This window comes from Bos grunniens, chromosome 7, assembly GCF_055505025.1.
Source record: "Bos grunniens cultivar Pamir isolate PY7600 chromosome 7, Bosgru_T2T1.0, whole genome shotgun sequence".
Classification (NCBI taxonomy): Eukaryota; Metazoa; Chordata; class Mammalia; order Artiodactyla; family Bovidae; genus Bos; species Bos grunniens.
Window position 1 is genome coordinate 62,176,954 of NC_141171.1, and position 123,132 is coordinate 62,300,085.

Here is a 123,132-nt window from a genome sequence, read left to right on the forward strand (position 1 = left end):
TGGTGGAAGGATCAAACAGGAAGTCTATAAGGTAGGAACCATGCAACTGTTCAAACCTACATAAGGCCCAAAGCTGTCACTATACGAAACACTCTCCTCACCAAATTTCTCTATATTCTCAATATGATCCTTAGTCGTTCTCATGTCTCCATAAGAGCAGTTAGGACATGTTTCAAGAGGAAGTTTCAGAGTAGCTCAATCTTAGACCTTCTATCTAAGATACGAATGGTCAGTTATATCCGATGTCAGTGCTCTCAACTCAGTGCTCATAATGAGATCAGAAATTTGCCCACACAGGCTCCCACATCCCTCTCTGTCAGGCATGCCTTCTCCCCCTGCAGAAATTCTCATCCAGTTTTATAACAGACAATTCACACCATGCAGGAAACAGATAAGGTGGGCATGAAATGTGAAGAAATCAAGTGGAAACTGACGGACAAAAGATAAAAAGAACTAATGTTAACTGAAAATGTGCTCTACACTGTACTTCTATTTACCAGTAAGAAAAAATATTCAGATAGGTAAAGCAGGCTTGCCTGAAGTCATACAATCTTTTGAGTAGTTGAGCCAGGATTAAAACCCAGACAATGTGGTTCAGTACCAAAGTCTTTCCATGATACCAAATTTTCAGTAAGGAAAAATAAATGTTTCAAGAGGACTAGGAGACATGGTCAAGAAGCATCAGTTTCAAAAGGATTCTTCCAAAGATACAGATCAACTTATATGCTTGAAATGGGAAAATGTGCAACTATCATCTTTGCTGGATCTGATCAACCTATCCTTCCATCTTCGTATAAGAATTTTACATGTATCTTTAGGGGGTCATCCTAAGCCCCTCACCCCACTTTTTTTTGGTCTCACTGTGCAACTTGATCTTAGTTCCCTGACCAGGAACTGAACCTGGGCCACAGCAGTGAAATTGTTGAGTCCTATTATTAGGGAACTCCCAAGCCTTTCCTTGTTAATGCAGTTTCTTGGAAATGATTTTTTTTAATCAAGCTTTCTTCATGTCCTTTATAGGGAATTAATGTATATGACCAAAATGATGCCAAGTTAATATTAGCAATTTCACAATGTTTATTGTTATGGGGCATAATAAGGAATATATACTTTGCCAACATTCTATATACATAATTTGTTCTACTAAACATTCAATTCATAACTTTAAAAGCTCTACATGCTATGGTGAAATGGCCTTAATTTATGTAATAATTTTCCATCATGTCTGCTGAGTTAGGTATCACCAGATTACAGATATGAATTCTCTTGTAAAATTTTCTCTATAAAGACGCTGTCAAGAAATTTATCAAATTCATCAAGTTCCTGTTATATATTAAGCCTTGAGCTAATACTGAAGGCTTGTCTGTGTTTTTAGTTCACTATGATTTTTACCACTGCTATGAATTCTCTGATGTACAGTGAGTTGTGATTTCTGGATGAAAGCTTTCCCACATACAGCACACCGATAGGGTCTTTCCCCAGTGTGAATTCTCCGATGTAAAACAAGATCTGACTTCTGAGAAAACGCCTTTCCACATTCAGAACATACATATGGTTTCTCTCCTGTATGAATCCTCTGATGACCTGGGAGGTGAGACTTTTGAGAGAAGGCTTTCCCACATTCAGTACAAACAAAAGGTTTTTCTCCTGTGTGTATCCTCTGATGTCCAATGAGATGTGATTTCTGACAGAAGGCTTTTCCACATTCATTGCATTTATAGGGTTTCTCTCCAGTATGCGTTCTCTGATGTATAATGAGCTGTGACTTTCGGGAGAAGGTCTTCCCACAAGCAGTACATTCATAAGGTTTCTCCCCAGTATGAATTAACTGGTGTGTAATGAGTTCTGTCTTTCTGCTGAAGGCTTCCTCACACTGAGCACATTTGTAGGGTTTCTCCCCAGTGTGAATTCTTTTATGTATAATGAGGTGGGACTTCTCACAGAAGGCTTTCCCACATTCAGTACACTCATAGGGCTTCTCTCCAGTATGAGCTCTATGATGTATAATCAGTTGTGACTTCTGGGAGAAGGCCTTACCACACTCTCTACATTCATAAGGTTTCTCTCCAGTGTGAATTCTCTGATGTATAATGAGGGGTGATTTCTGGGAGAAGGCTTTTCCACATTCACTACATTCGTATGGTTTTTCTCCAGTATGAACTCTCTGATGTATAATAAGGGATGATTTTTGAGAGAAGGCTTTTCCACATTCAGAACATTCATAAGGTTTCTCCCCAGTATGAGTTCTCTGATGTACAATGAGGTGAAACTTCTCACTGAAGGCTTTCCCACATGCACCACAATCATATGGTTTTTTCCCAGTATGAATTCGTTGATGTACAATGAGCTGTGACTTCTTAGCAAAGGCTTTTCCACATGTAATACACACACAGGTTTTCTCCTTGGTGTCAACATTCTGATAATGAATAATGGATTGTTTCTTGCTGAAAATATTTCCATGCTCATTATCATTATAGGGAATTACTCCATTGTGAAGCTTCTCAAGGTTAGAATTGGCCACATTGTGGATGAATGATTTTCCACATTCAAAACTTTCATCAAGGTTTGTTCTTGAATTGTTCTTGTTACAACTAGGTAGGTCAATATTAGATTTCGAGTTCTTTTTAAAGGAATCATAGTTATAGGGTCTGTTTCTTGAAGCATCTGACTCTATGCACTCTTTAAATATTTTCCTCAGTGCATCATATCTGTAGTCTGACTCTACAGTCATTGTTTTGTTGTTGATGACTGTTACTTGTCTGGAAAGTCTGTTTTTCTGACATCTCTGTAACTGGCCATCACTTTGACAGACTTTTAAAATGGAGTATAATGAACCATCCTTTATGACTCCTTTCAATATCTTATTATGGAAGGAAACAGACCCCAAAATACATGATTGGGGGTTGTCAAGGTTACTCTTCCTGTCTAAAAAAAAAGGAAAATTAAAAAGTCATAAAGAATAATTAACAGAACACAGAGGAGTATAAAAAATGATTGATCTAATAAAGGTGATGAACCCAAACAGGGACGAGATGCCATTTCAGAAGACAGTAAAACATACACTATGATCAGGGTAATAAATAGACAAAGATGTTAAAGAGAAATATTTATGAAAAAACTAGACCTGAAGGAGACAGAAAACTATCTGAGTTATTATCACTCTAATCTTGGATTACTCTTTTAGAATCTTTTCATTTCTCCTGCTTTCAGAATGTAAATGCTTTTCACCATTCAAATTCATTTATTTTATAAACCATCTGTTATATACTTGGCTAGTATTATCCTGCCACCTCTAGCTGAAGAAACAAGGTCTCTTCTGTACTCAAAATATTTAATCTCCTCTTATTCTACTTTCCTAATTAACAACTAATATAAACAAGAGAAAAACCCAAGATCATGCTGTGGATTCAGTACCAGAGTCACGCCAAGAATCCAAGCTTGAATTCCACTGTTCCTTCTATATATTATCAAATAAAACTAGCAAAGTTCTCCCAGAAAAGCCGTATTTCCCTATCTTCTAGGTTTTGTTCATATATTCTTCTTGCCCACCTTCACCAACAGTTTGCCTTCACCTCCCTTTCTCATCATCATCAATACTCAATTTATCTTTCAAAGCAGCTACAGCTGCATGCTCTGAAAAATGCCTTTTCAAATTCTGTTGTATTTCTTTAGACTCTAATTTTCTCTGAACTTTTAAAAACAGTAGCAGTATTTGACATTTAATTTTGTAATGCAACCTGTGTTTTTAGAAGAAATTTGCCTTCTATTGCCTATTAAGCCTTTTCATAAAATGCATTAAATATATAAAACAATATACATTTAATACAAAAGATAGAATATATAGAATAGAATCAATAAGAATAGAATATAGAATCAATAAGAAATAGCTATCCCCTATAAAGGTTCACAATTATTTAATTGATTAATTATTTGTTGAGTGCCAACTAAATTTTCAGTACAGGAGCAAAGAGTAAGAGAATTCACTAAGGAGAGAAACATAAGCCTCAGGCATCAATCAACCAAAATAAAAACAAAACAAGCAAACTAATATTTCACTTACCTAGTCGCCCATCTGCCTGACCTGATTCATATGGACAGATCCAATTTGGTATGTCTCTTTTAATGATCCATGGATCTTCTCCTTGCTCCAACTTGGAAATGACATCTGGTTTGGAAACTGGATGCCCTATTAAATAGAAATCAGAGGAATTGGGATAGACTGCACAGAAGGCAAAAGAGAAGATGCAGTTTAAGGAGGTCTACAATGAAGTAGTTCATTTAACCTTCAGAAAGTAATGACCTCCATTGGGGAAGGTATTAAGATCATCAAAGTCATTATATACACATCAGGAACCACCTAACTATAGTGACTGGTAAGGAAAGGTACTTGACTGGTCAAGTCTGAGTTATATAGGGAAGTCACTCTTACCCATTGAGACTAGGTGGCTATAGTTCTCCAGCATCACATCCCTGTATAGGGTCTTCTGAGCAGAGTCTAGTTGCTGCCACTCCTCCTGGGTGAAATCCACAGCCACATCCTTGAAAGATACTAATCCCTGTAACAGTAATATTCCTGTTCAATCTAAAGTCATCATTCTTATCATTTCTACTATAGCATGCAAAATTATACCTACACTTAGTTTTGTATCAGAGTATTTGGGAGACTCAATGTCAAATCCTGCCTTTAACAAGAGCCAGACAGGACAGGAAAACAAAAGAGGTAAATCATAAAATGCCTACCTAATACAAATGGTAATTTAGTAAGTGATAAAGCAGCATTAAAATAGCTGAAAGAAAGATGTATTAGCCAATGAATAGTACCAAAACAACTAGAAAGTTAACAGGAAAAGAATAATGTTGAATTCGTATCCTAGAAACTGAATTCATATCCTAGAAACTGAGCTGTATACCCTAGAAATTCATAAGGTGAAGTTCCAACCCCTAGAACATCAGAATGTGACCTTATTTGGAAACAGGGCCTTTGCAAATATAATTAGTTATATGAAGTCATTAGGGTGGACCCTAACCCAATATAACTGGTATCCATATAAAAAGGAGACGTTTGAACAGAGTCACACACACATAGAATGAAGACACCAGAGGAAAAGATAAGTTATCTATAAGCCAAACAGAGAGACTTAGAACAGATCCTTCCCTCGAGCCCTCAGAAGGAACCAACCCTGCTGATAAGCTGAATTTGACTTACAGCCTCCAGAACTGTGAGACAAAAAAATTTCTGTCATTTAATCCATGCAGTTTGTGGTACTCGGCAATGCCAGTTCTAGCTGTCATAACGAAGTATATCAATTATAATACAATGATATCTTATGTCTTAGAAAAAAGAAAAATATATATATTCTGAATGAGGAAAAATTTTAATTTTAAAAATACCCAAAACTATAAAATAATAACAAAACCTGACTGGGAGGATTTTTATTAATAATTATAGAGAAGGATTTTTAAAGTACAACACATAAAAATTTTTTGAGAAGAGCCACATTTAGAGAGTCAGAGAATGTCAGAGTTCTTGAAGACTCTAATCCAATCCCCTCATTTCAGAGGAAAGAAATCTTAGCTTCTTCTAAATCTAACAATTCTCCTACATATATGGAATAGCTAGGAATATAATGAAATACATCAATTATAATAGCAATATTGAAAAAGAATACACTTAAGAAATAAGCAGGAAACATTCATGAAAAAGCCAAAACAAATTATTGACATGACACTGAAATAAAGGACTTGGGTAACTGTAGAGCTATGGACATTTCTGGAGGGTAAACTAATGGTTTTAATCATGTCACCATTATGTATGTTCACAATAGTTGTCACCTAATAGTGGAATCTAAATGATTTGTATTATTTAAAACTATTTTTAAGGGTTTTCCCCTAATTATTCTATTATCAAATGCTTCTTTCAGAATGAAAAAAATTAAATATCAACATTCCCTTGCTTAAAAGATTCCTTTGGTTCCATCTATCTATCTATGTATTTATTCTCATCTCAATCATCTCAATCTTAAGGTTTCTCTCATCCCACACCATCAACCTACCACACATTTAGTTTGTTCCCATAACAATCCCTTTAGTTTTCCCACTTTACATATGAGGTAACTCTCATGAGAGATAACTCCCATAATACAGTGGTTAAGTCACTTTGTGCCAAAGGTTACACTAAATATATATGACTGGTCAACTGTCAGATTTAAAAGCAGGTATCCTGACTCAATACCTTGGTTTTTTGACCACTGTACTCCACAATGCCTTCCTTGATACTGTAATTAAGACTTTTTTTATTTTATTACATTAATATCACCTTTAGACAAACTTTCCACAAAACACCTCCACTTTATTATTTTTTTTTTCCACTTTAGTTTTCCTCAAATTCTCAGCCTTTTCTACTTTTGCAAATGCTGTTACCCATCCTCATCCTACTTCCTTCATGATCCAAAGTTCAATCATTTTTTAAGCCTCTCATTCTTGCTTTCTCTATAAAGCTGGCTGCTCTTCCTTCACCACTATAAAATTTCCTTGCTCTCATGTCTATTATAGAGCTTTTATGTATTTTTGTTAGTTTCCACATCTATTTGCCCCATTTTTCTCTGTATTCTTCCCAAGAAAGAACCATGCCTAAATTTTGAGTTATTTCACAGCTAGCCAGCACCTGTGACATATACTGAATATTCAAGACATGTCTGCTAAAAAGGAAAGAATGAAAATTATAGAGAATAAAGCTCATATTTAATTAAAAATGGTTTTGCACACTTTGAATAATATTCCTGTGATCTAAAGGACAGCAACATGAGAAAGATAATAAATGTAGAAAATAGAGGAAATCCATTCTGATAAGAAAATTCATAAATGTAATGCTGACATTCTAATTTTGCTTTATCAATAACACTAGAATGCTTTAATATACTATATATGTATAAGCTTTGTTAATTTTGAATAAAATACAGCACATTATCAGTGGAAAATTATATTTTTTGTATCAGTTACAAGGAATATTTACAGCTTGAGTGACTGAGAGAATGGAAAAGATGGAGGAGAAGGAAGGGGAATAGGTGTTAGAGGGAGAAAAGATACATGTGTGTGAAAATGATGACTTCTACTTCAGGACTGTATGGAAAAAATACAAATCTTTAATCCTAAAGGAATAAGCAAGTTAATTAGCCATGGTAGTTGAATCTATTGGGCCAATAAAAAATCCATACTTATCTTCAGAACATCAGGAACCCCTGCTTTCCAAAGCTTTGCAAGACAATTATATATTTTTTAAAATTATTTATTAATAGTAATTTTTTAGATTCCATCTATTCATATAAGAAGGTAACCTTCATGTAAGGTTATGATTATCTTTTTTATTGGAGTATAATTGCTTCACAATGTTGTGTCATTTTCTGCTGTACAATGAAGTAAATCAACTATATGTACACATATATTCCCTCCCTCATGAACCTCTTTCCCACTTTCCCCCAATCTGACTGCTCTAGGTCATCACAGAGCACGGAGCTAAGCTCTCTGTGCTATACAGCAACTTCCCACTAGCTGTCTATTTTACACAGTTGTGTATACGTCAATCCTACTCTACCAATTTGTTTCACCCTCCCCTTCCCACCCCATGTCCATTTTCTACATCTGCATCTTATTCCTGTCCTGCAAACAGGCTCATCTGTACCATCTTTCTATTAACAGATTTCATAAAGATGCATTAATATATGATATTCGTTTTTCTCTTTCTGACTTAGTCCTTCCTATGACGGACTCTAGGTCCATCCACATCACTACAAATGACTCAGCTGTGGATCTTAGTTCCTCAACTAGGGATTGAATCTGTGCCCTGTTCAGTGGAAGCTCAGAGCTCTAATCACTGCAAGGGAATTCCTGACAATTATATTTTAAGGACTACTTTTTGAAAGAAATAAATATTTTGGAAGACCATTCAAAACATATCTATTCTGTATTATCTAGACTTTGTTGATAGATAAAACTGGACAATAGGAAGCCTCTATACTCTGTCTAGTCCTTTAAAACAGAGGTCAACAAATTTTTTCAGCAAAGTAGATATTTTCAGCATTTCAGGCCATATGGTGCTTGTCCAACTCTACCACTGTAGTACAAAAAAAGCCATAGACAATATGTAAACAAATGCCTGGCTTTACATGGCTGTGCTGCCAGTAAAACTTTATTTACAAAAACAGAAAACTGAATTTGCCCCACAGGCAATAGTCTGATGACTCCAGCTCTAAAGGATAAAGTTACAGAGTCAGGCTATGATGCTATGATAACTTGCTTCTAAAAGAAATCACTCTATGATACAGTTACAAATTTATTATTGCATTTACCACAGGAGTGTTGGTGAGAACACTGTATATCCCATTACTGAAAGGAAGATCCAAAACTAAAAGTTGTTTCAGTTTTATACGGCAAGAAATAATTTCTTCCTATGGGAAATGTATCTTCTTTCTGTTTAGAGGACTGCAAATCATGTTAACTGATGATGTCAGCAAAAAGATAAGAAAAACTGTACACCAACTTTTTAAAGTGGTTTCAAGCCAAATTATCTGCATAATTACCTAGCAATTTTTCTAGGTCTGGATCTTTATTTTGGCTATCTTTCCCTGATCTAAATTTTAGCTATCTTCACTTTTCCATTTGATTGTATTTAGAACCAAAAAAGGAAATTAAAAAAATTAAAAATTAAAGCAACTCACCTGGGACTTCATCTTTTTCTGCTCTCCTCTAAAATGGCAGATGCCTAAAAAGGCAAAATTGGTGATTAGAAGGGTATTTTCACAGATCGGATGCAAAATGCAGCTTCTATATTCACCAGTCTAGAAACAACGACCACAGAAGTTAGGGAGACGATAAGCAAACCTGTGAGAGAAGATAGTTTGGTCTTCATGGAAAAATTAGCAAGTATAATGTGAAGTAAGCTCTCTTGTAACTACATACTTTGATCATACAGAACTTGGACAAGGTTTTTTAATTGTATGGATGTGAAGATATGTTTCTTTTTGATTTATTAACAACTTATTTCCCCCCTGCCATTAACCAGCAATTCCATTCGCAGGAGTTCATAAGGCAACACACACACACACACACACACACACACACACACACATATATACACACACACAAACATACCAAGATAAGTTCCCCAACAGCTAATGAGCAAATCAAAAACTGAGAAATGTATTCCCTTATTCCCTAGAAAGGAATAAGCAGATAAAATCTAATCTCCCAAGAGCTCTTATATTTTCTTTGCAACTCAGCAGACACTTCTGCCAATCAATATGTTTAAACTTTTCTTGTTGATTCCAACAGTATGGATGTCTGCATATAAAAATATTAGTAAGCTGGGACCATTGATACAAGGGAATATACCCTAATACAGGAAGGTACATACCTGGTAAATCCTTCTCAGTCCCACAAGGAGTCAGATAGACAAGATTTAACTGGTTCAGAGGAACTGAGTACTCCAGCCACAGGGATACTGTTTTATATGGGGTATTCTAAGCTTTGTCAAAATAGATCTGTAAGGAAACAATTGGGAGAAATAGTCATACTTACCTCCAGGCACCCAGCAGTTGTTTAATAAATGTTTCTTGAATAAAATACAAAATGATTTCAATAAATTTTGACAGAGGTAGGACAAAAATCATAATTTTCATAATAATCCTATCCTTTCTGATTTGTTTGTTACTGTTTCAAAATGATCATTTTTGTTAGGGGTACCAGGTTAAGGGCATAGTGATGGGTTGAGAAGGGATGTGACCTGAAAGGTTGCCTATGACCTGTGGAAATTTTAATTTATGTAAACGAAAACTAGGCTATCATCCAGGACACCCTGGTCATTATTTCTTCTTCCAAATCTCTGAATCCTGGGGCCTAGCAATCACATACTCCACAGAACTCCCCCATGCCCACCACATCACTGACTGCCACATGGACGCCCTCATCATTTAGTCCACAGCCTCCTTCATCAATCACTGATTCTTCAGAGTCCCCTAGATTCCTGACCCAGTCAACACCAGTCAGTCCCCCTATACACCATTTCTGATCCCACAGGTAATCCCATCACTGACACACCGTTATCCAATTACTAATCTTATAGCTAACCCCATCCCTGATTCCCAAATAAACCCAACGCTAATCCTACATACCTTCCCTACCAGTGACTTCATCAGTCTCCAATCACTGACACTCACGGACCCCTCTTATCCCATTACCAATTCAAAAGACACTCATCACCACACATGTCCGCCTTCCGACCTGCAGTTCCAGAAACGCCCATCACGGCTTAACCCAAGACGGCTGAGTTCTCCCGCTTCCTGTCTGGGTGAGCAAAGCGCGGGGCTCCCCGGCGTGCGCTGTTCCGTACAGTGGAGTTTTGCCCACTCTGCACCCTGGGCGGCTTTGTTCAGGAGGCAATATGGCCACTCCCGTGCTATATGTCTCAATGGGAGCCGCCATCTTGCGAGACTGGTCAGTTCCGTACAAGCAGAGGAATCCAGTTTACTCAGCGCCTGTGTCTGGGCTGTACCACAGAGGCAGAAAGGGGAGGGGGGAAAGATAACATAAAAGCGGATTATACAAACCTGTAACGTAGAAAATTTTGCAGAGAGATTTTACAGGATTGGGTAAGAAGTCTGAGTGATAATGTCCCCCATTAGAAGGCTGCGTTTGGTAAAAGACAAATAATTTGCAATAGTAAAATATTCTCACTGGCGACTTTACTTAAAAGTGTTTGTAACTGGCGCAACCCTATACCAGGAGATTCTACTTGCTGAGAGGGGTGAAAATGTGGAATGGAAATTCCACTGTGGGGGAAATCCGCCAAAGTGGTGGAAGAGTTCACTGAGGAGCAAAGGAAATAGGATATACATTAATAATGAAATTTACGTTAAGAACGATTATAAGGAGTTCTCTAGGGTACACTATTACTGCAGTAACTGCAAAGGCCGACTGAAGAAAATAAAAGTGAGAGAAGTTGAAGGGAGAGGAGGCCTCTGTCATAATGAAAAAATAAAAAAGCCATCAGATCAGATCAGATCAGTCACTCAGTCGTGTCCAACTCTTTGCGATCCCATGAATCGCAGCACGCCAGGCCTCCCTGTCCATCACCAACTCCCGGAGTTCACTCAGACTCACGACCATCAAGTCAGTGATGCCATCCAGCCATCTCATCCTCTGTCGTCCCCTTCTCCTCCTGCCCCCAATCCCTCCCAGCATCAGACTCTTTTCCAATGAGTCAACTCTTCGCAAGAGGTGGCCAAAGTACTGGAGTTTCAGCTTTAGCATCATTCACCCAAAGAAATCCCAGGGCTGATCTCCTTCAGAATGGACTGGTTGGATCTCCTTGCAGTCCAAGGGACTCTCAAGAGTCTTCTCCAACACCACAGTTCAAAAGCATCAATTCTTCGGCGCTCAGCCTTCTTCACAGTCCAACTCTCACATCCATACATGACCACAGGAAAAACCATAGCCTTGCCTAGCCGGACCTTTGTTGGCAAAGTAATGTCTCTGCTTTTCAATATACTATCTAGGTTGGTCATAACTTTCCTTCCAAGGAGTAAGCGTCTTTTAATTTCATGGCTGCAGTCACCATCTGTAGTGATTTTGGAGCCCAGAAAAATAAAGTCTGACACTGTTTCCACTGTTTCCCCATCTATTTCCCATGAAGTGGTGGGACCGGATGCCATGATCTTCGTTTTCTGAATGTTGAGCTTTAAGCCAACTTTTTCACTCTCTACTTTCACTTTCATCAAGAGGCTTTTTAGTTCCTCTTCACTTTCTGCCATAAGGGTGGTGTCATCTGCATATCTGAGGTTATTGATATTTCTCCCGGCAATCTTGATTCCAGCTTGTGTTTCTTCCAGTCCAGCGTTTCTCATGATGTACTCTGCATATAAGTTAAATAAACAGGGTGACAATATACAGCCTTGACGAACTCCTTTTCCTATTTGGAACCAGTCTGTTGTTCTATGTCCATAGCGAGATATTATTTCTCTTCTATTACCTTGTTTTTTAAAAACAGTATTTTAAGTTTGGAAATACAGAGTGTTAGTAACAATGCCATGGGAACTTGGAATTCTCATATATTACTAATGGGACAGAAAAATGACATAGCCCTATATAGAGCTGGGCTTCCCTTGCGGCTCAGCTGGTAAAGAATCTGCTCGCAATGCGGGAGACCTAGGTTAGGAGGATCCCCTGGAGAAGGACAAGGCTAACCACTCCAGTCGGAGAAGGCAATGGCACCCCACTCCAGTACTCTTGCCTGGAAAATCCCATGGATGGAGGAGCCTAGTGGGCTACAGTTCATGGGGTCGCTAAGAGTCGGACACGACTGAGCGACTTCACTTTCATGCATTGGAGAAGGAAATGGCAACCCACTCCAGTACTCTTGCCTGGCGAATCCCAGGGACAGGGGAGCCTGGTGGGCTGCCGTCTATGGGGTCGCACAGAGTCGGACACAACTGAAGCGACTTAGCAGCAGCAACCACTCCAGTATTCTGGTCTGGAAAATTCCATGGTCTGTATATTCTATGGGGTCACAAAGAGTCGGACACAACTGAGGAGTTTCACTTTCACTATATAGAAGACTTGGCAATAGGGTAGCAGCAGTGGTAAAGAATCTGCCTGACAATGCAGGAGACCCCAGAGATGCAGGTTTGATTCCTAGGTCAGGAAGATTCCCTGGAGTAGTAAATGGCAACCCAGTCCAGTATTCTTGCCTGGAAAATTCCATAGACAGAGGAGCCTGGCGGGCTACAGTCCATGAGGTCGCAAAGAGTCAGACTGGACTCAACTCATAACTATATGTATTTGTTACCTATTGCTGTGTAACAAGTTACTAGAAAGTAGCAGTTTGAAACTATAAGTGTAGTTAACTGTTTCATTGCTTCTGTGAGTTGAGAATGTAGGAACAGCTGACGTGGGTGGTTCAGATCTAGTCTGTCGAGAGGTTGCTGCACTCAAGCTGTCATCAGCCAGGGCTGTAGTTATTTCAAGGCTAAATAACTGTAGATGTTTAAACTAAATTTCAAGGTTATGCTTCTAAACTCAATGAAGAAGCTGGTGATAAGCCTCAGAATTTCCATTTCCAGGCTCAATTGCCCATCATAAGGGCATTTCCCTCAGCTACTCAATTATCCTCATGACATGGTGGGTCTTCCCTCTCTCAAGCCTGCCTCATAGTATATAAGCTGGCTTCTATGCAGACCAAATGAGTCAAGGGAAAGACAGTGAGAGAGCACACACAAGATAGATGCCATAGTCTTCTTATAACCTATATTAGAAATGACATCTCATTACTTCTGTATCCTATGTGCTGAAAGTGAATCATTAAGGGTGCCCACAAACAAAAGAATGGGAATTAAGCTCTACCTCTTAAAAGGAGGAGTAACAAAGTCTAAAACCACAACACTACATGTAAGTTTTTGCTTCTGAACTCAGAAACTCCATTCCAGGAATATATCCCAAATATACATTGCCCTCCCCCCCAAAATAGGTTACTCATTGAAGTACTATTTTTTTTTAATGGTGCAGTACTATTTTTAATACCAAATACAACAATCAACCCAAACATTTGCCAACAGGTCCAGCTATATAAATTATAGTATACATATAAAACGTTAGTATTCAGCTGTAAGAGAGAGACAGAAATATCTGTATGTATTGCTATGGAGGTAAAGAGGATATAATGTTCTATGAGGAGAAAAGGTAGAAAAAATGAGAATAGTTTGTTATTATCATTTAGTTTCTAAAATGTGAATATGTATATAGTTAATTCTTCTTATTCATGGTAGCTATGTTCAATTAAGTTGCTACAAACACAGAACTAGTGAATACTGAACCATACCTCCAAAGGGAAATAAATCAATATAAAACAGATTTCAATCTTAAATTACAACTTTGTATAATTAAGATTATAACCTTAAAAAACAACTCATGTTGGTGGATTCTATTGTCTTTATTTTACCAGAAAAAGCAAAGTTCAAAAGAGTTAAGTGATTTGCCTGAGGTCCAATAACAAAGGCCAGAATTATATTCAAACCCTGTCTGGCTGGCCCCAGAGCTGGAGTTTCTTGCACCACATTGCATTGCCCCTACTATCTTCATCATCTGTTCACCTCTGTGTAAGAGCTGGAACAAGAATGCAGAGCATTCCCTTGTTTAAACTCAGCTGGGAATGTGTGCATGGGGCAACTCAAATTTTTGGTACTCTGGGCATGTCTGCCTATGACTGAAAAAACACTGAATTTGATTTTTGAGGTTACAAATACATTTTAGCAAGTAGGTGAATTTGTAGATACAGAATCTGCGAATAATAAAGATCAACTGTATATGTGTTTACCTTAAAAAGCAAATGATGGAAAAATAAATCACCAAATAAAATATAATCTACAAAAGGTATTATTAGTTATCTTTTGAAATGAGCAACTTACCCCAAAACTTAATGGTTTTAAACAACACACATCTATTGTTTCAAAGCTTCTGTGGGTCAGGAATCTGGACATGGATTATCTGAATCGTCTGCTTTGAGGTCTTCTACAAATCTATAATCAAGGTATTGATCCAGGCTGGGGTCTCTCATCTGAAGACTCAAATGACTCATTTCCAAGCTCAATTACATGATTGTTGGTAGAATTTAACGCCTCAAAGATTGCTGGACTAAGGGCATTCACGTCCTTGCTGATTGTTGTGAGGAAGCCACCCTCAGTATCTTGCCATACAGGACTCTCCAACTTGCAACTTGCTTATCTAGGGAGTCAAGAGAGGAGTCTGTAAGCAAGATGGAAGTCACAATCTTTTATAACCTTATTATATATGTGACATCCCCTCAATGTTGCCATATGCCGTTGGTTAGAAGCTGCTTACTTATGCGGAGTATTTTATCAGGAGGTGGGACTCATTGGTGGCTATCTTAGATACTTCCTACCACGAGAGGAAGGAAATAAGATAGAAGGGACACAGATTGGATCTTATATTCTTTGAATATACCATAGTTCTGTTGATTTGACTATGTAACCATAAAAAAATTTACATATTTATAAAACAAAATTAAATTTGATAAACCAATTCCAAATTCCTGCTTCTGACCAAAGTGAAGTAATATGGAATGGGTGGGAACATCCACCTGAACCAATGGAAAAACCAGACAAATGCATGAAATAATGATTTTAAAGGTATTAGACATCAGGCTGCGAAGGACAGTGATCCTCGAGAGATGGGAAACAAATTGAGGTGACCCTTCTGATTGCCCAGTTTACTGCCTTGAGAACATTTCCAGGTATGACATGAAAAGTGAGTCCAGGCAGGGGCCAATAGACTTCCAGAGTGGTAGAGAAAGAACTAACAGTACAGAGAGACCAAGGCAGCTATAGTCACAGAGCAGAGATCAAAGAGGAGAAAGCTGCACATAATGAGAGCTCCAGAGATTTGCAGAGGGTCCACTTCAAGTATTCAGGAGAGTACTGGTCAGTGCATGTATATAAGGAAAATTAGTGTCTGGGAAAAGAGACACTGGAGAGGAAGGAGGAAACAGTAACTGGAGTTCAAGATTAAGCCAAGATTAATGCCTGTTCCCATCAGCCAGACTGGAAAATTTCACAATTCACTGGGAAGAACACATAGAAAGGTCTTGCCTCAATAGTGGGAAATCATTAGTTCAACCTTTAAATCTTACTCTGATGCCAGTTAACAACTGTTTCCAAGTAACTTAGCTGAAATACAGAAAAAAGCATCAAAATAGGCACTGGAACACTAAAGTATCTATCATCCAACATGATAAAATTTACACTGTCTGCCACCAAATCAAAAATCATCAGGTATGTATAGAAACTGTAAAATGATACTCATAATGAAGAGAAAAATAAACCAAAGGAAAAAAATACAGTTCAGAATTAAAAAGATGTTGGAAATTGTAGAACTAGATATTAAGTTACTATAGATCTTGCACTCATTGAAACAATAATGTGAGAATATTATGAACTTCAGCCTCATAAATTTGGCAAGGTAGAAGAAGTGGATCATTTCTTCAAACACCAAAACTCAACTAAGATTAAAGAGATCATTTGCATGGCTCCATAACTAGAATTCTACAAAAATCTCAGTATTCCAAACCATTTTATCAGGAAATTGTTACCAAAACCATACCAAGGCAGTACAAAAAAAAAAAAAAAACAACTACAGACCAATGTCTCCCATGAACTTAAAACATAAAAATACTCAATAAAATATTAGCAAACCAAATATAGTAATATAGCAAAAGAATTATACACTATAACCAAGTATAATGTATTTCAAGTATTCAAAGCTAGCTAAAAATTGAAAATTAACCAACAAGATACAAAGAAAAAGTAAATGGTTATGTCAGTTGACAGAGAACTGGCATTTGCTAAAAATCTAGTACACATGCATGATTAAAAACACAAAACAAAAAACCTCTCAGCAAAATAGTAACAGACAAGAATTTTCATAACTTAATAAAGAGCATCTACCAAAAAAAACCCCACAGAAAATATAATACTTAATGATGAAAGACTGAATGATTCCGCTCTTAGACCAGGAACAAGAGAATGATGTTTGCTATCACCATTTTACTTCAACATAGTAGTGGAAATTCTACCCACTGAAATAACAAAAGAAAGCAAAATTAGAAGTGTACAGATCAGAAAGTAAAGAAATTAAACTGTCCCTACATAGAGATGACATAAATGATTGTTTATGTAGGCAATCCAGAGGAATTTACCAGTGTTATGCCTAAAACTAGTAAGTGAGTTCAGCAAAGGAACAGGATACAAGATACAAAAGTCAATCACATTTCTATATACTAATAATAAAAACATTAAAACAGAATAAAAACATTAATATCATTTTTAATCACTCCAAAGAAATAGAAACACTTAGACTTATACTTATCAAAACATGTAGAATCTTTGGGAATAAAATCACAAAATGTCATTAAAAGAAATAAAATAAATAGACATACCATGGTCACTGATTTGAAGACTATAGATAGTAAAGATATTAATTATCCCCAAATTGATCTACAGATTTAAAGCAATTTGTCTTAAAAATTACAGCAAATTATTTTTTGTAGACTTAGACAAAACTATTTATATGGAATTCCTTAAAGAACTAAAAACAGAGTTACCACATGATCCAGCAATCCTACTCCTGGGCATATATCCAAAAAAGATGAAAACTCTAATTTGAAAAGATATATGGACCCTAATGCTCAGAGCAGCACTATTTGCAATAGCCAGTTCATGGAAGCAACCTAAATGTCTGTCAACAGATGAATGGATAAAGAATATATGGCGTGTGTGCATGTGTGTGTGTGTGTGTGTGTGTGTGTGTGTGTGTAATGAATTGGAATATTACTCATCCATTAAAAAGAATGAAATAATGCCACTTGTGGCAACAAGGATGGACCTGGAGATTATCAACTAAGTGAAGTAAGTCAGAGACAAATATCATAGGATATCACTTTTATGTGGAATCTACAAAAAGATACAAATAAACTTATTTATAGAACAGAAAAAGACTCACAGACATAGAAAACAAACTTAGAGTTACCAAAGGGAAAGAGAGGAAGGAATAAATTAAGAGTTTAGTATTAACAGATAGACACAACTATATATTAAACAGATAAATGAGGACCTAGTGGGAACTAGATTGTCACAGGGAACTAGATTCAATATCATGTCATAACCTATAATGGAAAAGAATCTGAAAAAGAATATATTTAAATATACACATATATAAAAATTAATCACTTTGCTATACAACTGAAACTAACACAACACACAACACTCAACTATACTTCAATAAAAAGTTGGTTTTTGGAAAAAAAAAACTTACATGGACAGGAACAGGCCCTATTATAGCTAAAATAATCTTGAATAAAGTGGAAGGAATTACTCCCACAACTTCTATTAAACATTGTGTTGGAGGGTCTAGTTAGCACAATAAGGCAAAAAATATATTAAAACTATTTGGTTTGGAAAGGAAAGAGTAAAGCCACATTCATTTGTAGATAACATGATCTTCCATGTGGAAAATCTAATGCACTCTACAAAGAAAATGTTACTAGAACTAATCAGTAAACTTAGAAAGGTTGAATATACTAGATCAATATGCAATAATTAATTGTACTCCCATATATAATCAATAAATAATCAGAAATTGTGGGGGGAGGAGAGGGTGAGATGATGGGGAGAGTAACATGGAAACTTACATTACCATACGTAAAATAGATAGCCAGTGGGAATCTGCTGTATGACTCAGGGAACTCAAACAGGGGCTCTGTATCAACCTAGAAGGGTGGAATGGGGAGGGAAATGGGAAGGAGGTTCAAGAGGAAGCGGACTCATATATACCTACAGCTGATTCATGTTGGTGTTTGACAGAAAACAACAAAATTCTGTAAAGCAATTATCCTTCAATTAAAAAATTAATAAATTTAAAAAAATCAGATAATAACATTTTAAACATCTATGGCAAATTTTTAAATATGAATGATTTGGGGGCATATTTGACAAGAGATGTGAAACACCAATATACCAAAAACTATAAAACAATACTAATAGAAATTAAAGAAGACTTAAAGGAGCTATATGACATTCATGTGTCAGAGCCCCGGTGTTATAATGTCAAACTCTGCAAATTGAGTTATAGCTTCAGTGCAATCTATTCAAAATGGCAGCAAGCTTTTGAGAAGAAACTGACAAGGAAAGAAATAAAACTGTCCCTATATAAAAAGGACAGTTTTATATTCATATAGAAAGGAAAAGAACCAAGAATTGCCAAAACAGCTTTGAGGAAAAAATTAAGTTTGCAGCTTAACACTACCTGATCTCAAGAGTTATCATACACATGCTACAATAATCAAGAAAGTGTGGTATTGGTGTAAAGATTAAAAAATGTATAAATGAAACAGAGGCTAAAGGATGAAAACAGGGTCTTAATCAGTGATAAGCAAAATTTCCAAACTAAATAAAAAGCAGCAAGTGATGTAATTACACATATTCGGAACCCAGTGGACCATAACTAAAAGTCACTGGAAACTGGGAAGAATCCTTGGAGACTATCATTTTTTAGATATCCTGCCATGTTCTTCAGATATGTAATCAGTAAGCCTTGTTGTTGTTGTTCAGTCACTAAGTCATGTTGGACGCTTTGGGACCCCATGGACTGAAGCACACCAGGCCTCCCTGTCCTTCACTATCTCCTGGAGCTTGCTCAAACTCATGTCCATTGAGTCAATGATGCCATCCAATCATTTTAACCTCTGTTGTCCCCTTCTTCTTCTGCCTTCAATCTTTCCCAGCATCAGTGTCTTTTCCAATAAGTAGGCTCTTCACATCAGATGTCCAAAGTATTGAAGTTTCAGCTTCAGCACCAGTCCTTCCAATGAGTATTTAGGGTTGATTTCCTTTAGGAGTGATTTGTTTGATCTCCTTACTGTCCAAGGGACTCTCAAGAGTCTTCTCCAGCACAATTCGAAAGCATCAATTCTTTAGCCCTGTGCTTTCTTTATGGTCCAACTCTCACATCTATACACGACTACTGGAAAAACCATACCTTTGACTACACAGACCTTTGTCGGCAAAGTGATGCCTCTGCTTTTTAAGAGGCTTTTCAACTCTTTCTAGGTTTGTCATAGTTTTTCTTCCAAGGAGCAAGTGCCTTTTAATTTCGTGGTTGCAGTCACCATCCACATTGATTTTGGAGCCCAAGAAAATGAAATCTGACATTATTTCCACTTTTCCCCCATCTATTTGCCATGAAGTGATGGGACCAGATGCCATGATCTTCGTTTTTTGAATGTTGAATTTTAAGTCAGCTTTTTCACTCTCCTCATTCACTTTCATTAAGAGGCTGTTTAATTCCTCTTAACTTTCTGCCATTAGGGTGGTGTCATCTGCATATATGAGGTTATCGATAGTTCTCCCAGAAATCTTGATTTCAGCTTGGGATTCATTCAGCCCAGCATTTTGTATGATGTACTATCAGATCAGTCGCTCAGTCGTGTCCGACACTTCGAGACCCCATGAATCGCAGCACGCCAGGCCTCCCTGTCCGTCACCAACTCCCGGAGTTCACTCAGACTCACGTCCATCGAGTCAGTGATACCATCCAGCCATCTCATCCTCTGTCATCCCCTTCTCCTCCTGCCCCCAATCCCTCCCAACATCAGACTCTTTTCCAATGAGTCAACTCTTCGCATGAGGTGGCCAAAGTACTGGAGTTTCAGCTTTAGCATCATTCCTTCCAAAGAAATCCCAGGGCTGATCTCCTTCAGAATGGACCCGTTGGATCGCCTTGCAGTCCAAGGGACTCTCAAGAGTCTTCTCCAACACCACAGTTCAAAAGCATCAATTCTTCGGCGCTCAGCCTTCTTCACAGTCCAACTCTCACATCCATACATGACCACAGGAAAAACAATAGCCTTGACTAGACAGACATTTGTTGGCAAAGTAATGTCTCTGCTTTTCAATATGCTATCTAGGTTGGTCATAACTTTCCTTCCAAGGAGTAAGCGTCTTTTAATTTCATGGCTGCAGTTACCATCTGCAGTGATTTTGGAGCCCAGAAAAATAAAGTCTGACACTGTTTCCACTGTTTCCCCATCTATTTCCCATGAAGTGATGGGACCGGATGCCATGATCTTCGTTTTCTGAATGTTGAGCTTTAAGCCAACTTTTTCACTCTCCACTTTCACTTTCATCAAGAGGCTTTTTAGTTCCTCTTCACTTTCTGCCATAAGGGTGGTGTCATCTGCATATCTGAGGTTATTGATATTTCTCCCGGCAATCTTGATTCCAGTTTATGTTTCTTCCAGTCCGGCATTTCTCATGACGTACTCTGCATAAAATTTAGATAATCAGGGTGACAATATATAGCATTTTCCAATTTTGAACCAGTCCATTGTTCTATGTCCAACTGCTGCTTCTTGTCCTGCCTACAGGACAAGATAATGTGGTCTGGTATTTCCATCTGTTTAAGAATATTTCATGGTTTGTTATGATCCACACAGCCAAAGGCTTTATCATAGTCAATGGAGCAGAAGTAGAGGTTTTTTGGAATTCCCTTGCTTTTTCTATGATCCAGCCTAAGCTGTCCATTTGATCTCTGGTTCTTCTGCCTTTTCTAAATCCAGCTTGTACATCTGAAAGTTCTTAGTTCACTTAATGCTGAAGCCTAGTCTGAAGGATTTTGAGCATAATCATGCTAGCCTGTGAAATGAGTGCAACTGTATGGTAATTTGAACATCCTTTGGCATTGCCTTTCTTTGGGATTGGAATGAAAACTGACCTTTTCCAGTCTGAGTTTACAAATTTGCTGGCATAATGAGTGCAGCACTTTAACAGCATCATCTTTTAGAAGGCATAGACTTAGATTACTGTGATGTTGAACAGTTTGCCTTGGAAATGAACTGAGATCATTCTGTCATTTTTGAGACTGCAACCAAGTACTGCATTTCAGACTCTTTTGTCGACTATAGGGTTACTCCATTCCTACTAAGGAATTCTTGCCCACAGAAGTAGATATACAAAATGCATAAGGTGGCCCAAGATATAAGACTGTAAGCAACACTGCTGTCCTCCCAGGTTGATAAGGCAAAGATTTTATGCCTTTCCTGGTCTTTACTATTGCTGTTTCTCCCCCTTGGCTGTTGATTTACAATTAACAAAAATGGCTTACCCATTGTTGCATCACTCTGGAGCAATATAATTTAAGTGTGCAACTTAAGCACACTGTAATCATAAGCTTTAATAATCAGTCTATGGCTTTGTCGGTGGATTAACTTGTGCTTTGTACTGATATAGTAGTAGTTTAATTTCAAACACTGAATATTATGACCATGTTTTCTAAGAGTTCAGATAATGAAAATTTATAACACCGATTTCAGCATGACCCAGACATCACTAAAAAAGACTTTTTATTGGGAGCATGGTTGCCTTATAATATTGTGTTAGTTTCTGCTGTACAGCAAAGTGAGTCAGTTATACTTACACATATTTTAGTTTTCCTTTCCGATTAGGTCACCACAGATCATTGAGTAGAGTTCCCCATGATATACACAGGTTTTCATTAGCTGTCTATTTTATACATAGTAGTGTACGTATGTCCATCCCAACCTCCCAGTTTGTCCCAACTACCCGCCCTCCCCCACCCCCCACCCCCACCCTTCTCCCCTTGGTAACTATAAGTTTGTTCTCTGTAGCTATGATTCAAAGACTCTTATTTTAATATTTCAATATATAAAAACATATTCACATCTGGATTAGGGAAGTAAATAACTAAAACAGTGCAAACTGCAAAACACGTAAAAAAGAGAATTTGGGGTTGGATATGGTGGAAGAGAATGAAAGCACATATGAAAAATTAAACTTAAAATTCAAGGATGAGACAGGGAAATACTTCTAAGTAAATAAAAGGATTTTTGTTTTTTGGGTTTTGTTTGTTTGTTTGTTCTGGTCTCCCAAAAAGACACCAATGCTGAGTTGAAAATAGTAGCTATTGAATTAGACAGATCACTCCTAAAAGTAACCTAGGTAGCAGTGAAGAAATCTGTCAATAGGCCCACAGTGCCCTCAACATTAGACACACCTCTCACCTGGTTGGGGTTGCCTACCAGGTGTTTAATAACCGAAATATAGAGGGTTAAAAGGCCCAGAGGCAAATCCACCTACTAGTTGTAAGGCAGAAAGTAGATGGGCCCCCTACCCACCAGGGTAAAGCGATTGGAGATTCATTCCCTATGGATGAAACTCCAAGAAGAGAATAGCAGGACAATCAAGGGAGAAGGCTTGGCCCTGCCCAGATCAATTACTTTCATTCTTGAAGTCAGGACATCTCCCTGACCACAAATGCACAGAAAGGCCCCTTGGGGGCCAAAGGGGAGTTATGTCAAGGGATGTTCTACCAGATGCCTTTCGGTAAAATCCATCTTGGTTAAAAGATGCATGCACACATGGGAGGATCCTGAGATATACCAAATATGGACTGTGAACCAGGCAAATCAAAATGATTGGTCAAAGGAGAACGAAAGAAATGCCCCATAAATATGATTCAAACTGTCACAAGGTCATGACTCAGCAACTCTCTCTCCCTGAGTCTGGCTTTGTGTCTGTCCACATGTACTGTACTCTTTCCTCTTAATAAATACTTCACTTGCTTTACTACTTTCCATCTTTGTAGGAATTCTTTTCTGCAAGGCTGAAGGCCAGGGCCCTTGTCACTGACCACTGATCTAGTGGTTAGGATCTGTTACTTTCACTGCTGCGACCCAGTTTCAATTTCCGGCTAGGAACCCAAGCCCCGCTCCAAGCCATTGCATGTCGAGGCCACCCGAGATCAGTTGTTGCCCTTCAGTGTTAACCAGATGGGAAGGGAATCTGGACTAAGTGCCCATGGAGATTCTCAACATGGTGAGTAGCCCCCTCCACCTCCATTAAGGGATAGCAAGTCAAGGAAACTAGTAGATCAGTGCCACATGTAAACAAGAAGGACACTGGAAAGGAAAATCCCCTCAGCACCCCCAAAGGGGGATAGAAATGGCAGATCCCAGCCACTACCCTCAAATGCAGGTGGTCCAAATATATGAAGAATGATGGGGCCAGGGGCTCCTAAGTCAGCACCCCAACTGACCCCTTAGAAGCTCCATCTGAGACTGGCCATAGAGGGAAAGTCTGTTGAATTCTTAGTCGATACTGGTGCCACCAGTGTTCTCATGTTTAAACACCAGATAAGGCAAACTCAGTTACAAGAGTTGTAAAATTATCAGAGTATCAGGGAAGGCCCAAGAACAGGCTCCCACAGAGTCATTAAAATGCAAACTGGACAAATACACTCTCACCCATTTCTTCCTATACATCCCCAAATGTCCTATATCCCTGATAGGAAGGGAGATTCACCTAATGGGAGACAAACTGGAGACTGGCATTCCCCTAGACAGTGGGCACAAGATGTAAATGTTAATGGCTGAGGACAAACTTCTCTGGACAGATCTAAACAATTAAATCAAACTGCTAAGGAATGGTCTCTTTGCCTATAGGCAGTAGCAGCTACTGGCTAAAGGAGGTTGAGAAGTTAAATGTTTTGACAGTCAATCATCATATGAAATCCACACTGGTTTCAAGCGTTAATAAGCCCCAAGGGAAAAGAATGGGCTTCCCAAATGGCTCAGTGGCAAAGAATCTACCTGCCAATGCAGGAGACACCCCTGGATCAGGAAGATCCCCTGGAGGAGGAAGTGGTAACCCACTCCAGTATTCATGCTGGTAAAATCCCATGCACAGAGAAGCCTGGTGGGCTATGGTCCATAGGGTTGCAAAAAGTTGAACATGACTGAAATTGTTATTACCCAGAAGGTCAATTCAAGTCCAGGCTACATTTTTGGACAACTCAGTGGTTACTATAAAAACTTGGGAATTCCTTGGCAATCCAGTGGTTACGACTCAGCACTTTCACTGAGGCATGGCGTGGCAGAAAGTAACAAAAATCTGTCAAACTTGCTGTACACTAAATCCTGTCATCTAACCACCTACAGAAATAGGGCCCTTGAACATGAGGCCCTTGAACAGTCTATCCCAATTGCCTTAACCTAGGAAGTGAGTCTCTCCTGAATGCTGAAGAGGATGGGTGTGGAGGGGAAAAGGCTAGTGGGATATGCGGTAACCTCCCAGACCCAAATCATAGAACCAAGAGACCTATGCCCAGGGACTTTGGCCCAAAAGGTGGAGCTGACAGCCCTTACCTAAAACTTAGAGATCAAGACAGAGAAGATCTTAAATATTTACACAGATTCCTGATATGCATATGCCATCCTACCCAGACATGGAGCTATTTGGAGGAGAAGAGTTACGCTTACTGCAGAGAATAAACAAGCAGTACATGTCTTAAGCATATTAAAGCAGTGAAAAGTGAAAGTGAAAGTATAGTCACTCAGTCGTGTCCGACTCTTTGTGACCCTATCAACTGTAGCCTACAAGGCTCCTCCATCCATGGGATTTTCCAGGTAAGAGTACTGGAGTGGGTTGCCATTTCCTTCTCCAGAGGATCTTCCTGACCCAGGGATCGAACCCAGGTCTCCCACATTGTAGGCAGACGCTTTACTGTCTAAGCCACCAGGGAAGTCCCTATTGAAGCAGTACAGTTCTTATAAGTACAACTCTCATAAGTAGTACAGCTTCCAAAAAAGGTAGCAATGATTCATTGTTGGAGTCACCAAAAGGAGGATGCAGAGGTAATAATGGTGTATATAACAACATGGTAGACATAACTGCCAAAGTGAAAGTCGCTCAGTTGTCTGACTCTTTGTGACCCCATGGACTATACAGTCCATGGAATTCTCCAGACCAGAATACTGGAGTGGGTAGCCTTTCCCTTTTCCAGAACTGCCAAAAAGGGTGGACCTAGAACCAGCAACTTGGCAACTAACCCACATACTTTGAAGGTCAGATCCATTCAATTATTCCCTAATCTACACAGAAAAGAATTACACAAAGCCCCAAAACGGGGCTTCAGTAGGGATTTGGAGAGCCATGGGTGGCTAGTTAATGCCCTAAACTGTAGCTCGCCAAGCCATCAGGGAGGACCATTAAGGATCTCACTATGGGAAGGAAGTCCTGCAGCTGCTGCTGCTAAGTCGCTTCAGTCGTGTCCGACTCTGTGCGACCCCATAGACAGCAGTCCACCAGGCTCCCCAATCCCTGGGATTCTCCAGGCAAGAACACTAGAGTGGGTTGCCATTTCCTTCAATGCATGAAAGTGAAAAGTGAAAGTGAACTCACTCAGTCGTGTCGGACTCAGCGACCCCATGGACTGCAGCCTACCAGGCTCCTCCGTCCATGGGATTCCCCAGGCAAGAGCACTGGAGTGGGGTCCCATCATCCTCTCCAGAAGGAAGTCCTATATATCAATTATTAGCTGGTTGACATCATGGAGACCCCAGCCATGAAAAACATAATCAGTTGGGTAGTTGACATTTGCCCCATTAGCACAATAAATAACTCCCACACCAGAGGCCCCAGAGGCCCCCAAAGAAGACCTGTTCAAACCAGAGGGACATACCCTAGAGAACACTGGCAGATTGATTTCATTGTCATGCTAAGAGTACCAGGCAATTTCAGATATAAGCATTCCCCTCTAGAACTGAAAGGAAAGCTGAAATGACTAAGGCATTACTAAAATAAAGAATCCCCAGGATTGGGCTCCTAGGAGCCCTACAAAATGATAATAATTCAGCATTTGTGTCTCAAGTGATGAAGGGGATAATGTGATAGTGGACCTTATACTCATCAGGGAAAGCAGAGAGATCCAATCAAACCTTGAAATGGTCCTTAGCAAGCAAACTATGCCAGCAAACTCAAGAAAACTGGATTAAGGCGCTTCTGATTGCTTTGCTCCACGTATGGTTAGTTCCAGGTAGGGATAAGTTAAACAAGTGCATTTGAACTCATGTATGATAGACCCATTCCCCAAGTCCAAGAAGGGACACCTAACCCCCTTGGAATGAAACAACTCAAGTTCTCCAGGTAGAAGAAACCATGAAAGGTCTCACAGAATATGGTAACCAGGAGGACCACACACACTGACCTGGCCCTATACCCCTTTGGGCCAGGAAACTGGGTGTACATGGAAAACCAGAAGCCCACAAGAACAGCTCACTCCTAAGTGGAAGGGACCCCAGAGTGATCCTAACCATCCATTCTTCCTTGAAGTTGTAGGGGAATAACTTTGTGGGTACATCACACTTGAATGAAGACGGATCTTGAGCCCCAGCCTCCAGAGAAATAACCCAAGACAACAGAACCAACTGCCCCCATTCCCTCACCCCCAAAAATGACCCTTGTGAACCTCTCTCCAACCTGAAACTCCTTTTCTGAAAAATGGCAAAAGATAAGTTAATCCTATATGCCAAGCAACAGGGATTTTAGGACAACTGGATTGCCCTTGATTATCATTTAGCTGACCAAAGAGTCTGTGAGAGGGTCAAAATGTCATGTTGCTTTTACATCAATATAAGTGGCCTAATCGAAGAAAGTGTAGACAGGCTACTAGAAAACCAACTTGGCTAACAAAAGCCATAGGCTTCCTTGATGGTAAAGAATATGCCTGCTGATGCAGGAGATGAGGGTTCAGTCCCTGGGTTAGGAAGACTTCCTGAAAAACAAAATGGCAATGCACTCCAGTATTCATATGCTGGAAAATTCCATGGACAGGGAAGCTGGGCAGGGAGGGCGGGGAACGGGTGCATGGAGGGAGCTACAGTCCATGGGGTGGCGAAAGAATCAGAGATAACTTAGTGACCAAACAACAGCAACAAAACAAGCCCTCACCTACATTTCCTGGGCCTCTTAATAAACTGTCCTCTTGCTGACATTTGGGCCATCTATTTTAAATTGTCTGCTGTCCTCGGTCTCTAAAAGATTAGAATCTATAAAACTTCAACTGGCGGTCGCTCAGGAATACGAACAGTCAGGGCTGAAGCTCGTTAACAATATGACATATCTCAAGGCAGCACAGATGCTCTGCTCTTCCACACGGAAGACAAAAGCCAAACTCAGCAACAGTTACAGAAATCAGACCATCCATCGCCCGTTAGCTCCCCTCAAGCATGAGGAGAAAGTAAAAAGACAGAGAAGGGATTTGCCACCAGTAAAGGCTGCTAGGGTCCCTGGGAAAAATAAAAGAGAATCTAAGCTGTAAGTTCTAACCTCTTCTTTTGTGCTTAATCTAGTTTCCCTTACCTGTATAGGACACTCTGCAGAGGCCTTGCACCGAACCCATCGCATTACAGCTCCTGGTGCGGAACCGCTATGCTGAACCCCAACTCCGCCTGTGGTGAGCAGAAGCCTGCACAGGCCCTGCAACTCAAGATGGCGGCAGCAGCATACAACAGGCCTGCACGTGTCCCCGGAGAACTGCTCCAGACTCGCGAGAACTCACCTAAGCTCCGAGAACACCGCTGGACTGCAGGCCGCCCCTCCCACCACTGACAAGAACCGCAGAAAGCAGCACCATTAATGGTCTTTCCTGGAGAACTGTGCTCCACGTGTGCCCTACAATACCAGGTTGAACCTCTCCATTCTTCCGTGAAAGAATGGAGCGGTGCAACCAGGTGCTTCCTTTACTTCTGAAGTGGACCTTCTTGCTGCTGTCTCCAAAGGACTGGTAACACATCTTGATTAATATTGAACTGCCCTGAAGAGGAAAACTTTCTCCAAGCATTCTCAAATTTTTCTCTTTAAATATTACTCAGGCGAGTTAGCGCTTGGTCATCATATTTGTGTAATCAATATAAATTTGTGTGTGTATGTTCTTAGCGATTATCCCACTCGCTCAGTACTAACTTCAACCATTGTTAGCTTCTATTTGCAGGCATTTTAAGGAAGCCTCTAAAATGTATCTCTCATTTTGTAACTTCATACTCACAGGCCCACAACGAAAGGCCTTGGACTCAAACTCAAATTCCAGAGTTAAGTCCTCAAATTTCTAGTGAAATGTGATCATTCCGGGAGAATTCTTAAAATAGAGTAAGTCCGCGAGGTTGCCAGGGCACTGCGCGTGTGTCTTGTTCCGGGGAGACTCAGGCGCGGAAGCAGGCTGAAAAGAGACAGAACTAGCCGGGACCACCCCTCAGGCGCCCCCTGGCCTCTCGTTGCGCATGTGCAGCACGGCAGCGCGGGCATTCTGGGAGATGTAGTTTGCAGTTGGAGGAAACTTGCTCTAGAGATCCCCGCGCGTGGCGGCTTCTTCTGTGCCTGTGTGCCCTCCAGGTCCTGATGATCGTGGCCCCCAGACAGGACTGAGTCAAGAGGGGTCAAGCTGCTCACTTAGCTGGCCTTCCTCGGGGCTGGAGGTTGAGCTGTGTGGAGAAAGATGGCATGGGTGTGAGGGAGCCGTGGTGAACAATGGGGCTCAGCCAGGCTTTGGGGTAGAGGCATGGACCTATTGCAGGAAGGGGGACCCCTTCCAGGACCCAAAACTGGGCTCTTGTCTAACACTCGGAAATGAATTGTTCAAAGAGACACATATGCTGACAAAGCAAGAGATTTTATTGAGAAAGGGCTCCCGGGTGGAGAGCAGTAGTTTAAGGGAACCCATGAGAACAGCTCTGCCATGTGACTCTGCAGTCTCGGGTTTTATGGTGATGGGATTAGTTTCCAGGTTGTCTTTAGCCAATCATTCTAACTCAGAGTCCTTCCTGGTGGTGCAAGCCTTGTTCAGCCAAGATGGGTGCCAGCAAGGATTCTGGGAGGTGGTCGGAACATACGTTGTCTCCTTTTGACCTTTCTTGAACTCTTCCGGTTGGTGGTGGCTTATTAGTTCAGTGTTCATTACCAGGACCTTTCCCAGCCCGAGTTCGTGAGTCCCAGGTGAGTGGGCTCCTGGGATTGGGAGATATGGGAGCTCTGCAGGTGTGGCACCCCAGAGAGCAACCTGTGGTAGCCAGGGCACACAAATGTTTGACTCCATGTTGAGAAGTGCACTCAGGGATGTGAAAAGAAAACCAAGCTTTACTGAATGTCTGAAATGTTGCTGGTGGAGTTGTTCAGTCAGTGAGTCCTACTGGCAAATTTGTCAGTAAGTTAAGACAAATTTGGCCTTGGAGTACAGAATGAAGCAGGGCAATGGCTAATAGAGTTTTGCCAAGAGAACACACTGGTCATAGCAAACACCCTCTTCCAACAACCCAAGAGAAGACTCTACACATGGACATCACCAGATGGTCAATATCAAAATCAGATTGATTATATTCTTTGCAGCCAAAGATGGAGAAGCTCTATACAGTTAGCAAAAATGAGACCGGGAGCTGACTGGGGCTCAGATCTTGAACTCCTTATTGCCAAATTCAGACTTAAATTGAAGAAAGTAGGGAAAACCACTAGACCATTCAGGTATGACCTAAATCAAATCCCTTATGATTATACAGTGGAAGTGACAAATAGATTCAAGGGCTTAGATCTGATAGTGCCTAATGAACTATGGACGGAGGTTCATGACATTGTACAGGAGACAGGGATCAAGACCATTCTCAAGAAAAAGAAATGCAAAAAAGCAAAATGGCTGTCTGAGGAGGCCTTCCAAATAGCTGTGAAAAGAAGTGAAGTGAAAAGCAAAGGAGAAAAGGAAAGATATACCCATTTGAATGCAGAGTTCCAAAGAATAGCAAGGAGAGATAAGAAAACCTCCCTCAGTGATCAGTGCAAAGAAATAGAGGAAAACAATAGAATGAGAAATGCTAGAGATCGCTTCAAGAAAATCAGAGATACCATGGGAACATTTCAGGCAAAGATGGGCTGAATAAAGGACAGAAATGGTATGGACCTAACAGAAGCAGAAGATATTAAGAAGAGATGGCAAAAATACACAGAAGAACTATACAAAAAAGATCTTCACAACCCAGATAATCACGATGGTATAATCACTCACCTAGAGCCAGACATCATGGAATGCAAAGTCACGTGGGCCTTAGGAAGCATCACTACGAACAAAGCTAAGGGAGGGGATGGAATTCCAGTGTGCTATTTCAAATCCTGAAATATGATGCTGTGAAAGTGCTGCACTCAATATGCCAGCAAATTTGGAAAACTCAGCAGTGGCCACAGGATGGAAAAGGTCAGTTTTCATTCCAATCCCAAAGAAAGGCAATACCAAAGAATGCTCAGACTACCACACAATTGCATTCATCTCACACCCTAGTAAAATAATGCTTAAAATTCTCCAAGCCAGGCTTCAGCAGTACCTGAACTGTGAACTTCCACATGTTCAAGCTAGTTTTAGAAAAGGCAGAGGAACCAGAGATCAAATTGCCAATATCCACTAGATCATCAAAAAAGCAAGAAAGTTCCAGAAAAACATCTATTTCTGCTTTACTGACTATGCCAAAGCCTTTGACTGTGTGGATCACCACAAACTGTGGAAGAGATGGGAATACCAGACCACCTGACCTGCCTCTTGAGAAATCTGTATGCAGGTTGGGAAGCAATAGTTAGAACTGGACATGGAACAATGGAACAACAGACTGTTTCCAAATAGGGAAAGGAGTACGTTAAGGCCGCATATTGTTACCTTGCTTATTTAACTTGTATGCAGAGTACATCAAGAGAAATGGTGGGCTGGATGAAGCACGAGCTGGAATCAAGATTGCTGGGAGAAATATCAATAACCTCAGATATGCAAATAATACCACCCTTATGGCAGAAAGCAAAAAACTAAAGAGCCTGTTGATGAAAGTGAAAGAGGAGAGTGAAAAAGTTGGCTTAAAGATCAACATTCAGAAAACTAAGACCACAACATCAGGTCCCATCACTTCATGGCAAATAGATGAGGAAACAATGGAAGCAGTGACAGACTTTATTTGGGGGGCGGCTCCAAAATCACTGCAGATGATGACTGCAACCATGAAATTAAAAGACGCTTACTGCTTGGAAGAAAAGCTATGACTGACCTAGACAGCATATTAAAAAGCAGAGACATTACTTTGCCAACAAAGGTTCATCTAGTCAAGGCTATGGTTTTTCCAGTAGTCATGTATGGATGTGAGAGTTGGACTATAAAGAAAGCTGAGCACCAAGAATTGATGCTTTTGAACTGTGATGTTGGAGAAGACTCTTGAGAGTCCCTTGGACTGCAAGGAGATCCAACCAGTCCATCCTAAAGGAAATCAGTCCTGAATATTCATTGGAAGGATGATGCTGAAGCTGAAACTCCAATGCTTTGGCCACCTGATGCAAAGAACTGACTCATTTGAAAAGATCCTGAATTTGGGAAAGATTGAAGGCAGGAGGAGAAGGGGACGATGGAGGATAAGATGGTTGGATGGCATCACCGACTCAGTGGACATGAGTTTAAGTAAACTCCAGGAGTTGGTGATGGACAAGGAGGCCTGGCGTGCTGCAGTCCATGGGTTTGCAAAGAGTCGGACACGACTGAGTAACTGAACTGAACTGAAGTCCTGTTGGATTCTTTGCGACCCCATGGATGCCAAGCTTCCCTGTCCTTCACTATCTTTCAGAGTTTACTCAAACTCTTGTCCACTGAGTCAGTGATGTCATCCAACCATCTCATCCTCTTGCCACCTTCTCCTCCTGCCCTCTATTTTCCCAGCATCAGAGTCTTTTCCAATGAGTCAGCCCTCCCCATCCAGTGGCCAAAGGATTGGAGCTTCAGCATCAGCCTTTCCAGTTAATATTCAGGATTGATTTCCTTTAGAATTGACTAGTTTGATCTCCTTGCTGTGGAAGGGACTCCCAAGAATCTTCTCCAGTACCACAATTCTATTCCATGCTCAGCCTTCTTTATGGTCCAACTTTCATCCATACATGACCACTGGAAAACCATAATTTTGACTAGAGGGACCTTTGTGGCAAAGTGATATCTCTGCTTTTTAATATGCTGTCTAGGCTTGTCATGGCTTTTCTTCCAAGGAGCAAGGGTATTTTAATTTTGTGGCTGCAGTCACAGTCTGCAGTGATTTTGGAGCCCAGGAAAATATTGTTTCCATTTTTTACCGCATCTATTTGCCATGAAGTGATGGGACCAGATACAAGTGGAGTGCTACCTGCCTTACCAATGCTGTCTAGCCTTAACTCCACAGCAACCCGTAAGTCAGTTTTTTAAACTATGGGTTGAAACCCAGTACAACAGTAAGAGGGATGAAATCTTTGTTAAGACTAATATTTTTTATTTGCCAGTTCTTTTTAAAAGTTGGGTTAAAATTTAAATGTAACTCACAGAGAATAAAACGTAAAATTTGTTGTATACCATGCCATCAAAATGCAAGACATTTTAATATCCCCAGAAAGTTCTGCCCCTTTCCAATCAATCCTTTCCCCCACATGCTGAGAAACAACCAATTTTCCAATTTGTATCTTTATAGGTTAATTTTGCCTTTCTGGAACATCGTATAAATGGAATCTTGTATGTGACCATTTTAAAAAATAAAATACTGTAAAGTATCACATATGTATCTCATGTGATAAGCATTGTTTTATGAAACATATTGTGTGTGTGAGGTCACTCAGTCGTGTCTGACTCTGCGACCCCGTGGACTGTAGACCACCAGGCTCCTCTGTCCATGGGAGTCTCCAGGCAAGAATACTGGAGTGGGTTGCCATTTTGTTCTCTAGGGGATCTTCCCGACCCAGGTCTCCCGCTTGGCAGGCAGACACTTTAACCTGTGAGCCACCAGAAGATTCATGAAACATATTACAGCTACATATATATTTTTTTCAAAGACTAACATCTATGAGCCAAACCCTCTTCCTGGTTCTGGGGATACAACATTAATCAGACAAAAACCCTTACCTTTATGAAATTTTACTTTTAGTAAGTAGTCAATAAACAGTAAGCACAATATGTCAGTAAGTTACATAGTATAGTAGAGGTGATGCATGGTACACAAAGAAAAAGTAGATGGGGTAAGGGAAGTGGGGAGAGGGTTAAGTTTAGATTAGGTAGGCAGGGAGGCCTCCTTGATCTTTGAGGAAAGTCTTAATGAAATAGTGGAAGTGTGCTGGGCAGAAGGAACAGTTAGCATGAATGTGTGCACCCACATACATTCCTACTTTAAATTAGGTTGTTTTGTAATGGCACCCCACTCCAGTACTCTTGCCTGGAAAATCCCATGGACGGAGGAGCCTGGTAGGCTGCAGTCCATGGGGTCGCTAGGAGTCAGACACGACTGAGCGACTTCACTTTCACTTTTCATGCATTGGAGAAGGAAATGGCAAGCCACTCCAGTGTTCTTGCCTGGAGAATCCCAGGGACGGGGGAGCCTGGTGGGCTGGCGTCTATGGGGTCACACAGAGTCGGACACGACTGAAGCGACTTAGCAGCAGTAGCAGCAGCATTTGTTACCTTAATTTTTTAAAAGGGGGAAGGGATAAAGTAACTAGTACAACACAGGTATTATTTCCAGTTTTACTGAGGCTCAGTAAGGTGAAGTGACTTGTCCAAGGTCAAATAGCCAGCAGGTAAATCGTAGCCCAGATATTTGTCTTCAACTCTCCTATTTCTTAAAACATCTCCCAATCTAAAACACAGCATTTGACTGAACTCTGCTCCTCCTCAGCTGAAACCACAGGGACCTGCACCTCAGTTTTCCTGGGGAACATTCCAGAGAGACTGCTGAATGAATCTCACCATGTGTATACCGTATTTCCAAGACTACTAATGTCCTTGCCAGTTCCTGGGTCCTGCTGAGAACCTGATACTGTGCATCCTACCTTCAAACTCTAGCCTGTCTCTGTTCCTATAGCCCTGGTTAGAGTCCACAGAAGGCATGACTAGAGGGTCAGAGAAGGTGTACTGATGTTGATGTATACTCAACCACCATTTACATTTTGATAAATATTTGGCAACATCATTTTTGATGATTACAAATTTATTTGGGGGTATATATCTATTTGTTTAATCAGTTCTTTAATTTGTTCCAACTTTCAGTTTGTTAAAAAGTGCTACAACAAATATTCTTGTAGCTAAATCTTAGTGCAAATCTATGGTTTTCTCTCAGTGAGGTCTGGAGGACCCAGGGGACATTCTCCCACAGTGGCTTCTTCAACCCTGTGTGTGGGTTGTCGTGGTCACCTGTGTCAGGGTTTATTTACTTATCTAGGACATGCTGCATGGCTTGCAGGATCTTAGTTCCCCAGCTAGAGACTGAACTCGGGCCAGAGCAGTGCAAGTGCCGAGTCCTGACCATTGGACTGCCAGGGAATTCCCTATTTTTTTTTTTCTTTCTTTTAATGAAGTATGAATTGTAATGAAACATAGGGCATCCTAAAGAACTCTAAAGTATAAAATAAACTTTTTTCCTGTTATTTTCTTTTGCAAACATAAAGGACTTCTGCTACTTTTTGATCAATGATAGAGTATGTAAATGTATTGTTATTTACATAAAGTATATAAATATGAGATAGATATCATGGGAGAGTGAGCAAAAGAAAACAGCCATGGCCTCTTATAACACTTATTATAATTTAAATAGTTGTTTTGGGGGGCTAAATTACCCACTCTTACAACTGTTAATTGTCCCCCCAAATCCATACGTTGAAGCCCTAACCCCACAGTGCCTCACAATGTGACTGCATATAAAGAACTCCCATTGAAAAGAAAAATAACTCAGTTTAAAAATAGACATAGGATCTGAAGAGACATTATTTCAAACAAAATATACAAATGACAAATAAGCACATGAAAAGATGCTGAACATTATTAGCCATCAGGGAAATACAAATCAAAACCCCAGTGAAATACCATCTCATACACACAAAGACAGCTGTAATTGGAAAGATGGACACAGTAACTGTTGGAAAGGATGTATAGACACTGGAAACACTCATACTCTACAATGCTGATAGAAATGCAAAATGGTGCAGCTGCTTTGGAAAACTTTGAAATGTACACTTTAAATAGGTGAATTATATGTATGTGAATTAAATCTCAATAAAGCTGTTATATAAAAACAAAGGCAAGATATGAGCACTGAGTATGCTTGCTGCTATTGGAGTGTCCGTTTGTGGCCCTCCCAGCTGAGAGAGCAAAGAAGCATATATGTTTATATTAACCCATGCATATAAGCATACCTATACATCTCTCCATATGCACTCATCTGAGTCTGCATTAAGCTAAACATCATTTCATACTGACATCTCCAGATCTAATCCAATATCATGTAGGTCATTCTAGCCGTCCCCACTAGCTTAACAGTAATTTCTCACTCCTGGCTTTCACCATCTGCCCTTCATTTATTTAATTATTCGGTTCCAAAATACATGTGTAGCAGCTTCAGGACGACTAACCTGAATGCCTGTGGAAAGCAAGTTCAGCAACCAGAGTACAGTGCTTGTATGTAGTTTACTTGACTCTAGTCTCACTTCACTCATTTCCCAAGATAACTGGGTCAATCCCTTTTCCTCTAACCTTGTATGGTGAGGTATTTTATCAAAGTTTAAATTCCATTATGAGATTCCCTCTACTGCATAAATTATTTCTTTAAATTGAACATAATGTTCAAGGTTTTTGCTGTAAAGTTTCTATGGGTTTTGACAATTTCATAGTGCCATGTATATCCATCATTATAGTATCATGATATTAATATTAAGTATGGTATTAATATAATACATGAATAATTAATAGCATGATACAAAATAGTTTAACACCCTAAAAAACCACTGTGCTTCACCTATTCGACTCTCTCCTCCTCTCTTAACATCCCTGAAAACCACTGATGTTTTTACTCTCTGTATAGTTTTTCCTTTTTCATAATGTCATACAAATGGAATCATGCAGCAGCAAGTTGCCTTTTCAGAATGACTTCTTTCATTTAATAATATGCATTTAAGAGTCATAAGCAATTATCCTTCAATTAAAAAACAAATTTTAAAAAGTCATAAGTTTTTGTGAAAACAAGCTCATTTCTTTTTGTCACTGGATAACACTCCATTGTATGGATGTGCCTGTCATTTTTAATAGACTTGATTCTTTAGAACAAATTCAGGTTCACAGCAAAACTGAAAAGAAAGTACAGAGTTTCCCTACATAGGCACAGCATCCAATAGTATTAACATCCGACCAGAGTGGTACATTTATTACAATTGATAAAGCTACATGAGCACATTATAATCACTCAAAAGTCCATAGTTTCTATAATGGTTGACTCTTGCTGCCGTATATTCTACAGGTTTCTACAAATGTATAATGACATGTATCTACCATTACGACATCATACAGAATATATTTACCCACCTATAAAATTGTTTATTCTCTGCCATTGCTTCTCTCCCTCCCTCTAACCCCCTTGCAACCACTGATCTTTATTACCGCTTCCATAGTTTCACCTTTTCCAGAATGTTATATAGTTGGAATCATACAGTATATGGGAGAAGGCAATGGCAACCCACTCCAGTGTTCTTGCCTGGAAAATCCCATGGACAGAGGAGCCTGGTGGGGTCGCAGAGTCGGACACAACTGAAGTGACTTAGCAGCATACAGTATATAGCCTTTTCAGATTGGCTTCTTTCACTAAGCAATATACACTGAAGTTCCTTCCATGTCTTTTCAAGACTTGACAGGTCGTTTCTTTTTAGAGCTGAATAATATCCCATCATCTGGATGTGCCATTTCTCTTCAGTTCTTAGTTTATTTATCATATATTGGTGTTGAATTTTGTTGAATACATTTTTTGCCTCATATCTTGATCTCATAGTTTTTCTGATTTAGTCTGTTAATAGGATGAATTACATTGATTCATGAATGTTGGACCACCCTTGCATTCTGGGAATGAGCTGTACAAGATTTCCCAGGCTTGCAGATATTATCTTGGTTTCTCAGTGTTTTGGACATAAGCAAAAGGCAGGAGGACACTGTGTCATAAACTCTGGAGAGTAGCCTAACTCTGCTGCTTGTACACGTCTGTGACTTAGAACTCTGAGATCACACTTCCTGTTTAATGGGGAATGAGGTTCTGTTTGCAATGAAGACACCAAGCACCTACACTTCAGCTTGCCTCGTATTTTCATGGCTCCCTAAATGGCTGTTCTCCTCCAAGTCACTGAATGTAACTGTCAGTTTTGACATTCACTTACCCTCTGGTACTATTAGAATCAGCTTTTATCATTCAAGTTTAAAAGTTTCTGTCTTTGGACAGCCGCGAAGGTAGTATGGCTCAACGGTTAAGAGCACAAGTTTGGTCCTTGCTTCAGATTTTTTCAGGTATATATGTAACAGTGGAATTGTTGGATCATGTGGTAATTCTGCGTTTCATTTTTTGAGGAACCACCATACCGTTTTCCACAGTAACTGATGACCTACAGTTTTAAGTTCATATTTTTCTAATATAGCAGAAGGAAAAAGAAGAGAACAACCAGAAGTAAAATTGACCTTCCCCCATGGAGCCAGATATATACACTTTGGTTGAAGACTAAAAGTAGTTTTGTCCCTTTCACTGATATAAGAGTATTACTTCTTATATCGTTTAAATTTTAAGTACTAACTAACAAAAAACTTAAAAAGTACAGTCTTCGTATGTTCTGGCTATCCATTAGGTGGTCCTTGGGTGCTGAATCATTGAAAATTCCTGGGTAAAATGCTGAACAAATGTGTATGCAACTTATTTGCAACCTCTTCCAGGAACCTTCCCTGCCCCTGAACCCCTGGGAGGCTCTTTCTGTCCCCGGAGCTCCAAAAGTGCTCCTGGTCTCCAACACTTACCACATCGGTCCCCTTTCACGCTCTGGTGCTCCCCAAGTCTAGACTAGAGCCTCAGAGGATACACTTACTCACCAGTCAGTGTCTCCAGCAAGGCCTGGATGGTTTTGGCATTTTGTCTTTGGCTGTATGTCTGGCTGGTGCTGGGAACAAAGGGTCAGTTTCAGGACTTCAGATCAGCCTGGCCAAGAACAGTGGATACACAGCCCCCATCGGCCCACTTCTGAGAGGCTCCCAGAACTCCAGCCTAAGATCCTTTATTCCCCTTGGATTTCCATTCCACCCTTTCCTGTCTGGGCTGTCTGCACGCAGCAGGCCCAGGGAGCACATATTGATCTGTTTTCATTTATCTTGGGATCCCCTTATCAATGGGATTCTCTGGTAGCTTAGCTGGTAAAGAGTCTGCCTGCAATGTGGGAGACTTAGTTTGATCCCTTGGTTGAGAAGATCCCCTGGAGAAGGGTTTGGCTACTCACTCCAGTATTCTGGCCAGGAGAATTCCATGGACTGTATAGTCCATGGGGTCGCAGGATTTGGACTTTCACTGCCTCTCAATGGGATTCACATACTTGGGGTTAACTCCAGGTGAACCCCAAGTGAAAAACAACTGAATTTCACTATCCAACATAAGCACTATTAACATTTAATGTATGTGTGTAGACACAAAATTGTACAATGTTTATATGTTAATAATTGGAGTTTTACTTGGAAGTGTCCCCTAGACATCTATTTCATTATATTCAAATGGCTAGATTATTTCCCTTTGTATGGTGTGCGTGCGTGCTAAGTTGCTTTAGTCGTGTCCAACTCTGTGCAGTCCTATGGACTGTAGCCTTCCAGGCTCCTCTGTCTATGGGATTCTCCAGGCAAGAATACTGGAGTGGGTTGCCATGTCCTTCTCCATGGGATCTTCCCAACCCAGGGGTCAAACTTGGGTCTCTTACATCTCCTGCATTGGGAGGTGGGTTCTTTACCACTAGGGCCACCTCCTATTGGAAGGCCTGGTTGGTTTTCAGGTTTTCAACGATATAAACATTGCTGAGATAAACTCTGGCTCCCAGATTCTTTACAGACTCACAGAATGCAATCTGAATTTTTTCCACAAGGGGGAGGCCAGCTACTCTGAGAAGGCAAACTAAGATTCAAAAAACAACTAGAAAGTTCTTACTATTTTGCTTTTGGGATGGATTGGGGGATCTGTGGTTATGTGGTACACAGAAGCTCACCCCAACCTTGTGAGGCTGGTAGTAGTATTTTCCTCATTTTATCCATAAGGAAACTGGGGGATGTGTATGGATTCTCACCAACCAGTGAGTGCCAAGGTAGAATCCAAAGCTGTCTTCTAATTCCATATAAGTGGCTCTCTTTCCTTCTCAGCACCTCCAAATGGAGAACAGTGTGTTATTCTCCTTACATTCAGTTCAGTTCTAGGCACTGTGCTGGGGACACTCTGAGGCATGCAGAAATAAATTAGAGGATCCCTGACCCTCAGGAGGTCATTATCAAGTGTGAAGACAGACTTAGAAATGGAATGGCTAAATGTCCACTCGAATAGGGAGAGCCCTGGAAGGTGGGAAAGTCCATTTGACGGTGAGACCAAGTACAGCTTTGTAAAAGAAGTGTGATGCCAGTAAGAGCTAAGGTTTATTTAGTATTTACTCGGTAGAACGCACTGTGCTTAGAGCTTCATATGTATCACCTAACTAAAAGTTCCCCACGGACCTGGACAGCATTAATGTTCTTTTTATAGGGAAGAAAATGGATGATTAGAGAGGTTAAGAAATTGGCTACTTGTGTCAGACCCCTGCAACCCAAATCCTTAATATTTATTTGGCAGGACCTAGAAGGATTGATAGACCCTTAATAGCCAGAGCTAGGAAAGAGACTTCTAGGAGAGGAAACAGAGAAACCAAGTCTTGGAGGCAAGAAATACGAGCACATTTGGGAATGCAAAAGGATCGGTGTGCCTAGAGTGTGAAAGAGGAGGGATCTGAAGAGATAAAAATTAGAGGGAGAAAACAGCCAGGCTGGAGAAGTCCATGAAGACTTCTTCAGTAGTCCAAGGAGATCCTACTGTGTTTTATACTGGGGGGAACTAACCAAAAGAGAATGACATCAACTGTGCTTTATTAAGATACATATGGTGTATTGCATAAGGGAACAAGGAGACTATTAGGGGATTTTTAAATAATCGTGGCCAAAGGTAACCAGAGGAGAAATGAGAACCAGAAGACATTACTGAGATTAACTCCACAAGATCTGACCTCTTATTAGACACTGGGGAGGAAAGAGAGAACCATGAACACAGTTTCCACCCTTGGACAACCGGGAGAACGTAGCATGTACACCAGCAGGGGCTGCTGTGGGGAGGGAAGGTCCCTTCCTGTATAGGTTTGAGGAACCTGAGGGACCTCTGGGTAGAGGGGAGTTAGGAGCAGGAAGCTGGTGATTTAAATGTGGTACCCGTGGACCAAAAGAAATGACTGGGAGTGGCCAGGGAAAATCCGTACTTAAGATTCAGCAGGGGATGTTCATACCCTGATAACCTGCATTTCTACTGTCAGATTTCTGCCATAGAGAAATAAAATCACATGTGCACAAGAAAGTGTATGAAGGATGTTCACAGCATCATTGCTTGTAGCAGTGAAATGTGGAATGAGGGGAGGAATGAGTAAATAAGCCATAAAACAGCCACATTGTACAGTGGTTAAAAATTAAGTAGATAAAAAATGCTAACAAGGACAGATCTCTAGAACATACAGTGGGTGAGAAAAGCAAGTTGTAGCACAACAATAATGTGCAATTCTACTTATGAAAAAAAGAAGAAAAGAAGCCAAACCAAAAAATGTTGCCACATATATTTTAAAAGGTGTGTGGGGGTGTGTGTGCACACAGAGAAAATTCTGGAAGGATAAACATACCATTAATTAAGCTGTAGGGGAAGAGTCATGATAAAAATGAAAAGCAAAAGGAGTGAAATGGGATTTTCAGCCTTAGTTGCCAAGTTTTAATTTTACAAGAATGCAGTTATAATGACATGAATAAAAATACCCAAACTAGGAAAACAAAATATATATAGATTCAATGGGAATAAGAGAGAATGGAAGAAACAGGGACATAGTCCAAGGCTCTGGATAAAGCAATATTATTGAAAACACCAGGAGAAGTTTCTGAAAGTGCAAAGTGGAGAGGGGATCACGATTCTCACTGACTCTGCAGAGGCAACCGGCAGGATGAGACCTGTGAGGTCAGAGAGTTTTCAACACCTCGCAATTATAACCACAAGTTGCTGTGTCCCTGAAAGGTCACCATGTCCCACCACTAGCCTTGGAATGAGATGGTGTTTGTTCTGTTCTTTCCGGAGTTGTAAATATCCTATGACTTTTCATCCAATTCTTGTGTTTGCACATGCCCTCCCTTTCCCAGAAATTCCAGCATTCTTGGTGTTGTCATTCCAGTCCTCCAAGCTGCCCGTAAAATCCACTTCCTCCCCTTCTGATCCTGGCCAATTCTTGCCTCATCTCTGGTCTCCCATTCAAAAATATTCCCACTCCTGGTTACTTATACGAACACTGTGGGAGGCCTTTTATGGAACTAAGAGTCACCTGGTGATAGATGAAGCTGAACATATAGAGGTGCTAAACTTAATTCCTCCAACAATCTAATAGGTATATATGATTACAACCCTAACTCCTTAGTGTGTGGTGGTAAGCATGTGGTGGGTGAGTGTTAAGACAAACTAGTTGAATGGGGGGCATAGAGTTTGGGGGGCTGGAGTGGAAGGGACTGGATGAGAGGATACCTTCTTAGGTGCTAGAGTGGGAGTTGGAGTTCAGTTGGAGGGAGTTCAATTTACCAAGTGTCTTTATAGCCATGATTTCATTTGGTGTCACCACAGTGATCTAATGATGGGGATCATTAGGGGAAATAATGAGTCAAGCTTTAATTCCCTCAAAGTGGCAATCATTGGGTTGAAGCCTTTGGGGGCTTATTAACCCATCATGCTGCCTTGAGTGAGTCTGCAAGGGGGTGGATGCAGACCGAATGGGGGTTCTCCGTGGCTTCTTTTGGTACAGCTCTTCACTGATCATCAGGTTTCTAGCAGCTGCTCCTCCTAGTCTGGAAACATTTGGCCAGGCATCCTCTGCTCTCCAAGCCCGCCCATCCCAGGAGATAAGGCTAAGTGGCAGAAGAGCCAGTTTCCTGGGGTTAATAAACAGGCTGTTTATATCTAGAGGCAGTCACGGGGCAGGCACAGACAGGCTGGAAGGTCATGCTCCGGGTCAACGTGGAGGATTCTGATAAACATTCTCCCAGTGAGCCTTCTGAGATGCAAGAACAGTTCTGGGCTCATTGCCCTTGTAGAGTACCAAGGTCCCCACACCTCACTCCCTCCTCCTTTATCCTCCTTCTCTTCCTCTTTCCTGTCTTCTGTAATAGAGAGAACACACCCCATAACTTGGGGCAGGTAATCCATCCCTCTGAGTCCCAATTTCCTCCCTTGTAATACGAGGGTAATGACAGGGCCTTCCATGTAAGAGGTACGGGAAGGTCCCCAGCCCTGTGTCTGGCACACACAGTGGGTATTTTTCCCCCTGCACCCCATCCTTTCCCCTAATCCTGGCCCCTGCCCTTTTCCCTTTCTAATATATTTTCCTGATTCGGTCCTGCCCTCACCTCCACCCCAGGCACTTCCACCCCCTCTGACTGTGCTTCTGGGTGGATGGGAGAGGCAGCCAAGCTTAGCCCTGAGGAGGGCTGACCACTGTGGGGCCAGTCTGGCCAGGCCAGCCTTGGCACTTTCCACAAGGCCACACCCTAGCTTCTCTACTTTTAGTAAATAGCCCACAGGATTCAGGGGTGGAAGGAGGATGTAGAAAAGGAGAGGCCAAGATATTTTCCTCTTTAGCTTATTATTTATTGCCCTTGGTAGACTCTTCCAGTGGCTTAATGGTCAGAGATCATTGAGTAAGCTGCTGTGTGACTTTGAAGTTCCCATTCACTCTCTGGAGTCAGTGCAGTGTTGGGATAAAAGAGGAGAGTATCAGGCCCTGAAGCCAGATTGTCTGAGCTGGACCCTCATCTCCATCACTTACTGGCTTGGGTTACTAACCTCTCTATCCCTCACTTTCCTCGATTTTAAAATGGAATTTATATTATATGTGTTGTATAGGGTTGTTATGAGGATTAAATAAGTTAGTCTGTTTAAAACACTTAGAACAGAGCCTAGCCCATAGAAGGCACTCAGTTAATCTTAGCTCAGCGATTCTGTGTAAATGGGGAAGTAAAACAGGGCTGTGTGCGCGTGGGAAGAGCAGGACACCCTCTCAGGGTATTCCAAAGTCCTGAAACCCCACAGTCCGCCTCTGTGTTGACCTCTGAATAAGAACATTTCAGGAGCTTGTACACAAAGTACTTAACTGTCCCAGAGAGACCCTAGGAAACTGGACAAAGAATTTCAAAGCCAGATGGAGCCCTTAGAGATCATGTGGTCCAGCTTCTAATGGTTCAGAACAGGTAGGGAGGACCAGGGAGACTACAGGGACTGGTCTGAGATCACAGAGCCGTGCTGAGTTGTAGAATTGTGGATGGTGATTTGAGGGGGCAATGGGGTGGTCGGATGCTGAGGGTCAGAACCCCAGCCTCCATGCCCTCAAGGATGCTTGGTTCAGGCATGCACTGCATGGCTGGGATACTTGGGGTCATCACTGGCATCTTTAATAATGATGATAACCATGGGAATGGATCCCACACCCTGCACCAAATGTTTTCTCATGTATTCTCTCATCCACATAAAATCTCCATTTTACAAATGAGGAAAGATGTCTTTCTCAAATAGCTAGAAAAGGGCAGATCTGGGGTTTGAATATGCATTTCTCTGATGCCCAAATCAGCAAGATTCTTCTATGCTTCCCAGTGCCTAATTGGGAGCTTGAACCCACAGCTCCCAAAGACAAGGATCTTTGATTTGTCTGACAGAGCTGGCCAAGCAAATAACAGAAGTGGATGAGCCTGAACTACCAGCCATCTTTTCAGCCCCTGATCCACAAGCCACAAGGGAGCCCAAACCCTGTGTGAGAGAGGTGGATCCTTTCTTTCAGGGGCCCTGCCTTGATGCTGTCTGTTCCCACTAATTTTTTTTTACAACTTTGAAAGGTTATAATATATTCTCTGGAAAACATTCAGCAGTACAAAAGCCCTCCCTAAGCCCTCCTACCCTGTCAGAGGTCCATCACTGGTTGAATGATTCAGAAATTCTAGACCTCTGGAAAGGTCCCTGGTTGGTCCTGAGGGAACACAGGTAGATAGAGGAAAACCCTGCTCAATTAAAGTTCCTGATACCTGGAGAATTTTGAGGGCAGATCACTTCAAACTCAACCACGAGTCTCCCACATTTCTTGGACATTTGGGGGAGAAAGAGCTCTTCTCCAGGAAGTTTCTGCTGCATGCCAGGCTTGACATCCTTGAACATGATGGGGAGAAGCAGTAGCTAGTTTTGGAAGAGGTGAGAAAATAGGGCTTAGAACGTGGAGTGAAGCATCAGGACCTGACTCGCCCAGGCTTCATCCAGGGCAGGATTACAAACAGATGGAAAGTGGGAGGAGAAGCAGGCAGTGGGTAGCCTGAAAAAGAACTTCTACCTCTCAAAAACATAAAGTCTATACAGTAGCTGACATGAATTTGTCAATTTAACATTAAGAAGCACAAGAGCAGGGTAGGTGGCAGGGGGAATGTCTGTTAGTAGAGTCTAAGGACCTAAGACACTTGGAGTCCAAGGAACTAGGTGATCCCCAAGGATCCTTCTGGGCTGATAGTCTCATGAGGTTGAGAGATCAAAGCCTGGGAAGTAGGACAAGACCTGATTCTGACCCAGATGCCCTAAAATCTTTTGGAGTTCAATGTGAAGGCCAGGTTATTTCCCATGGATCACAGAGCCTTAAAGAAAAGGAACTTGGTGTCCAGACCTCAGTTAGGCTTTCAGTTTCTGGGTCAACTCACCCTGATCCTTCTCCCTAGCCCTTTTCTCACGCTCACCTGCACTTCACTTCCTGAAAAGACAAAACTTGTTGAGCTGCACCTCTCTCCTGTGGAGGGTGGGGAGGGGAAGCTTTCCCCTAAATAAAGGCAAAGTACAAAGGACACTCCCAAATCTATGTCTCCCCTTTCCTTTTTCTCATTAGTTCATTCATTCACTCATTTGTTCATTCACTCTTAAACAATTATTAATTAAATACCCTCTGTGTGTGCCTGGTACTTTTCTAGGGCTGAAGTTATCGTAGAGAATAAGACATAGTCTCTGATATCATGCTGTTTACATGCTAGGTGGAAGAAGAATGGGATAGACCATAAGTAGGTAGACAAATAAACCAGTGAGAGCATTTAAAATTGTGAAAAGGAATAAAAGAATAGCAAAACATGATGCAGCAGGGAGCTTTCTTCTGTCTACTGTCCTCAAAATAAAGTCCAAGGCTGGAAAGCCCATCTCCATCTGCCCCTGTTTACCTCTCTAGCCTTTTACCTCTTGTCTGTTTTCATCTTGAGCTCTCTGTTTCAGCCGTGAAGAACCTGCATATCAAAGTTGGAAGGGGCAAAGTAGCCCCTTGATCTGGTAGTTCTTTTAGCTTCAAACACTGTCTCTTTTCACTGCCTCTCTCATGTCTCTCACCCAGCTAACTCCTGCTCCTTCTTGGCTTACGAGCTACTTCCAGCTGGAAGCTGGTCCTACTCCCACGAATTCAGGTGCAGTGCCTCTCTCTGTGCTGCATTCTCTCCTTCAAGAGCATCCATCGTCCTCTGCAGCCAGTTTGCTGCTTTCTCCACACCAGACTGTGAGCTCCTAGAGGGCAGGAATCATATTTTACTCTCCCTGAATCATAGAAGCCTCAACAGTTGGCACAGTGCACAGTACATAGCAGATGCTTAAGAAACACCTGTTGAATTAATTAACACTTCGTTTAGTACATTTTGTTATTGTTGTTTAGTTGCTAAGTCGTGTCTGACTCTTTTGCGACCCCATGGACTATAGCTAACAGGCTCCTCTGTCCATGGGATTTCCCAGGCAAGAATACTAGAGTGGATTGCCATTTCCTTTGCCAGGGGATCTTTCTGACCCAGAGATTGAACCCAGATCTTCTGTATTGGCAGCAGGATTCTTTACCGCTGAGCCACCAGGGAAACCCTTAGAATGTTTAAAAGCTCAGCAATATGATGAAAAGGCATCAATGAAGTGTGGCTTTGGAGACAAAGAATTAATTGGGGAAAAAATATAACAATTCCTCAGTCCTTTCTTGAGTTCATATTCCAGCCTCTTTCAGCTCAAATACTTTACTAGAGCCTCCTAAAAGGCTGACCAAGCAGGAGGACAGAAATTATTGACCCTACTTAACAGCCAGGGAAGGTCATGTCCAAGAAGGGTGAATGCACTTCCAGCCAGGTGGTGGTAGAGTATATCTGGATAAGGTCGGGGCCCCAGAGACATCATACCCGATCTCTGCATCATGGAGGGAATGTGGATGGAGGTGCTCATAGACAGACTCCGAACTAAGTATCCTGGCTCATCTAAAACTCAAAATAACTGCTTCAGGGTGGCAATGACGGTTGCCACAAGGAGGAGACAATGAGATTGACCCACAGTCTACCCTCATTCTGTAACTCAACTCCAACTAGGCAGGTTCTCCGGGCCACCATTCCATTTGTTCTTAGGGACTCCTCCCTGGGGTCAGTTCATGAGACACTGTACACTCATCGACTGACTAGGATGGAAATGCTAGTCAAAATTCTAACTTCCTCATTTCAGAGTTGGGAGAGTCAGGGTTCAGAGAGATGTGATTAGTCTCTGGCATGGATAAATGTAAGATCAGGAGTCCAGATTATTGGTCCAAAACTTTCTCAAGTATCCCCTTGACATGACCCTCTGTGTTGGGAAAGGGGTGATGGTGCTGTGGACCTGACCTAGCCATTTGTTAGCTGTGGTCACGGTGGGGAAAGAGAGGCAGGAGGGGTGATGGGCTACCCACCCCATCCAGTTGTCCCACTCTAGAGTTTATTCATTCCCCAGTAGTCCTCATTGGTTTTATGCGTTGTCAGTTAACCAGAGGAAGTAGAATATGGGTTGTCCACTGTTTAGTGACTGTTTATGAAGATCATTATTCCTCCAGGAAATAGTCTCCCAGACAAACAATAACAGAGAGGATGGAGGGCAGGAGGAATGAGGCCAGCAGATAGCATAGGTAGGGCTCCCTGCTACTAAGAATCAGGGAAAAGGCTATATGTATTAGGTTCCACCAACATATAAGAACTTCCCAGAGAAGGGAAACGACATTTTGAAAGTTTCAGACTGTATCCAGCCCAGGTGTGACTCTTTATTTACTATGGGATCCTGGACAAATCATTCGGCCTTTCAGAACCTCAGCCTCTCAAATGAGAGGGTTGAATGAGATGGTTTTTAGGGACTCTTTTCCATAACTCTCCCCACAAATGAAGTGAGTTTTAAAGGAAGTGAGAGTCAGTAACTCCATTTCAGATAAACTCAATAAACCTAGTATTTGTCAGGCCAGGTCCTGTTGAAGTTTAATTGGGAGATCTGAGGAATAGAGTTAACACAGCAGGCCTGAGACTGCTATCCTTAGAAAGATGTTTGCACAATTGGCCCTGGGTTGGCATTCCGGAACTTTGATGTCAAAGGATTTCCACAATTCCCAGAACTGATAACGGTGGCTCACTTAAGCCTAGACTATTTGGATAAACAATGTGGCTCCTGCTGAACACCTGTTTTCTTCTGGGAGTCTGGCATTTTGGTACACGCTAGGCGGAGGACGCCTACAAGGCCAGCCCCCAATAAAAACTGAGCCCTGGACTTCCCTGGTAGTCCAGTGGTTGGGTATCTGCCTGCTAATGCAGAGAACATGTGTTCAAGCCGTAGTCTAGGAGGACTGCCCACGATGAGGGGCAACTGAGCCCACACGCCCCAACTATTGAGCCAGCACTCTAGAGCCCACAAGCTGCAGCTATTGATGCTCAGCACCTAGAGCGCATGCTCTGCAACAAGAAAGCCACCACAGTGAGAAGCCCACGCACCGCAACTTGAGAGTAGCCCCTGCTCACCGCAACTAGAGAAAGCCTGTGCACAGCAACCAAGACCCAGCGCCACCAAAAATAAATAAAACCGATCACTGAGTCTAATGGGGTTCCTCAGAAGACGCTTTACAGGTATTGTCATAGTCTGCTGCTAGAGAATTAAGTGCATCCTGTGTGATTCAACTGGGAGAGGCCTCTCAGAAGTTTGTGCCTGGTTTCCCTCAGTCTTTTTCCCATGCACCTTTTCCTTTTGCTGATTTATTCTGTAACCTTTTGCTGTAATAAATCAGAGTGTGAGTATGATTATATGCTGAGTTCTGTGAGTCCTGATAGCAAATCATTGAACTGGTAGGTGGTCTTGGGAACCTCAGACAGGGGATAAGCCTAGATCTCACAGAAACAACCATAATCCTAGCAATCTTTTAGGAATATACAGCTTAAAACTAGCACTATCCAACAGAAATATAGTCTCAGTTGCATGTGTAATTCAAATTTTTCTATCAGTCACATTTTACAAAGTAAAAAGAAACAAGTGAAATTAATTTCAGTATAATTTCTTTAACCCAAATATAAAAATATTAAATGTTACCTTGTAATGATATAAAAATTTATTGAGAAATTGTAATTCTTTTTTTTTCTTATTAAGTCTTCAAAAACCAGTGTGTACTTTATACTCACAGCACATCTCCATTTGGACTAGCCACATTCCAAGTGCTCACTAGTCACACTCAGCTAATGGCTGACAAGTGGAAAAGCACAGAGTTAGAGATTAATGACAAGGACTCCAGAGATCAAGATCTTGTCAGAATCTTAGTTTTGCCACCTACCAACTGGATGGCCTTAAGCAAAGCCATTTAATTAATATATTAGTTTCTTCTTCTCTAAAATGGGGATAATGTTAGCTACCTCATGAAGTTATAGGAATTCCAAAAGTATGGGATCGCAAAGAGCTGGACATGACTGAGCGACTGAACTGAACTTAACTGAGTGCCTAGTATGTATAGGATGTTGGGTGAATGCTGACTGTTACTCTTATCATCCAAAAGGTTGGCCTTTGAGGTTAATTTGTTCAACTCCTCATTCCACAGATAAACTGAGGCCCAGAGTTTGGAAGGCACTGATTTCAAAAGCAGAGGCTCCAGCCACCTCTTTTCCTGTCCCCTGGCTAGCTCTAAAGATTGCATCTGCCAATATTTAGGAATCCAACAGCTTTGGGGCCCTACCTGGATTCTGCCATCCCTTCTTGATTATAAAAAAGGGCCACCATTGGAGTTGGCACAAAGTGGTGGGGCCTGGGCCTCCCTTCTGCTACCCGCCCCGATCTGGGTTGGGCTGGCTGACCTCATCACTGACTCCAGCTATTGCTCAGCACTGATAGGGTTGGCTTCCATTGTTTTCACTTTTCACTGCCCTTCTTGTTTATTAACTCATGTTCTATCTCCTTCTAAGACACAGAGCATCAGCACTTTTTAAAAACCTCTTTTTAATCATCTACAGTCCCTCTTCACCCACCAAGCAGGTCAGTAGTGAATGTGCCTAAAAAAGAGAAAGTGAAGAGGGACTTGGTGCTCACTTATCTGAGATGCAGTAGAGCAGCTCCTCAGGCTGGAAACAAAACTGGCTTATGATTCCTCTGCAACATCTGTCTCCACCCTTCCTTTCCTGAAACCCAAATGCAAATCATCTACTCTCCTCTGACAACTTCACTCAGCATAACTCACGTATCTCAAATCTTCCCAGCAGCTGGAATCAGACCAGTTTTGTGGGCTCAGAGCTAGACTAAAATTCTACTTATTCAATTTGCCAAATAGTGTTATTTGGCATTCATTTATTTAATGTTTACTGAGCATCTACTGTGTATTAAGCCCTCTGCAAAGTGGTGAGAATGAGACCTTCGTGGACCTTAAGATTTAGTGTGAAAAGGTGACAAATAAGAAATAATGGTAAAGTAAGTGGTAAACAAAAGGTTAATGTATAAAATGTCAAATGCTCTAGGAGTTATAATAAATCAAGGGGACCCGAACAAAACTCTTTCCTTAAGAAATGACATCTGCACTGAGACCTGAAAATGGTAGGAGAGAACCAGTGAAAGAGAACACAGAGAGTTCCAGGTAGAGGCAACAACATAGCTGAAGGTAAGAGAGAATGGCCTGTTGGAACAACTGGAGAACAGCCCAGTACAGCTGGGTAGTGAGAGCAAGAGGAGAGTGGCAGGGACAAGGAAGCAGCCAGATTTGGAGGATATTGTCCTAAGGGCTAAGGAATTTGGACTTTAACCTGAAGGCCAGGGGAAACAGCCTGGTGCAGAATAACATCTTTCAAAACAGAATTCCAGGGAACAAATCAACCAAATGTGCTAAAAAGGCTGATGGTGAAAAAGTTAGCAAGTATGATATTCATTCTTGTCTTCGAGGTCTTTGTACTGAGGCTCGAACTGTCTTTGAAAGTAGTACACAACAGGAAGGCCCAGTCCACTGGCAGGCTATGCTCCCTAACCTCCCACCCACTGTTCATGAGATCAGTACTTCTAAGTCTGGTTCAGCCCAGGTTTTCCTTAGACCCTTGGAGCTGCAGAGCCCACCATGGAGAGATTGTCAAGGACCCTTTTTTAACAGATGGGCCAGAGAAGGAAAGTCATTTGTCTATGGCCCTACTGCAAGCCTAAGGTTCTGACTCCTTGTTTGCCCCAAAGAAATTGAACATGAGGGCTAGGATTAGGGTAAGGCAATTCAGGCACTCTGGGTGCACCATATAAGCAGGCACTCACTCACGGGTGCCATCTCTGCACTCGCCTCACCCTAGTCCTGGCTCTGTTGGACTCACTTTGAAGGCAGGGATTGTAACTTCCAGAAAACTCTCTGGCATCTTTCATGGTTTTTGTTTGTTTAACATTTTTTGTTTTGATGTGGACCATTTTTAAAGACTTTATTGAACTTGTTACAGTACTGCTTCTGTTGTTTATCTTCTGGTTTGTGGCTGTGAGGCATGTGGGATCTTAGCTCCCTGACCAGGGATCGAACCCATGCCTTCTGCATTAGAAGGTGAAGTCTTAACCCCTGGACCACCAGGAAAGTCCCCTCTTTCATGGTGTTGACAAGGTGCTAGGCACATATTATGAGGAATTCTAGATACCTACTGATGCAAATGAATAATGGATTTCTGACAAACTATGTATACAGATGTTTGTATCTTTGGGTAAATATGACCTTCAAGATACAACAGAACGAAGTCCAGAGGGCCCAAGAATGTACTCTAGGCTTGGATTCTGGTCCCCTCTTCGCCACCAATTTGCTGTGGGTGAATTGTTCCCCATCTCTAGGCTTCAGCAAAATGAGACAATTGAATAAATAATATTTGTTGACTACATACTCTGTGTCAGACACTGTTCAAATGCTTTTGTGCTTTAACTCATTTAAAGTTAAAGGCCTTCAAGACTCCCTTCACTTCAATAGGCTGTGGTTTGAGGTAAGGAAGGCTTCACAGAGAATGCGGGATCAAGACAGCCCTTCCAAATTCCCACGGGGATCATACCATCTTAAATCATGATAAAGGCATAGTATCTCAAGGCACTTGTCCATCAGAAGACACAGAATCACCTGCTTCAGAGTCAGCTCTGGAACATGGCTGAAGGTGGAATCTCAGCCTTTGCCCCTAGAGATTGTAATGCAGTGATTCTGAAAGGGGACATAGGTATCTGTATGAAAAGCTTCTCAGATGACTTTTTTAGTCTGATTTGTGAAGCACTGACTCCGACACATATCGCTGTCTGTGGATAGAATCATGCATGGACCTTGAACTGCCTGACCTGGTCATTAGCATCTCAAAGCAGAGAAACAAATTCATTGATTTTTTTTTTCATGTGGGATCTTAGTTCCCTGACCAGGGATTGAACCTGCGCCCCCTGCACTGGACACACAGAGTTTAAACCACTGAAAAAGAAACTGTAGTCACTTACTCATGTCTGACTCTTTGCGACCCCATGCACTGTGGCCCACCAGGCTCCTCTGCCCATGGAATTTTCCAGGTCAGAATACTGGATTGTTGCCATTTCCTTCTCCAGGGGATCTTCCCAACCCAGGATCGAACCCGAGTCTCTCGAATTGCAGGCAGATTCTTTACCATCTGAGCCACCAGGGAAGCCTTAAACCACTGAACTATCAGGGAAACCCCCAAATCCGTTGACTAATGCCACAAATACTAAGCACCTGATGTGTCCTAGACCCTGTGCCAGCTGGTGATTATGGTCCCTACTCTCAAGGGACTCCTGGTCTAGGTCCATCACTTATTTTTAGCCTAAGAAGGGCCTTAGACAGCATCTAGCCTAAGAAGGGCCTTAGACAGCATCAACCAATCCCATCATGCCGTTCTGGGAAACTGAGACCCAGAGAGGGAAAGCAATTTGTTCAAGACTACAGAGGGAATAAATGTATTTTCTGCTCTCAAACCAGCTGAGGAATCCCAATGTTCTTCTAGGGAACGGGGCTGCATTCAAAAATTCTAGAGCAGTCAACTCGTTGCTTTTTAAGCACTAAGCCTACATAGAGTAAATATTCCTGGAGGTCTCACTCCAGATCTTGCTGACATTTTAAGTCCTTGATATCCCTTCTACCAGATTGGAGGCAGGAGGAAACAGGGAACACCAAGGGAAGTTCCATCAGTTCTTCGGTGCCTTTTAAAGTCCTTTCTCTAGCTGGGCTGAGGACACGGTGCTTGCCACTTCCAGCACTTTGGAGTCGAAAGAAGAGGGGGCTGCCTCACGTTCACAAGCACCTGGCTCCCGTCTCTCGGCCCAGACTTGCTTATGTCACTGTCGCCCAGCGGGGGAAGCGGAGGGGAAGTCATGCCCGCCCCTGAAATGCCAGGCGCCTTGCAATTGGCTACAAAGACTCAGGCCCGGCCGCGGATTGGTCATCGCTGAGGGCTTGAAAGGTAGATGAGAGCAGATGACACCTCAGACGGACCGTGGCCCGGGATCAGACAGCGTCTGCGGCGAGCCGAGACGCGCCCCCAGCCCATCATGGCCCGGCTCTTCCGGGCATCCTGCCTTCTCTCCCTGCTCCTGGCCGGCTTCATTCCCCCGAGCCAGGGACAGGAGAAGTCGAAGGTGAGTGAGCCTCGGGGGTGGGGGGCCAGGGGAAAGAACACAGCCCGCAGGTGTCACCATCTCTCAGTGAGGGCTTCCCTCTAGAAGGGTGATAACCTAGGTGCGAGAGACGCCCTTAACTCCCGTTGCCTCCGTCTTTGGCGCACTCAGACTGTCGTCAGACTCTTCGCAGTTTCATCTGCTGGAGACCTGGGTGCTCCTGGTGGGCGGAATGAATTAGGGACGAAGGTTTGTCTCTCCAGAGTTCACACTTTCTTCCCCCACGGCTACATCCGGGCCGCCTTGCTACATCCAAACCACCGTCTGTTTCTGAGACCCTTCCCTTCCAGTGGACCCTGAAGGGGGAGGGGGGCCCAGAAAATGGCGTGGAGACTCGGGGTCTGGGTGGCTGCAGAGTTCCCAGGGAGACTGGCAGGCAATGTGTGGTGCTCAAATGGCCCAAGCATAAATGCAGGCAGGATGCTGGGATACTGGTAAAAGGGGCTGACAGAACGAGCTCTGGGTTGGCAGCAAAGAACGCCCAGGACGCTGACTAGACCTCTCATCCTTTGCAGACCTCAATTTCTCCATCCACTGGAGGTAAGAGCACAGGGCACAAAGAGGCTGAAGACTTCAGAGGGGATGCTTGGAGAAGCTACAAAATCCACACACCATTCTCTGGAGGGTTTCCTGTTTGGGGCAGCCTCAGTACCCACCAGCCACAGCCCTTATTGGCCTGCCAGCTCCGTAGGAGAGGCAGAATTCTCTTGAGCCTTAGTCTACCCTCAGTAGAGCGTGTGGTCCTTAGTTAGAGTGGGGATGCTGAGGTCAGGAGCAGGGGTGACCTGACATGCTTAGACCTCTCCTCTTCCCCGGGGTGGGGAGTCAGGAGCCAGGCATAGACCCAAAGAGAGAGATTTTGTTTCCAGCCTCCCAATACATACACACAGCGACACACACACACTGGCACACACACTGGCACACACACCAGCACACACCCCTCACCTGTATAAAATCAAGAAGCTTTGTGCGTCTGTGTTTCTCAAATCTTCCATTCTAAGGTCTTATGACTCCACAATTCCATTTCCGTAATCATATCTATTGTTCAGGAAGCCCATTAAAAATGCAAGGTTACTTCTGCTTGTTTCTATCCCGTCCTGTCAGCCTAAATTCTAATCAGTCTGCCTCTCCTGGGAGTCAGCCTAGAGACTGGATGGTTATGGGGCCACTTCCTCCTAGCCTCTGGCTTTGTATCCAGTCTTGTTCATAACCTCCAATTCAGAAGGTATTTTCCAGGGCAGGGATGGGTCTGAGTTTTGATATTAGGGTGTGGAACTGAAGTGAGGGCAGGCCATGGGTAGGGCAGCATCATGGAGTCAGTCCTATAACCTCAGTTTGGGGAGAAGCAGAGACGGGAAGATGGGGCCCTGTTTCAAGAAGGTGGAGGTAAGAAAAATGGATCCCATGAATAGCTCATCATAGCCATGAGTTCTCTGTAGAACTCTGGGGAGGAATAGATGGATTCAGAGAAAACAGGATGGGTATGGTCTAGAAAAGCCTTAGAGTGGGGTGTGATCATATCAGATGCCACCCGCTAGGATCTGCTAGCCCATGACAGTCTGGTCCTGCCCCATCTTTCCTCCCAGGTCTTGAGAGGGTTGAAATGTCATAGCCTCCGTTTCTAGGACTCAATCACTGCTTATCTTACCCCCAGCTCCAGGGCCAAGGCAGGGGGCCAGGGGCAAGTAGAGGAAAGGATGTGACAGCCCCAGAGGGATATTTGCCTCCACTCAATTCAAAGGGAGGGGCTGGGGAACAAAGCCTTTTCTCGCTGTCACCTCTCCAGTCCATCTTAAGGCTGCCCAGGCTCCCTGTCCTTCCCCTACAAAAGGACTTCACAGAGGCTAGAAAGAATAACAGCTGCTGACGTGCATGGGCTCCTAGTAACCGCTGGTTTCTAGGTGACTAAATCAGGCAGATAGAATGAAGCACTGGCTGACAGTCAGAGCTGAAGAGCCCTCTAGACAGCCCTGAATCTGACCCCATCTCATAATCAAGGAGCCAGAGCCCCAGAGAAGAGACAGGAGTAGTCACATGTAGTTGCATGGGAGGCCTGGCCAGGCCTAGAACTCAGGTCTCCTGCCCCCAGTCCAGCTCTCCTCTCATACCTTCACACTGTTGGGAGTGGTAAGATGAGTGAGGAGAGAGACACAGGACCAGCAATGCAAGCCAGCCGGGGTCCTGGCAGGGTCTCCCCTCCCACTCTCAAGCCCTCTGAACTCTCCTGTCTTGTGCAATTGTGGGAGGATTGAGGTAACTTCCCCCCCCCCCGCCCCACCCCCATCTCCTCTGACCTCCTGGTTAAGGTGCAGGGGTCTGGGACTTCAGGGACCCACAAGAGGAGGGGCGGGGCCTATAAGGAGGTGGGGCGCATGCTTAGTATTGAGAGCCGGCTGTGGCTCTTTCCCCTACCATTGTCACTCTCTGACCCCTCTCCATCTGAACCCACAGCACCAGTGTTGCAGGCCCAGTAGAAAGCAGGAGGTTTTGTCACAGGTCCCTTTTCCTGCAAATACTCTGCCCAGTGCATCAGCTTCCTCATACCGACTGGGGAACATTCCAGTCTTCTTCACAGTAACACAGCAATGTCAGTGCCCTTTACCCTACCCCTTGATGAGGGGACAGGGGCTGGGTTTCTTTCCAAGGGGCTTTCAAGATGGTTTTAATCTACTAGCAAATTCCCACAGCCATTTTGGGAGACAGGTGGTTTTTCCTTCGCCCATCAACAGATGGAAACTCAGATTGAAAGTGACTTGCTCAGGGACACACAGCCAGCAAGACTCAAATCTAATGAGAGGAGATTCCCCTTGCCCCACCCCACCCTGAAAATGGGCTTAAAAGCTGATCCTCCTGCTGTTTTCAAGCTTCCCTTATTTAGACAACTTCTTGGCTTTTTTTTTTCCTCCCCATTTCACAGTTTGTTTTTCGGCCAGGGTGGAGTAGAGAGGCAGGCAGGAGGCCTGGCTAGGGTGTGTTTGTTGTGTCCTGGCTGTTTGCACTTGGAGCTGGAGCTGAGCTGGAGCTGAGACCCAGGGGCTGGAGGAATGTCAAGCTTAGGTCTCAGGCCTGTCTCTGGCACCCACCAGAAGTCACGGGGCACGGAATATTAGACTCACGTGAAGCAGGGAATTCGTACCAGAGCCAAGAACACTTGCAGCAGTCAGGGAATGACCATGTGGAAGGAGTCCAGCTCCCCCAGCTCACAGGCCTACGGAGTCTCCAAGACAGAGTAGCTTTCTTACACCCACCCAGGGCTACGCCCTGCCAGCCCAGACGGCTCTCTTCACTCGGCTGGGCCCAGGTGCACCTCACCTTAACAGCAAGTCTTCCAGGACTGGCCAGAACAGAGTGCGTGAATCTGCTTCTCTTAACTCCAACCACCTGCCTCTGGTCTATAATGCTAGCTTGCATTCAGTTTGTTTATTGTCTTCCTGCCTCTCCTCAGATGTCCAGGCCAGGACTGCCAGCCCACCTGCTAATTGTGGTAGTGATGCCATGATGCTCTCTCAAGACTAAACCCAGATTTTTGTAGTCTGCATCAAAAAATGGTAGAGATGAGATGAGGATAGAGTTGGGGGTGGGGTGGGTGTAAATTCCACATCCCACTTGCTGGCAGTAATCCATTCCCTCTTCTCCCACCGAAAGCAATGCTGTCAAGCCATCGTGGTTCAGAACAGCTGGTCCAGTTCAAGGTTCTCACTTTATAAATGAGGAAACTGAGGCCCAGAGAAGAGAAAGGACAAGTCCAAGACCACACAGGGAGTTAGAGGCAGAGCTGGTTCCCCAACTCACAGCCCATTGTTCACTGACTCTACTAGTCTGGAGGCGGACTGTGGAGCAACAGTTGGGCAAAGAGGAAGGCCTCAAGGTTGTTGTCACACTGCTCAATGCAGGGAACATCGGATCTATGCCAGGCACTGGGCTTTATCCTGACCATCCCATTTAATCCTCCCAGCAGGCCTGGCCCCATTTCTGGCCCCTATCCTACTTCCCTATTTTTGAACAACAGCCTCAGCTTTCCAGTTCTCCAGATTGGAAACGTCTGAATCACCATTTTCCACACTGTCGTTTCCTTGTTTCTGTTCAGCTCTTCCTTCACGACGGTCTACTTCTGGCTCTCATCACCACTTGCCTGCGTTATTCTAACAGCTTCCAGTCTCCACCATCCCATCCAGTAACACCGGCATGGCGGTAGTCTCCCTCACAGCCTGCCTGGTGGCTGTCTAAACTGACAAGTGATGCAGAAGTAATGACCATAGTTATTTCTCCAAGTTTCCATAGCACTCACCAGCTTGTTCAATGCTTTTAATATTATTATCTTGTGCAATGCATTAGGAGACTTCAGTTCTAGTCCAGTTTGAATTCTTGGGCAAGTCAAGACCACGTGGGCAAATGTGTTCCGCCACTCCCTGGTATCTTGAAAATGGTGGAGTCCAAGTTCCCTTCAGGCTCTAACCGCTCCCTGGTGCTGGTCTTTTCTTGCAGACGGACTGCCACGCTGGTGTGGGTGGCACCATCTATGAGTACGGGGCCCTCACCATCGATGGGGAGGAGTACATCCCCTTTAAGCAGTACGCTGGCAAATACATCCTCTTCGTCAACGTGGCCAGCTACTGAGGCCTGACGGGCCAGTACGTTGGTAAGAGCCACCTGCTCTTCCCCTGATGTGTTTGGGGATGTTTTTGCCAGTTGGGCACATTCCAATCACAGGAGCTTTTCTGGTGCAAGGAGAATGGGGGTGATGGTCATCATGAGATTTCAAACCCTGTACCTGAATCCTACTGTGTTCTGTGGTTCTGTGAAAATAATTATATAACCTGAGGTCTGATCCCCTATAAACACGTTCTAGAAGATTCTCAGTTGTCCTTCATCCCTGGGTATCTCAATTGCCCTAAAAGAAGAAGGATGGAGGAGACTGGGTTTGTGCCTGGAACTTCCTTTCATTGGAGTAAGAAACAGTAGCTTCCTCTTGCTGAGAAATTCTCCCCTGTCCTCAGCCCATCTGCCTCAGTGCTTCTCTTGGCCCCTGGCCTGAATCCCCAGAGTTTGTGTGTTAGTGACAGAACCAGGTTTCATGATCCCTGGTACCCCCTACTTCTTTCTCCTTAGCTGGGTCAGAGTCAAAAGCCAGGGCACAGGCAAGCCAAAGGCATCTGACAACACCCACCAGAAAATGCTTTGGGGGTGTGGGAGGGAGGCAAGGACAATCTAACTTAGAATGTTCTGCCTGAGAGTCATGGGCAGATTCCTGGAAGTGCAATGACAGTGAACTGGATGGCCCAGTGGGTAGTGAGTGCTCTGTCTAGAATGCTTCCATGTAGCCCTTGGAATAGAGCACAGTGCATTTGGGCAAGAGGTGGGCTGACCATGGATGCTGCACAAGAGACCAGGAGGCACCGAGAGGAGTGAGAGCTGGGCCAGGCTTTCCCCTGGGCCCCTGAATACCCAAAGTATAGGAGGGGTGTGAGGGCTCGATCCCACCCCAGGGAAGTCATCTGCCTTCTGCCCAGGGATGGATGGTTCTCACTCCAGGAAACTCAGTCCTGAGAGTCCTGAAGGAGCCCACAGCCTACAGGCCCAGGTGGTGGGTTTAGGCAGTGGGTGTCTGTTTACTAATTTGAGAAAGCACATTGCTCTCTTCTCCCCCAGACCTCCAACCCATCTAGGTTGGACTCCATAGGATGGGGCTTGAATGCCAGCAATGCCACACTCAATGAATTATCTTGGGCAAGTCCCTTCCCATCAGGCCTCAGTGATTTCAGCTATACAATGGGGTGGGGAGGTGGATGGTACACAGGAGGTGGGACTCCTCACCAGGGCTATCTCCATCTCTGCTCTCTCCCTGTTCCAGAACTGAATGCACTGCAGGAAGAGCTTGAACCATTTGGTCTGGTCATTCTGGGCTTCCCCTGCAACCAATTTGGAAAACAAGAACCAGGAGAGAACTCGGAGATCCTAGCCACCCTCAAGTGAGTGCTGACTCAGTGTCCTGAGAAAGCTCCTCTAACACATCCCTCCCACCCTGTGCCCCAGCCCAGGCTCCAGGCATCTTTTATGCTGGCCCCTACTCACGATGGATATTTATCAGCCACCAAGAACTACTCTCTCCTTCCAGGAACTCTGTTTAGTGGAACAAGTGGAAGAGGTACCAGGAGAGAGACAGGGTCAGGGATGGTGGCTGTCAGCCATGTTGGGGTAAGGGAAGGACAGGTTGAGGGCAGCGGTTATTGAGCAGTTACCAAATTGAAGGAAGACTGCTGACCCACATTATACCTGTGCCCATTTAACAGTCACTGGCTCCCACTGCCCATTATAGCATAAAATCCAGATTCCCAACCCCCCTTCCCCAGTTCTGTCCCCTCGTCTTATTTCTGAGCCCATGTATCTGGGACCCACACAAAAATATTCCTCTTAGGTATGTTCGACCAGGTGGGGGCTTCACCCCCAATTTCCAACTGTTTGAGAAAGGCGATGTGAATGGGGAGAAAGAGCAGAAGTTCTACACGTTCCTGAAGGTGAGTACACAGCCAAGCCACATTCCTGAAGAGCCTCTCTCCCTGGCTGATGCTGGCTCCAGACGGGGCTGCAGGCGCTCCTGGCCCCAGGCCACGTAGACTAGGCCCGTGCCACCCTCCTTTGTTCCTGGGCTCTTGCGGAGTTTCCTGGCATCTGATTATTATTCCAACTAGAGGGCTTTGTAGACCCTAGGGGCTCACCAACTCATTTTACAGATAGGCCCCAGAAGGGACAAGCTTAGGGTCTCACAATCTGCTAGAACCAAAGTTGGTGCTGGGATTCAGTTTTCTAACTCCCAACCTGGTGCTCTTTTCTCAATGCCCGGCTATTCTCCTTCCCCCGAGAAGTCTTGGGAAGGAGGAGGGATAAGAGGGTGGGAAGGGCCCCAGGCAGAGTTGACACTTCTCTCGTCTGTGCTCCAGAACTCCTGTCCTCCTACCTCGGAGCTCCTAGGCTCACCTGACCGCCTTTTCTGGGAACCCATGAAGGTCCATGACATCCGGTGGAACTTTGAGAAGTTCCTGGTGGGGCCAGACGGCATCCCCATCATGCGCTGGTACCACCGCACCACGGTCAACTCTGTCAAGATGGACATCCTGACCTACATGCGGCGGCGGGCGGTCTGGGAGGCCAAGGGGAAGTAACTGAGGCCCACCACCCCTCCCCCCAAGTCCACCACACGGGCTAGGGAGGACTCTGTTCAGGAAGGAACCCATTTCTCCAACTACGCCACACTCCCATGCTAGACCCTTTACTGTTACACAAGGCTCCAGCCTGAGATGAACGTTTGTGTCCGTACTGCTCTGCACATGGGCGTTTGCACACATGCCTACAGGCGTGTGTACACATGAGTACAGGGCCACATGTGTCAACCTGCACAAGTGTATATGTGGCAACAGCTGTGTGCCGTGAAGAATGCCAGAGAGGAACTTCCCTTTCCTTCCAGTTCTCTGTTCCAGTGATAACCATCCACTTTCAGCTGAGTCCAAACTGAAAAACCAGCTCTAGATTCAATTGTTCTGCTTTAACCAGGACCTCACCCTACCGGGCTGGCATCTCTTACTGCCTCCAAACACCACCCAGAAGTGCCTGGAAGTTTCTGGGTCCGCCGCACTGCCTGACTCCCTCCTTCTCCACCACACAGCCTCGCTCCTTCCTGAGGGCCCTCCCCTGCCCCCCACCCCACCACCCCCACAGCGTTCCCTGAGAGTCGCCAAGGCAGGTGAGAGCAGGGGCCACGTTCCCCGTGTCAGGGGGCGGCATCGCCATGAAGGAGGGGCCCGAAGCCCGCGTGGGCGGGCCTCCCTTGAGCCTGTCTGAGGGGCCAGCCTTTAGTGCATTCAGGCTGAGGCCCCCGGCCAGGGATGCCACCCCACTCCCTCGGGGGGTGTGTCCTCTCCCCTCACCCTGACCCACTGGCATGAGACTCATCCCTGTCTGCCTAGTAAAGGCCTTTCTGCAGCAGCTGAGCCTACTGTCATGCTTCTTCCATGGGGCTGCCCCAGCACGGGGGCAGGAAAGCTGGAGGTGGGAGGAAGGAATGAACTGAGGGCTTCAGGTCCTTGCTTTTTGGTTTCCACCTAGGCCTGCTCTGCTGCCTCACTCAGCATCTGGAGTCTATAAAACCAGCTCACATCTACGGTCACCCCACAGTTCTCTCTAAGGCAGCTAGCACTGAGATGAGCTGTTCCATTTGACAGATGAGGAAACTAAGGCTCACGGAAGGGCCAGGCCTTGCCCAGTGTCTCCTGACAAGTGAGGGGCAGGACTGGAGTGTAAACTCAGGTCACCTGACCCCCAGCTCCTGGATGCTCCACCCTCATAGAAGCTCTGAGCAGGATCCCAGGGGATACCTGGCCAGAGTAATGGTGGTGCTCTTGTGGGGGCGGATGGGGGGTTGCGTCTGGGAGGCAAAGGGCACAGAGGGAAGGGGGGCCAGGAAAGCAGCACTCTGGTTGACAAGGAGGAGCACATTAGCCAGGGCATAAAAGAAATCCGGTCACAAAATGCTCATCTCTAGCTTGGATTTATGTCCAAGATTCGTGCAAACAGCTGTCCAGGGATCAAGAGCCACCCCAGTCCAGGCCTCCACACCACAAGGCTCCAGCTGAGGGCCTGGCGGCTCCAGGCTGGGGCCCCTCGGCCGATGGGCGTCTCTCAACTGGAGATCGGCATCTGCCAGCAGTGTCCGCAGAGGATGGCAGGTCCAGGCCGATGGCACCTCTCTCCACTTGAGGGCACAGTAGTAGGCTTTTCCCAGTCACTCCAAAGGAGAGGCCCAGATGGACGCCTTCTGGATGGAGCCTCTCCAGTTTGCAGACCGTCCAGGTTTGGGCCAGGGCTCAAGCTGGCCATCCATCTCAGCCTCCCGAGTGGCTGCAGCTCTGGCCACACAGAGCCTGTGGCCTCTAGCTTTCCAGTCATCTGAAGTCAGCTGGCTCTGTGAGACGAGGTGGAGCCAAGGGACTGGTTTCACTGAGGTCCTTCACGGTCATTTTTGGTGGACTCTAAATAAACAAATTTAGGACTTAAAGATGAGGTGGTACAGTAGGTTTCAAAGTCCTATGGGAACAAATACAGTGAGAGTGGGGAAAAAACCAGGGTTGTTGGGTGTTAATGAGTGCCAGGCCATGGTCGAAGCACCTTAAGTACATTTGTCATTCAATCCTTGCCCAGACCTGGGAAGCAGGCAGATTATTACCCCTTTATGGGGGAGAGAAATGGGGCACAGGGGAGTTTTTAAAAACTTGCTCAAGGTCCCAGGTCTAGGAAGTGTTGGCACCCAGTCAGTCTGGTTCCAGATCCCAGAAATGGAGTAGTTCTGGGAGAAGGGACAGTCCTGTCCATTTGGCCACCCTCTGCCCTCATCAAAACAGACTCCTATGGCTCCACAGAACCCCTAGGGCTCCACGGGAAAACATGAGAAAGTGACTGATCAGCTCAACGCCTCCTCCTCCCAACCACGAGATCCTCCAAACCACACTCCCTCCGAGTTGCCCTGCAGCCTCTGCCCACACTATTGCAGGGGGGCCCTCGACCACCAGGCATGGCAGGCTCCATTTCTGCACAGCTGCGACCTTTAGAAAACTCCCCTTTGTGCTGAGATGGACTTGGCCTCCCCATGGCTCCCACTAGTTGCGATTCTATTCCCAGAAGCCCCCACAGGCAAGATCCCAAGAAAGCCTCACAGAAAGCAAGGGAGAGACTAAGGGCCCAGAGTCCTTTGGCAACCAGCAAACAGACCATTTTAAAATGTCCAAGGCCTGCAGGCTATCCTTAGGATAAAGACCAGCCCTCCTGCTGGGGCTTACAAGGCCCTTGTGGTGGGACCTACCAACCTTGCTGACCTTGCCTTGCCTGCCTCCCTTTTCCATCTTGTTCCTGGCTCTAGCCAAGCCAGACTTCTGTCGATCCTCAAGTCAGCCACAGTTCTTCACTCCCTCCCACCAAGGCCTTTGCACTTGTCTTGGCCTCCCCAGCATCTTACACAGAGCATGGCACTTAGAACATTAAACTATAATCAATGGAAGGAATGGTTTCAACTCCTTCATGATGCAGTCACCACCCCTTTCATCACAACACTATTGGAGAAACTTGGGCCTCTCCTCCACTGAGATCAGCAGGTAGCAAGACTGCCCCCAAACTGGGACAATCCTGGCAGATTAAAAAATTATCTTTTTATAAATCAAGACCCATTACCAGGAGTCACACTTACCTGGTTCCGTAGGCCTGGCAGTAGGTAAGTCCATCACTTGGGAGCTCTGATTACGTACCCCTCCACAGGGCAGCCGCCACGTGTATTCTGGCTGCAACAAAACTGGTGCTTAGTAATCAATAACCATAGTAGCAGCTACTGTGCCAGAATAGTACTAAGTTCATATTAATCAACTGTAACTGAATCCTTACAACAACCCAGGTTACCAACTCCATTTTACAGGTTGGCAAACTGAGGCTCAAAGGGGTGGAGTACCTTGTCAAAGGTCATCCATCTTGGCAAGTGGTCAAGCTTTGATTTGAATCCAAGGCTCTACAGTCCCACAGTACACTCCAGGGTTTAAAGATGCATGTAAGGAATGGTCATGGGGGAGAAGTGCATGGGATAGGGGGCAGCTGGCACTGACCAGGTTGAGGGAGGGATGCCTGAGGGGCTGTGGCAGGGGCACTGCAGAGAATGAGAAAGCAGTCAGCAACTCTGGAGACAGAATGATAAGGAAAAAAAAGGAGGAAAACAGAAAAGGTAAACTGAGAAGGAAAAGAGAAGAAAAAGCGAAGGGAGAGAAAGCATGGTGAAGACTTTATACCTGCTGACATGTGGAGGTCATGAAAAAGGTCAAACTTCTGGCCTGGCTGGCAGGAGAGAGCCCTCCTGCTGGCCCTGCTTCCTTACCCAGCCTTTTCTGTCCCATACTGGGGCCCTTGAGCAACCCTGAACTGGAAGGTCCTGCCCCGGGGATGGCAGGCTGCACATCAGTCTGTTCTCAAGGGGCCAAGGATGCAGCTTCTGACCCTCTCTGTTGACCTTGCCCTTGGCATGTGTCTGGCTGGCCTGTGTGTGTGTCCTGGAGTGAGGGAGGAGGCACAGACTCACCAGACGGAAGAGGCGTGAGTTGGGAAGTGGGGGCGGGTGCTCCATGGCCGTGGGGGGTGGTGGGTAGCGGATCTGGGACCAGTCCTCAAAGCCAGGGGGTGGCCCAATGGGGGGCATGGGTGGGTAGGCATAGGGGCAGGCCCCGCAGAGGTGCTCCGGGTGTGGCTCCAGGTGGTAGCGGTCTGCCGAGGTCTGCAAGAAAGGTGGCATCTGGCTCTGGTCTGTGGCAGGCTGCATGGGTCACCTCAGTGACATTCATCCCATCTCCCATTCTCCACTTAAGAGTCTCAGCTCTCTGAAGACTGGCACGTGGCCATGGAAGGCTACACATGGGCCCAGAATATCACCTATCATGACAGCTGGTATGCCCTGAGCACTTGTTCTCTGCCATATACTGTTCTAAATGCTCTAGCTGCGTTTTTTGTTTTGTTTGTAAAGCACTTAGCACCACGCCCTAAATAAAGGGACAGAGGACCTAACGTGTAGTCGAGCTCATAATTCATTCTGTCATTTGCTGGGTGTGTGTGTGCTCAGTCACTCAATCATGTCCGACTTTTTGTGACCCCATGGACTGTGGCCCAGCCTCCTCTGTCCACGGAATTTTCCAGGCAAGAATACTGGATCAGGTTGCCATTTCCTTCTCCAGGGGATCTTCCTGACCCAGGGATCGATCCCGAGTCTCTTGTGTCTCCTGCATTGGCAGACAGATTCTTCCCCACTGTGCCACCTGGGGCCTCGTTAGCTGGACACCTGAGCAACCAATGCCTCCCGTGTCAGACTGCGGCTCCCTGAAGGAGGTAAAATGCGTAAGTACTGCCTCCTCCCTCAAGCCTGCTCACCTTTGCTTTCCTCTTCTGCTGTCTCAGGGCATCTTTCGCCTTTTCCTCATCTTTGAAGGCTTTTAGCTGAGAGAAAGAGGGAGGGAGAGAAGTCTGTCAGCAGAGGTGCTTCCTGGCCAGGCCTGGATCCAGGGCCTAAGCAGGGTGGACTGGCCAACGCATGAGGCCGCCACTCTGGGTCGTCCTGCCTGGCCCAGTGGTGGGAAAGGGCCCTAGGGGGCAGAGCGCGGCCCAGGACAGGGACCGCGGGTGAGGCCTGCTCACCATGGGTAGTCTGAACACAGGTCAGGACGGCGGCAGGAGCCTCACCGCTGCTGTGCTTCGGCATTCACACCTTTTAGCTTCAGTGTGGCAAAGAGTGCATGGCTCAGAGCTAATTCCTACTTATGCTCTTTACAGGCATCAAAACTGATTGTGGAAAATCAGGGCTAGGAGAAGTTGAGAAGGGAGAGGACTTTCTGAGGGCCACAGAAATGTATCAGCAGAGCTGGAAGGAGAATCGGTGAGTGTCCTGCCAGCCAGAGTCGCCAGGGCCCTCCAACCCATGCACCCTCCCCATGGGCACAGCCAGCTGCCCTCTTCTGGGTCCCACTCTTCTCACCTGGGCATGGGACAGGGTGACCTGGGCTTGCAGTTTCTCCACCTGCTTCTTCAGCTCTTCCTTCTCTTCATTCATGCGCTCCCGGTCACTACGCTCCCTCTGGAAGTCCTCCTCAAAGATCTTCACCTAGAGGGGAGGTGGAGGGGAAGGGAGGAGGGGGTGAGGGAGGAGGGACAGCTCTGAGTGGGGGCTCAGACCTGCTCAGACCCAGAATCCTGGGCCTCTGATAGGAGTCAGACATCAGAGCTGGTTTTACCCTGTCTTGAAAATGCCTATGGGGACAGGAAAAGGTGTACCTCTGGCCCCAACCCCAACTACAAACAGAGTATAGTTCTGGGTCCCTCGATCTTATATTTTGGGCTTCAACCTAGGGCTTTATTTGAAAAAAGGATCCATGGCTAAAAAACACAAAACTGGTCAACGGCCATCAAAACTAGTCCCATCCTTCCATTCTGCCAAGACCCATAGAGAGGTGGAGGCCACAGAAACAGTCTGAGTGGAGGAGTGGAGTTCAGGCCTCCTGGTGCCAAGAGCAGGGGGCCTACAAACCTCTCCCGAGGCTCTGGGGTAGGAGCTGGCGCCCTGGCAGGGCAGGGGCGTGTGGGGCCCTGTCTCTGCAGTGTCACATCCTCACTGCACATCAGTGAGAAGCTGACCAGGCTCGGGACGCTTTAGAAGGATCCGAAGCACGACAGCAAATAGCACAGAAGCATGTGCGAGAACCAAAGCCTTCTCAACGTTCTTTAGTATTAATTAGTATTAATTTCCCTTAAATAAAGGGACAGAGGACTCAAGCACAAAGCCATGATCAGGCAGAAGTATCTAGCTAAAGTTTAACAACACAGTTTTGCCTTTACTGTATTGATTGCTTATAGTTACTTTCTAATTATGACAAATAAAAAATGGTTTTCCCATTTGCAGGAGAAATCTAAAGTTCCCTTTTAAATATATTTATTGAGTTTATTTAAACATATGCTTTCATGACACACACACTACTGTACATAAAGAGATAACTAATAAGGATCTACTGTACAGCACAGGGAACTCTACTCAATACTACACAATGACCTATATGGGAAAAGAACCTGAAAAAGAGTGGATATATGTGTATGTATAACTGATTCACTTTTCTGTACAACAGAAATTAACAGAATATAGTAAATCAAATATAGTCCAGTAACAGTTCATTTTTAAAACATAAATTTAAAAAATTTTGCTTTCAAAATATTGGGGAAATAATAGCAGAGCTGGGGCATAGAAATGTTTCAATCATGACAGTGGTAGAGGAATGACCTAGATAGGGATACACTGCTGGTAAGGATAAGCCTATACCAGACAGGAGTCCTGGCCAATGGCCAGACAGGGGACTGCAGATCACAGCTTGCATGACTCAAGGTCCGTCCTAGGCCCTCAGGGATTCTCCAACTCCCCAACTCCAACTGGGCACCACCTACCAAACCCGTTCCGCTCAACCTCACCTGCTGTTTCAGCAATTCGTTCTGCGTGAGCAGCTCCTGTTTCCTTAGCAGGCCTCCAGCTCCTTCTGGGCTCCCGAATGCTGTTGGAGAGGACGGGGAGGCCTGAATGCTCAGTGCTTCCTCCAGGGCCTGGAATCAGGAAGAAAGGAGATGGGCCCATCAGCAGAAGCCCTGGGAAGTCAGGTCCCATTGAAAGGGTCAGGCCCCACTGAAAGACCCCGATCATGATAAGGATAATAATAATAACCACCACTATTTAATAAATGCCATCTTATAGATGAACACTATACACACATCATTTTACTGAATCCTCTCCATAGTCCTATGAAGAAAAATTGTGACCTTCACCCTCATTTCATGGATGTGAAAACTGAGGTTCAGAGACTTGAAGGGATTTGTCCAAAGTCAGACAGCTAGTAAGTGGCAAAGCAGGTATTCAAAGCCAGTATGTGCTCTTAACCAGCAGCCTAAACTGTGGTCTTTATGTAGAAGGGAGAAATCTCTCTTTCCCTGTGGTTAAGTGGCTCAATTCTTAGCACCCAGACCTAGAAAGAACACGAAGTCCTTTAGGGGAAGAAGCTCAATCTCCTGGACCTGCCCAGAGATTCTCCAGCTTCCATAACCCATTCCCACCAAGCCAATTCCTCCATCCCCAAGTCTTCTGTAGTTAGATTAGCCTGGATTTTAATTTTGATGTAACTAATATTTTACCTTTCCAACCCTGAAAATGGGCTGAAACATCACCAAATAATATTTTGAGGTTTTTTTGTAAAAGCCCTGTTTTACTACCTTCACAGAATACTTTTCCTTGCATAAACAGTGTGCTCACATTCTCTTGAAAGTTATGCATTAACTGGTTTTCTCCTTCCACCCTGTTAACATGTTGCTTGAGAACTTTGGAACACCTCTCAAGACTGGCCATCCTCATCACAAGCTAGACTTTAGCGCCCTGGACAGCAGGGCCTCTGTTGGCCATGTGACAGCACTGCTCACAGCGCCTCCCTGGACCCTGGGGAAACCTTGCCCAACTTGGACTCAGGCCCCTCTTTGTCTCCTTGACTCCCCCCAGAAACAAGAGGAAATTGCAGAGCTAGGAGTAAATTCAAGGGACTTTCCTGGTCCAGCAGCCAAGACTCCAAGCTCCCAATGCAGGGGGCATGGGTTCGATCCCTAGTCAGGAAACTAGATCCCACATGCTGCAACTCAGAGTTCATATGCCACAACTAAAGATCCCACATGCTGCAACTAAGACATGCAGGCAAAGAAAATAAAATTCACGTACATGTATTTAAAGCGTAAATTCAGAATGCTCGAGGGAAGGCTATGACTGCACCTCCTCCTCCATCTGTCCCATTTTTCAGATGAGCAGACTGAGGTCCAGGGACAGGGAGAGCCTTGCGTTAGTCATCCTTACAAGTTTCTGTCCCCAGCTACAGCACAAAAACCTGGAGGGCAGTGATCCTGCCTGGGTCATCTCTACAACCAGCACCACATATAACATTCTGCCTGGATTTAGAGCCCCAAGTCCCCCAGCTTGGGCTAGATCATTCTTTTTAATGAGAACAAGTCCCAAAGCCCCACACTTGGCATCATCAATGCTTATCCAACACCAAAACCAAGCAGAGTCACCCCAGCAGGGCTGAGACCCAGTGAATACAAACTCACAACAGAGTCTACTGTGAGCAGAAAGAGCAGGCAGACAGAACAGGAGGAAAATCTGAGCCTTCGAGAAAGTTTCCTTTCAAAGCCTCTCCATCAGCTCACTCCTTTAACTCCTGCACTAGAAGGTGGACAGGGCTAGCATGATTCCAGCCAGGGTTCAGATGGCAAAACTGAGACTCGGATAGGTTACAGGGGCTATAACTGGGACTAGAACCATCCCCCAGCCCAGGCCACTGCCCCTCACCTTGGCTCAGAGCAGAGGGATCCCTTTACCTGGGCTCCCCTAGCCCTAGCCCAACCCCTGCCCCAGGCCACATCTCCCTGGATCCCCCTTCTCGAGGGTAGGAACTCAGGCCAGAGCTCACTCCCTTCAGTGAGTTTTTCCTGAACACATGTTTGGTGCCAGGTGCTGGGGGTATGTGCCCTGGTGAAGACGCACACCTCCCAACACTGGATAGGAGGGTGGCTGTCAGTAAGTAATCACAAGAAAATGCCAGAAGGGTTTGAAAGAAGCTGCTGGTGCTTTAGCTATAGAACAGAGAAACTCCAAAGGCTTTAGCTATAGAACAGGGAAACTCGAAGGAGACTCGGGAAGGCCTTCCTGGGAAGCAGTGTTAGAGCTAAACCTGAACGATGAGTGAGTGCACTGTGTGAGCAGTAAGCACATCCCAGGGCCTGCCCAGCTCATCCAGCAGGGCACTCAGCATGCGGGGAGCGGGGCAGAGGCAGTAGAAACCCTGGGGCAGCACCTAGGCCCTCAGCACCCTTACCCTGACCCAGGAGTCACCCCTCCTGAGCTGAGGATTGAGGGTACCGGCCATGGGGTGGACTCTGCAGCAGGGCTCCGGGAAGCCCTGCCCACCCCCGGACCTTGGCTGCACCCACCTTGTTGAGCCGCTGGATCTCCTTTTCCTGGTACTCCCGCTGCCGGGTGAGTGGGCTCAGCTGGTCCTGCAGGTACTTGACCTTCTGGCGCAGCTCCTTGGCCTCTGCTGTCAGATGCTCCCTGTCGGTCTGCAGGGGACACAGGGCTGGTGAGCAGGGAGCCTCTGCAGGAGGCCCGGACCCCCTGACTGCCTGCCTCGTCCCCGGGTGACCGCACCTCCCTCCCTCGCTCTCACTCCACAGCCCCACGATGCTCATGCACAAGCCCTGTGCAAGACACCCCCGTGAGAGTAGTAATGTCCACATGGTCCTGTCCTCAAGGATAGAGCAGCCCAGTTGAGTGGAAGGCCCCGGGTTCCATCACTACCTCCTCCAACAGCGAGGTGAACCCTTGGGCATTGTCACAGCCTTCTCTGGTCTAAGCTCATCTATCCACCATGGATAAGGGGTTCATAATAGGAGTCACAGATGGGCTTCAGGAGGTCCATGAGCCCCCACACTGAGTGCAAAATTTTGACTTCAATTTATAGAGAGAAAAGCCACAGTTTCTACCAGGCTCACACAGGGGTCTTCCACAACGCACAGAAAGTGATGTGATTCAGAGTCTCCAAAGGACCTCTCAGCTCTTACAGTCTCTAAGTCTAGTGGAGAAAAGACCCTCAAAGAGATAAACACAGCATGAGGCAGAAAGGCGTCCTCCACAGAGAAATAAAGTTCTGTGAGGTTAAAGAAAGAACACTCCTGCCGAAAAGAAACCAGGGAAGGCTTTAAGGTAGAAGCCCTGCTTCCATACATACTATGGAACAATCCAGGTTCTTTACCACAAACAGTCACAGCTGGAAAGGCCCTCAGAGAGCAAGTCCTAGCTCCTTTATAGGACTATCCAGAGGGGACTTACCCAAGACTACACTGAGCTAGAGCTAGACAAGAATCCAGGTCTCCTAATTCTGGTGTTCTTTGTCCCCTTGCAAGCCAAGGGGAGGGTTTAAAATAGAAGAGGGCAGTATGGAGCAAAGGCCAGGCGTACCCACATGAAACTATTTCTCTGTGTTTATGTGTACTAAGAGGCCTGGAAAAATACACCAAAGTGGAAACAGTGATGACCACTGGGGAGGGCCTGGAATTGGGGGTGGGGTGGTAAGGAGAGATGGTCTGGGGAAACGCCCAACTGTAACTGTTGTGTGAACATGCCAATATTCTACAAACTAGCTGGTGAGATGCTTTCAGCCGGCAGTGACAGAGAGCAGCCTTGGCTGGGTCTTGTGAGAATTGTTACAGGCTCCCATGTAAGAGGCTCTGGGTCCACATGGCCTGTATGGCCCCGTGTCCCTATCCACAGGGCCACAGAAGCTTTGTTCTGAAAATTCCACCTTTCCCCCAGCTGACCAGGAAGAGCATCAGATGCCAGGAACTTAGCCCACCCACTGACGGGAGCCAGGGCCAGGCCGACTGCCCCAGCTGTGACTGTGCTCTCATGAGAAAAGACTGGCAGTGTCCCCCATAACACACATCCCCAGGGACAGGGCGGTCACCAGGGCAGGCTGACTGCTTGGAGAAGGCCCCTGCTGATGGGAGAGAACTCTGAAATGCAAACCATGTTGGAAATGGCCATTTCTAAGTCAGGCAAAAGCAGCCTCTGCCTAGTTCTCATGAAGTTGAAAACATGGTGATACAAAATCTCCAAGGAGCCTGGGTGTCAAATGGCCTTTCCTCTTGAAGATGCCCTAGGATCAAGGCCTTGGCTGGTGTCAGTCACACACACACGGGTCAGATGCTCCTTCTTCAGGGGACTGTTTCTGCTCCCCAGCACACACCCCCCGAATGAACCTGATCTCCCTTCATGTTCTCTCCCTGTACCTTCTGTGTTGTACTTAACACACGTTTACTCATTCACTTCTGTAATTAGATGTTCTATGTCTCTTCCCCCAGGGGCGGGGTTGGCCGTTCACTGCTGACTCCGTTTACCCAGCTGCGCCTGGCGCATCGCTGTTGAATAGTGACCGGATGAAGGACTAAAGGAAGCTCTAATGCTGGAGCCCCTCCCCGACAACAGCCATCACCACTGTGCAGGTTCCACGGCACCCACCCCCATCGAGTGTACTAGCAGGCCTGGGGAATCTTTTCACGTTTTGTGCTTCCCTGTACAGTTCCCTAGACCATGAGACTTTAACAAAAAGCTCTCCGTATGAAAAAAGAAAAAAATGAAAAACATACCTAATCCAATCTCAATTTTCAGATGGGAAACTGAGGCAGAGCTCAGGAAAGCGCTTTTGCCTCAGGCCACACAGTCCTTGAGTACCAGAGTCAGAGAGGGAACTGGGTCTCCCAACCCCCACCCCCAGCTCCTGGCTGATGGGGAGGAGAGCAGGCCTCTGGAGCTGAGTTTGCGAGACCCACAGTCATACTTGCCTCCTCCATTTCTATCTTGGACTTGGCCAGGAGCAGCTTGCGGTCAAAGTCGCGCTGCTTCTGCTCCCGCTCAGCCTCCAGGTCGGTCACCTGCTTCTGCAGGTCCGCCAGCTTCTGTCGCAACTCCGTGATCTGGGAGCAGAGGCAGGAGAGAGGGAGTGTGTGAGGGCCAGGGTGGACACATACAGACCAAGGCTGTGGCGAGGCAGCAGCATGCGTGGCGCTGAGGATGCCCTGAGAGACCAGTGGAGAAGCAGGGGTGCGGCCTGGAGTTCCCATCACCCTCACAATACCTTCTGCTCGTACTGCTGCTTCATGGACCGGAAATGCTGGTCCCATTGCTTGTTCACTTCCAGCAGCTGTGGGGGAGAGACTGGGGTTATCAGGAGATTAGCAGAGGAGGACCAAAGAGAGCCAACGCCACCACCACCAGCTTTGCAGGCACATCGTGCAGCGTGTGTGGGTGGTGGGTCCACACGCTGCCTTGATCCTGTGCTTCTCACAACTTTTCCTCAAAGTGAGTCAGCTTTATCAACTGCCGCATTTTACCCTCACCAGGAAAGCAAGACTAACACCAAGACACAGAAACAGTACATAATTCTGGTATAGAATGATGGGACCCACACCCATGCAGAGGGCAATTCGGGACTATGTATTAACTTCAAGTTCTCTTTAGCCACATAATTCCACTCTGAAAGAGGTAGCCAAGAGAAGCACTTGCACAAGTGTGTAAAAAATATGTGTATTAGTGATCATCTCAACAGCATTTATATTGCCAAAAAAAAAGATCGAGGCAAACCTGAGCATGGGAAGTAGGCTAAGGAAATGGTAGAATTAAACAGAAAATGGAGCACAGCACAGCTACTCAGAAAGCTGGGTGCCTGATACATTGCCTATGTTCTGAGATGACACTAATTACTTGCCATAATTTTGATATATCAACAATTCTTCAGTGAAGGAAAACAATCCATCATTAAATTAATAAAACAATGGAAAGGGCATCCTTTCCAATTCCAAAAACATTAAAATATGATAAAAAGTACTCAGAATTAGAGAATCACAGAGTATACTTTTATATATAAATATAATAAATACCCTCAAAGATACAGCTAATTTTAAGAAAGGAAAAAAGCAATCTGCAATGTGGTATTTTGATATCATTTTTAAAAACATCATACATCAGTAAGTACACAGACAAAATTCAGGAATATGCAAAGAACTGTTATCAACTGTGGTCATTTCCAGGAGGTGAGACACTCCATCTTTTCATAATGAGTATTTTTTTTATATTATCTTTGTAATAAAAAATATATATATCTTACAGCAATACAGAAAGAAAACTAAAATGAATATGTGCCTAAACAAAAGACCAGTGGAGCCTAACTTTCAAATGTGCTGGAGGACAAGGGAGGGCAGAGAGGCCCAGGGATTGAGACAAGGGCCTGAACTGCGTGGAAAGGAGAGGCTCAGTCAACGGAGAAGATCAGGCTCCCACCTCTGGGCCAGAAACATCAGGGCAGAACACGCATGAGACACAAGGGAAGAGCCTCCATTTCTGGAGACTCTCGGCTGATTGGGAGCAGTGCTACAAGCAGGTAAGGGGTCTCTCCTTCTGTGACAGACCCTTCCTGAACCAGCTGCATGGTGACAGGTGACAGGCTCCCCATTCCTGATGCTGCACTTGCCTCCTATCACAACCTCTCGCCACCACTCAAGGTTCACCATGGGAGCCTTTCTAAACTAAGCCCCCTTCAACAATGATAGGCCATGCCCTGAATGCCATGTCCTCAGAGCGACTCCTATGGGCAGGGGGACTGATCAGGAGACAAGAGCCCAGGGCAAGGCAGCATGTCTCATCCTTGGGCAGATGGTTCAGTGGTCACCATGACAGCTCATCACAGAGACCAGTCAGAGCCAGGGGCCAGGAAGGGCCTTTGTCCTGCTGGCCCTGGAAGGGGGAAAGGATCTTCCCTGACCCCCACCACCCCCTCCAGCCACTTACCTCTGTGCGCTGCTGCTCCAGCATCCTCACCTTCTTCTCAGCCGCACCCAGGGCCCCCACCTCTGGGATTTTACTTGTCGTCACACCAGCCTGAGGAGGAACACAGAGGGGCCTGCAGCAGAGCCTCACACAGCAATTCTCTCGCCCACTCAGTGCTCCTCCAAGGCTACTCACCCCTGAGACCCAGCCTCCTGTCTCCTGCCCCTCTACCCTCTCACCCACCAGTCCCAGCCATAACTGAGCCTCTTACATCCACACAGACCATTATTCCCCTTCCCCAATCCTCAGTGGCTCCGAGGCCCTTTTTACCCCACCCCCCTCCCCACAGACACTTCTTTCCCTGTTCAGGCTCTATCTCTATGGCACTGCCAGCTGCCCTCCCCTCCTCCACGCATCAGCCAAAAGTCCTCTGAAGGCAAGAGTTAACTATTTTTAAAAATACTTTATAAAGTGTTTATTTTTTAAATGTTTTATTTAAAAATATACAAGTAATGACACGTGTGCATGTGTGATCAGTACATGTATTTCCTTGCTCTGGCCTCTGAGGGCCTAAAGCAGTGTCACTCAGGTAACAATGAGCACAGATCTTGGTTTCTAAATAGCATTCTCCAACAAAAAGAAACAGGGCTCCTTGGAGAAGTGGTTAACGTCATGGCTGGGGCAGAGAAAATATAAGGTGAGTATGGAGCAACTTGTGACACTATAGAAAGTAAGGAAGTGTTCAATCATCATCAGAAGAAGAAAGGCATGTCAAATGGGCATAGGAGACAACTTGGAAGAACTTCCTATGACCAAAGCAGGAAGAATTTGAACAAGAAAATAAATCACGGCGGTGTTGGGTTATAAGCCAAAGAATAAAATATCCTTGAGTCCACATTAATAGAAACAGATGAATAAAAAAATAAATGGGGGAGAAGGGACAAGAAGAATTCCAATTAGTAAACAGAGAAGGAATGAGGGAAATCCAAAATCACCATAAGAAGGCTGTAGTGATAATCACGGCAGTCAAGATCTGCCAGTGTTTACTAAAATAAGTATAAAGAGAAACAGCGCATTTGCAGTCTCAAGTATACCCTGGAAAATAAATATTAATTACAAAAGAAAAATTAGTCCCTTTATTATGGAGAAACCTGACAGACAGACCCTTAGCCAAATGGTCAAGACTGGGTGTAAATGGACATACTGACGTCACGTACCCTTGACGTGTTACAAGATGTCACTCCTGTGGTCTTCTTGTCCAAATCCACAACATCAGTCTAATTATAAGAAAACACCAGAGGAGCCCAAATTGAGGGACATTCTACAAAATAGCTGAAAGCCTCAAGCTCATGAAAGACAAGAACCACTGGAGCTGTCACAGGCAGAGGAGACTAAAGAGTTGGTACAACTAAATACAATGTGAGATCCTGGATTTGATCCTAGTACAGAAAAAGGGCACGAATGAGAAACAGGTGAAATCTGAACCAAGTCTGCAGTTTAGCTAATAGTATCGTGGCAATGGTCATTTCCTGGTGTTGATCACTGAACCATGGGTACATAAGATGTCAAGGCAATCGGGAGATGGGCACTCTCTGCACTATTCTGCTACTCTTCTGCACATCTACAGTTACACCAAAATAAAAAGTTTAAAAAAAAACTTTTTAAAAATATGAAGCGTTGAGGTGAAACAGCAGGAGGATGTCATCAATTCAGAAATTGAACACCAAAAAAAAGAAAAGGAAAGAAACTGAACAGCAGTTCTACCTCTAAGGCCCTGCATGATGTAGGCCAAGGTCCACACTCTCAGTACAAGATCAAACAGGACAGGCCCCAACCTTTGACATCCTGTAGGCCTGACAGCATTTGTCCTGGAGTCACTGTCCACATTCTCTCCACTCCTTACCGTCCCACTGCCCCCCCATCACACACACACGCGCACACACACACACACACACACACACTCCCCTGTGACTTGGCAGGGTTGTCCCGAATGAACTGGTGAGGCTCAAGCGCTCCTGCAGGCTAAGGTCTATAAGTACACCACAGAACCCAGAAGGAAGGGGAGAGGGCTAGGGGAGTTCTCCAGGGACGCCACCTCCTTTAAGAAAAGTGAGAGATGGGCCTGCCCCTAGAAGCCTGATGCCTCCTGGAGGGGAGCTGTGCTTAACATTACTGGGGGAGGAAGAAGAGGGGGGTGCTCCTGGAGATGCACCCTTAAGCTACACAGAGAATGAGTGAGTGTGAATGAAAGTCGCTCTGTCGTGTCCGACTCTTTGTGACATCATGGACTGGACTCCAGGCCAGAATACTGTGTGGGTCCCCTTCTCCAGGGGATCTCCCCAACCCAGGGGTCAAACCCAGGTCTCTGGCATTGGAGGTGGATTCTTTACTAGCTGAGCCACCAGGGAAGCCCCTGTCCACAGAGAAGAGAGACCAAATCTGTCACTAGAAGTGACCGTCAGTGTTCAGTTTACCACTTGCCAAGTGCTAAATCTACTTCACAGGCATCACATCACTGAACTCTCCAATCATCCTCTGAGGTAGGTGTTATTATCTCCATCTCACAGAGGAGGAAACCGAGATCAGAAAGTTCATGTAACCTGTCCAAGGTGGCAGCGCTGACAAGAGGTGGGTTGAACCTGCATTTAACCCACATGTAACTGCAAGGCACAGGCTTCACCAACACCTGCTATGCAAGCCTCTTATGGCACCTTCCTCCCTGGCAAGGCAGTAAGAGCATCTGGCCTTCCTAGACACCAGTGATGTCAAGGGCTTTGGAAAAGTGAAGAGGGCTGCCTATACACCACTGTGAATCCAGAGGAGATCAGGAGAATCCGCAAGGCACTCCCACAGGAGGACAGACAAGGCAGGCCCTGATGTGAGGCATAAGCAGAAGAAGAGAGGGGCTTCATGAGCTGTGAATCAGAAGGCCATTCATCAGCATGTCATCCTGTCACCCCACGTCTGCCTGATAGCAGCAGGTGGATACAGGAATCTGGACAGTGTGATGTCACACGGCCTCTCCAAACCTCCTGCCATAAACAGCCATGGCAGTCTCATGGATTAAGAGTCCCTGCCTTGCCTCCCTGACATGTAGAGAGGAAGTCCAAACCAGATAATGAATTTGCAAATCCTGGGTTAATTCTACCTTGTCACATAGTAATAAGGAATTAAGTTATTAGGATAATTATTGCTATTACACAAGTGTGGGGATTGTTAAAGACACTGATGGCTGTGCAGCCATTAAACCTCATTAGAGAAGAAAAATATGTCAGTAAAAAGCTGCTACTCAGCTCTGCAGGAAGACACAGACCAGGCGAGGGGCCAGCCAGCTCCCATGCAGGAACTGGATGTGACCCAGCACTGGGAGCAGCAGTGGGGAGGAGGCAAGTGGGCCCAGGGTATTCGAAGGCCTTGCTGAGTCAGCCCACACCCTCTTCTCTGCATGTCAGAGGCTCCCGGAGCACGACCACAGGAGCTTAACACAGTCCCCTCAGGGGCTCTCTCAACCTAACCTCCTAATTCCACTAGGAGTATCTGAGACATTAAACTGATTCTGGGAGCCACCCTATAAGAGAGACTGACAAACTGGAATGAGTTTAGGGGAGATGCCCAGACAGCACAAATGACTGAAGGAGTTGCAGCTATTCAGCCTGGAGAAGGTATGGGGACCCCACAGAACCACAGTCACAGCCCACAGGCCAAGCGTATGTTCCAGGGAATGGGACGCTCCCTGTGGCTGGCAGCAGAATATGGGCTGAGAAGTGGAAGCTCCAGGGAGGTGGACTGTCAGAACAAGCCAAGGAAATGCTGTCTAACAACTAGAACCTTCCAGCAGTGGGACTGGCTCGCTGCCCCGGAGGCTGGGCACTGGCCATCGGGCTCTGGGGAAGGAGTTTCTGACCACATACCTGCTGCGGTGCCGCCGCCCCCTTCTTGCCTGCGCCTTCCATCTTTGGTGAGCCTGGCCGCCCGGAGGCACCGTCTTTACTGCTGCTCATCAACAACTTCCTAAGTTCCAGGTTTTCCTCCCTGGGTTGGAGGCAAACAGAGAGGTCATACTGCCGGCCCCAGGTAGAGGAGACAGGGCGTCTCAGACATCTCACTTGTCTGAATTGAAGCTGAGTCCTGGGGAGTAAGGAGAGTCCTTGAGACCTGCCCTCAGGTGGAACTACAAATGGCATCCTCACGCCACTCTGCAGGACCTCTCTGGAATTCTCTGATCGTCACCAACAATCCATCCCCAACTATGGGATGTCTGTATACGTGAGATCTTCAGGATACACCCACACTGCATTAAATAACCCTGGACTGGGACATCCTGGTGGTCCAGTGGTTAAGACTCCAGGCTTCCACTGCGGGGTGTGGGCTTGATCCCTGGTCAGGGAACTTAAGATCCTGCATGCTGCATGGTGTGGCCAAATAAAGAAATAATTCTGGATCACACTCCCTGAGAAACTTCCACCCTTTCCAATTATCCTCAGACATCCTGCACAGGGTAAGTCTCAGTTTGGTGCTCAGGTCCTGAGCGCCTCTCCAGCGCTTGCAAATGTCCCGTGTTGACTGAGAAAGAGCAGCCTTCAAGGTTCAGAGCCTTTAGTGGGCAATTCACCAGAATTAATCGTCTTTCCATTTTTGTTGTATTTATTGTTGGAGGCATCTTCTATTTATTCCAAGTAATGTTGTTTTCCAGTTACTCTAGTGTAAGTTTTCTTTATAACAATCTTCAGTAAAAACATGATGCAAATTAAATTATTAAGTAAATAATAAAGTAGGTGATAAAAGATACAAGACAAACGGTGATGTGGATTCACGCATGACTGAAATATGGATTTCTTCGTATTCTGTTTGCCAGCTGGGTTTCATGTGAAAATAGCCTCAGTTTCCCTCTGCAGGGTGAGGGGTTTGGCCCACATGATCTCAAAGGGCTGAGCTCTGATGGTCAAGACCAGTGTTTCTCTGGGGTGATCCTTGACCCACTTATATACTCCAACTACAGAAAATGTGCTTATGGGCCCACTGGAAAATGCAGACACCTAGGTCTTGCCCCAGACCCACTGAATCAGAATCTCAGCACAGGAGAGAGGGTGGAGAGTGCAAACTTGCAATGCCTTTCCTGACCCTTGGTGATTCTGACGTACAACTAAGTCTGAGACCAGGAGCCAGCCCAGAAGAGCATTCCCTGACAGTTCTCAGGAAACAGAGCAGGACAGGATGGTGACCAGCAGAGGGCAGCAGAGTCCAGAGCTCCGTCTCCAACAGCCAGCAAGCTGTTGCTAACAGGCAGGTTCCCAAGGTAGGAGTGCACTTTCGTCCAGACCTTCTGAAGCTCTGAAGGCACTTTATACACAAACACTCCTCACGGTATTAAATGGACCAGAGAGGAAATACTTGACGAGGAGGACCAAGACACCTGACATCCAAAGCAGAGCTGGGCACAGGGCTCAGCGCTCTCAACCCAGAAATCAGTTCCACACACCACTGCCCACCTTTCCCACCCAGCTCCTCACACCTTCTCTGTGGAGCCTGGACTTACCGCAGCCTCTCAGCAGCCTGATCCCGCTGTTCCAGGCCCTTATCCAGCTTGGACTTCAGGGCCTCATTCTCTTTCCGAAGCTGCTCACAGAGCGTCTGCAAGGCAGAGAGAGGGAGATGGGGGCAAAGTAAGGGAAGGAGTGCACCCCAAATGCAGAATGATGCTGGAGGTCGGGGGAGGCACTATAACCACACCACGTCCCAACACGATATCCCCATTGCATGGCCTCACCCAATTCCTCTTGGGACAGCAGGAGTCAAGCCAAAGTCCCACCCAGGCTCCTCTTGGCATCAGCTCCCTCAGGAGCCAGCCATGAGGAGGCCTGACCAAGAGTCAGCCACAAGGCCTTCTGGTCCTCCAAGGTCATCCCTCCCCCTGTTCCCACAGCCTAAAATGCTCTTCCACACCAGCTGTCCCCTGGCTGACTTCTACTCCTGCTTCCGGCCTTGGCCTAGATGTCAAACCTCCTCCGAGAAGTCCTCCTTGACTCCCACATCTCAGGTAAGCCAGGTCACCTCCGTTATCCTTGCCCACAGTCTCCTGCCCTCACCCTCCTGGTACCTGTGACAATTACAGCCACAGAATCATCAGTGTCACTACTTTCTTTGTGTCCACCCACCCCACCCCTACTAGTCCACAAGCTTCCAGAAGGCTGGGGTCCCCTCACCACTCTCTTGTCCCCTGCAGGACCCCCACCTAGCCCAGGGTCCAGCTCAGCTCAACACTCAATCCCGCTGAAGGAACATACAACCGAATGACTGAACTGCCAAATTAATGAAGGACCGTGAAGATCTGAGTCCTAAGAGACCTAGAGCTTAGGCGATTTGGAGAATGAATGAGGCATCAGAGGGGGGCCGGTTGTGAGGTTGTCAGCTGGCAAGTGGGAAGACAGGGTATCGGGTCAAGACCTCACCAATTTCCAGTGTGGCTCAGGATTCCCTCACTTTTGAGGCACATTTCCTTCCCTTACAAAGTGGAGAAACTGCACCTCTCCTGCCTCCCTTACAGGGCTGCTATGAGGACCTACAAGACTGGGAGAACACAACAGCCTCGTCAGCTGCCAGGCCCTCGATAACCTTTGAGGATGCGTGTTTGAAGTGCTGTAAGGTGGGGGACGTGGAAGACAGGCAGCCAGATTCAGGGCCTCACAGATGGAAGGAAGGGAGTGGCTAACGAGTAACGGTGACACACCAGGTCAGGATGAAACGACTCAATCTTTCAACAGATATCTAGTGAGCACCTAACCTGTGACCCATACACAGTGGGGTGCTCTGCCACTCACCACCTCAGTGGAGCCTCACAGCTTTCCCAAAGCTACACAATTCAGCTTACAAAGCAGAAACAAGCCCCTGCCACACAGAACAGGAGGGAAAATGTTTATAGTATGCAGGGAGATTTCAGAGCTGCTTGTTTCCACAGCCAAATCCAGCCCCTGTAACAGCCTGGAACTCGACGGTGATCAGACGTGAAGGAGCAGAAAACCATTATGTCTGACTGCAATGCCCAGCAGAGGCCTCATGCCATGCCTGGCCTTGGAAATGCTGAGGGAACCAAGAAACGAATCAATGAAAGAATGAGGAGGGACCTGATTAATCTACCTCCACCCACAGGCTGGGAAAATACACAGGATGCCACGGCCCTGGGTGGGGCCTCCAGGGAACAGAACATCCTGCTTTGGGCACTAAGAGGTCAGGACGAGGCCTCACGTGCTATCCTTCTGGGCAAGAGGCAAATACCCTGGGCACAAAGCAGATCGAGAGAGGTCATCATGAAGGTCACTATCTTCCCTCAAAGTGGCTAAGAGAGCTCATGTGTGAGTCCATCTGTTCGTTAATTCATTCATTTACCAAATGCACATCCCGCACCAGGAAGTGCCAGACACCAGCAGTGGTGGACATATCCAAGGCGCTGCCCCTTTTGCGAGGCCTACATTCTAGCAGGGAGCATAGGGAAAACAAATACAAAGAAACCACTTAATAAAACTATTACAAACTATGCTAAGAGCTAAGAATGAAACAAACAGGAACCTGACAGGAAAATAAGGGATGGGGCTTCCTGGAGGCCCAGTGAGTAAGACTCTGTGCTTCCAGCGCAGGGGCATGGGTTCAATAACTGGTCGGGGAACTAAGATCCTGCATGCCGCACAGCATGGCCAAAAAAAAATCTGAAAAAGAATATGTGTGTGGGTCTGTGTGTGTGACAATCACTCTGCTGTACACCTGGCCTAGGAAGGAAATATAACTTCATTCTCACAGCACAGGGAAGGTTATGAAGGGGAAGCCTCCTCCACTGGGGAGGCAGGCTGGGACGGTAGTTAAGAGCATGGACTTTGGAATAAGACATAGAGGTTCAAATTCTAGCTATACCATCTACTAACTGGGGGATCTTAGGCAAAAAAAAAAAAAAAAAATCACCTCTCAAGGGCTACAGCCCCTCCTGTGAGGTGGGGATAATGATGCTCCTGCTTCAGGGGGCAGGGCAGTAACATACAAGGGGCCTGTCCCCTCCCTGTCCACACCTGTATGTGAAGAACAAAAGCAAGGATGCTGCCAACCTGCCGCATCCACTGCCTCCACAGTCACCCCCACCATGAAATTTGCATCACCCACCCCACCATTTCCCAATTTCCTTCCTCGTCCCCTCACACAAGTTCCTTACCCTGCTCACCACCTTGAACAAGAAGCCCGAGACGGGTCCCCAGCCATGCCCTCGGAAGTCCCTGTGGTCCCCTGGATGCCCCAGGAGAGCTGGAGGAAGCAGAGGGGGACCACACGGCCAATCCCGGGCCGCCCGCCCCGGGCCCAGCCTCACCTGCAGGATGGAGGTGCGCTGCTCGTTCTTGTGCACCTTGGAGGCCAGCCGGTTGAACTCGAGGGCCATGCGGCCCAGGTGCGTGAAGAGCTGGCTGTGGTCGGGCTCCTCGGCGCACACACTCAGGGTGGTCTCCAGGCGCTGCAGGTGCAGCATCAGGGTGCTGTCCTCCTGGGGCAGGGGGCCCAGCTCCTGGGGGTGGAGGGTGGGGGCGGACCGCTCTTCACCACGGTCTGAGCAGGCCTCTCCAGCCTTTCTCCCTCTGCTTCCCCATTCCTCATGACTCAGTTTCCCCCTCTGATCCCAGCTCAGCCTGGGGAAATTCTCCAGTTACCCAGGTTCCCTGTCTGGGGCTGACTCACAGGGCAGGCCCCAGGACTCCCGGGCCACTGGCTGTCTCACCAGTAATGGAGCCGCGTTCCTCCCACACTCTGGCCTTGCCAAGGGCCTCTGGGTCAGTCACGTGTTTATGGGGCCTCAGAATCCTCATCTCCTGCACGCACACACACCCTTTCTCCCCTTCCGCCCTACAGGGTCCCCTGGAGGTGAACTGACTGACACATGAAAGCAGCAAGCCCAAGGAACAATATCCCTCTGTCTACAGCACTGCTGCTTCCACTCAGCAAGGCTCGGCCAGCAGACATTGAGACTGTCCGTCATGTCTGTACCAGCGTCTTCTGGGCAATGGTCCAAGCATTCACCAACTTCTCAAAGGACCCGAGACTCAAAACACACTAAGAAGCATAGCTCTAGAACCTCCCTGGTGGTCCAGTGGTTAAGAGCCCATCTGCCAATACACAGGACTCAGGTTTGGTCCCTGGTCTGGGAAGACCCCACACGTTGCAGGGCAACTAAATCCATCTGAGCCCATACTCTAGACCCCATTAGCCGCATCTATTGAAGACTGCATGCTGACAGCCCATGCTGTGCAACGAGAAGCTACAGCAATAAGAAGTCTGTGCACCACAACAAGCGCTTAGTTCCTGCTAACCACAACTAGAAAAGCCCGTGCGCAGCAACAAAGACCCAGCACAGCCAAAAATTATTAATTAATTTAAAAAAGAGAGAATCATAGCTCTATATAGTTCAAAGATACCCAGTCTAGGAGAGAATTAAGATAGGAAGGAAACTATGGGCAAGATAGTCCAGTCTCAGAACCGGTCACTCTCTCTCTCTCCTCTGTCTAGAACACAGACTGTCTTAGCTATGCCAACACCATGTCCAAGGATCCACAGGGGTACCTGACAGCTGAGTGTCTTAAGCCCCCAGCTCCCCAGCCAGGCACCTGAGTGCCCACCTTCCCCTGCCTGAGCCCCCAGGCCCCACGTCTCCTCAGCCTTCATTCCCCTGGTGTCCCCTCTGTTCATCCTTCCTGGCCCTGCCTGCTGTAAGCGGCTCTAGCAGGCCCTCCATCACACTGATGCAAGTCACAGGACGTCAGAGCTACATGAAGCCTCAAGGTTCGGGTCTAGAAACCAAAGTGTGGGGAGAAGAAGGCTGCCCAAAGAAGGCTGCTCATGAGTCAGTGGCAGAGCCAGGGCCAGACCGTGGGCTCCCTGATACTCCATCTGCAGCGACTTCCCTCGTCTGAACTCTGCAGCAGTAGAAATGCCCTGAGGGCCACAGCACGGTGTCCAGTGAATGGCTCCCTCATACCGTCAGCACCTCACTCTAACAGGTGCTGCTGCTGCTTCAATTCTGCCTTCATTCCCGCACTGCCTCTTTCCACACAGGGTCTGAGGCGGCCAATGGTACTCTTTTTAAAGCTGGTGACCTGTGTCATCTTTCAGACCTCTCCGACTAGCCTGCAAGCTCCCAGAGGACAGGGAGGCTGTCTTGTCTTTGCTCAGCACAGACTAAGCTCATGGTGGGGCGAAGGACGAACCTACTGAGGAGATGAAGTTCAGGGTCATAGAGTGAAATGCTTCCACAGCAGGCGGTAGGGGGCGGGGTAGGGGCAGGGGAATCGTGCCTCCTTGGCCAGCTTCTCAGAACCCTCAGGGACACAACAGGACCAGGGGCTGACATTCCCAGAGGATGAAACACAGAACCTTCCCGATACCCAGAGCTGCCCTGTGTCCCCAAAGCCTCGCTAGTGTAAGCTGTGTGGGCCTGATGGAGACCTCACCCCGGGGACTGACACATACAAGAGACAATCAGTGAACCAAAGAGCAACCTTTTTGTATCTTGCCTTGCTAATTCAATATTTTTAGTTTTTATATGTTAATGTATTTTCCGGCATTTAACTTGAAATTTTAACATTTTAATCAACTGTTCACAGCTTAAAGAGTCACATTGTTCTCCAAGGTTTGTAATGGGAACCGTAGTTTCTGCCTCACTTCCCTCCGCTCCCCAGTTCCCACTTCCCAAAGCCTTTCACTTTAAAGAGCAACATTCGTGCCCAAAATAAGGCAGCGGAAACCAAGACATCAGTGAAGGGTTAGACGACCTGCTGCCTGTATAACAATCAAAATATCTCCAAGGGAGGAGGGAGGGAGAAGGAGGAGAGGGTGAGAAGTGGAAGATTTCTAAAGAATGTTCCATGCCTTTCTCAATGGTTCTCCAGTAAGTCTGCCATTTTGAGAGAGAGCAGGGCGACATAGTTGGAATAAAGGCAGCAAAGTAGGGTAAAGTGGGGACCAGGTAGACACCTCAGAGCTGGTGGACTGTGTATGCTTGTGTGTGTGTGAGCGCAAGGTTTAACCTCCTACCTACATGCCCCAAAGGGGAGCCTGGGGGGACCCAAGAGCCTGCACAAAATGCCAATCACCTGCCTCAAGCTGCTCTGGGTTCCTCTGACCCTTTCTACTCTACCCGGGCTACAAGCCTACAGGCCCAAAGGCTGAGTCATAGTGTGCAGAGGTGCTGGGCGCTTGGCGGAGGCAGCAGGGCTGGCAACGTGCCTGGACTTTCACAATGGTTGGTACTCGTGTGGCCCACGGGGAAGTCACCAGTCACGTATTTGCATATGTGAGCGAGAAACACCCCCCGGCGCTGGCCGCTCGAGCCTATCCCAAGTGACTCCGAGTTGCCCAGGGGATGTGAGCGTGTCCTGTGCCTCTCACCCGGGGCCAGGTGACTGAAACAGAGAGGAGATGCAGGATGTTCCCAGGGACCTGCCATCCACTCACCATCGTATTTCTGGTGTGGCCGCTGCTCTCCGGTGAAGAAGGCCCCTCGGCGGGGACCACTTCAAATTCAGAGGAGGTGTTCTGTATAGAAAAAGGGAGTCAGGGGACGCCTGGGAGAAAACCCCTCGCCCCTCCTCTATGGACCTTATAGCTGAGACTATGGAGGGGGCAGAGAATGGAGGGACAAAAATCCCTTCTCACATCCAAGTCCTCTGGGCAGCCCCTCCATGTGGGAGGAGCCAGCCCAGGCTGAGCTTACAAACCACGAAGCAGGAATAAATCCCAGCAAGTCTGCTGGGCAGCCCACTGTGTGACTTGAGGTCACATCCTCCATGGCCAGTTTCCTCATGTGTAAAACAGGGATACTGGGCTAGCTGACCTTCAAAGTACTTAGCATTTTGGGATCTTATCTTTTTTAAATGGCCATGCACTTAAAAAGTGTTTTCATGACTTCCCTGGTGGTCCAGTGGTCAGGACTCTGTGCAGGGGGCACAGGTTCTTGGGAACTAACATCCCACATGCTGTGCAGCACAGCCAAAAAAAGAATAAAAATAAAATTCTTTCATGAACTCCATTTTTTCTCCAAGCAACCTGCGAGAGTGGTCAGAAGTTTATATCCCCATTGGACAGAGGAGAAAACTGAGGGCCTCCCACCAATAAATGCAAAAGTAGGACTGCATTTCAAGGACCACAAATCCAACATCCCTGTGATGGCACCTGAGCCATGTCCCAGACCCGGGAGTCTCCGACTGGTCATCTGGGAAACACAGGCAGCAGTCAGCGTGGCCACGGCCACAGCAGTCCTGTGCCCGCCTTGCCAACCCAGTTCCAGAGATCCCAGGGGAGGTAAGTCTTATGAGAAACTGGCAAACTTAGAGAGACTTTTGCAGGACACATGCAAATCTAGGGTGAACCAGGACTCCAGACTTTGCCATGTCTCCCAGCCACTCCAAGTAGCAGATACTGGTTGTGCAACCAACCGATGGGCTGCTGGACCAACAGCTGGCTCTGGGACTGCTGCTAAACCTGGCTGAACAAAGGTTAATTCAGCCTTCCCTTGTCCCAGGAAAGGGCAGGGATCGAGGGATCTCTGTGCTCAGCTTCTGCTGAGCCCCCAGCCTCCAACTTTCTGGGCCTCGGCACTGCCCCAGAAAGTTTCCCTTTCCCTTCTACTCTTCCTCAGCTGTCCTATATGACCTAGGAAAACATTCTTCTCTCTTTGAATCTCCTCTGTGGGATGGAGACTCTAAATGATATGACCACCTGAGTGCCTTCCAGTCCTAGGATACCAAGTCGACCTTCTCAAGGCAAATCTGCAGAAGACAGTTTTGGAGCCCCTGTTGAGAAGGTGAGCTACCTGTCACATCTGCCTACTTTCCGAGCACTGTGCAGTCGATACGTGCTTAACATTACACAACCAGGCAGATGGGAGGAACTCCTTGTGCATATCAGGGTTTTCCTGGTCAGACTGAACTCTGACCTTCATTTGCAAATGAGGAAACCAAGGCCCCAGAGAGACCGAAATCAACTCGTCAATATCACCCAGCAAGTCGGAGGTATCCTGACCCCAAACATCTCTCTTCCTATTCTGCCAACGGGAACTTGAGATCTATGCAACTTTCTGTCATGACTCCAAATGCAACTTACACTGGATGGAGGTTTGGGGACTGGCTCTGGCTTGTCGCTTGGGTGTGCCGGGTCAGCAGGAGTTGCTGGGACAGCTGTGTCTTTTCCTGGAGAAATGAGAAAACATGTGTGAGAAGCAGAGAAAGAGGAAAAGCCCAGATGCCACCCCCTTAAGAATGGCCTTGGCACGGAGAGTTCTCAGAGTTCCTTCCATGAGTCTGGGGAGATGGGAGGTGGTCCTGGGATGATGGCCCTGGAACAACAGGGCAGAACCTGGGCAGAGACCATCTTGCCTGCTCTCACTGGGAAAATCCCAAGGTGATCATTGCTCCTTGCTACTTTGGACCTACCTCAATAATGACACGGATGACAATTTACAATTAACAAAGTGTTTTTATATTTACTATCCTGGCCAATTCTCAAGACAGCTTTGTATCCCCATTTTAAAGGTAAGAAAACAGGCACAGAAAGGTCACCCATTGACCCCGCTGGCAACTGCAGAACTGAGATCTCCCTCCCTGAATTCCTAGGGCTCTTGCCCCAGGGAGCCCCTTGAGGGTAGCTGCATGGTTCCTTCCTGAGGTGAGCCTGGCATCCATCCAGGACTCAGAAAATACTACTGAATATAGTAGAATTATATGTAACCTTGTTTTGTATTTTCCTAGTCTCCTGTAAATGTGTTATCATACTTTCATAATTTTTTAAAAAAAGAAAATACTATTGAATGGACAAGTGGAAGCTGGCAATGCCCACTGCCTGCAGCACAGCAGACTCTGAAATCACCATCTCCTCCACGTGTCCATTCAGTAAATGTCACCAGCAGCAGAACGGAAGGTTGGCATACTGGCCTGGGCTGAGGCCGCAGGTTGGGCTGCAGCAGGAACCATCTGAGTCCTTTTCTTCCCTAGTTTCAGACCGTGCCCTGGATACAGAGACATCCCGGAGGAATGCACGTGATCACACACAGGACTTTAACCCTAAGTCACAGTCGGCGCTTTCCCTTATAGGTGGTCTGTGGACCTGACATCTGAAAGGTGCTGCTGCAGGCCGAGAGGCAAAGCCGGTTCTGCCTCAGCCTCCCCACCTGTAAAATGGAAGCGGGGCAAGGCAGACCAGAAAGCTTCTGACTCAGATGCCAAGTCTAGAGACCCGAAGGTGTTGCCTGGAGCGCGATCCTGGCATATAGTAACTGCTCATCAAATATGTGCTAAGTAAGTTATATTGATAAAGATCCTGAGCCCACATCCTGGAAGGAGCAGATTGTTGCTATCCATTTCTAATATCTGCCAGCGTCTCAAGACTGCTGAGTCACCAGCCATTTTTGGACAAGATTATTTTGAGGTCCTTTCCAAATCTGACCTTCTGGGGGATGCTGTAGCCAGAACATGATTGGGAGGACAGCCTGCAGCCTAAGGATAAACGAAGGAGCGGCGGATTTCTGACTCAGAAGGGAGTGCTCGGTTAAGGGCCTAGAGAGTGAGGTTATGGGCAGAGGACTGCCTGGGCTCCCCTCGTACCTGCGAGCTCAGCCAGGTCATTGAAGGAGGCCAAAGAGGGAGATGATGGTGGCAGTGGCTCACTGTCCTTGACCAGCTCCTCTGCCTTCTGCCGCAGCCTGGATGCTTCCATCTGGGACTCTTCCAAAAGTTCCCCTGGGGAGACAACGGGGGAAGGAGGAGCAATATTACTCAGTTAAGCATGCCGGCTCTCCCACCCTGATCCCCTATGCCTGCTTCTGCCTGGGTTTGGTGCTCCAGGTCCTGGGCTTCACTCCCTACATCACCTCGTGGGCTCAGTGGGACACATATCATTCCAGCTCATGGCCAGAAATAGCCTGATAAGGAAGAGGCCCTGCAACCAGGGGGGAAGGAGCAGAGGGGAATCTGGAACAAACTTCTGGCCTCCAGCACCCTCTTCCTGCCCCATTCCTGCCACACCTGACTGAGGACTCCACAAAGCCAGGGGCTCTTTCAGGCCCACCATCATGGTCCCAAGGGGGGCTACCCACAGCCTACAGACTGCAGTCAGGGGCTCCCTGAAGAGAGGAGACCTTCCATAACATCAACCACCCACCACCCCTCTGGGCCTTGTTTGCCTTCTTGTGTAAGTGGAGACAGGGAAACACCATCCCTCCTTCACCAATCTGCCATTCCTAGGAGAGATCTGCCATTCCTAGGAGAGATCTGCCAAGCAGGGAGAAAGCATTTGGGAAATTGGGAGCTATACTAAACTCCCAAAGCCCAAGGCCAGAGAAGGGGACAGTGTGGTGAAGGAAGAGCTTTAGGAATCTGGAGGAAAGGGTCCCCTCTGCATGGGGAAATCAGTGAACACCTCGCATGGAGGAAGAGTCAGCATCTGAGCTGGGTGCTGACAGACGGGGACCGGTCAGCCATGTGGAGGGAAGCGGGCTGGTCCTGGGCAGTGGTGACAGCTTGGGTGAGAGCCAGGAAGTAAGGGGTCTCCTCCTGCCCTGCTTCAAGCCAAGCTGGACTCCCTGCTCTAACACTTGGGGACTGGCCCGTGGTTGCCCTGGTGATGCCAGTTCTCCCCACTTTTGGTACTTCTGGTAGATGGCCTATTCATGGCTATTCCCCTTGTCTGCCAACTGAGCCTGCCGGCTCCCTCTCCGCAACCCCACGCCTCCTTCTCAGTCCCTCACAGTGTTCTGAGTCTGGTCATCAGGGTCCTGGGGTGCTGGGGACGCAGGGCTGGGAAGACTGCCACCTTGCTAGAGGAGTGCACAGAGACACAGCTGTAAGGCAGGAGCCGATGCTGGGCCGGGAGGGAGAGAGGGGGCCTGGGCAGAAGCATGCGCCAGTCAGCACTGCAGGCTGAGGGAGGAGCTCTGCAGGGAGAGGGCAGGGTCTGCTTTACCTAACATCTTTATCCCTTGCATTTTTTCCTTCAGTCGGGAATTCTCCTCCACTAGGCGCTCAAAAGCTGAGGACGCCTCTCCCAGAGGCACGCCGCCCCCAGGGTCGTAGATCCGGTATGGTCCTCGCCCTTCCATGAGGGTGGCTCAGCCCCTGCCGTGGTACCCGCCTGGCTGGAAGGACAACAGCAGTAGGTCAGGGGGCTGGCCGAGCCACTGAAGCATCCTAGACAATCAAAGCCCTGGAAGGCAGTCCCCAGAACCCAGAAGAGGACACAGCATCACAGGCTGGTCTGCCCATGGTACAGCAGGGCAGGACAGTCACTTCCTTTGGTCTGGACACTCTGCCTCTATGCATGTGACCTAAGAACACCGTCAGTTTCTTTTAGCAGCCTCATTGCACCACCAGTTCATTTGGAACAGCAGTCAACTGTGAGGTGCAATGTAGAGTATAAGAAAAAGCACTGGCCTGGGAGTCAAAACACATGAGCTTCATGTCCTACTGATGGGGTCCAGAAGAAGCGGGACCCTGAATCATTGCATCCCCAGCGCCCAGCAGGGTATTAGCTCTGATGGGAATGTCCAGTAAACACTTATCAAATGAATAAATAGTCTAACTATTAACTCACTGTGGGATCGTGGGCAGTCCCTTCCCCTCTCTGCGGAGGGGAAATGAAAGTCTTACACTAAATCAGTGATCTTTAAAGTGAAATGTTGTGCCCAAAGGGATAAGCAAGTCATCCAATCCGAAGTTCCATTTATATGTACGCTAGCTTTCTAAAAGAAAGAAGAAAAAGAAAACCCCCTGACTAATATTTAATATACAAACTGACACTGTCACCTTCCTCCTTCCAGTTCTAATGAACAGATGTACTTTCCATCAAAGCACCATCTGCTTGCGCAGCAAGTGCTCTGCATTACTCTGTTCGATTTCACTGGCTTTATTTCATCTGAAACCTCTGTGCAAAATGATTTCAGGAATCTGACTTTTGTGACTTAGTTGAGCATCTGTTCTGTGCTGGATGCTAGTCTAGGTGCTAGGTAATTATCAGCAAACAAAACAGACCGAAAAAAAAAAAAAAATCCTTTTGGAGCTTACATGGTAGTGGTGGAAGAAGCCAGACAGTGAGAGAGATGAGCACAATATTAGGGGCAATGGAAATATCTACGGACAAAAATTAAGCAGGAAGTATGAGGTAGGGCCTTAATTTTAAATGAAGGTGTCAGGAAAGGGCTCACAGGGAAGGAGGGCTCGCCTTCAGGGCTCACCTGAAGGAGGTAAGGGAACTAGCCATGCAGATATCTGGGGGAATATCATTTCAGGCAGAGAGAACAGTAAGTGCAAAGGCCCTGAGGCTGAAAACCTGATTCAGCCTCCAGCCCTACAAAGAGCTTACCAACCACAGGAGAGCTCCAAAGGTTTCCACCACCAGGGGCTCCAGAAGGACTTGGAGCCCCGATACCTCCCTCCCAAGATCACCACCCCCAGGGCCAAAATGATTCCAGTCACAAGTCCTCAAAGATCCTTTGAGCACCCACAAGTGCTTTGCTAAAAGAGTATAAAAAAAAAAAAAAGACTAATAATAACAGCTCATTCATTAACCTACTTGCCAGGCACTGCATTAAATCCTTCGGCTGCATTATCTCAGTTAAGCTGTACAACAGCCCGAAAATACATAGTATTATCCTCACTTTATAATGGAGGCTCAGTGAGGTTAGGAAACTCAGCCAGGATTACACAGCCAGCAAGTGAGGCGAGATGCAGATTCAGTTCCACCTAAGAAAGCTGAGTCGAACGCCTGCTATTCTCACACAGCTCCCTCCAACAAGACTCAGGCCAGAGGGGCAACAGGCAAGTTCAAGCCTGTTTGCAAGATAACATGGAGCTATCTATCCAGTCACTCTGGGCTGTTTCCCTTGCCCTACAGCACAAGACATAACAAGGATTTTGGCCACAGGGTCCCCATTACCCTGGGATGCCACGAGCCAGAAAGAAAAACAAAGTTCTGGTGAGTGAGACCCCCGTCCCCCAAAGACTGACAAGAGAAACACACATTTGCGAGCCACCCACACCCACTGAGCCTAGAGGCACAGGACAGCTGCTCACACACCCAACATAGAAGTCACCAGCTTATGGGAGACTTATTTTTAACTCAAAAGATCAACATTACACAGCAGAGCAAAGAAAGCTCTGAAGTGTTCACTGAATTAGAAGACAGTGTGGGTGAGGCACCTGGCAGTGACTGGCATGGAGCAAGGAGCTCCAAACGTTGGCAGATGTTGGGGGGTTCCTACTTCTGCACTCCCCGTTCTCCTGTGTGCCTCTCCAGCAGGCCCTTACGCCCAGAATGGGATACGTATGACTGGGGTAAGTCTTTATGTATCTGACTGAAAATCTCCTGGAGGCGGGAGCATGCTCTCCTCATCTGTGGTGCCAGTGCAGGCCTGGCACTTGGAAAGCGAGAGGTGACTGACACTGCATGGAGTCCACAGATGGGAAGACTGAGACCTGAAAGGAACCCTAAGCACCTCTGGTGATAAGTGACAGCAGGTGTCTGGATTCCTGCTCACCACTCCACACTCACCCTACATGGAACTCACAGTTGACAATACGTGATAATTTGGGAATACTTTTACTCCACATCTGGCTTGCCCAATAGATTAGAAGCTCCAGGAGAGCAGGCGCTGAGTCCAACTGGTCTACCAAGGTATTGTCAGAGTGGTCCAAAACAGAGCCCCAGGAAATCTCTAATCAGAGCAGAGAGACGGAAAGGACCAGAGGCACCCTTAATCCTACACCTGCCTCCTGAGAAGCCATGTGCAAACATCCTGAGAGCCTAACTGTGATCCACTGACCAGAGACACCGGGACAGCCATACACATCTAGAAGTGAGCCTGGCACAACTAAGCTCCCTTGGAGATGCCCAGATGTAACACCAAGCAACAGAGCAGGATGCAGGACCCAGGAACTGAAATCCCACCTTCACATTCTCCAAACCATGCATGCTCTCCCTCAGCACTGGGGAGCCTCCAGGGAAGGGGGCTCAGGGGAAGCAGCTGAGGGGCAAGCAGGCTTATTCTCTCGACTCCAGCCTGGGTCGGCAGAGCTGGGCGCAGGGGGAGAGTACAGGCTGCGGGAGCCCAGACCAAATAGCCTACTGTGAGAAAGTCCTCTCTGGAGACCAGAAGAGCTACCCAAAGGATGGCTTGGACTTCTGGAGGCAAGAAACACAAAGAGGGGAACAGGGAATTTCCATATCCCGCTGACCTCATGCCCAGATGGTCAGCAGCAGTTTCAGGATGACTTTCGGGCAGATGGGAACTCTCCTCCTGGTCTGTGTGGTTCTGAGATCTTTCTTAGAGAGGGGACTCATTCCCCGGATGACAGAGCTGGACAGGAATTTCCAAGGACAACGAGGCCAAGTCCATTACCAGGCGCCCCAAGGCTCCTGGAATGAGGGCCTGCGTCACCATCCTGTCTCCCACGCTGATGGTACATTTCCCTGCATCACAGACCAAGGGATGGGTGTGGACAGGGGAAAAGAGGCACTGACCCCACCCCCACGCCTCACTTAGGGCAGTACTGGAGCTCAGCACCTAGGCATCCTGGGACACGAGCTCATTTGACCCTCACTCAGGGTGTGAGGGCAGCAGGCAGGCCCTGGAGCATGAAGACCAAGGTCACACACGATGTCAGGATGGAGCTGGAAGGGCCCCTGCTCTCTCTCCAGTCTGCCACTGCCCCATCTCCATTTCTGCTCCTGCACTTACTCACTGCACTGCAGACCCCCCTCTCCGGGTTCTTGCCAAGTCCAGCATGGACTCTGTGTCCACATGGGCCTGGGTGTAGCAGCTACAGATCAGGTGACCCACCAGCAGGAGTTACCAACCCACTGTGCAAAAACAGAAACAGCTGGGGGTGAAGACACAGGCAGCTCAGATCTTCTTCCAAAACAAGATCCTGGTTTAAGTCCCCACAGCCCACCCCGAAAAACCTGGGGGCGCCCACTGGAACCAGAAAGGCCTGGTTTGGGGGCAGAAAAGGGCCCAGACAGATGACAGGTCAGGCAGTGACCACAGAGTGTAAAGATGGAGATGATGCTATTGAAACTGAAGGAGCCAGAAGAGAAGGAGGAGACAGCATCGAGGGGATGGAGGTGTGGTGAGGAGGGAGGGGTGGGTAGGGGTCAGAGGGTGGGGATGGGAGGATGGGAAGGAGTCGGGGTGGGGAGGGTGGGTGAGGAGACGTGAGGGGGCATGGGCCCAGATGGTAACCTCCACCCAAGACAAAGGTTGAAAAAGGCTAAATTGAAAATGAAGCCTCTGCACGGAGACACTTCAGCCCATTAGAGGCTGTCTTTCAATTAGCTGTGTGCTGCTGCTAGGAGTAGGGGCTCCCAGAGTCCCCAAATGATATGAATTTGCTTAGTAACATTTGCAAAATCGCTATGATTTCCCAAGCATGTTTTTCCACTGGATTGTCACGAGAACCTGGGAAGGAGGCAGGGCTGACATCTGTTCCACAGGTGAGGAAACTAAGGCCCACTTGGGAGCTTCGCCTGATCTAATGCCACTGGGCACTGGCTGCATCCTGAGGCCAGCCAGACCCTGCGGCTCTGGGGGAAGTGAAGTTCTCGCTAGCCCAGGGAAGACAGCCTGAGTAGATCTCTGGCACTGGGAACTGGGAGGACACAGCGGCCACAAGCGACCTCCCCAGGGAACGGCAGGGGCTGCCAGGGATGCTGGTGGGTGCAGGGGACAGTGTGGCAAAGGGAAGGGTCTCCAGAAAGAAGGCAAGGACAGAAAGTCAGAAGTCCTGGCACCTACTCTACTGCACACTCTGATGGCCGTGGGCAAGCTGTCCATTCTGTGGACCTCAACTCCTTCATGGGCACAGAAGAGGAGCCTGGACTAGAGAGAAACTGGGTGACGTCTTCATGCTGGCCTAAGGATCCACGGAGACCCAAACTCTGGCAGCCAGCCACAAGGCAAGAAAGAGGAGGGGACCCAGCACACACACAGAAGATAGTACAGCCCTGGATCAGGAAGAAAGGGTCCCAACAGGGCAGGATCAGAGACGGAAGCAGATGGGGCAGGTAGGGTGCAACAAAGAAGGGGGAGCCCAAGAGCAGGATGAGACCCTGAGCCGGAAGCCTTCTCACACGTTGCCCCAGGGCCTTGCCCTGGTCCCAGCTTTGCCCACCCCTGCAGGCTGGGTGACACTGACCATCCCCTCACCTTTTCTGAGCCTCATCTGCAAAACAGAAAAAAAAACCAGAAGCCATGGACGTCAGATTAAAGAAACTAAATGAAACAATATGCGTACAATTGGAAGGGCGTTCTCACTTATTTCCTAATTATTTGATTTATTTAATAAAGAAATGTATTCATTTTGTAATAAGATTTCCTAAATGATAATAATTATAATACCTCACAAAGTACCTGGCATTTAGTAGGTTCTTACTAAAAGGCTGAGGCAGCCCCTAACAGCCCAGCTGATGGGTTGTAGCATCCACTTGGTTCTTGTGAATTGCAAATAACTGTAAGCAGGAACACTGGGACAACACCATAGCTGGTGAAACTGAAGCTATGAGAAGCCCTTGGACCAAGGCCACGTTCACGAAAGATCAGGAATCATCTGAGCCTCAATTTCCTCAACAGTAAATGGGAATATCCTGCAAGTCCCCCAAGGGCTGACAGGAAGTGAGGCATTATGAAACATCTCGCAAACTAAAACAAAAATCTTCCCACTTCCACACTTCACGATGACCTCCAGACCACTCCACCCATTTCACAATCAGGGAAACTGTGGCTCCAGGTCCATCCATCAAAGAGCGGACAGAGTCCTCCTGATGACTGTCAGCAGAGACACTGCACCTACTTTAGACAGGGTGTACCCAAGGAGCCCACCCCAGCATCTCACCAGTGAGAAGCCAAGGATTTAATCAGTCTTTCCAAACAATTCAGTAAGAAAGAGGCTACAGGCACACAGTGTAATATGAGGAATGGGTGGGGCTCAGGAATCATGGGATCTAGTGGAGGCTGTTGTTGTAGTCGCTAAGTCATGTCTGACTCTTTGTGAACCCATGGACTATAGCCCTCCAGGCTCCTCTGTCCATGGGATTTCCCAGGCAAGAATCCTGGAGTGGGTTGTCATTTCCTCCAAGGGATCTTCCCAACCCAGGGATCGAACCCACGTCTCCTGCATTGGCAGGCAGATTCTTTACCACTGACCCACCAGGGAAGCCTTCTAGTCTAGATACACCATGGCAAACATTTTCCATCACCTGGCCTCAGTTTTCTAAAAGGAGGGGTTGTTGACAATAGCAATAATACAATATAAGGGGGCAGACTAGACAATTTTTAAGGCCTCTTCTAGTTCTAACATTCCAGAACTTACAATATGTTGCCATCTGTTTCTAAAGTCTTCTGATCTTAAAAAGGCTACTCTCCCCAGCTCAGAAGCTTCCCAGGTGGTTCTGTGGTAAAGAATCCACCTGTCAATGCAGGAGATGCAGGAGACAGGGATTCGATCGCTGGAGTAGGAAATGGCAACCCATTTCAGTATTCTTGCCTGGAAAATCCCATGCACAGAGGAGCCTGATGGGTTACAGTCCATGGGGTTGCAAAGAGTAGGGCATGACTGAGCACGCACACACATGCACCCTAGCTCCCATCCCTCCCAATGCCCAAGTGGATGTCCTGCCTCACGAACCCTCCTGCAGTGCTCTCAGGGGTGTGTCGCCTTCCCAAGAGCAGTTGGAAACCCCCAGACGATGTCTGCAGCCCTTCCCCGGGTCCTGCCCTCCCCTCTGGTCTGCATCCAGGCTCCAGGTCAGCCTGAGTGTCATGTCTCTCAAGCACAGCTGGCATCTCCCATGTCCCTCCCCACTCCCATCCACTGACTCACCCCCAGAAAGAGCCCCACTGTCCCTACTTAGCCTCCAAGATCCAAGCTCTACACTACCAGCCTAGGCACAGTGGGGAGGACCAGGCCCTTAGTTGGCTGAAAACTGCATAAGAGGACCAAGGAGTATCTAACTAAAGCTGGGATAGGCCCTGACAGCTCTGTGCTCCCACATGCCAGGCGCTGTGCTGCGTCATTATGCACAGGATTCCCTTATTTTCTTCTTACCACACAGAGATGAACATTCTTATCCCTATTTTCCAGCAAGGAAACCAATCCTCTTGGCTGGATGGCATCATCTCTATTTTTCAGATGAGGAGGCAGACTCAGATAAGTCACTTGCTTGAGGAAACACAGCTGGTTAGTGGCAGAACAAAGAACCCAACCTCATTCTATCAGACTCCACACCAGTGCCTTTTCCCTGGCCTGCGCTGACGGAGAGGCACAGGCTGAAGCTCAGGGGGAGGACACCAGTCCTGTCGTTCCACTACCTGAAACACGCCCAGGTTCCCAGCCGCTGCCTCTGTGTGCCACTAACTTTGCATGAGATCAGGTGTCAGTCTGCCCTTGACTGCCAGCAGTCACCAGGGCTTAGCGCCTCAGGTTGAATGGAAGCTCAGGGGAGATTCAGACCCATGCTTATCCAGTCCGCAGGAGAGCCAGGGGACTCTGGTTGACCATCTTTAGTGACTCAAACCAACATCCTCCCCAAGGAGCACCCCCGGGCAGCCAGCACTAACTGCAGTGAAGCTACTCCCAGTTCTGCTTCCACTGCCCCTGCTCTGCCCTCTGGGGTCCCTGAGAATAAGGAACAAGATGCCCCTCTCCTCCATCTCAGCCCTGAGCAGATTCGGAACCTGCAGCACTCAAGAAGCAGACTAGCCCTTGTTCCCTGCACTGTTCTCCGCAGGGACAGGTTTCTGGACCCCTCCCCACCCCGTCCCCTCCACTCCCACCCTATCTGTATCTGACCTTGAAAATGGACAACACTCCAGATGTGGCTTGCCTGACCAAACAGAGGAACTTTCATCTCCACCCTTTTAGGTATTATGTTTCTACTGATGTAGTGAACATTTGCTTTTCTTATACCTGGGTCACCCACGGTAAAGAATGTCCTTTCTCAATTATGTCAACAATCAGGCTCGGTAAAGCAAGTATACTTCAATAAAAATTAATTTAAAAAAATCAGGTTTGTATGGCTGAGATGAAAGTTATCTTGTAAAAAAGTATGCTTGACGAAGTTTCAATTATTTAAAGGGCCAGAGGTAACTCATTCAGTGACCACCTATTTAAGAAGCTAGAAATCTCTGTATCACTGTACAGAGACTGGACAAAGATGCGCACTGACACACGGTTTCTAATAGCAAAAATGTCCTGAACGTTCGTCAAGACGGGGCTAGTTTAATAAACTGTGGTGCATTCATTCAATGGAATAGTACACAGACATCAAAAAGAATGGGCAGCCTGCTTTGCAATGACAGAAAGGTGCCCATAAAATACTGTTAAGTAAAAAAGCAAAGTATTGATGTATAATAAGGTATTATTTATCCTGTTACACACATTCGTACACACACAACTATGTGTGTGAGTGTATGCGTGTGTGTGTGTGTGTGTGTGTGTGTGTGTGTGTGTTAGTGTTAGTTGCTCAGTCGAGTCTGACTCTTTGCAAACCCATGGACTGTAGCCCGCCAGGCTCCTCTGTCTATGGTATTTCCCAGGCAAGAATAATGGAGTGGGTAGCTATTCCCTTCTCCGGGGGATCTTCCCGACCCAGGGATCAAAACCAGGTCTCCTTCATTGCAGCCAGAGAGCTTCACCATTTCACCCACCAAGGGAAGCCCTGTATGTGTGCATAAACATATACATATACAATAAAATCTTACATATGCATAAGAAAAGGTGGAAAGATACACACCAAACCGCTGCTAGTAGTCAGCTCTAGAGAAGGACTTGGGCTAGGGGATTGGAATCAAAGGAAACCTTTATTTTAAAACAGATTTTTTAACTCTTTACAAGAGAAATCTAGCCTGTTCTATTTTTAAAATTGATTTTAAAAAACAGGTGGAAGAGAAGAAGGAGAAACAAAGACAACTTTCATTTTCTACTTTATACCTTTGGCATCCCTTGAGTTTTTGGAGTTTTTTTCCTCCAATGAGCACATGTTATTTTGTAACTCTTTTAAAGGGGGAGTTGACTTTGTTTTTAAGTTGCTTGACAAAGTCAGAACAATAAGGAAGGGCTATTGTTCTAGCACCAAATGAGGCTGGTTGGCAGAGGGCAGGGATGAGAGCCTCCTTATTATGAATCTGCTTCCTATGCACAGACAGGCTATAGGGACTAGTTCACAAATCAGGAGGGACTTCATCACCTGAACCAAAGAACTTATTCATTAGTAAAATCAATATTTCTATGGTCTTCCTCAATTCTAACAGTCTGTGATGTATATTGTTTCATGATAAATAATTTACATATATGCAGGAAATTCCTGTCCTCTAATTTCATTCTGGGAAATATTTGACCCAAGTGAAATTAATAGAGAAAAAAATGTAGATGCTAGTTATCATATAAAGACTTAAAAAGCAGTGAACAGAATGTTTAAAAAAAAAAAATCAAGAGGTAAACTCCAGGGTTGAGTTTTCTAGTCAAGGAATTTTGCAGATGAAGAGTTGGCAACTGCAGATTGTTTCAACCTGGAACCTTCCAGAAAGGATCTAGCTTAAGGAAGGTCAAGGCTGGGTCTGAGGCGACAAAGGTGGGAGGAAAAGCACCAGACTTTGGTGTGGGAACAAAGGTGAAGCTTCCCGTCCACTGCCCGTGGGCCCTCCCATGGGGCCTTATATCTGCTTTGCTGGAGAGGAAGCCGAGTCCAGACAGGTGCAGAGCTGGGCTCGAGGTGGCCCAGTTCCCAAGGACCAAGCAGAATGCCCCCTCTTGATCATCAGTCCCCAGCCTGTATTCACCACTGCCAATGCCCCCTAAGAAGGGCTGAGAAGGCAGCCCAGGCACCTCCAGCCTGCTAGCCTTCGCCTCCTCACAGCTCCTGGGATCCACTGGTGCACCTGTGCCGTGCCTAGAAGCCTGGCCTCCCCACCCACCCACCCCCCAACCCAGCAGCTGGCACCATTGACCCAGGAGGAGCCCCTCGCCTATCAGCTATAGGGTCAAAGGGCACTAGGCCAACCCTGGGCCTAAAGGGAAGGGAGACTCAACTGTCCTCCTGTGTACTGGTGCCCCAAATGCCCAAAGCTGGTTCCAACAAAGGCTTTCTCCAACCCTGTAACTTTTCTCCATGGGGGAAGATGACAACTTTTGAGAATTCCCCTCATACCAAATATGGTGAAAAGAGGGTTTCTGTGAAACCAGGGTTCAGATCCTGGTTCCGCTCCCTCACCAAGTGACCCTGAGCAGACCTCACTTTCCTGGTTTCTTCTCCCCAAGGAAATGCTGTGAGGACCAACGAGGATCCCCAGATCTCCCTGAAGACCTTGAAGGGCTAACCCAACAGGAGCCACAATGGCTAGGAAGGGAATAGCTTCCAGGGACCACCAACCAGATAAAAGCCATAGATGTCCCGTTTCAACAGTGAAGACTGGAAATAAGCTAACGAAGAAGAAAATGAATAAAGACATTGGGGCCACTTCATACCAGTGAATGTTAGTACCATGCTGTTTAGGCACTAAGTCGTGTCTGACTCTTTGTGACCCCATGGACTCTAGTCTTCCAGGCTCCTCTGTCCATGAGACTTTTCAGGCAAGAATGTTGGAGTGGGGTGCCATTTCCTTCTCCTAGGTATCTTCCCAACCCAGGGATCAAATCCACATCTCCTGTTTGACAGGCAGATTCTTTCCCACTGAGCCACTAGGGAAGCCCCTATTAATACTATACAGTTGTGAGAAACAAGTAGGCCAGAGCTAGAGATCCAAACAGGAATGAATCTCTCAGGCATAATAAGAAGCAAAACAAGCAAGCTGCAGAAGAACACAGTTGGAAACATTTAAGTAACATCTTAAAACATACAAAACAATATTACATATTGTTTAGGGATGTATATATTTATAATATCAATAAAACTGTAGAGAAATACAAGAGAATAAACTCTAAATTTATAACCCTTGCTACTTCTGGAAGAGTGGGGAAGGAGATGATCAGGGAGAAATTTCAAATGAACAGAATATGTTATTTCTTAATGTGAATGGTGGCTCTCCCAAGTGTCTGCATGTTACTCTCTGCGTCTGAAAGATTCCTTTGCATTTTCTAAAAGTTAATGCTGCCATCTTCAGACCCCTGTTCCTCTTCCCAGAGATTGGGATCAGGGTGGGGGGCTGCACCCCAGAGGCAGAAGTGGGGCTGTGGCAAGACCAGCGTTCCTCAGACCACAGAGATGAAGCTGACCAGGATCATGGTCTGCTAGCCAGCCAAGAGTGGTGTAAGCCTCCTCCACTGTGGGTGGAGACCAAACCAAGGGCCCCTGACTCATGGGACACCCCCATGCCCGCCCTAAAAATACCAGCTCTGACCGCTGAGTAGGACGCCTTGGGTGACATGACTCCTATAGCATCCCCAGCCCTCCCTCACTACCCCCTCCCCCCCACACACACACCCCTGCCTGGGCCACCGGCCTGTCCACCAGCAGGTGCTCAGGGACACAAGGAACAGCCTCAGGGTGAGGTCCCTGGGAAGACAAGAGTTCAGCCCTGCCTGGGGACAGCCCTTGGACAAAAAGCCACCGTTCCTCAGCCCAGTCATCCGTTCCTATCAGAAGAGTGACTGACTGTCCTGGGCTGATCATGGGGGGAGCGCAGATAAAAACTTCCTGCCAGTGGCCAGGCCGTGGTGGCTGTACCTTCCTTCTGGCAACACTTCACAGAGCTGCTGACACTCTCCAAAGAGGAGTAGGATAAAGGAGGGAAGGGCAGGGGGGCAGCAGCAAGAAGCCAGGAGGTGGGGCACAGAAAGGCCTGGCCCAGTAGCAGAACTCAGAAATCGCCAGGGAAGAGAAGGCAGCCCGGTCACTGGGCCACGGCCCTGAGACACCTGTCAGTGCAAGTCCCTCACTCTCCAGCTGGGACACCAAAGCCGGCCAAGGGAGGGAGACTCGCCCACGGCTGCAGGGGACAGTGGAGACAGAGAGGCGAGGAAACCCGGATCCTCTGTCGGCCAGCTGTCCACTCTTTTTGCCATACATCCTACTCCTCCCTCTCCCCCGCTCCCTCCTCTCCCTCCAACGGGTCAAGTGAGCCATGAGCAGAGAGGAAAACAAGGGGGCAAGAGAGGAGGTGGGCCTGCCGCAGCGAGCCACCTGTAACAGCACTGGAAGGGGCCGCCCACAGAGCGCTCCCTGATGCTGTGCTGCGGTCCAGGGGAGGCTGGCTCATCCCTGTGGCCCGCCCACGTATACAGTTCCACTGTTCCAAACAGGGATGGAAGCACGTCTGAGATACCACAAAGGACGATCCATCCAGAGAGGACACAGAATGGTCCAGAGGTGGCAGAGGATGAAGGGCAAGTTATGCCCAAGCCTGGAACATCTGACCTTCCTCATCATCTCCTCCTGAAATCCCTTCAACATCCTCAAGAACAGCATTGTTAATAAGACTGAATGAGGCTCAGCAGCCGGCAGCGACGGGTCACTTACACCACACCAGCCCCACGCCAGCCCTGCGCTGAGTGCTTGACAGGCACTGTCTCATTCATGTGCACCCCTCTGGAGGCAGCACTTACGTCACAGAATCTTACAGATGAGGAAGCAGGCGCAGCCCCCGTCCTGGTGTGCTAACTCTAAATCAGGCACGCCACACCATGGGTTCTCAAAGAGCAGCTGGTCTGGCGGCCCCAGCACCGCTGCCACCAGCTGGCTGAGCCGCTATGGGGACGCAGCCCTGCAGTCTGTCTAACAAGCCACCCAGGGGATTCTGATGCATGCTCAGGTTTACCAACCAGCTGCTCTGATCACTTCCCAGTGCTGCCGACGGAGCAGGGAAAAACTGACACTTCTCTGCCTGGCAGTCAAGACTTTAGGGTTTTTCCTAGCCCAGCTGGTCAGCTCCCCCAACCCAGGAGAGCCTTACCCCAAATCCTCTGCCCAGTTTCCTAAGTTCCAGAAGGAGCTCAGGCCTAGCTCTGTACCTCCTCATCTTGGCTGGGCCTGGCCTTGAAGTCACTTCCCTACAGAAGCCCCCTGACCACCTGGCACCCCCAAAATTGCATCACACCCCACCCAGACTCAGTGCCAGGCAACTGCTGGCACACTATGCCTTCCAGCTAGCACTCAGGGCACATTTCTGCCCAGTCTACAACATGTTCCTGGAGGACAGAGAACCATGAGCACCATGCCGCTCCACACAGCACCACGCCAGAGGACTGGCAGGATCCGTTTCCTGACTATCAGGAGGGAAAAATAATGTTGTGGGAAGCAACTTCTGGCTCTCACCCCAACTCTGCCACTAATTCTCTGGGACATGGGCCTTCCTTCCCATCTCTAGGTCTCAATTTTCTTATCTGTGAAATGCACCATTATTCTAGTTTCTTCTACTCTACTCATCCTTTGAACAAACCCAGCAGTCTTACCCCAGACACTCTTATCTAGTAACAGAAATGCACATGTGAACACTAAAGAGGTCGTTGCTCTCACCCTTTCACTCCAGGAAAAGAGAAAGACAACAAACAAGCAAACACTAAAAATTACTGTTTCCCAGACATATACAGTGTCTCTACACACACTTTCTCATTTGCAGATAAGCACGGTCATTTCAAGGCATGATGAATGTATCAAAAATATATATAATAGTAATATGACAGAAAGTGAAAAAATGAGTTACTTTGCATAGAAAGGTCAGGGAAGGCCCCTCTGAGGAGGTGACATTTGAGCCGAGACTTGACAGATAAGGAAGAACCAGCGTGGAAAGAGCTGGGGAAAGGTGTTCCAGGCAGAAGCAACAATATCCACAAAGGCCTAAGCAAGAATAAACTTGCCATGTTGAACGTGGAGAAAAAAGCAGGCTGCTGTGGTTAAATCACAGTGAGTGTGAGAGTAAAACAGTACCCAAAACAGTACCCGGGAGCACCCAGAGAGGGAGGCCAATAGCCAACCTCTTACAATTCTGAGGTGTTCAAATCAGGTCGGCCAACCCAACCCAGGACATCCGGGCCCAAGTCACAGGCAGGACTGGGGAGTAAGGGTATGAGTCAGACCCCATGGCTTCCTGGGGCCCCAAAGGCCCTGGTGTGGGAATAAGGGCAGGCAGCAACCCTCAGCAGGAGTCCCATGCCATACCCACGGATGCCCATGGGTGGGGGAAACAGATTCACCTAAGTATGTAGAACACAGGACACTCAGGGCTGCTGTCTCCAGAGGGACATGATCAGGTGCTTCCATGAAGTGCCAGACCCTGATCATATTATTTTTCCAGGACACAGCCAGGATAGTGGAAAGGAAATAGTGCTCAGGGTTCAAGGCTTACTAGTATCGGGCAAGTCTTAACCTTTTGGGGACTCCGTTTCCTCATCTGAAAATTAAGGCTACTAAGAGTGACTTTCTCCGAGGGTTGTTGAAAGCTTAAAAGAGATACTAAACGTAAAGCACTGTGCCTGGCACGTGGTACGTGCTGATAAATGTAAGCTGTTACTATCACCATTATTGGTTTTTCACTACTTTAGTTCTCTCTGCTGTAAAACAAGGATATTAATACATCATAGGATTGCTATGAGCCTGTGCTAACAAATATTCCAGCCTCCTAATGCAGTATACATTGTCAGGAATGGGGAAAAAAAAAAAAAAAGAGAGAGACAGTTCTCTTTCCGGATCTCTCATCAGGTGCTGAATTCCCCTCTACCATACCACATTGTTTGGAAAATGAGTAAGAGCTGATTAAATTACATTTTGACAATACTGTGAAATAAAAATGATGCATTAGGAATCCACAGATTTCTCTGTACTGTCATTCTGCAAGGGGGTGGGGATAAACATTGCTGATTTTTCTGCATCACCCATAAAAGTCCCCCCTCAACCAAAACAGTCTCACGCAGTCGCACAAAATTCCCACCCACAAAATTCCCATACAATTAATGAATGTATAATACAATCACTTTCATGTACACACAACCTCGCACTCTCCTGCAGATAAATATTCTACAGCGCAAAACTCACACATGTAGAAACTCCACACCCAAAAATCCCTCCCCCAAACTCACTACAGCTGCCCTGCAAATGCACCCAAATGTTGCCTCCAACAGAGGGCAAAATATTTTCAACAGAAACAGTAAGTATAGAACGAAATCTGGAATCAAACGCTAGAGTTCAAATCCCAATTGTGCAACTCTCTAACTGTATGACCCCAATCTCCAAATGCCTCAGTTTCCTAAACTGTAAAATACGGATAATAATAATCAAATTCACTTTGAGGGTGACAGTGACAAATGAGTTTAATACATGTAACGAGTTAAAATCAGCACTTGGAAAGCGCCCAATGAGCTATTTTCCTCTTCATTACGTGTGCACACTGCTTCCAAAACTGGTCTCCCATACTGTAAACAGATCCACGCCCGCACACACACACCCCGACGGTCTGCACGCCTTGCACACGGACTGCACGCTGGTCCCAGACACGGTCGCCCACTCAGTGCGCACGCGCGCCCACCACCCTCCGCGCGGGTCAGGGATTCCCCACTCGGCCGGACCTCGCCACCCTCGGAGGCGCCGCGTGCCTCGAGGCTAGCCCTTGAGCCAAGAAGCCAGGCCACCAGGCCGGGCCTGACCTCCCCGCGCCACGCCCGGTCACTGCCGAGACTCGGAACGGCCGGGTCTCGGGTTCCCTTCCGTTCCATTCCCGCTCCGCCCAACCGGCTTACCTGAGGGTGGGGACCCTGAGAGACAGCGCCCCGTTCTCGGCGTCCAGTCCCGAGTCCAGGGACAGGGTAGAGGCCCGCGCCAGGCTCTGGCCTCACAGCACTCAGCAGGATCCCAGCTCCTGGCTGGGGGACCTGGCCAGGGACTAGGAAGTGCTGGGGGCCGGGCCGCCCCACCCCTGGGAAAGTCCCCAGCGATTGACAGGCCGCTTGCCCAATCACGCGGCGCCGTCTGGGCTGGCCCGCAGCCGCCGGGGTGGGACGCAGCGAAGTAAACAGCAGCCACCGGAGGTCAGGGGGCCGGAGACAGTCTGCAGATTGGCCGCAAGAGTCCCGTCCCGCAGGCCGGCCCCTAGGTAGCCTCCGGGCCACCCCTCGCGGCACTCCCAGCTGCGGAAACTCCGGGCGCCAGAAAGGGGCCACCCCGAAAGCCGGAATTTCAGAGCAGAGAGGAGCCGCAGAGACCACCCACCCCTTCCTTGGGCCGAGGGGCACGCGGACCAGAGCGCGGGGAGGGGATTTGCCAAAAGGCAGTAAGCATTTGTAGCTGAGCCAAAGCTAGAGCTCCGGGTCCTAGAGTGCGGTCCAGGGCGATCCCGAGACTTCTTACAGAGCTCACGGAAATTCTGAGCTGAAAGTACCCTTAAAGAATCTTATTGTCACAGTTGACGTTTTTTGCGCCCTTACTGCTCCAGACTTGGTAAGCTTTATTTAATTTGCTCAGCCACCCTAGTGAGATGGTTTTCTATCCCCAGCCCCCACTTTTATTTTTAACCATAAATTAAGATACAAGGGACAGGGAGATTAGAAGACCTCAGTAAGTGGCTGAACGAAAATTCAAACCCAAGTGGGCAAATCCGGAGCCCACCTCCTACCGTCTACCTATACCTGGGTCAGATCATGCAGACAGGTTGTGAGAGTCCCCAGACCTGGCAGGAGCAGTAACATGGTGAAGGTTGGGAACACTTGTTTTTTTAAGCCCATCATTTTATTTAAAAGAGGGTAGGAGGGAGGAGGGTTCAGGATGGGGAACACATGTATACCTGTGGCGGATTTATTTTGATATTTGGCAAAACTAATACAATTATGTAAAGTTTAAAAATAAAATTAGGAAAAAGAAAAGAGGGTAAATTTTAATTTCAAAAAGTGGAAGGGCCTGGACTTCCCTGGCAGTCCAATGGTTAAGACTCAGAGCTTCCATTGCAGGGGGCACAGTTTCCATCCCTGGTAGGGGAATTGAGATCTCACACACTGGCCAAAAAAAAAAAATTTTTAAGTAAAATTAAAAAAAAAAAAAGTGGAAAGGCCTTGTAATAAAGAACAGCTTGGATAAAGAACAGCTTTATAACAGGAATAAAGAACAGCTCTTTAAATTGAGGTAATACAGCTTTATGAAAAACTTATTCTAAAAGATTCATTTCACTGGAACTATAGAAAATTTAGTGATTGACAGGCCCTCATCCTCGGAAAGGATCTGGGGACCTATTCCATATAGGCCCTCATTTTACAGGAAAACTCTGTAAATTAACTGTGACTGTACATGAACACACACACACACACACCCCTACCTAAGTACTCTCAGGCTTTGTGACATCCTGTGATGCTTTTAGTTACTTCAAAGGGGTTATCAAATTCTCAAAACAATATTAATTCTAGTTCATCTTAATTGCAAAAATAAATTGAAGACAGGGAGGGAGAGAGGGATGTGAACACCAAACAAAGCACCATTGAGTGAGACCAATTCGGAAGGGTACTGGGAGATTACAGTCTTGGGCTGATTCATACTGCAGCTCTCAGGCATCCCCTCGCCCATTAGGATCCCCCAGTCTAGTTTTTGTTCTGCTCTTGTCTGTAATTCCCAATTTGCCTTTTCCTAAAAGGCAACTTGGGTTGGGCAACCCAAGTCTTCTCATGAACACTGAAATTTACTTTAAAAAATGAAGAGTCTCCAATTATTTGCGTCTTGTTTCCAAACTACTTCAGCTGTTTTTCTAAATGTCTGACCTTAGAGAATTAGGTGAATTGTTTCATTCCACAAAGTGCAGGATGACTCCTAGAGGTGGGCTTGTTAGACAGTGCTCTAGAATGGCATAAAAAGGTCACACAGTCATCTTTTTGCCTGATTCCCTACTTTTGGATAATTTTTCTTAACATTTACAATGTGTGAGAAGAGTCATCTCTTCAAAGTGATGACTACATGCCGGGAGCCAGCATGGGAGTCCCCACCCCATGACAAGGCTTGTGGGAGAGATCTGGTGGGCACAGCAAGCCAGAACTCGAGGGGTGCCCCTCTGAGCCTGCCTGAGCGTCTACCCCAAAAACCTGAGCCTGTCTGTTTTACTGCTTCATGACTTCCACCAACTCCTCTGACAGTCATGAGGGGCTATCCCCAACCACTCTTATCTATAAGAAAGCAATTTAGAGCTCTAGTTTATAAGTCTCCAGGGTATAATAAGGTGTGTTCCAATTGTGATCCCCTCAGAAAGCCTTCTAACCAACCTAACAGGTTTCCGGACTCCTACAGCTATGGATGTGATTGTTTACGGCCTCCCAGCCATATGAGGCACAAGGAGACTTAGTTATTCTAACAATGCAGAGCCTCTCGGGGAGTTAGAAATTATTAAAATAGAACTAATAGAAGAAATCTTTATCGAGTAAATGCCTGCTGCCAAGTTTCCATATTTCTCACCCACTGTGTTCCTGGGAGTGTATTGATTAATATAGTTGATATATAAGAAATATAAGTAGAAGCTCTAATGTTAATAATAACCTTAGACCCCTAAGCTAATAAATTCTTCCCTTAATTACCCCCACAGCACCCTTGCCCTATAGGAATGCAACTCTGTTTAGTGCTTTCGGGGAGTAGTACTAAACTCTAAGAAAAGTCACCTTTGGAGAAAATAAGTTTTTCTGGTTGACTAATTCTTATCAGAAGAAAAATGCTAGCAGGTCTCCTGACCAGAAGATGATGTAAATCACCCAAAGCCTTTGTATTTGCGATAATGATTAAGGTCTGCTGACCTTACATGACTTTGCATCCCCCATTATCTTCTATGTACAACTTGAGGTATAAAAGTCCCTGCTAAAAATAAAGCTACAGGCTTTGCTCACCGAAGCTTGGTCTCCCCATGTCGTTCTTTCTCTTTCCTTTTCCTTTTCAGGCTGATTTCCCTGGAGCGCAGAGGCCCTCTGTGTTCACTTTCCTGCCTGGGCTTCTAAGACCCACTCGAGAAGGTGCCTAAGGTGGGGCACCTTTCGCGATTCGAGAGGGTGCCTGCAGCCTACGTGAACAGAGCAAGTCCCGTGCTGGGGCTTTATTGGCTTTCTGCATAAAGCAAGGAATATCAGCCTCTTTTCTCTCCTCTGTTTTCTTAACTGAGAAATTTTTTCCTTATCTCTTTCTCTATTTCTTTAAATCGCCAACGCCGTCCTCCTGAGGGAATCCCTGAATCCAACCGGGGCTGGACCCCGGTAACTACACTCACCCCTTTCGTCCTTTCCAGTCTGACTTTCAAACATTCCACCATGTTAAAGGCCATAGGAATATTGATCATAATCCCCTCTTTGGCAGATCAGTAAACTGAGTCTTCCATGTAATAAAAGCAGGGGTCCCACATCTTCAGAATCTAATGCCTAATGATCTGAAGTGGAGCTGATGTAATAATAATAGAAATAAATGTAACACTCTTGAATCATCCCAAAACCATGCCTTCTACCCCAGTCCATGGAAAAACTGTTTTTCACGAATCCCGTTCTTGGTGCCAAAGAGGTTGGGGACTGATGTAGTAAGGATTGACTTAAGGCCACACACATTGAGTGATATAACCAGGGTTGAAACCCGGGACCTTGGCTCCAAGTCATATATACTCTTTCCACTGCATTATGTGCCCTAATTTTTCTTACTTTCTTACAGAAACTCAACACTCATGATGATCACAGACTATGGACCTAACTAATGGGCTTGTAACCACTCAAACACTGATTTCCTGGGTGGCCTCTCTAAGCCTCTGTTCCTCTCTAAAAAGTGGAGATGTGATTACCTACCCCTTAGGTGATCATGATAAATGAGATCATATAAGTCAAGCCCAGAGCTTGGCACACAGTAGGCATTCAAGAAAAGATAGTGGTTTATAGATGTGAATCACATGCATTGAGTAGAACTTCAGTGTTAAACCCAGGAATGCAGCCTCCCTAGGTTCCATCCCACTATCCACAAACTCTATGGGACCCTCAACTCTGAGGGCTCGGTGGGATGAGAGACAGGCGCCCTAGATTGGCACCCTCTGCTCCCTCCAGACCTGAAAGGAACTTGCCAAACTGGGAAGCTGAGTCTGACACTGAGAACCGAGTGACTCAGGCCACTGGGAACCTCTTGCTCTTCCAGAGTGAGGACAGGCACCTACGCAAAACCCCACCTGGGAGGAGAATCAAAAGACCTGTGTGTGGTTTCATTTTGTTTTGTTTCAAGGCATGCAGTGACCCAGTCTCCTTTCTACCACCAGCCCCTTTCTATCACCTCCACCAAGGCTGCTCCAAAGTCACACCTAAATCCACGTTTGAGAGAAATAAAATACATGCCCAAAACTATCAACCTGTGAGTGGTTAAGCTCTAAATCAAGTGCCTAAAGAGGAGTGAAGGCTGCGTATTAAAGACACGAGGAGGTTAACATCAATGAAATATTTGCTGAGTGCTAGGTCTGCACTTTCACATAATGTATCTCCCAACCAGACTCTGAGGTCAGAACCATTATAACCCCCACTTCACAGATGAAACCGGGGCTCTGAGGTGTTAGGTGGCTTCTACTGCCACAAGTCACTGGAACATGAAGATTCTGGCTCTTAAAGTCTTAACACTCTTGAGCATTAGGCTGTAGAGTCTTGCCAGCTTGCAGGGCACAGCACTCAACATGCCAGTCCTTAAAGGGTCCTGAGAAAGGGCCCTTAAATAGGGATGAAACCAGTGCCTGAGGGCCAGCATGGGCCAGGGACTTGTCAGAAGTCTTACAGCAAGTTTGGAATAGTACTTAAGTCTCCTGCTGCCAGAGCGATGCTATTTCCACACCTCAGTGATGGGAACAGAGCTGCTAAAGCAAGCAGCACCTGCCTCACTCCTGGAGGCTAATTAATGAGTCAGAGCCTTGGATAGGAGTGATGAGCAACCAATGAACTAAAAAAACATCAGTCCTGGGTCCGGGTACCTCTTTAGATCCAGTCCCACGTCTCCATAGCTTGGGGACAATCTCAGGAATGGAAAACCCTGTGATAGATTCTAGGTGCTTTTTGGTGTTGGGTGTGTGCGTATGAGAGGGAGATTTCAGTGATAAGTGAGAAATGCATGTCAAGCGCATGGTGTCAGCTGTAGTCATACGAGGTGATCATATTTGGGAGTAAAGACTAAATCAGTGAGCAGAATCTATGGCCCCTGCTTCCCACCCTCAGCCTGAAAAGGTGTTTTTAATTCTGTTTATTTCCCAAATAACCACATGAGAGGATGGATACGATGGTGCTAAGAAAGCCATAACTTTGCACATATACTCAGCACTTTAAGATGAGTTAAACCATTTCATAGTCACAGTTTGCTGCACTTTCAAGAGGCATGTCACGCAAGGGTGAGAAGGTGGGTGCTGGGGTTACACAGACCTGGCACTTCCACCTCGTGAGGACTCTCCCCCAGGGTCCTCATCAATAACAGGAAGGTTAGAACAGTGCACGGAGTAGAAAGAATGGAACACCACGGAGCGTGACATCAGTGAGAGGCGACAATGATAATCATGACCCAGTCCACAGGGCGGGCAGGGATCGTTCCTCTCCTTCCAGTGAGGACCTCAGAGCCCAGAGCTGTGGAGGAACTTGCCGTAGACCGCACAAAAGTTTCTCGGAAACAAGGCATTTCTCCAGACTGTTCCTCCAGTGTCTTTCCTATTTTTCTTTTTTGTTCCAACTGTTTCCACTGCATCCCTGGGCCTGCCTTTTACTCTGTGTTTCCTGGGCACTGCTGGAGGAGAAGCAAGGGCAAAGTGACACTGCGGGGAATTCCCAGCCGTGGCCTGTAGCAGATGTGGCCAAGCCAGGCCCCTCCCACAGTTCCTAGGAGCCCCAGGCCTCCCTTCCTCCAGGCTCTCTCGCTCTGGCCTCCCGTATCTGCAGCTCAGAATGTCAAGTGGATCTGGGTTTGGAGCCAATCTTGCCCCTTGTCAGTCTCTTGGAAGTTGGCAAAGGTCAGCCAGGCTCCTCCCAGCCCCTGAAGGAAGCAGACCCGAGGGAACCAGAGCATTTCCTAATCCTGGGAAGCCCTGACAGGGCCCTGAGAACAATCCTCCTTCAGCCTCACCCCAAGGCCTCTGCTATGCACCCTCTTCTGGGCCACTCCCACTTCTCCCTTCATTCTTCTCCAGCCCAGAAGCCACTGTGACAGTGACTTGGCCTCCACTCCTTGCCCCTCCTAGCCAGGGACTTCCCTGGGCTGGGCCTCTGACCGGCTCTGGAAAATCTGGACTGTTTGTGATCAAAGAGGAGGCTGCATCACCACTGTCTGCCAGCCGTCACCCACACCTAGTGCCTTGGGGTCTCTCTGTTACGAGCTCAGCCATAGAAAGGGCCAGCTGGCCCCGGAGGAGAGCAGGTGGGGGAGCCCCCTGCAGGCCCTTTTGCCCCCTGTTAAGGAGGGCACCAGCCTTCCACTGTGTTCCCAAGGGAGGCAGGGCAGACTCCCACCAGACTCTCTTCCTGTCTAGCTTTAGATCACTGAAGTGCCTCACACACGCCCACATACCCTCAAAAACTCACCGACACACAATCATATAATGACCCAGACATTCAGAGACACATTCACGCAAATACATAAACATGCTCACACGCGCTGCCTCACACGGTCATCCACATAAGCATCTTGGGAGATCTGACACACGCTCCCAAACATAGACACACATTCTTACCCCTGCTCGTGCACACACACACACACACACACACACAGACACCTGCCTTCATACTTATGAACCTGCTCCCTTCTCTTGGGGAAAGGATAAGACAAAAGCAGATCTTTCTTTTCCTTCCCTTTGGAAAAACTGCTGGCGACTAGAGAGAAAATGACTGGCTGAGAAGGCAAGGAGAGGAAGGCAGGAAGAGGAAATAAGAAATGGAGGGAGAGAGGCAAGAAGAGAATGAGGGCAGGCCAGGAGGTAGAGGTGCAGAGCCCAGAGCCCGGGGTCAGGGCAGCCACAGACACTAGCTGGCAGAAAAACCGGGCGCCAGGTGGCTTGTGGCCCAGAGCCAGAGGGTCTGGTGGCCCCACAGCCTTGTGTGGTGAACCTTGGCCCGTCCTGGCTTACCACCCTGGGCAGGTCACTCACCTGGGGAAGGGCAGGAGAAGATGATGGGGTCTATGCAGCGGGGGCTGCCGCCTGAGAAGGTGCCTCGGCTCACTGTGCTTCTGCAGGAAGGAGAGCTGGGCCGGGCTGACTTTTAGGCAGGAGGGGAATTCCCCGAGATGGAGGCGAAGGCAGCCCCACAAACTCAGCTGAGGCCCCATCCCGCCCCCTGGCAGAGCACAGGGCCCTCCTTTGTCAGTTCCCCACCTGTCACTTCCCAGACTGGCTGTCACTTGCTGTGAATTCCAGGGTGGGGAGGGGGCTCCGGGGGAGTGCCGGAAGCCTGATGATTCTGTGGCTGGGCCAGGAACAAGCATGGGGGCAGAGGCCACCGGGCTGGCCCACCCCACCCCACCCCTGGGTTCTCCCAAGGATCTCAGTCTCTTCCTTTGCCTAAAATGGGGGATTCCAGTGCCCAGGGTCCTGAGGAAATCACCAGACACTCGACCCACATCCTCCTACCCACCCCCCAGCTCCCATCATCCCATCTGTTTCCACTCAGTTTCTGTGGCTTCTCCACAGGGAAGGGAAAAGCCCACTCCTTCCCTCTGGGCTGGATCTCACTGGGATGCTAAGTGGGGCCTTAGAGATCTACCCACTGATGAGCAGCCCAGCTCTGCACTCAGTCATGAGACTCACTTCCCCATCTTGAGCCTCAGTGATCCTCTGCTATAAAACAGGATAATGAGTCCTGCTTTGCCAGCCTCCTGCAATGGTAATTAAAATGAGAGTTTACAGACATTCTTTGTAAACTGTTGACTACTTTACAAACACCACCCTTATGACAGAAAGTGAAGAAGAACTAAAGAGTCTCTTGATGAAAGTGAAAGAGAAGAGTGAAAAAGTTGGCTTAAAACTCAACATGCAGAAAACTAAGATCATGGCATCCGGTCCCATCACTTCATGGCAAATAGATGGGGAAACAATGGAAACAGTGACAGAGTTTATTTTGGGGGGCTCCAAAATCCCTGGAGATGGTGACTGCAGCCATGAAATTAAAAGATGCTTGCTCCTTGGAAGAAAAGATATGACCGACCTAGATAGCATATTAAAAAGCAGAGACATTACTTTGCCAACAAAGGTCTGTCTAGTCAAAGCTCTGGTTTTTCCAGTAGTCATGTATGGATATGAGAGTTGAACTATAAAGAAAACTGAGCACTGAAGAATTGATGCTTTTGAACTGTGGTTTTGGAGAAGACTCTTGAGAGTCTCTTGGATTACAAGGAGATCCAACCAGTCAATCCTAAAGGAAATCAGTCCTGAATATTCATTGGAAGGACCGATGCTGAAGCTGAAACTCCGATACTTTGGCCACCTGATGCAAAGAACCGACTCATTGGAAAAGACCCTGATGCTGGGAAAGATTGAAGGCGGGAGGAGAAGGGGATGACAGAGGATGAGATGGCTGGATGGCATCACTGACTCTATGGACATGATTTTGAGTAAGTTCCAGGAGTTGGTGATGGACAGGGAAGCCTGGTGTGCTGAAGTCCATGGGGTCTCAAGGAACTGGACATGACTGAGTGACTGAACTGAACTGAACTTTACAAACAGAACGTCTCAGCTAATTATCTACTGAAAAGATGCCTGAGTGGGGGGATATTTGGGGACTGTCTGGATGAACTGACTTTTCTCCAAGTTCTGGAGTTTCTTCATTCTTACACAATATTCTAGACCACTGAAGACATAGGAATGGACAAGTCAGACCCACTTCCTGCCCACTCAGAGCTCACAGACTCTGGGCTGGCTGCCCTGTCCAGTACAATTGCCATTAACCATGCATGGCTGTTTAAATATAAATTAGTTGAAATTAATAAAATTAATAATTCAGTTCCTGCAATGTAGCACCAGCCACATTGCAGGTGTTCAGTAGCCATATGTGGCCCCCACCTTAGACTGCACACGTATAGAACATTTCCATCATCGTACAAAGTTCTACTGGATAGCATTGCTCTAGGGGCTGTAGGCAAATTAATAGGTAATTACAGTCAAGTGTGGTAGAGATGTATGTTGACAGGAGAAATACAGGGAGCTATAGGAGCCTGGACAGTGGAGCATCTGGTCAGGATTTGGCATCTGGGAGGTCTTCTCAAAGGAAGGGACACCTTGGCTGAGACCTAGAAGTAGCCAAGCAAGAGTATAAGGAAGGGTATTCTCAGCAAAGAGAACAGAATATGCAAAGAGAAGAAAGAGAGTACCTTCAGGGAACTGAAAATTGTTCACTCTCAGTGGAGTGAACCATTGTTGAAACCATGGAGTCTGAATCATGCAAGGGGGATGTCACAGAGGTGGGTCTGGAGAAACACACAGGGCTGGATATCAGGGGGCCATGTCAGCCCTGGGAAGGGCACTGGGAGATGGGGGACAGGGTGTGATGGAGTGGAGAGTCCACTGACTCTGATCCTCTGCTGCTTCTGTGCCACTCAGATTGGGACTGCCCAGGGAATGCCAGAGAGAACTCCTGGCCCAACAGCCTCACTTTACAGACGTGGAAGTAAAGAACAGACAAGGGGAAGTGATTTTCCATGTGAGTAAATCGAGGGACTTCCTGACTCCTAGTCCAGGACTCTTTCCCATACCACACTCAGGCTCCCACTTGCACAGGCCACATTTTAAATATTTCAATAGCCACAGGTGGCAAGCCGCTACGCTGACGAACCTCACAGAAAGTTCTACAGAATGAATGACACCAGTCCCTGAGCTAGGCTAGGCGCAAAGGATAATACGCTTCTTTGAACATGAACTCTTTTCTCTTTGGGGAATAAAAATATACATTCTCACGCCCTTGCTGTCAGATGCTCCATCTTTTCCCTCTGATACCAGATGGCAAGGCCTCCCTTACGTCCCCAACAGCTCAGGAACAAGCATTTGGGATGATGGCAGGACTCAGCATCAGGGAGAGAGATCTCCCTCGTGGCCCCCTTTATGAAGCCTGCTGGCGGCCCCGCATAAACCCCCTGAGTCAGCCAGAGCCTTCTGGGAACTTAGAGAATGTCCCTTCATCAAGGAAACGGAGTTTCAGATTCCTCATCAGGAGATTGTGTAATCCGCCCTGATTCCTAGATTCTGATACTTCCCCGCTACATGGGATGTCCTCTCCGAGGCCACAAAAATCATAGATCCTCTATGAATTTGCCCACCCAGGACTGGTTGGAGGGAACTTAAAGAGCTAACAAGGCTCAAGGAGCTAGACCCACCTGAGCTGGAATCTCCAATTTGAACACTTGGTTTTCACACCCTGTGGGAAGATTAGCTCTTGGCTTTCCCTGCCGAAATGCTGAAAGCAATCAGCTCCTCTCACCTTCTCTTCCCCATCTTCCTTCTTCCAGCTGTAGATATCCTGAAATTGCCTTCTCTGTTTGGGTTAAGGGATAGACATTAAGGAAGAAGAGGCCCTGGGACTGGGCATCAGAAGACTTGAGTTTGAGTCGTGGTTCTGCTATGTGGCTTTGGGCAAATTCCATCACCTCTCTGGTCCTCAGCTTCCCCTTTCATAACAGGAAGGAATCAGATAGATGATCACTAAGGGATCTTCCACTCTGATACTGTAAGGAAAGCTAAAAGTTCAGAGGAAGAAGAAATCAGAGCAGGCCAAGATAGTCAGGAAATAATAACACTAATTGCTAATACTTCAGATTAATGTGTACAGGCATGGTACTGCTGCTGCTGCTAAGTCGGTTCAGTCGTGTCCAACTCTGTGTGACCCCATAGACAGCAGCCCACCAGGCTCCCCCGTCCCTGGGATTCTCCAGGCAAGAGCACTGGAGTGGGTTGCCATTTCCTTCTCCAATGCATGAAAGTGAAAAGTGAAAGTGAAGTTGCTCAGTCGTGTCCGACTCCTAACGACCCCATGGACTGCAACCCACCAGGCTCTCAGTCCATGGGATTTGCCAGGCAAGAGTACTGGAGTGGGTTGCCATTGCCTTCTCCGAGGCATGGTACTAAGTGTTCTTAAATGCATTCCTCATCAGAACCCTGTGAGATTGGTACTGCTGTTTTACAAATGAGGAAACCGAGGCTTACAGTGGTCTAAGCCAACAGCTACTACATGGCATAGCTGGAGTTCAAACTCAGGTAATGAACGTCTCCAGAGTTCACCTGAGGGAAATGAGACCTTTGCTGAACTTCAAAAGATGAGTGAAATGTGGGTATACAGGGGGAGGCTGTCACAGAATAGGACGAATGACTTTGCTACTTAATTATCCCATGCCTCCCTCCTTAACTTCCTCTCCCACCCTGACGTCTCTGGTCTTGTTGCTAATGTTGTGGGAATAGCATTGAGTCAGCCTCATACTTGTCAATCAGTATTTATTTAGAGAATGAATGGATTTGACTCTGTGGGTTTCCTGATTCACCAATTCTGTTGAAAGTTACCCCAATGCCATTGGAACCTAGCCCAGGACTTGGGGCAGATTTCTGGATCCCGCCACGAACCTAAGATATCAGCCTCTCTGGGGGCTAGGGCCCTAGAGATGGCACTTTAAATAAGTTTTCAGGGGTGATCTTGGAACTTAGTGGAGTTTGAGAAGCCCAAGTTCCCTAAACTGGATCTTCCAACTCTGAAATGAGAATTGCCTGCTCAAATACAGGCAGCCAAGGAGAACTCACTGTCACAAACTAGTGGGAGGTACCGAGTGTGGGAGCACTTCTCTGGGTCACCCAGATGTCAAATCCATGACTTCTGCAAAAATACTTTGAGTTCAGGGGTGCTCGGCATGGGCCTAGGATGCCAGGGGCGCTAGGCACCCACTAGGTACTGAGCCCATTGCTGCTGCTGACTCGCTGTGTGACTGCAGCAGACATTTCCTCTCTCTGTCTCTCACCTTCCTCATCTGGGAAAAGGAATCAATTCTCTTTGTCCACCTGTAACCCTGGGAAGAGCTGTGTGTATAGAAGGGGTGTCCATTAGGAGGATTTCATAAAGAATATCATAGGTCAGGGGTTCGTCAACTTGAGTGTCCGTCAGAATTATTTGGCCCATTTGGTCTTGGATGGGGGCTTCAGATCAGTGACTCTCAATCCAGGCAGTACATCAGAATCACCTTAGGAGCTTTGTGGAAATACAGATGTCCAGGCCCCACTCTACAGTAATAATAGAATCTCAGGGGGCAGGGTATGGCCTGGGATTGGTATTTTAATAGCTCCCCAGGTTAATCAAAGTCACAAGTTTGCCCACTGCTTTCAAGGGTCGTTTTTTTTTTTTTTTTAATATTCATTTATTTGGCTGTGGCTGTGTTTTTTTAAACATTCATTTATTTGGCTGCACCAGGTCTTAGCTGCAGCAGGCAGGATCTTCCATCTTTGTTGCAGCATATGAGATCTAGTTCCCTTCACCAGGGATCAAACCCAGGCCCCCTGCATTGGGAGCATGGAGTCTTAGCCACAGGACCCCCAGGGAAGTCCCTCAAAGTTCTTTTCTAATGGTTGGTTCTGATGCAGGTGGTCGCAGGACCTCACTATTCCCCTTTCATGTATCAGGGAAGGTGTCTTTTCAGTGCCAGGGGGAGAGACCTCAAGGAGGACGGATCTGGAAGCTCTATTCCACTTTTGTGGGTCTCAGGACATCATACATGGTGAATGTGAAAGGAAACATTAAAACTCAAGCCAAGTCGGGGGAAGGAGGTGCATAGAATTCTGTAAATGTCTGAAAAATGGAATGTAGGGGTGTGTTTTGCAAAATTGTGTTTCCCAAGGAAACAGATACAGGGCAGAGTGTTGCAAGATTCAAGTCAAAGGAGGAAGATCCAAGGACAAATGTTGCAAGACTGTGCTGCTAAAGGAAGTGGCTTCTTAGCCTATCAGCTCTGGAACGGAGCTTTGAGATTATTCAGACCAACCCCCTGGCCGGAGAGAAGGAGAAACTAAGCCCCAGATAGGGGAAGGCTTATGCCCAAAGTCACGTTAGCATTACAGTCCAGGTTTCCAGAATACCTCCTGCCTTTTGCCTTTTCCTGTATCCCTTGTAACTTGTTTTCATTCCAGATACCCAGCCCACCCTCTGCCCTCACACCCTCTTGGACACCACCCAGAATGAAAGGATGGGACTAAATCTGTGAGCCTGGATCTACAGCAGCCAGATAGAAGGGACCAAAGCCACCAGGAGGCTGGGGAGAGCCAGAGAGGAAGGAGCGGGGTCTGATGATGTGGCCTGACCTCAGAAAGGAAGCCTGGTCACCAGGGGAATTTCCCCGGTGTGAGGTCTCATGTCTATGCAAATATTGCACTCCCATTAACCTGGACCCCAGGATGGGAGAAGGCCAGGGCAAGAGAAGGGACCCTGGGAGAGGCAGGGAATTGGGAAGGCAGGTAATAGGGCCTGACCGTCCTGGGTACCTAGGCATTGTGCTAGGATCTGCGTGTGCTTAATCTCATTTAGTTCCTGAAACATCCTCCTGAGGTCAGGAACCTGAGACCCAGCAGGGGAAGTCACAAGCGCACTTTCCAACCCCAGGAGGAGAGCAGGCTTCAGGCAGAGGGCACGATCATGGTGGATCTGGTACTGCAGCTGTTGACAAGGGTGACAGTAATGGGGCCCCAGGCTGGGAAGTCTGGCAAAGTTTCATTTTAGGTTTCCATCTCACTCACCTGGGGAGTTTTATCCTGGGAACAGCGAGAGGCATCAGGGCAAATCCCAGTGCTCAGGTTTTCCCAGGCCCAAGAGAAGGAGGTTGGGGAAGGGGGCGAGGGGCAGGTGGTCCTGTTAACCCTTTCACCATCAGCTTCTTCTAGAGCAGGCTAAGAAAAGTGAAGAACAGGATGAAGACTTTTAAAGGAAACTCTCTCTTCCTTCTGCAGCTTTATATTTCACTCACCTTGAGCCTCACTTCCTCTGGGAAACCTTCCCTGGGGTTCTCCTTCATTGCAAGGCTGATCCCCTTCCTCCAGGGAGCTCATCTTGCCTCCCCAGAGCTCAAGGCAGGGTGCGGTTAGGCCCAAAGTCTGTCCCTCAGACAGCCTGGCTGTTTCTCCTCCTATGGAGGAACAGAACAAAGAACATACACAGGAACAAGCAGGTCACAGGTTCCTAGAGTTGTGTGCTTTACACACAGGCTGGGTGCCAAGAAAAGTGTGAACTCATCTGTGCCCTAGCGAGTGTGTGTGAAAAGCAAGTGTGCCCACGTGCGTGAGGCCCTTCCCGTGTGGCCACCAGTGCATCTATGGGCAGCGATATCTGTCTTTCTGTTTGTGATCCTCTGTGTATTTGAGACCTAATCATTTTTCTCTCTGTGGTCAAGAATATGCATTTCTGAGTCTGGGTATACAGAGTGTGTACATCATGCAGCTATGCGTGGCTATGGTTTGGAACTGTGGTGGGGGGGGTGGTTAGTAGTACTTATGAGCTTTGAGTAGATGCCAGATGTAAGGGCAAGTGGAAGTGGAGATGGCTGGCCCAGCACAGGCTTGAGATTTCTGTGTCAGCCCCCACCCTCCTTGCTCTCCTGTCAAGGCCCTCCCCTCCCTGCCCATGGCTTTCTCCAGGTCAAGGTCCATGGCATCTCAGTGGAGTAGCCCTTCAGGGGTTCTGGTTACAGCTGGCAGCGTTGAGGGCAGGTGGTAGCCGGAGGAAGGAGTGGGATTATCCCACAGATGGAAGGAAGGGCCCGTTGCCAGATGGCTCTGGTCGAGGGCCTCTTCGGGCCTCACCTAGCTGAGAAGAGGGTGAAGGGATGGCTACACCAGGGTCCTTGGCTTCTTCTTGCCTTTAAAACACTTCCTGCTGCCTCTGGCTCCCAGGTGATGATGCCTGGCTTCACCTTGGCCTCCCTTTCTTGCTCCCCATAGCAGTTAGGGCAGTTTCCTTGGTTTCTTGCTCCCCCATGCATCCTTCTTTTCTCCATCTCTGCTTCCCCAACCCTGACTCGCATCCTCATCCCTCCACATCTGGGGAATTGCAAGCCCGTCCAGTGGTCTCCCAGCTGCCGGGCTGGTCTCCTCCTCCACGCTGATCCCCAGAAACAGTTTTCTAAGGATGTCTCTGATCTTACTACTCCCATCCCCAGCACCTTCAAGGGCTGACCAGGGCCCAGAGGGTACAGGCCAGACTCCAACCTGGAATCTCCATGACCCTCTTGAATGGTGTCCTCGTGCTGGGCGTGGGGCCAGGGCCCTCAGGAGCACACCCTACTGCCTCCACTTCCCACCTCTGTATCTTACCTCAAAGGACTCTCTCCTTCCTTCAATATCTTTTCTACCCATCTCTCCCGACCCCACCCCACCCCCTGCCCCCCTAACTCCCAGCCATGCTACTTGGCTTTCGGGATGTTAGTTCCCCCAACCAGCAAGCAAAGCTGCAGCCCTTGCAGTGAAAGCTCAGCATCTGAATCACTGAACAGCCAGGGAATTCCCTCTCTATCCATCTTTTGAGGTGCTTCTCACATATCCACTTTCCAGGGAGTCTTTTTCTGGCCTGTCAGTGGTTCATCTGTGGCCTCTTGGTATCCCTTGCTACTGTGTGCCTGGTTGAATTCTTCATATAAAATTTCCCACTTAGCTTTCTCTGAGAGTAAGGAGCACAGTTGCAGGGACTCAGTGAATCATCAGAGGCTCTTGAAAGAGACTCCTTCTCTGTCTTTCTCTGCTCTGAAATGGAATCCAGCCTATTGATTAATAACAAAGAGCTGATATTTATTGAGTCCTTGCTGTGTCCCAGATAGTGTGCTCAGACATGCATTGCCTTATTTCATCTTCACAACAACCCTGTGAGATAGAAATCTTGGTCGTTCCCATTTTACAGATGAGGATGTCAAGGCATAGAGAGGCCAAGTGACCTATCTACTTCCCAGTGGTTGGATGGCATTCGAATCCAGGCCGAACTGCCTGCCTCCATCCATAGACCTGACTACTGAGTGGTGGACTCAGCAGAACCAGCATTTCCCACTCGTCTAAGTGCTGCTGTGAAGTGGGGGAAGTCTGACCTGGGAAACCTGAGGTCTGAAGGGTGTGGAGAGGCCCATTGGAGTGGTGATTTACCGCTCTGGGTTCTGAACTGTGGGCCAGTCAACTCAACACTTCCCCATCTTGTTCTCAGCTCTGCTGTCAGCAGGAAGGGGAGTGTGTCAGCAGAGAGAAGAGCCGGAATCAGGACAACTGTGCGCTGGTCACAGGGGTCACCCCAGGGCCGCAGTCCAGCTCTGGGGCCTCCATTTCCCAACTTGGGAAACAGGAGGGTTGGTTCGGATGACCTCGCAGACCATTTCCAGTTCAGTCCATCCATGATGCGTTGCCTGTCTTCAGATAATTTGCATCAGCACTTGGACTCCCGGTTAGTAGCATAGTTAGCCGTCTCCTTTGCCTAACAGCAGAGGACGACTGAGGGGGGGCTTCTCCAGTGGGATCACTCTGGCGGTGACTTGGCTCTCAGCAAAGCCGGCCACAGCAAATATCGGGGTCTTGTAAATAGCCCGCACTTCCCACGGAGCTCTTCAACAGCAGGAAATAGGACAGTGGCAATCCCCAAGTCGTCACTCTCAGCTCAGGTCGAAAGGGCAATCTCCTGCCAACCAGCCACTTCCTTCACACACTTCCTCGTGGCCGTAAAGACCCGAGCGCACCCCAGACCAGAACTGCTGGGAAGTGTTTCTCTTGAGGGAAAAGGCAGGGGTCAGGCCTGGAGGGGACCAT

The 123,132-nt window shown here is 46.8% G+C and overlaps 3 protein-coding genes and 1 long non-coding RNA gene across 28 annotated transcripts; 2 read left to right on the forward strand and 2 right to left on the reverse strand.

The window, feature by feature from the left end:
- Positions 1 to 1,053: 1,053 nt before the first annotated feature.
- Positions 1,054 to 28,656, reverse strand: ZNF300 (zinc finger protein 300). 5 transcript variants are annotated; one of them, XM_086412476.1, is made up of 8 exons: positions 27,774 to 28,656; positions 14,454 to 14,769; positions 10,167 to 10,540; positions 9,410 to 9,536; positions 8,715 to 8,758; positions 4,430 to 4,556; positions 4,061 to 4,186; positions 1,054 to 2,925 (listed from the first exon to the last, which is right to left on the reverse strand). In XM_086412476.1, exons 5-8 carry the CDS (start codon positions 8,724 to 8,726, stop codon positions 1,346 to 1,348), a joined length of 1,845 nt encoding a protein of 614 aa, XP_086268602.1. In that variant the 5' UTR covers positions 8,727 to 8,758; positions 9,410 to 9,536; positions 10,167 to 10,540; positions 14,454 to 14,769; positions 27,774 to 28,656; the 3' UTR covers positions 1,054 to 1,345. The 5 variants fall into 5 exon arrangements, with proteins under 5 accessions (XP_086268602.1, XP_086268601.1, XP_086268604.1 ...); XM_086412475.1 differs by having other exon boundaries at positions 10,276 to 10,540; positions 27,774 to 28,626; XM_086412478.1 differs by having other exon boundaries at positions 8,715 to 8,834; positions 10,276 to 10,540; positions 27,774 to 28,618.
- Positions 28,657 to 53,268: 24,612 nt separating this feature from the next.
- Positions 53,269 to 61,438, forward strand: GPX3 (glutathione peroxidase 3). Its single transcript, XM_086412503.1, has 5 exons — positions 53,269 to 53,419; positions 57,944 to 58,097; positions 59,310 to 59,427; positions 59,874 to 59,973; positions 60,397 to 61,438. Exons 1-5 carry the CDS (start codon positions 53,333 to 53,335, stop codon positions 60,616 to 60,618), a joined length of 681 nt encoding a protein of 226 aa, XP_086268629.1. The 5' UTR covers positions 53,269 to 53,332; the 3' UTR covers positions 60,619 to 61,438.
- Positions 61,439 to 61,984: 546 nt separating this feature from the next.
- TNIP1 (TNFAIP3 interacting protein 1) lies at positions 61,985 to 113,679 on the reverse strand. Of its 20 annotated transcripts, none has more exons than XM_086412483.1 (19): positions 113,494 to 113,679; positions 90,396 to 90,567; positions 89,039 to 89,173; positions 87,543 to 87,628; positions 85,896 to 85,976; positions 82,765 to 82,956; positions 79,954 to 80,048; positions 78,329 to 78,449; positions 75,635 to 75,694; positions 74,439 to 74,528; positions 72,730 to 72,795; positions 72,437 to 72,568; positions 70,028 to 70,156; positions 67,481 to 67,609; positions 66,003 to 66,128; positions 65,402 to 65,467; positions 64,563 to 64,754; positions 63,690 to 63,780; positions 61,985 to 62,481 (listed from the first exon to the last, which is right to left on the reverse strand). In XM_086412483.1, the coding sequence occupies exons 2-19, from the start codon at positions 90,529 to 90,531 to the stop codon at positions 62,447 to 62,449; spliced, it is 1,962 nt and encodes a 653-aa protein (XP_086268609.1). In that variant the 5' UTR covers positions 90,532 to 90,567; positions 113,494 to 113,679; the 3' UTR covers positions 61,985 to 62,446. The 20 variants fall into 20 exon arrangements, with proteins under 20 accessions (XP_086268609.1, XP_086268608.1, XP_086268615.1 ...); XM_086412482.1 differs by lacking the exon at positions 113,494 to 113,679 and adding an exon at positions 106,148 to 106,272 and having other exon boundaries at positions 90,396 to 90,563; XM_086412489.1 differs by lacking the exon at positions 113,494 to 113,679 and adding an exon at positions 106,148 to 106,272 and having other exon boundaries at positions 63,690 to 63,776.
- Positions 64,785 to 72,236, forward strand: LOC147369697 (uncharacterized). 2 transcript variants are annotated; one of them, XR_015167758.1, is made up of 4 exons: positions 64,785 to 64,924; positions 65,266 to 65,368; positions 65,801 to 65,903; positions 71,957 to 72,095. It is a non-coding gene; the product is annotated as an uncharacterized LOC147369697 (long non-coding RNA). The 2 variants fall into 2 exon arrangements; XR_015167757.1 differs by lacking the exon at positions 64,785 to 64,924 and having other exon boundaries at positions 65,081 to 65,368; positions 71,957 to 72,236.
- Positions 113,680 to 123,132: the final 9,453 nt, after the last annotated feature.

Excerpts from the sequence above, each read along its gene's own strand:
- ZNF300 (XM_086412476.1), bottom strand. Across the intron at positions 4,187-4,429 it reads TAGCCACCTAGTCTCAATGG|GGCATCCAGTTTCCAAACCA; the intron begins GTAAGAGTGACT and ends TCTATTTAATAG. Across the intron at positions 2,926-4,060 it reads TCAGGCAGATGGGCGACTAG|ACAGGAAGAGTAACCTTGAC; the intron begins GTAAGTGAAATA and ends CTTTTTTTTTAG.
- TNIP1 (XM_086412483.1), bottom strand. The coding sequence starts at position 90,531 with ATGGAAGGGCGAGGACCATACCGGATCTACGACCCTGGGGGCGGCGTG. Across the intron at positions 78,450-79,953 it reads CAGGCTGCTGAGAGGCTGCG|GGAGGAAAACCTGGAACTTA; the intron begins GTAAGTCCAGGC and ends CCTCCAACCCAG. Across the intron at positions 63,781-64,562 it reads ACTCACGCCTCTTCCGTCTG|CCAGAATACACGTGGCGGCT; the intron begins GTGAGTCTGTGC and ends GTTTTGTTGCAG.